The sequence below is a fragment of the Ambystoma mexicanum genome, chromosome 3p (assembly GCF_040938575.1).
Source record: "Ambystoma mexicanum isolate Mex_15411 chromosome 3p, UKY_AmexF1_1, whole genome shotgun sequence".
In the NCBI taxonomy this organism is placed as follows: Eukaryota; Metazoa; Chordata; class Amphibia; order Caudata; family Ambystomatidae; genus Ambystoma; species Ambystoma mexicanum.
In genome coordinates this window covers 322033599-322177777 of record NC_090925.1, presented here as the reverse complement: position 1 = coordinate 322177777, position 144179 = coordinate 322033599, and the positions used below count along the sequence as shown (strand labels likewise).

Below are 144179 nucleotides of genomic sequence, written 5' to 3'. Positions count from 1 at the left end.
AGTTCCAAATAGTGTTTCTCAAAAACACATGTATTTATGAAAAAATCACCTAAGAAAACACCAACAATAAACGAATTAAAGATATTTATTTCACAAACTCCAAGCAAGATAGCCGGGAGCAACAAACCTCTTTTTTTCCTTATTACATGAAACATACCAAAAAAATCAACAAATCCTCAAAGGACATATTTCTGGAGACAATTTTCTCAGGTTTATTGTATATCTTAATTATCACTTTATTTACATTTCTAGTTTATAATATTTATATTTTGTATTTTCGAAATGTATACAAAATATACTTTAGAACTACATTTTGTGATGATTATTTCTCGTTGGAGTATGTGTTTCCATGGTTTAAGGATGCTTTCTAGGACAACTTTGTTGATGACATTCATGTATGTAGAGTGCCAGGGGACCACTCTGGTGGTGATAGTGCACGGTACAAATATCCTTTAACATTAACATATGTCTTGATGCACCAATGCTGCTTCAAAAGGGGATCTGTTTCAGCTTTCCTTTTGCCCAATGTACAAGACATAGCTAGTTTTTTATTACATGTCCATGTAGGATCCAAAACTTGGATCCCACACAGACATGTAACAGGAAACTAGCTTCAATTGTGAATGATTAAAACTACCAAGCATACATCCTCAGCAAGCAAACATGATTTTCTTAGACATTGGGCAAAAGTAAAACTGGAGCACATGCCCTCTTAAACAGACAATTAGAACTAAAATGATCACTAAGAAAGTAAACACTTTTACTCACATTTAACGCCTTGACAAATGCCCTGAGGTCGAAACACTAGTTGGCTAGCATGTGAATCTTGTTAATTGTACAATTTGCCTCTAATGGACTTCTATTAAACAAACACATACTAATGATTGTACGAATTTGGAATAACTGGTTTATGTTATGTTATTGGGGATTGGGAAGGAACAGAGAGTTCTCTACCCTATCTGTTTACTGCTTGGCAATCTATCCTTCACCAGTCTTCCTTGTTCCTTACTGTTCTGTTCATCCTTGTGAGCGATCTGAGGCCCTCGGGTGATTCAGCGCTATACAAGAACAAATATAGATAGGTAGATTTGTGTAGCAGCTTTTTTACCATTGGTATGATCTCAAAACGCTGTGGGTTGAACACCCTTGGGAACCGTAGTCCAGATCATTGGAGAGAGTAGGGTATTAAGTGGTGCCTGGGTGCACTCTGTATGAGTGCAGCTAGACTGAATTTTCACGGTGGGTAGTTGCATTGTAATGCTAGGACTGGTGTGGAAGTTGTGTGAGGTCAGTAGTATCTATGCAGCAAGGCTGATTTGATATGGGGGTAGCTGCATTCTGGCAGAGTTGGTGCTTGTCTATGAGATTATGTGTGTAGCAAGGCCGACTTTTTGTGGGCGAAAGCTGCGTTCTCAAGATTGTTGGGTGTTCATGGTGGTTTATATTTATGTGTGCAGCTAGGCCAAATTTATCGAGGGGTATAGCTGCATTCTATTGTTTGTTGGTGCAAAGGAGAGAGTCAGCATATTGGTGTGCGTTTGAGTATCTGTGCAATTGCAGGAGGTCCCCTGTTCCTGCTTACCTTCCAGTGCCTGTCGAGGTAACTATTTCTCCCTATTTTAGAGGTTTAGTCCTTTAGTTCTCTTCTTGAAACATTCTCGGTCTAGTGTGAAGTTAGTTCTGTTTCATCAGTGCTGAATTGACCGATTCCAAACCTTTCCTGGGTCAAGCGAAATTGCAGGTCTATGGTCCTCCCTGTGCCTAATTGAGTCTGCAATTGCTTATCGGTTAGCACCTTCTCCATGTGCAGTTACATCCAGTTTTTCGGAATTGCGAGTACATGCTAGATACGAGGACTTGTATTCAGTGGGCCTGAGAGTCCAGCATTAAACCAGGCTGTGTTATTGGTGCTGTGCTTGTCTGGCATTATTACGTGCACCGGAACTTTGAGTGTTCCAGGTCTAGTGTACGGATGGAGTATTGATAATGGGCGACAGCCCATTAATGTCAATTGCAGGAGCTTGTCTAGCCAGATTCCTCACTTCATTTTAGAGAGTAGTACCTTGATGGTGAGACAAAGCTGGTCCATTTCTCATGCTAGAGCATAAGTGCTAATGTTACGTTATGTTGATTTATATCGTGCACCGCTACCACCAAAGGGCAGTCTCCAGGCGCTCACTCACGTGGCTCTGTAAGAGAGGAGGGCTTGGTGGGTTAGTGGGGATAGAATGATAGGATAGGTTCAGAACCAGGAGGAGCGGACGTCTGTGAGCATCGTTTTGCATGTGGGAGTTGGTTTGGGAGGCCCCCTGTGTTGTAACCATATGGGTAGGACTAAGTACCTCGGGCGTGTGCAAATGTTGGTGTGGGTGTGTGTGTTGTGTGATGTTAGGGGGGATTGTGGTTGTGCGCACTGGTTACTAGTATCCAAAGGGGTCCAGAGTCATGGATGGCTGTTGGTGTATTTTTGCGATGTGTAATTGTGTAGTTGATGGATTTATGGACTATGCACCGGAGTGTTCCCTCTAGGTTTGCTTCCAGAATCTCAGAAAGATGGTATGGTGTGAACAATAGATTGATTCTTGGTGTGTTTATGTGTAATGTGGCAAGCCCCTAGTCAAGTGTAATGGTGTTGGTTATGGCGGAGAAGCAGGAAGGGAAAGTGGTTAGTAAGTCGGTCAGTTTGGTGAAGCCACTAGTGTGCGTGTTTGGGCCACTTAATGGTATTTACCAACATTCATGGTTGTGGTTCGTCGGCCCATCTCACCTTCTTTCTAAGTCAGCGGGCTATGGTGGTAGGTGGATGGTTGTAACTTGTGTGTTCCTGGTTACTTGTCCAGATTAGTCGTGGATGTTGGGTATGTAGCAGGAGTTATAAAGATAGAGGGGAGGTGCACGGCTGGGAGGCCCTAGTTGTGGGTGAGCGGGTTGGGGTAATGGTTTAGTTGTAATGGTTTACCTGTCTGAGTTTCCTAGGTGCCTAATTGCATGTGGCGTTATCCCTAAATCAGTCCATTGGTTGGGGGCCCTTCTCTTCATTGATTACTCTAGTTGTTGGAAATGGTAGCGGGAGGGTGGGTGCAGTTTTCTGTGTCCCTTCATGTATTTCTTTTGGTCCGCAATGTTATTGCTGCCGATGTCCCTTTGTGGTTGTATTGTCTGTTGACTAACCAGGTTTTTAGTCATTTCCTGAAGGTGATGTGGTCATCTGTGGTTCTAATTTCTTTGTGCATGGTGTTCCAGAGTTTGGTAATTAGATGTGAGAATGCTGTTCCTCCGAATTTCCTTTTTTCTTATTGTTATGTGTGAGAACCCAGAAGGTGTCTCACCCACTAGTCCCTGGGATCTGTCATCCAGGTGGCCAGGACATGGCCATCGCTTTTGGATCCAGTTCCTGGGGTGGACCAGTGCGGGAGGGTCACCTGGGTCAGGGGGTCTTCAGGGAGTGGGACATCGGATGGTGAGACATAGTATCCCTTTCCTTGTAACACCTTAACCCCATCCTACCCGGTAGGATATTTAGGAACTCTAACACCCCTTTTACAACACATACACTTTCTCACGGATAGCTCGTTATGAGGGAAAACAGACTGACACCCGAGCCGTATACCGGACACACGGACACACACAGACACACACACACATACACACACACACACACACCTGACTTCCATTTCACTTCCCCACATGGATAAAAGGCATGCTGAGCGAGGCAAAGCACACGAGGAAACAGCAGTTCCAAGATGGTGGCTTAGTGAGAGACGAAAGACAGTGAAACAGAAGGGGGATTGCAGGGAGGGGAGTTACCTTGACTTTTTCGGCAGGGAGCTTTTACTTTCATGAAACCTTGAAAATAGAAAGCGTAAGACCAGGAAACCAGGCTGAAGAATCCTGCATTGTGTGTCACAGGTACCCGGGGCCCTCCTGCGTCAAATATCAAGGCGGGTAGAATCGCCAGTCGCTTTGGTACTGTCCTGGGCTCCAAGAACAAAACAGCATTAGTGAAATCAACACAGCCGTTGAGTTGGGGAGACAGAGACAAGAACGGTCTGTGTTGAAGGCAAGGTTGAAAGCAGCAACATTGTATGGCGAGCGCTGGAACGAACATTGTTAAAACACGTGTGATAAGAGGCACAAGTCAAATTGAACTGCTGATGAATGATTGAACTTTAAAGTAAAGTTACAGTACCTTTGACAGAGTGGTTGGGCACCACATGGGTGCTCAATCGAAGGTTCTCTGTAAGATATCCAGCTGAGAAGTAACGAAAGGAGAGATTTTGATCCGAGCCCAGCAGAGGGAGATCAATTTAAGGAGAAACTAATAAAAGTGAATCGAAGTGGTACTGCGACAAACCAAGCAAAATCCAGCACACAGTTGAAAGTCTTCATTTGATGAAGTAGAGAAAGTTTGGAAAAGTGCATGGGTTTGGTCTGAGCCCGGCCGAGGGCGACCAAGTGACTACATCCCCAGCCACGGCACCCTTCAGCTGAGACCTATCAAGTTGTCAACAACAAAATGGACTTACGTATATCAGTAAACTTTTTTCCTTTGACTTACCTTTCGTGTCTCACGCTCACTCCTCTGTAGCGTTGCTCTGTATCCTCAGGACATCTCCAAGCATATGTGCTGCATAATTCACTACAGTTTTTGCCTCTCCATTATCCGAAAGTATTATTTCTTGTCCATCGTTCTGGCTCCCTATCACACCCATACCGTGCTAATGCTTGTCGACCCGTTGCCTTCCACCTCCACACTAGGCACAGTGTGTGTATAGGGGACACCTCTACCACTCAATTTTGATTATACTAAGAAGATCACCCGGCACTAGTTTCAATGACAGCTCATCAAATTGACCCTACTCCTACCAATCACACCTCCTATCTCCCCTCCCCTTTACCCTACTGTGATGGTTGCTCTGAGGTCACACTAATGCCCTTCCTACTAACATCCCCCAGCATGCTTCCCATATGTTTCCCACCCACTGTAACTGTATATTTTGGAGGTGAGGCTTTCCAAAGTGTGTTCATAACAAGTTGATTCTTACGTACCTGTAACTGCATATTTTGACATAGCGCCTCATACCATGTGGTGAGGCTTTCCAAAGTGTGTTCCTAACAATAAGTTAATTCTTACCAACCTGTAACTACATATTTTGATGTAGCGCCCCATACCATGTGGTGATTAGGCTTTCCAAAGTGTGTTCCTAACAATAAGATGCTTTTTACCTACATGAAACTGGATACCTGGATGTATCACGCTATGACTGTAACCCGTTACCATTGCAAGAAACTAATGTAACCAACTTCTTAAGCTAAAAGAGCCTAGATGCCTCTGGGTTTTGTGCGCTATACAAATGTCAAAATAAATAAATAAATAAGGTTTTGTGTTAAAGTAGATCTGAAACCAGCTGAGGGGGGATCCAAGGTGAATAGTGAGCATCTGAACCCGGCTGAGGGGGATCTGAGGTGAATAGTGAATCACCTGAGAAATTGTGTACATGTGAAATCCTAGGAAGAAAGGAACTTTGTTGTTTGTCGTGTTGCATCAGGCCCTCTGAAATAAGAGACTTTGAATGGCAAAGAGACTTTGGCACAGAAGACCATGATGTTGAAGTTTTGAACTGCTGATCTGCATATTTGTATTAGAGAAGCCAGAGGCTGTGCTAAGCCTGAGTGTGCCGCCTTGTCCAATGCTGAAAATGTGGGGAAGGGGAGGCAACGGCTTGAATATCCTGACATATCATTTCTTCAACACTCTTTTGCATAACATTGTTTCCCACACTATTTGTATTTAGAAGTAAGGATTGGCAATAGGTGTATTAGTACAAGCCCTTTTATTTTGACAAGACACCACTAGGACTGGGTTATTATTATTTGATGGTCGTAGCTTGCGTCCATCTTTAGATTTAGGATTAGATAGGTGTTTTTCAAACCCAATTGAAGTTCAATAAACACCGCTGAACTGTGATCACCTGTGTCTGTCTTACTGTTTTATACCATGCCTTCCTTACATGTGTCTCTATGTGTAGGTCGTCGCTTCATCTTAGCTACCTTCTTGGCTGGTAGCGGCCGATCTTGGTTTGGAGGAATTTGGCTCCTTGTTTGAGTAAGGCTTTGTGGGCGATGAAAAGTGCTTTGAATTGAATGCATTTTCTTTATTTAATGGTAGCCACCGTAGGCTTTTCAGAGCTGGAGTGATGTGGTCTCTTCTGTTTAGTCTTATTAGAATCCTGGCTGCTGTGTTTTGCACCCTTTGGGGTTTCTTGCTGAGTCTTTCCGGCATTCCTAGGTAGAGGCTGTTTGTGTATTCAATTCTTGTAAGTATCAGGGATATGGTTGTGAGGGTTCTGTGAGGAAAGGAGAGGTAAGGAAGTAGTCCTCCGAGTAGTCTTAGGAGGAAGAAGCATTTTTTGGTGAGTGCATTGACATGCGGTTCCAGGGATAGTCTGTTGTCCATGAGTATTCCTAGGTTATGCACTACGTTGGAAGTCTCTGGGTATTTGTTTACAGCGAGTGGTTGGGTATTCCCGTACTAGTTTATGTGGTGAGTTATATCGCATCATAGTCCCTTGTGAGAGCTGAACGTGCTAGAGACCTCACCGACCGGAGAGCGTAGTACATACAATCATATATGCGTGTTAGTGCACTAGGAACTACAAACTAGCATTATACTTTCTAAGGCTATGGGGCTTAACCCTTCAGTTCTTTGGAGCACACGCTGCATATATCCATCTAGAATAAACTGTCAAGAAGACATGTGCATTGTAAGCAACTACTATTTGCCCCAAACACGTTCAGCACACGTTCAGGGAAGTGAGCTCCTTGAATTCAAAGGGAGTAAAATACTCCTTCTTCAGGACTTGTCTACCCTCAGAAAAAGGAAGGAATGCAAACAGCTGATAATGAGGCTTCAAGAAAACCAGAAAGAATATTTTTGGTTATACCCTTTTGCTCTTGCTTTTGATTTAGGACATGGCAGATACATGCTAAGGAACTTGGAGGAAAATTCAGACAGCAACAGACAAACTTGTGGGATCCCTCACTGGGGAGCAGGTGAGGAAAGGGGAGACATCCACTTCATGGAAGGCCATAGGAGGAGTTGGCCAAGTAAACAGATGAAAGATTCTAAGATCCAGGCAGTTTATGAAGTTGGCCTATCCAGAACTGAAAAGGGTGTAAACGTTGAGATATGAAGGTTCAACAAATGGTGACAGGGAGATATAACTGAAGCTCAATGTGAGGATGGAGAAATAAGATGCAGTAGTTACGGAGTGAAGATTGAAAGGAGGGGCAGTAAGGACTCTAGGGACAGTCCTTTGGAGAGGACAGAGTTATGTGACCATTGTTAAGTGAATAGAATTTGAAAGGGGAAGTTATCGTTGTTGGTACTGTTACAGTTGAAGCAAGAGGGGTGGGGATGAAGTGGGGCTGGGATCTGATCGTTGGTGTACCCAGTCATACAATTAGGATGTGTGGTCAAGTACCATTACATTCTAGAGTGGCTCACTGAGGTAAAGCGACAAAGAAACAGAGGCCTATGAAACCACAGATAGGCAACTACTTCTGGGTTTCATTGATATGGAAGAGGGTGGTGGGGCAGAAACGGGTGGAGCAGAGGGGGAAGAATGCACAGAGGTGAGGACAGGGATGGGTTAAGGGGCTTCAGATTTTCAGCAAGTGCATGATATAACCTATGATAAAAAAGAGCAGACAACAAAAAGAGGGGGCAACATAAGGGACCAAGCTAAAATCGGAAAGACAGTGGGCCTCATTATGAGTCCGGCGGTAACCGAGGTGGTAAACCGCCTGGTTACCGCCGGACTCGTATTACCATTCCGCCTCCGTGATTCCCGGAATTACCGGGGTATTACAACCCCGGTTTCCCGGGAATTCCGGAGGCGGAATGGTGCAAATCACCATTCCCATTGAGTCCTATGGGACTCAATGGGAATGGGGATCATGGAAACACCGGCACCATCTTGTGATGGTGCCGGTGTTTCCTCGTCCACCTGCAGGCGGGCGGTGGTAAACCCGCCAGGTCAGACCTGGCGGGAACGCCACCTCCCGCCTGCAGGACTCGGGATCGGGCGGTCCGGAATTAACACTGGCGGCGGGTTTACCGCCACTGTTATTTCCGGATCGCCCGACCTGTAATGAGGCCCAGTATCTTGTAGTAGAAGGCCACAGAGTATACTTGAGAGGCTTTAATGGGCTGGAACGTAGCTTCTTTAAATGTTAAAGACTTAATACAGGGGTAGAGCTAAGATGGCAGCCTATTGAGATGTGCGTGGCAGAGCTCCCATCCGGCCAGACATGGAGAGGCCCTCCCGTCCTGTAAACGGAGCCCAAAATCTCCCCCCTTGAAATTAGTGAGGAGCTTGAGGGCATGCACTCCAAGTACTGAGGAGCAATGAGATGCACAGTGCGGCAGTGAAAAAAGCAAGCAGAGCATGGTGAGTGGGTTGTTGCGTAAGAAAATCCCACAGCTGTGGAGCAAAAGACTGCTCCCGCAGGAGGAAGCAGAATAGTGCACTGTGTGAAATGTCCATGTGGGCTTCTCTACGTTGGCCAGAAAACAAGAGCAGCCCTAGTGAGGACTGGTGAACATCAAGGATTGGATGCAAACCAATTGATGCACCTGTTCAGGATTTTATAGATCATAATCACTCTAAGAATGACTTATTCTGGTGGATAATCAGCACAGAGGTAGGCAATAATGAAGATAATTTACTACTCTATAAAGAAACACAGTGGATACATAGGCTAAAGACATACACAATCAGGCCTGAATGAGCAATTCTCAATAATATATAGATTTGGCCATAAGTCCAACATTTGTTCTGTATATTCTAATTGCATGAAATGTTTGATGGGCATCAGTAAAACGCATATAAAGAGCTTGTTATATGCCAACAAAAAGGTGATTGATAAAAATAAACATGCGCCCTAATATACTGTGATTTATAAACATACATTATTTGTTCAATTAGTTCCTTTATGATTGCAAACTAATATTTTGTCCCATCTAAAAGGAGTAACAACATATAAAAAGATGAATAGTGCATGATACAGTAGGTTCACCATACAGTTAAATCTAAGATGGTGAAACACAAAAAAACTCATGTCATAAACAGAACGCATACACGAGTACAAAATTGCCATATCAGTAAGATGGCGTTTGATACGTGTTCTTTGTGAGGCTGTGCAGCAACTAAGTGCAGAGTGACCCGGGACATCTTGACCAGACTATGGAACATTGAAAAGGTAAATACTTCAAGACAATTTGGGCCTCATTCCGAGTCATGCCGGTAAGTACTGGTACTTTCCGGCATGGCGGAAAGTACGACACCGTGCTGGTTTAAGAGCGAAAATTGCGGCCCATTCCGAGTTCTCGGACACGCGCTTTCCGCCATGCCGGAAAAGGACCAAGCGGCCTGCCGCAAAACCCCCCAAAAAACCCCTACCGGCATGCAGCGACACGTAAAGTACAACACCGCCCTGTAAGCAGTAGCGTCAGTGCATAACGGTGACCGTAATTTACGGAGACCGTAAATTACGGTCACCGAAAAAAAAGGAACCGGAAATTACGACATCACACAGGAACGGGAAGGAGAGCGGCGGCCATCTTTAAAAACACAATCCATTGCCGCCCGCAGCCGCCAGCACCCTTGTGAGGAAACTAAAGTTGTAAACCGGACCAGGCACCGCTCAACATGCCAAAAGCACCAAAAAGGGCGACGGATCGCATTCGCAAGCAGAGATTCTGCCCCGAAGAACTCCAGGCCATGGTAGACTTCCTGGCAGAGCATGCCGATGTCGTCTTCAGCAGCGACATGCGGAGGGAGTCGACCCTCCGCAAGAAGAACATTTGGGCGGAACTGGCACAGAAGGTGAGCGCTGTCGGCAACACCCCCCGCACTCCCAGGGACTGCCGCAAGCGGTGGGACGACCTGCGGGTGCGGGGCTTCCTCTCCAGCAACCGCAGCCAGGCCCTGCAGACAGGAGGTGGCCCATGTACCGCAGTCCAACTTGAGCCGTGGGAGGAGACCTGTGCGGAGCTCCTTGGCACTGAATCCATTGAGGGCGTGGGGACCATGGAGTGCGGGGGAACAACTTCTGCAGAAGGAGGTGAGTGTCGACAGTGTACACTGGCAATGTCCATTGCATGATGTAAACTGACCCAAGGGCCATCGAAGGCACCCTCTCGTGTTGCCCTCCCCCATCCAACGCCCCCCCATCCAACAAATGCTGAGGCAAGTGCCGCCTAACGATGGCCCAAGTGCGAGTACATAACGCACATCAACCATAGTGCATTGACTTGCACAGCCCATCATGCACACTGTCCAGCGTGGTAGGCATTGTACTAGCCAAAATGTACATGACCAAGGCACAATGAGTCACTCCCAAACATGTGTATATGTCATCACCATGCACATGTACCACTGCCATAGCTACCCCCCAAACAGAACAAAACGTAAATGACCGAAATGTCCATGCAGCCATGTGCAAATAGGACATTGCACATACACTAATGTTGTCCCACTCTTCTACCCCCACAGGCACTGACCATGACAGCACAGAGCCCCAAGCAAGCCGGCCAAGCACCTCCACGGGTACTGGCAGGGTCAGGCCGAAGCCAGCGCCAAAAAAAACCACCCCCCAACCCACGGAAAGGCCACTTGAAGCTGGCAGACCAGCATGCCATACAGCATCGGCGGAAGCAACTGTGCCAACCCCCAGCTCGGCACAGTCCAGCGTCTCAGGGAAGGCTGCTGCTACCGCGCCGGATGAGTGGGAGCCCAGCCCGTCACCCATCCGGGGGCCCATGTCGGAGGACGGGCAAGACACAATGCACAGCCCGGAGCCATGCTCCGTAACCCTGGCGTCATGCAGTGACTCCGGGGATGCACCATCACCTGTGCACAGTTTGGAACTCAACCTGCAGAGGTATGACGCCGATCCCCCAGTCCACCCATACCGCCCCCTGCAGAGCATGCTGGTGCAAGTGGATCTTCAGATGGTTTCCCTTCTTTTGACCAGCAGCGAGTGAACCAGTTGACTGATCTCATACAGAACTACATTGAGGACAATCGCCAGGCCAGGGCAGAATTGCATGTAGAACTCAATCAAATACGGCAGTCCCTCACCGACTGCACCACCAAATTGTGTGACTCTTTGACTGACAACACGACCCGGCTATGTCATGTCCTTAATCGCATAGCAAATGCCCTTGAGGCAGGGCATCCAAGTACCGAGCCACAGCAGGAGGACACATCCGCAACCAGTGAGGCCACGCAATGCAGCCCGGAGAGACGCACTCGGCGTTTCTTGCGTCAATGGGATTTGCCTCCCCCAGACAAGGGGAGCAAGAGACATTAGGCATTCCTGGGATGACTGATCTGGAGTTGGGGGGAGGGGGGAGATGGTGTGTTCTGGAGTTGGGGGGAGGGAGGAGATGGTGTGTTCTGGAGTTGGGGGGAGGGGGGATGGGGAGATGGTGTGTTCTGGAGTTGTGGGGAGAGGGGAAGGGGGAGATGGTGTGTTCTGGAGTTGGGGGAAGGGGGAGGGGGCATGGGCAGTTGCTGATGTAAGCACTATTTTGTTTTTTTTTCTCACAATACACAATTGGTGTCGCAAACTTAAACCGTTGTGGACATTCTTCATTGCACATTTGTTCATTGACTACTGCCAGTGCATGGTGTACAAGTATGCACGAGTCCGTTGCCCTGTGTGCCCATGTCATGACACCCTCTACTGGCTTGTGTCCTGAGACCTTGTCCACTGTAATTACAGAGCATTGCATGCCCCTCAAGTGCACAGCCTCAATGACCCTTTGTTGGCACTTCACCCTCTGCCTTCACCGCATTGTCCTGTGGTTGTAGCAGTACCATGTCAGGGGTGATAGCCGCTCACGTAGGGATGCACTTTTTGTCCATCTGCACATATGGCATGGGCCCATTCGACACCAGATATCAGTGGAGGGGTCACCCACCAGTCCTGCTTTGCCGGCACATATGTGCATCACGCAAGCCAGGTGACTGCTTCATCTACACGCATGTACGGGTATGGCCATTGTCTGGTTGCCCCATGGCCCTGTTCAGGGGGTTCGTGACAGGGTTCATGTGGCTTGCTGTCAAGGGACAGCCAACAACAGCTGCATGTGTCACCAAATGAGGTGGGTGTGTGGACTGTCATGGTGGAGAACAGTAGTTGGCTGTCATGGCAGGGTTTCAATGATGGACATCTGCAAATGTCCATGGATGTATTGCGCATGATCATGGACACAAATATGTGTCCGATGCAATGTAATGCAGTGGGGTGTTGCGTCTACATGATGGCCCGTGAACGATGGTGTGGACATCTTGGGGTACATGTTCCTTTGCTGCATGCTGCTGTCCTGATGTCGGATCAATGTGGTGCTGTGTACTGTGTACATTCTTATTTGGGTGTGATGGCTGTAGTCTGTGGATCATGGTCATCATCCTGTTCTGATCCATTCTATGGTGATTCCCAACACTCCTATGGGTGTGCCATGCCGGTCACGTGATATTGTACCCCTGCTGCCCTCCGTGAATTCCACTCCCAGGGATGGGTCTCCAATGTGGTGCCAGGCTGGGGGATGCCACATTGTGCATGTGCAGTGTGTCCTCCGATACGCGCTACCGGTTGTGGTGTCCGCCAATGAGTGGTGCTAGTGTAGTGTGATTAGCCCTTGTCAGTTGGTGGAGATGTAGTGTGATGTGAGTGCCTTATTCTAGCAAAGTGGGAATCTGTGCATATGTGCCGTTGCACTGGTTCTGTGTCAGGTTTGTTGTCGGGGTGAACACTGTACAATGGCTTCATTGTTTCAACCCAGTTGGTTCATGCAGGCACCCACCCCGTGGCACTAGTGCACTTGCATGACACAGTCAGACGACTCAACAGCCAGCCAGGCAGGTCATCCTGCATGTTGGACCATGTGGCGCGGTAGCGTGGTGGACTGCTGGCCCTTTGAGTCATGTGTAGTTGTTTGGTGTCGGATCCACCCATGTATGCGGTTCTTGGTAGCCTTGGATTCCATCTGCACGTAAGGGGAGTGGTATTGTTTGCAGTTGCTGTCCGCCACCTGCATGCCATGCTGGTCCACATACGACCTGTGGGTGCTGTCAGGGGCACCATTGTCATTTGGCATGCCTCTATTTGCATTAGGTCCAGCTTTACTGTTGTGTATGTCATGGGTGGTCCATGTTGGGGATTGGTGGACCCTTGTGTGCTTGGGGAGGTGTGACGGCACTTGTATATGTGGCCGCCTAATGGACGGTTGTGACATGCCACTGTGTGCTGGTAGGTGCCTTTGGCATGGGTGTGGGGCACAGGCAACACCATCACTTGTGCCGGGTTGGCACTGTACATTTGTATGGTGATCGCTTTTCTTGTGTCTGTGGCGCAATATGGTGGTGACGGTGTCACAGTCTAGGTAGTCTGGGGTCTCTATCTGGTAGGACTTCTCCGAGAGTGGCCGGACATGCTGCGTGTGCATGGGGGCTGCTGGGGTGGTAACGGAGGCTGCACTGGTGCTGCATGCAGGGCCTGTCTCCCCCTCCTTCTACCCCTGTGTCTCCTCAGTGGGGGGGCGTGGTGTTGTTGTAGGGGTTTGTGTGGTAGTGGCCTTGCTTGTTCGATTGGTGTGGGAGGGGGGTGGTGTGTGGGTGTGTTCCTTTTCTGCTGTGGCAGACTCCTGGCCTCCATCTCTGTTGCATGTGTCCACCTGTGGCTCTGGGTCCCACTGCTCAGGGTTCTTTACTCCTTCTCTGAGATGCCTGTATGTACTGCATGCTGGTAAGGTACTTTACGGCCTTGAGGAGGCCGCAATTTACGTGTGCTCCTTACTTGTGACCAGCTCCGGTTTACGCCATGCCGTTAATTTCGGCATGGTGGGGCGTGCGCGAGACCCAAGACCGATAATTACGGCATTGTAGGTTACGGTGCCGTAATTAACGGTCTGAGGGGTCGGAATGGCATGGAGCGGAAAACCATGCCAGTAATTCATTACCGGCATGGTTTGTACCTTACCTCCATGCTCGGAATGACCCTGATCCTAGCCTGAATTTTTCCAATTTCGATACAAATACTTCTTGAATTAAGAATTGAGAATGATTGTGCTCTCTTATTAGTGAACAACAATTTCATTATAGACAACCCAACTTTAAGAAAGGTATCATACAATGATATTGAGAAGATGGATCTATATATAAAAATGATGACTACATAAAAAGGTAAATAACTCTTTTATATATACTAAAAAATGTTGTCTGAATAAAAAGTGCAGCAAACTTCTAAAAAGAAGAAAATAAGTAGGTATGTATCAAACATTATAATTGGGGTTTCTTTCCAATAGGACATCCTCGGCGACGGATTCCAAAAGATTTCAGGTGATTCATCTAGTTCGATACACAGGGTGGATACACATGTTTCTTTCAAACATTTTGTGGTCAGTGTAATATAATTGAGGCATTTTAATAATCTATATAAAGACCTTTTAAAACAAATAATTATATTATATTAAGTAAAAACTGATGGCAGGCAGTAATTTCCCCCAAGAATGACTGAAGGAGGACCTGCAATGATACACGTCCTTTAGATTTAACAATTAGGGGGGGTGGTCCTGAAGAAGGCATCTGAATTTGTATTACGCTCAAACATTGTTAAACGTCAACCTATGGCTCATTCAAAGTTCACCCAGTGATAGTGGACTTGAGATGTAGTTGAAGTCCACTGTGGCGACAATGAATGAAGAGACTGACCAAGTGATGCAATAGTGGTTGCTATAGACTTTTATTAAATGAAAATCAAACCGGTCTATCCCCAACTCTAAATGGGTTTCTCTACCTAAATTAAAGAAACTCGGGTACTTGTCAAGAAGTCTGTGTGAGTCAAAACAAAAATGCACCGTCTCGGTCAAAAAGGTTCCTATTCTAACCCTGTCACTGCAACAAAATACCATAAAGTCCAGCTACTGTTTGTAATCCCGGAGAATGACTGTTATCCCGGATGCAAAGGGTCCAAATGCCTTTTTAGGTTCTTCAAACCAAAAGTTCTAAAAAAGTTCTCTGGTCCAACAGAAAATAAACATTGGGCCTCATTACGAGTATGGAGGTAGCCAAGCCGCTTTCAGCGGCATGGCTACCCCCATACCGGGTACCAGGTCTGGGTTCCTGGAATGGGGTAATACCGGGCCATTCCGACCTTGGAGGGCCCGGTAAATCCCTTTCCCGGGACCCAGGTCTGGTACATCCCCATTCCCATTTGAGCCCCTATAGGGCTCAATGGGAATGGGGAGGATGCAAACAACGGGCCCGTTAACGACGGGCCCGTTGTTAGCATCCTGGTCTGCTTGCGGGTCCCTCTAAGGACGCCTGGCTTTACCAGATGTCCTTAGCGGGACCGGTGAGCAGACCTCGTAATGAGGCGGTAGAGGGTTAACGGCGCTGGCAGCTCTACCGGTGCCGGCAGCTGTACCGGCGCCATTAACCCTCTACCTCCTGGGTCGTAATGAGGCCCATTGACATAACATTCTCGTGGGTCTAGGAGAATGACTCTTCTAGCTGGTTGCTCCAATGTCATTCTTCTTTCTTAATAAGGCTTGTAACTCCTTTAGGGAGGTTTTCACAGTGTAGGCTATTGTACAAATTTTGACACGCCGCACTGGGATGATGAACCTGTTCATGGATTTCCTCTCGACTCCCTAGTCCCACCTTCCTGCGGTACTGGCCAGGGAACTGTATCACAACAATGGTTTACTGTTTACTGTATTTCTTTATGCCTACATTAAGGGTTTTATACGTGTCTTGAAGAAGGTATGGTTAAGGCATGAGCTGTAAAGATGGGACCCTTGGTAGGACCTGTTGTTGACCAATTATCAATGTGTACTAGACTGATGACTGAAGATGATTGGGGTTTGGCTCACTGGCCTGACCCTAGACGATTGTGAGGTGTGTACAATTATTCTATCCTTTGGCAGAGGATTACACAGCTATTGTCTTGGGAGGATAGCTCAGGGGCAACGTGCTCGCCTTGGAAGCAAGACGAAACAGAGCAACACAGGTTCGATCCGCAGGTACGCGCTTAGAAACCTCTGGGTATTAAGCGCGTTATAAACAACCTATCATTTCATATCATATCATTCGATGTTTGGATAGAGAAGGTGAGCATAAACTATGGCCTCCAACCATTTTAGGCCCCTCTGTTGTACTTTCCAGGGTCGATAAGATTACCCACGTTTATGGTGTTTCAGGTAGTTTGGTCTTGGGTTCCTGGACAGCGTGTCTGCTCATTCATACTATTGACTGTTTTCCCTTCTTGCCTTAAGTTTCATGGAATGTTGAAAGAGTTTCTTAAACAGCTCATCCACTCCCTCCTGGACTTTCATTAACTCCCATTACGTGTAATATGGTCAGCATGCTTCACCGGGTCGGTAGGATTTCGGACAAGGCCGTCAGCCTTCTCTGTGCTGGGTGCCAATTCTTGGAGCCTCACGCTGCTCGTTTCTCTGATATTGATAGTGGCTTTGACCATCCTTCTCATATAGGCCCAGGCACCACCAGCACTCCACAGTTTCCCCCGGCTCATTCTCACTTCTCTGTAGCAAGCCTGGGGTAGTGGTTACGGGTGTAGTTGTCGGACCGACGGTCTGCCCACTACAGGTCATGCCACAGCCGTACACACGCCGTCATTATGTCGGGCACTCTGTTGGCTGTCTGAGGAGACAGGGAAAATGGCCACTCATTCATGGTTGCAGTCTTATTTTCACCTGGCCTCTACCAAGTGTAGTTCTGATAATGTTGAGCATTCCGTCTTCATACAGAACGCCTGCTGCAGTCTCTACTTCTACTCCCAATAACGGAGGGCCCTACTGGGTGTCCTCGTGCATTCTTCTGAATCACACCCTCCATCCCCTCTCTCAGGCCTTCTGAGACATCCTGGGCTTCAGTTGCCAACCCCTTCTTGTTCTTTATCACTCTCTCGACCTCAGCCTCCTCCTCGGTCTCCATTTTCATTCATGATTTAGTCTCTCCAGCCTTGACTCGCTCTCGATCTTCCACCAATCTCTCTAGTACTCTTCCACCTTCATTTGTTTCTGAGTCCTGATATAGTATGGCCCATCCTGACATAATGTCCATTCCATTGACTATAGCTGTTCCAGTACTTTTCCCAGTCGTTTGCATCGTTCTTGAGTGTTTCTTCGTTTTAGTACCTAAGACATTAGGATAGATCGAGTTTTCACAATAACACATGGTTTTAGACATGAGTTTGGAACCCTATGGTTCATTTACTATCATTAGCCGACCGGGTTGGGGTTTAAAGGGGATGTGCCTCCCAATCGCGTGCTTATCCCCAGAAGAGGAGTCTCTCTCCATGAGATCCTCCCAGATGTTACCACCCTTAGGGGGGCTATTGATTAGTGGTGTCACCTTCCTAACCTCATGGAGAGGGGTTCTGCCCTGAAAGATCATCACAATATACAAACCTTTATTTTGACTTTGTTCTCCCACACAAGGATTCTTTAGGCCAGCCTTTTGTCCACTACTCGTGTCAGTGTGTATAGAAAAAGTGAAATATTAGAAGCATTTGTACACATAAAAGTCAATGCTTAATTAGTATAATCCAATTTTATTAAATTAAACTTTTTTCAAAGATATCTACTTACCTTTGTGGAATCCTAAATAAACAATAGCTTGTAAAATGCTTGGCAAAATTGTCCAATTAAGACTTTTATGAAAATTGAGATGTAAAGAAAACGCATCTTCTTACACTTTGCAGGACAATGTAAACAAAGGCATGTAGATTACCTACAAACCAACCACAACTGGCTTTTTTGAAAAGTGTGTAAGTCAACCAAACAAACAAACTCTACCCAAAGTTGACATATCCATGCAGTTCACCAGAATTTACAAACTGTAATGTTTAAAAAATCCAAATGTAGTGACAATACCATGTCAATATGTTTGCCTATATTGTACAGTGAACACTTTTGTGACATTTAAAAGTGGAAGCAAGTGCATATTTTTAAAGTTTTCTGCACAATATTGAAGAAGACGCTGCAGAATACCTGGAGATCTTTTTGACAAATACATAATTTTAAGGTTGTCTGTACAATGTTGAAGAAGACCATGCATAATACCCAGAGAACTTATTAAGTGGCCACTTTATTGACATTTGAAAGTGAAACAAAGGAGAAAATTGTACCAAATGTGCCCTAACAATAGAATTAACCAGACTTTACAAACTGTACAATTTAAGGGTAATTCGGAGGTTGTGTCATGCCACATTGCTTACTCTCTGTACTTCGGGAAACAGTACATATGGGAACAATTAATAATTATAGTGTACAGTTCCAAAGTGATTTTTGTAAAAATATGACATTTACAAAATACGAAATTAAAATAAACTAGTAGGCAAAGTTGTAGAAGTGTATGACTACAGTGGAAGAGGTGTTGGAGGAGACGGTGCTTCATCAGGAAGAGAAGGAAGAAAAGTTTTCCTCAAGGAAATTATTAGGTTCCTGGTGGTATTCCACTGTCTAAAATTAAGGCGAACAAAGTAACTTCTATGTACTTATTTTAATCAAAAATAGAGGATCAATGGAAATATGTTACGAATACTAACAAAATTGTTCCGTTTATGTTTTTTGCGTTCTCTTTTCTCAACAGCATAGGTGGAACTAATTGAATAATGAAACCCAGGGACGTGACAAATTGCATTGGAATGTTTACTTTGACACATACATATGCAGGACATGTGTATGTCAATTAGTTTAGAAGTACGTGTAGCCAGCCTGCTTATGATTTAGTATAAAGCAAATACATCCTGGAATAATAAATGAAACTGTGATGTCAGTTTCAAAGGCTTCAGTATAAAAGGACATTGTCCGTCATAGTTTTAAGTCATGCTTAGTGGGTGTACAGCAAAAACGTTGTTCCACCCATCACACTCTTCAAGCCTAAATTAGACCGAATTCCATGTTTGTGCCCATTAAATTCGGAGAACTTCCGCCCTATGCTGTAGAGGCTCTGAGCACTTAGCTACTGTGCCTAACCCGATTCCTAGAAATATCTTGTGCTATTTCCACAAATTCTGCAAAAACATCCCAGCTCTGGGCAATCCTCCAAACCATCGCGTTTCAGACTACTAATATGAGAGGGAAAGCTAGAAGTTCTCGATGGAGTCAGACAGCCAACGTCTTAGAGTAAACACTTGAAGGCTAGAGTAGTGAAAGACAGATGAGTTGAGTTACTAACAACCCAGTAGGGACATCTGGGGTTGGGAGGCGGGCCCAGGGAAGACGAGAGAGCCAGCCCTTGCGCCAAACCTCAAAGGACTCAGAAATCCAGTGAATTTGAGCTCACCAGCCATTTCTGACCATTTGTTTTGTAATAAACAGAGAGAGAGAGAGAGAGAACTTATAATGCATGCTATGCAGAAGACAATTTTCAGGTACTGGGCCTCATCACGAGTTGGGCGGTAGCCTTTAAATCTGGCGGTAACGGTATTAGCGCTGCCAATACCGCTCTGCCGGATCATGACTGCAATCAAGCAGGCGCTATTCCAGCCGGGCGCTATTACAGCCACCTGTAATAGCGCCGGCTGTAATCGCGCCGACAATACAACGCGCTATCACAGACCTATCACAAAGTAGAGTATTGGCGCTACTAGCACCCGAAAACCAGCTCTAATAGCGTTGAAAATACCCCCAACCACATGCTGGAGGTAAAAGAACACAGGTGATAGTAACAAAGCCACAGGTAGAAACAATGCACACAAGAGGCCTACAAAAGACCCACCCAGGCCCCAAACACACTATCCAACATCATGTTGCCATTTGGAGCCGGGAGCCTTGACAAGGACCGCTACATGCTGCGCCAGTAGCTACAGAGGCCTGACAACCACAGGGAGCACAGGTGGGGGGGATGATGATGATGATGAGGATGAGCAGCAGGAGGAGGAGACCACACCAGCAAGGGGAGCAGCCATCCCCAGGGACAGGCCACACCCTGGGCACTGACTGATGGTCAGTTGGTAGCCAAGTACAGGCTGGACTGGGCTACCATCACCCAGTTGCTGGACACAATCCAAGGTGACATTGTTAGTAGGCTTGACATCAGCACAGCTGTGCCTCCACTCGTGAAGCTGGTGTCAGTCCTGCAATACCTTGGGACGGGCAGCTTCCAGCACACAGTTGCCATGATGCATGGCATGGCCCAGTCCACATTCAGTGCAGTCCTGGTCAGGTGCTGGATGCACTGCTGTGCCATGGGAACAAACACATTGCATTGCACACCACCCAGGCACAGGTGCATTAACTCAAGGCACAGTTCTATGAGATTGACCAGGTGCCCAACGTCATTGCAGCCCTACACTGCACACATGTTGCACTGGTTTCACCCTGGGACCATGAGGCAGTCTACAGGAATCGGAAGCATTTTCATTCATTGAATGTGCAGATGACCTGTAGCCCAGACCTAACCATCAGCCACTGCTGCACTCGCTACCCTGAATCCAACCACGCCTCCATGATGCTGCACAACAGTACACTGCCAGCCTACATGGAGAGGCACAGCGGCCAACGCACATGGATAGTGGGCGAGTACAAACCCTGCCTGAAATGCATGCCAAAGTATAACAAATGTAGGGGGGGCGCAGAGCCATAGAAAGTCTTGCATGCCACCAGGAGCCACAGTCATAACCATCACAGCACCAGTACCATATACGTGTGGCACACAAGGTCACCTGCACACAGCCACCACACCTGGACCCATAAAAGGTGATGGCACCACACTTCTCAAAACACCATATCACATGTGACCACAACAATCAAAATGCACCTTGTCTGTGTTGCAGGGCTGCTTTACACCCTGGCACACAAGAGTAACCTCACCCAGGGCACCACACAGGAATGCAAAGTGAGAGCAATGCAATAACCATCCTCTAAACCACTGTAGATGATCAAGATCAAATCCGAACATGAACTTCCCTGAGAGAGTGACCCATGAATGCACATTTACAAGCTAATGCAACAAAAAAAAACTGGTGCCATGTGGCTAAAGCTCCACCATCCACAGAGACAGTCACAACCAAATAAAAATCACCACTGGCCCTGAACAGCCAGTCATGACGGGAGCCTCCTCCTGACGGTATGGATGCACCACTGTGCCAATCACACCCAGGGAGCCATGCATGTAGAAAGTGGGCTACAAGGGACATGGCGCACATTGCAGGGCAAACCCGCGGAACATGAATACATCATATTCAAAGGACAAGTGGTTACATGATGGCACTTGTTGAGCATGAGTGTCACACCCAATCCCATACACATAGGTCATTATCCACTGGTGCGAGTCCAGTAATCCCAGGTGCAGGCAAATATAATCAGTCACAGGACAGCCCACTCAATCACACAGGGTGCATGTACGTGTCAGATGATGCATGGCCTGAAAGATGATGGTATACAATCAGCAAATCACATTGCATGACCCTGTTGCACACAAAGATGACCACAGTGCATAGTGTATTGATGCTTAGTCCTTGCTCACCCATTGAAGCAACCTAAACCTCACGTACACATTGAATCCCATGCAGGTGATTCAGGATACCCGCAGCTCACCTGGCTGATGACCCCTGTGCGGAATCCACAAACTCTGGCAGAGCTGGCATACACCAATGCCCACAGTAGGATCTGCATATGTATAGAAAGGACATTTGGTTTTTTGAAGGCATGGTTGCGGTGCCTGGACCGTACTGCAAAGGCACAGATATATGTGCCAGAAAATGTTGGAAAGATTGTACTCCCTTGTGCCATGCTATACAACATCTGCTGCCGAAGGAATGTGCCACTACCCCCTGATGCATGTGCCCGTTGCCGGGGATATTGCACACAGGAATGGGGTTAGGGAGGGGAGGTTGGCCAGGCAGGCATTGATTGAGAATTCTTTCTAAAATGATGGATGGGCACATGTCACAAAGAGCACTTGTAAAATAAATAACACTTATACACAATCATGAATGTCCTTGCTTTATGTCATGTTTGAACTGACTTTAAGTAAAGTGGAACTTACCCCCTCCCCCACCAACTCCCCATCACCCATACCTCCCTCCCCCCACAAACTCCCCAGCACCCAAAGTCCCCTCACCACCACAAACTCCCCAGCACCCATACCCCCATCCTTCATAAACTCCCCAGCACTTCTCCCCCACAAACTCCCCAGCACCCATACCCCCCTCCCCCCACTAACTCCCCAGCACCCATCCACCCATCCCCCCACCAACTCCCGAGCACCCATACCCCCCCACAAACTCCCCAGCACCTAATGCCCCCTACCCCCACAAACTCCCCAACACCCATACCCCCCTCCCCCAACACAGTGCATATGGATCCATGTGCCCGGGCCTCAGGCCAACAGTGCATTGTCTATCTAACATGGACGTTGTCGCTTCCCACGTGCACCGCCTGCAGGTGAGCGGCATTGCAAATGACACAGTGACCTACACCTGGGGTGACCCCTGTAGGGAGCCCTCTGTGGGGGTGGTTGAGGTGGATGGCACCAATGCAGCCAACTGCAGCTGCTGACGGAGGAGACTGCCTCACGCATCTGTTCTGCATGCGCAGATTGCCCCTCGTATAATTCACATACTCACTGGCCAAACCCTGTGAGGGCTGCAGTGCATGCTACAGCAACCTTAAGTGTGAATGCATTGTCACACGCCATGGTTTTGGCGGCCCCCCTAATTTCACTGTGGATGGCTTTGATGTGGCAGTTGTGTTCGCTGGCCATGCCCTCAATCCTCATCTGGCGTGCATCCATCACATCCAGGTGTGCCATGACAGCATTGGCGTGACCTCTTCCTATGTCCAATGTGGGGATGCTGTGCCAGGCAGGCCTATGCAGTGTTGTAGGGCTGCTGTGCCTGGCAGGGCTGTGCAGTGTTGTGGGGCTGCTGTCCCTTGAGGTTCTGGGCTGTCTGGTGGGGCTGCCGTGGATGGAGAGGCTGCCAGCAGATGACCCATATGAGCGAGTGTGCGTGGCGGTGGTGTGCACCGACATGTGGACTGTGAATGGGAGTCTCCACATGCTCAGAGGTGCCTTCAGGTGTGTCCATTTGCAGGACTGGACTGTGTATTGACGTTATGACAGGTACAGCATGCTGCTCTTCACCAGATGAGGCACCCTCCTCTAGGGTGGTTGCACCTGTGGCAACTTCAACATCCTATGAGCCCACAGTGGCTTGGGAAGGGCTTGGTGAGGCGGCCCTCATGACTTGTGTGCACCGAGGTGGTGAGCCACTGGTGGCTTGTGTGCACTGAGGTGGTGGGATGGGTCCGCTGCCTTGGCATATCCTGTCTGGCCCTTCGTGGGGTGGTGGTGCTGGTGGAGGCACGTCTGGGCAGACATTGGGATGATGCCAGCGTGCCTTTAGGGGACATAGGGTATGGCATGAGGACAGGGCACCTCAAATTATTTTCATGCATTTCAGTGCTTACAGGGGGGGTGTACAGGACAGTTTCAATCATGCTTGGGCCTGACCTGTTTTGTATTCACGGTGTTGGTATTACTGGGGCATACTACGTTAAGGGGGGTGTTAGGCAGAATTACATGCAGCACCCTTTGGGAACACTACACACAATTAAGACTACAGGGGTAAGCACAATCTCACCTTTGGTACAAGCCCGTACTACACAGTTATGTGGTAGCAGTGGCTGAGCAGCCAGACTTATCTCAAGAGTAATGTGAGCAGTATGAGATGTTACACTAAGGACTTGCAATCACAGTAGTTCAAACAAACACTATTCAAGGTTTCTTGGTAAAAGAATATACATTTAGTTACACCGTCATTTGGAAAACATTCCACTAGTAAGAAAGCAGCTCAATATCACGCACTAATATACTACAGTACACAACCAATACGTTTCTGAACAAGTTCAGCTGCCCTGAAGTGGGAGCAAAATGGCACTTCAGTTACTTTCAAAAGGGGTAGAAAGACAATGTTAAAAGAATTTAAAGCACAATTACTTTCATAGGCAGGGTAAATAGTTTCAGTTTACTACAAGCAGAAATTAAATTCAATAGGCCTGGGCCAAAGTCTTTGCCAATGTTCGAGGAAGTAGTTTGCCAACAAAAGAGTTATATGTTGGTTTAGGAGCGAACAAGGACCCAAAGTTGGGAACGTTTTACAAACTTTCACTGCGGCAGAAACGATTTCCACATCACGTTTGCACAGTACCTTAGGTATGAAGAAAAGCTGTAGCTGAGGCAGTTGTTCCTGGCAGTTCCTGCAGATCTCGCTGTTCCTGGGCTTCAGTCGTGGTGACATGAAGGAGGACGTCAGGAGGTTCCTGCACTGCCCGGGAAGAGGCCACAAGCTTGGCTAAGCATCAGTTTAAGGTGTGAGTGCCTTAAAGCCCACAAACTGGTATCCTTCTCACTGGCTACCCAGTTTTCAACAGCACTCTGAAGAAAATACGACCAGGCAGCTTACGAGTTGGTTGTTCCCACCAGCTCAAGGGAAGAAGCCGTCCTTGGAGGAGCTTCTCTGTCGATGGAGTTTCAGGCAATTCGGACCTGCGGCAGGGCTTAACGGTCTAGGAGTTGCAGCAGTCATCTTCCTTCAGCTTGCCTTTGGTTCTTTTGTTCCAGTGGTCGACTCTGCCTTCCAAGTCCCAGAGACCTGCTTTTAAACAGTTTTCTCCCATTCATTCCAGCCTAGCTGTCACTCACCCAGCAGGGTGGCTGTCCTTGCCGGACAGTCAGCCAGCCAACCACACCAGAGTGCATTCAGGTCTCCTTGGAGACTAAGCACAGGGAGTTTCAGGCACCTCCCTCACATCCTGTCCACCCCAGACACTCAGGCACTGGAGGAGGGCTTCAGCACTGAAGCCCGCCAAAGGGCATCGAACAAAGGGACCAAACCTGGTTTGGCGCGCAGAGTTAAACACACAAAGGACCTTTCCTAAAATAAACAGCGAAAAAAGATGATCGGAGTCTGTTTTTACAGAGGGGTCATGGGCACCATATTGGAAAACATGGCTGACCCGATTTTTAGATACTGGTGTTCGCAGTCGGGAAAAATCATGGTAGTTTGTTCTAAAACCACTGCCACCAGCCATTTCAAGAGGAAAAGGTAACATTTGACTGTTACATGAGTGTTTAGACACAGGGGATGCTAAGCAACCTCTCCAGCACTCTATAGGAAGATAGTGTGTGCTGGGTCTATGAATTTAAAAGGACTAGTAAAGTCAATTTAACTTCACATGCTCTGGGAGATGGTAGTCAGTCCCAGAGAAGGTATTTAAACCTTCGGGAGTCTGAAAGACACTTCTGTGCCACTGCACTGAAGGTGCTGAGTGACACACCAGAAAACGATGATGCCTATGGAGTTTGTCTAAAAACTCCATATCCAAAGAACACAAAAGTAAAACACACACCAAAATACATGAAAGAATGGGGAAAAAAGGCTCACGCTCTTTCCAGGTAAAAATAAAAATCCTAGAAATCCAGCAAAATTGATGTGGGTTTCAAAAGGTAAGGGAAATTAGCACATTCTTGAGAATTCTCCCTAACATGGGGACACAGTTTGGAATTGTTGGCATAGCCTTTTCATGCATATGATGCTCATGCAGAGCTGGCATGCCGCAGTCAGTGAGGGGGGGATGGTACTACACATGCCTACTTGACGTTGCTGTGCTCCAGCTATGGATGTGTGTTGTCATGGGTACCAGGCAGGTAGTTGTGGCAAGCTGGGTGGAGGCCTGGCAGGCCTGGCAAAGGCACACAAAAGACCCATAGCAGATACCTCCTTTTAATTCCTTCCTAGTGTTTGTAGGAACTTCCTGGTTACCACTTCCTGTTGCCAAACAGGAAGTGCATGACAATTCATGAGCTCTCTATTGTTTGGGTGTGGCTGGTTATATAAGCCACAACCAAGATTCTTCCAGTGCTTCATGTTGCTTACTGTGGCTGAATCTGTAGCACACTCGCCAAGCTCCGGATCATCCTGCTTCTGCTTACCTGCCCCGGATCATCCTGCTTCAGCTTACCTGCTCCGGATCATCCTGCTTCTGCTTACCTGCTCCGGATCATCCTGCTTCTGCTTACCTGCTCCGGATCATCCAGCTTCCGCTTACCTGCTCCGGATCTTCCCCCATACTTTCTCCACCCCGCAGCTTTCTTCGGTCAAAAGGGGAATCCTACACCGGCACCTGTAAGCACAAAAAAGAACTGCATTAGCGCGCGCACTTCAGTAACGCTGCGCATACTCACCAAATCTTCCCGCTACGCTGGAATCCAGGTACGAGGGCTCAAAGACCTGCAAAAGAAAGAAGAAACTTTACTCATTGCGCTCGCTCCAATAAAGTGTAGACATTATTCACTGCGCTCTCTCCAATAATGCAGTGCATACTTACCAAAGCCTCTCTGCATACTTACCAGACCACCGAGTCTCCAGTAGCGCTGAACCCAGACTCGAGGCGCTAGCACTCCATAATCCACTCCTGAAAGGAAAAGAAAGGAGAGACATTACCAGGTGCGCTCGAACCTATGACACTGCGCATACCTACCAGTGGCTGACTTTTACACGCAGCGCTACTCACCCAAAAATACCTTGGCAAAACAAGGACAATACGGACAATTCCGGACACTTAACATCCACCGCGCAACGTTCACTTTGTGCAAAGGACTTTCTAGCTAGTGAAGAAACTGGCACATTGAACACTCTGCCTCACTGTGAAGGCATACAACAGTGTGTGGCATCAGAACTCAGCCAACAGACATTGGCATCATCCCTACGAGTGAATAGCGCCCCTGCGAATGCAGGATGGATTGCACACCCTACTAAACATCAAGGTAAGCCCTTAGGGGACATCACAGCACACCGTAAAGAGTAGGGAAGGGCCCAGGGGAATCAGGTGAATTTAGGTCTGAGTGTACATCTTGTTTTTAACAAGTATCCCCCCGGGGAGGGGAAGTGAGAACTCGGGGTCAAGGGAGGCTCATCCATCGCTCCTGCAGAGACACAGGTGAGTGTGACATGTGTGCCATGGTGCTTGCATGTGTCCATTGGCTGCCCTACGCACGACTCTGGGTCACAGGGGTCACCTTGGTGCAACGGGACAAGGGTGCTATCGTGGGTGGCTGTGGTCGCTGACACGCACTGCACCCACGCACAGTGCCCGGCTGTCGGGCATTCACACTGGGGATGGAGTGGTGGCCTATTTACAATGCAAATTGCAAGGGGGGGGTGACTCACCGTCAGCCTCCTGGGTGCTGGTGCCTGCCTCCGCTGTTCCCATTCCCTCAGTGGATGCCATGTCAGTGAGTGTGGTGCACTGCTCCTGCCATTGTGCCAGCTCCGGTGGTGGTGGTGGTGGTCCTCCACCAGTCGCCATGCTCTAATTGCCTGCAACAGTTCTCTCCATCCCTGGGGACACGGCCCGCCGTAGTGACCTTCTGTCTGATGTCTGCCTAGATGTGGTTACGCTGCTGTGAGCCCGTCTTTTTCTGTTGGGGACCATAGACTTAATCCTGGTGGGAAATAACCTCCTCCACCAGTATTGTGAGTTCTGAGACTGAGAACTTAGGTTTGCACACCATTTCCAGGGCAGACTTCCCTCTCACAAGCTCCTGGGACATTTTCTGAGATTTGTTGGAGTGGATGGCTCCCAGGGGCTCCAATTTTAGGCCGATTGTGATTTCCAAAATGGCTGCCGCTTCGTTTCCTGTTCTGGCGGGGACGCATTTCCAGCGGTGGTATTGGCGCGAGACGCCGGCAGTAACGCAACGTTAGCAGAGTTTTTGGGTTTTCATTCACTATTACTGCCGAACGCTATTTGTGTTAACGCCAGGGCCGTGTGCATGTGCCCGCCAACTCGTGATGTGACGTTGTTTGTGCCACAACTCATTGGCATTAACGCAAATACCGCTCAGCAGTATATGCACCCAGATACTGCCCAACTCGTGATGAGGTCCACTGTCTTTTTACAATGCATGTAAAACTGACCAGCACTTATGGGTGCAGGGGGGTCCGTCCGGTAGGAGCAGCAGCCAAAGATTAACTTGTAGGATGTAAAGGTGTTCATCTCAGCTACTTTTGGTTTCGGTTCTGTCTTCTCAAAATAAATGATGTTGAGCCAGCTGTGGAAAATCCAATAGCAAATACTGGAGGATCAAAACTGAGACAGCTGCCAATGAGTATAAACCCCTCATTAACTTGGTGAAAAAATGTGCAATAGCTTGAATTCTTTTTTCCTTGATAAAGTCAATAAGATATGCATAAGCTTGGCATGACCGAGACGCTCCCAGACTTGCCACATTACACCCCAGGACCTCTCACCTCGAATCCTGCCTTATCTTTCTCCCTTGTGCCAGCCTCCGTCCCCGAAATAACAGAAGTAGTCAATATTGTCAGGCGCCTTAATCCTACAGACTTTCAAATCGACACAGCCCCACCTTGTTACTATGACAATACGCTGCTGGTTTTGCACCTCTAATCACTGCCATGATTAAACTTTGCTTTGCTACCGGAGTGGTCCCTTCTCCACCACACCTGCCTTAAGACTACTAAGTCAGGGAAGTGGTCTACTTCATTGCAAATTACTGAGTTCCAAATAAAAACACCATCTTCCAACATTGAGCCTACCTTGGCTTCTAGGGGAAACTCTAAGCTGAAACAAAGTGGAGAATCAAGGATTCATTTTTCACCCCATTGGACTCCTGACCACAGATTGATGCTGGGACAAGTAATTGCTCAAACTTCTCAAAAAAATCACCCCACTTTTCTCCAAGCATCACACAGCCCTTGTCGTTGGGACTGTAATAACTCCCCATCTCGCCTGTGCCAATGCCCTGTGTGCAGGACTTTCAGTGAAAGCCGCAAGAAACCTACAACACACTCAAAATGCTGCGGTCAATGTGGTGCGCTCGCGGGCCTCGCCGTGAGTCAGGCAGCATTCACTCCACTCGCGCACTCATGCACACCAAGGACACACGCCGGAGACGTGCGATGGCTCCGGTCTCCGGCGCGAACTGCCGGGGCACCGCCTTTATTTATCAACACCGCATGCGCGAGCTCCGTGAGTCTCGCGCATGCGTAATACGTGTACCCAGTACACAACACTCCTCCTCTTCCCCCAGAAACGAACATTTGAACATGAAAACATCAAACATAACTTGCTTGTCATCAGGAGCAGGAACAACCAAAATGTCCTCTCTAGGGGCCTGGGTCCATGATGAAGTCTCTGAACCTCTGGGGTGGCCTTCGTCCTGCCCTGCTCGGGTATCGTGGCGCTGTCTCCTCTGGGACCTCTGCCGTCTGCATATCTGCCATCGGAGGGCCCTCTTCGTGCTCTGCCCCACACTCTTGTTCCGGAGCGTGGTCCGCTGCCGCCTCATCTTCTGCTATCTTGATACGCTTGAAGAATGATACATTCTGCGTGATAGTACCCCTGGCATTAGCTGCTGTGACCATGGTACCCTTCACGTGAGTTACACCCAGCGGTTGAGTCTCATAGGTTGTCGATAGCTTGCCCTCCGATCTTCTGTTTCGTACTAATACGGTATCCCCCACTGCTATCTGCCTCTCGGGGAGCCTTCTCCGTACTGTCTCTCTCTCGTTCCTGGACACTCTGTCCAACTGCACCTGCTCGTTGTCTATCACGCCTGGTTCCCGCCCTTCGGACTCAGGTATGAGCCCTCGCGGTATCCTTCTGAAAAGTGCTTCCGCCGGGGCAATTCCCGTGGAGCGGTGTGGAGTTGTACGATACTCCCGGAGGAATTCAAACAGGTTCCTTCGGAGGTCCTCCCCTCCATTTTCGGATATGCGAAAGATCTTGTTTAGGGTGCGCATGAAGCGCTCTACCTCGCCATTGGCCCTTGGCCATAACGGGGTGACTTTTCGATGTTTTATACCCCTTTCTTCACAATATCGGGCAAACACTTGCCCCTGGAACGGTGCCCCATTGTCCGAACACAACTCGACGGGGAAGCCATGGGTGGCGAAAATCTTGTCCATCGCTGTGATGGTGTGATCGCTGGTCATGGATTCGACCAGTTCCACCTCGGGATAGCAGGACCACTGGTCGGTCACAACCAGGAAGTACAGACCCCCCACCGGTGGAGCCGAAGTCGGCATGGACTGTCCCCCAGGGTAGTTCACTTCTTGTCATGGATTGTACTGGTGGACCTCTTTCCGCAGGGCTGGTGGCCTGGCATGGGATGCATGCTCTCACAAATTCGTCAACCCTCTTCTCCAAATCCGGGAACCAGACCTTGAGTCTGAGGCGTGCCTTCATCCTGGTCATCCCTTGATGGCCATTGTGAGCCAGTTGAAGGACCTTTGCCGTGAGGGATCTGGGAACCACGATCCGGTGTCCCCTCAGCAGTAGTCCATCGGTCGTCACAGACAAATCGTGTTGTGCACTCCACAATGCCTGCAGGTCCTTTTGCACCTCCACATTTCTCCTGGCATTGTTCATGAGAAGGTCTTTCCATGCTCCTGAGGCCACTGCTTCCTTCGCTCTCAAAAATGCCTCGTCAGAGTTGGACTCGTTGGCAATCTCTTCCCTCGATAGGGCGATGGGAAGCGCCGACTCGACAACCAGATGAATGGAGTCCACACAGCTCGCGACCTCTGTGGTGTCCCCTGACAGTTCAGAGCTGGGATGTCGAGACAAGTAGTCAGCAGGGTTTTGGGTCCCTGGGCGGTATACCAGTTTTACCCCGTACTCCATGAGCGATAACATCCACCTTTCTATTCTTGGTGGCGGTTTGGATGAGGCGCCAGCTAGAATGGGCAGTAGTGGTTTGTGGTCCGTCACAACTACAACCGGCTTCCCTAGGATGTATAGCCTGAAATGTTTACAGCCCCATAATATGGCGAGGGCTTCACGTTCAATTTGAGAATACCTCCTCTCGGTGCTTGTCAGTGCCTTACTGGCATACGCGATGGGCCTCATTGCTCCCTGTTGATCTGCTTGCAAAAGGACTGCCCCAAGTCCCACAGGACTGGCATCCACCACTATCTCCGATTCCCGGGCTGGGTTAAAGTATGCCATGGTGTCCAGTTCAGACAGAGCTTCTTTGATGGCCGTGAACGCTCTCTGCTCTTTACCAGTCCACGCCCATGCCACTTCCTTCCTCGTGAGAGCTCTTAACGGTTCAGAGATGGAGGCCAGGTCACGAATAAAACGTCCGCAATATGTTACCATGCCTAAAAAGCTGCGAACTTCCGCCGGGGACGTGGGTGATGATGCCTCCCTGATATCCTTCACTTTCTTCGGATCGGGTGATATACCCCCTGCGTGAAAAATGAATCCAAAAAACTCTAGACTGTCACTCATGAACTCGCACTTCTCCTGGTGTAGTGTTAGCCCAAGGCTGTGCAGTCTGCGAAAAGTATCTTCTAGGCGCTTGATGTGCTCTGCCTCCGACCTGGCGAATACAAGAATGTCGTCCGACATATTTATGACCCCTTTCAATCCAGACAGGGCCCCCCTGATGGAATTTTGAAAAACCTCAGCCGCGGAGGATATTCCGAAACTGAGCCTTTTATACTGGTACAGACCTTCATGGGTTGTGAAGGTCGTGATATATCTGGACTCCGGGTGGAGCTCCAGCTGGTGGTACCCTGCCCTTAAATCCAATTTCGAAAAGAATTTGGCTCCTTGGAGTTCGCCAACAATGTCGTCCAGAGTAGGTGTGATATGACGCTCTCTTTTTATAGCCAGATTGGGCAGTCTCATATCGACGCAGATGCGTACAGCCCCCGGTTGCTTGGGCTTAGGGGCAACAACAATCGGGGAAACCCAAGGCGTCGGCCCTTCGACTTTTTCGATAATGTCTCGTTCTATTAGGAGTTGTAGTTCCTCTTCCACCTGGGCCCTCAAGTGAAAAGGAATGCGACGATGTTTTAGTGCCGTCGGTCTGACTGACTTGTCGATGTGGAGCCGTACAGGTTCAGCTTTTAGCTTCCCTATCCCTTTGAAGAGTTTGTGAAAGCGTGCCAACAGACTGTTCAGATCCGACTGGTATACTGCGAATGTGAAATGCACTAGGTTGAGCGCTTCCGAAGCTGCGCAACTCAGCAATGAATGCGGGCTCACGCTGGTAACGAAAAACCTCGCCTTGATGCTGCTCCCGCCGTGGGATACTGGAGCTATGAATACTCCTTGGATGGGTAGAGGGGTGTCTTCGCCAAACGCATATATTTGGGCTCTGGACGGCGAAAGTGTCGGTGGGCCCGCAAGTGCATTGTAGTGTCTGTCCGCGAGCACACATACCGATGCTCCCGTATCGATGAGGACCGGGGTGGGAACTTCCCCAATGTTCACGGTGCATGTGGGTTTTCGTCGAGTACCTGGGCCGCTTGCTATGCTGGAGATACAGAATATTTCTCCTTCTTCTTCTTCTTCTTCTTCGGCGATGTTCATATCCTGTATCTCTTGTTCCAAAGAAGATATACCCTTCACCGTGCGGGCACCATTCCTCCCGAACCTCTCCGGCCCCCTGTTGGCTGCCACGGGCGTAGTGGCCCTACACACCCTGGCATAGTGTCCGGGGACCCCACATCTGCCACATGTCCTTGACTTAGCCGGGCACTCACCCCTGTGAGGGAGATCGTACCCACAGAATGAGCATGATTGAGGGGAGCTCGATCCCGTTGTCTTTTCCTCCGGTTTTGGTGTCCATCTGGCCTTTCCCGGCGTAAAACGCCTGACCGCAAGTGCCTCTTCCTCACATTTGGGATGAGTGGCTGCGTCCATTTTCGACCCTCTGGCTTCCGCCAGTTCATACGCCCTCCCCGTGTCTAGGATCTGCCGGAGGGTTAGTCCCGGTTCTCTCAGGACTTGCTTCCTGAGTTTGCCAGAGCAACATCCTTGCAACAATTGGTTTTCGGACCATTTCCTCTTTGTTGGCCCACCTGCAGGAGCTCGCGAGGTGTCTCAGACGGGCACAGAAGTGGTCTAGGGATTCGTCGCTGCGTTGTCTTTCAGCCCCCATAACGAATCTGTCAAAATCGACATTCGCTAATGGTAAGAAGTGATCCCTTAGCGCTTGCTTGACTGCGTCATATGTCGCCACTGGGATGTCAAGGGAGTCGTATATCTTCTGGACCTCCGTGCCTGCCGAGTACATCATGATGGCAATCTTTGCCTCATCTGCTGTTTCCCCCGAGGCCCTGAACATCATTTGCAGTCTTTTGACCCATGTGAGCCATTTGGGGCCGAGCTTCGATGGGGGGCCTGTAGTGTCAAATTCAGGCATGGGCGCTAGGGTGGTGCGTACTCTGCATGGTACTGGAGCGGTGGCACCCTCCTCTTCTCTCTCATCACCCATCTCCCTGGGTACTCACAGTAAAGTCTTGGCTGAGAATGGGTGATCCGGCTCCCAGCTGTGGCAAAAATTTTCTTTGTTGTCTTTTGTCCCTTTGTCAATCACAGCCCTGCTCCAGCTGGGCTGTGAAGTGTCCAAAAATAGTTTTTAGTGGTTGATTCCTCACAGATGGCGCACGAGCACCCAAAACGGGCCGCAACCACTGCGTGCGATGTTTTCGCTCGAGCGCTCAAAATGGCCGCCGGCTATCTCGAGCGGGTCAGCGACTGCGGAATTGCACTCCGTTCCTGCGATGTTGTCGGAACGAGGTAGCGGTTCATATCCCGCCTCGTCGCCAGTGTGGTGCGCTCGCGGGCCTCGCCGTGAGTCAGGCAGCATTCACTCCACTCGCGCACTCATGCACACCAAGGACACACGCCGGAGACGTGCGAAGGCTCTGGTCTCCGGCGCGAACTGCCGGGGCACCGCCTTTATTTATCAACAGCGCATGCGCGAGCTCCGTGAGTCTCGCGCATGCGTAATACGTGTACCCAGTACACAACAGTCAAGACGGCCGGCAGACTGAAAAAAAGAGACGCGTTCAAAAAATGCAAATCTCTTCATTGGCTCATGGTTAAAGACAGCATTTGATTGAAATTAGCCTCCTTAGCGTGTATTGCATGCAAACCTCTGTTCCAATCCATCCTAGGGAAAAGCTCACCATGTATATTACTTGGTTCGATATTACTTTGCTCCCCTCAAAGACTTAGCAACATGGCGACTTTCTGACTTTGCCAACAAAGGTGGCAGGAGTTTTGGAGTTCATTCTGCCAAAGCCTGGAAAGGGCTCCCAAATAACCTCAGAGAACTAACATTCACCCCATGTTTTAAGAGAGAACCTTAAACAATCCCCTTTCACCAGACTGCCCTAGGGCCATCGCTACAATAGACTCTTTTGGGTGGTGTGTGTACATAAATGCAGTCTGCATTCATATCTATAATTCTGTAATTTGTATTTTATCATATAATGCTAATGTGGTTAAGTCCAAAAGAATACGTGTAATGCATTTAACACACTGACAAGATCTGTTCTGGGGCATGCGAACATTAGCAATGCAGCTTCATGGTCAATGACCTTGGGTGTTCATAGAGTTCACCTGGAGATGTTTTCCCTTCATAATTCAGAGCCCCGAGGAAGTGCAGTGGCATGTGTGAAACATCTGCTGGGTTGGCTTTCTTACTTGTTTTGCTAACACAACCATCATGAATAAAAGATAGACACACTTTTTGTTTACATTTTATCTGTGATTTATAAAAGCACCAAACTTGCAAATACAATTCACTACAGATTACGAAAACCTAACAGGTGGAAAGCATGAGGGGAGGTTGGAGAGAAATTAAAGATAAATGAGGAGGCCATGATAGAAATAAAGGAATAATTAGTAGCGGATTGGGTTGACACTCCTAAAGCTCTGGAGTGAAAAACAAAGTCCCAGGATTGTGAAAATGTTTTAATTCTAATCGCAGTCAGAGGTTGTTAGTGATCAGGTTGAATGAGTGATACAGCACTGGAATAATGATGGGTAAAGGACTTCCGGGTCAGTGAGTTCCAGAAGTGGTTTGCTTCAGTGTAGTGCATCTTGTAAAGTTAGGCGTTTGCCATTTATTTTCTTCTTCCTAATGTAGAGTTTTTGAAATTTAAGGGATGGTTAGGATATTAGGTTTCTCAGTAGAACAGTGGCAATGCTGCCCGTTTGGTAATTTGGGCCTTTTCAGGTATGCCTTGTGAGTCAGGCAGGGGCATTGATTTTAATTCTGTCCCTGATTGGGAGCTTTCTTAATATGTTCAGTGCCTGTGTGATCATTCTTACCACTTTGCCTTAAACTAATTGAATTCTGCCAATCAGTGTGTACTTTAGCCATACATAGAGACTGTTATAACGGTGGAGGTTACGTAAGGCCCTTTAACAGTTCTAGTCTGAGAACTGTGTGCACAAGTGAACGTTTTTTTATTTTTAATGAGGTCGTGAAAGCGGCCGTTGCGGGTTAAATTGTTAATCTAGATCAGTGGTTTCCAAATGTTTTGTTTTCTTAATGCATTTTATTCGGTTTCTTTCCACTATACATATACTGAAATAGAACTGAAAAACTACAGCACAACAATGGCAAATGTAAATCAGACTACAGACCCACTCCCTCCCATCATCTTTAATGAACACATAAAGTCATCAGGAAAAAAAACATAACTTACATCATTTAAAAATGTTCAATGTGAGCTCTAATCCACATATTTGGGTAGCACATTTCACCTGGGATCATTAGCTTGAATTAAAACAGTATATGTATCAACATTTTATCGTCTCAATACGTCTTCTTGTGAACAAACCAAAAATTTAAAAAACGGTTGGTTGATTCATTGCTTACTTCACCGGCCACGTAAATCAAAAAGATTGTGGGGCATGTTCATTCTCGATAGTCACTGTGTAGAAAGTGGAGTAGCGGCCGCCATTTACTAGTAAATGCACTTTGATTCTCTGTCAAGCCCTTTGACAGATTTTCTATGGCCAGTAAGGGCCATCATTTCTTCCACCATAGATTAATAAGCAGTGTCTTGGGTTTCCTCGGCAGTGCTGCTATTACCGGTTTTGCATCTAGTAAGGTTGTTGTGACCATCTTTCCCTTTTGAGAACTCAATGGATACATACCCTTCTCTGGTAGTCCTAATAATATTACCCCTGGGTCCCAAGGAAATTGGCACCTGCCAGTGAAAGATTGCTAGCAATCTCTCCATAACTCCTTCACTTTATAATCCCACTGCATGTGTAATAAAGACCCCCCCCACCCACATAGTCATCAGCATTCATACATTAGGTTAGGATCTATACAGTTGAGCAGTTTTGGGGTCATGTACCACCTGTAAAAACAGGGACGATTCTTTTGCCCTGTACCAAATAGCCTAACTTTTTTTATGCTGAACCCCCTCTCAGTAAAGGCAATGTTGCTGGGGCCCCACCAAATGCTAGAACTACTTATATAATCAATTAAAAGAAGTCACATTCTCCCTTTTTAAAGTCTATCGCACCATGCAAGCGTTTAAGGAGACTCTACCTGAAATTCCGCCTTAACATTCTTGAAACTAAAAGAAATTTTGAGAAATCGACGGATGATCCCATTAGGAAACACAATCTGCAGATTCTGCTCTACAGAGGAAGAACATTTAAAACATTTAGTTCTTTTTTGCACCAAACTGCAAGACCAACGCAAGAAATTCCTAATGAAGGAGATGGATAAATACCTGACTTACAATGCAGAAGAATGGTGGAGGCAATTGCATAATTGTGAGAGCAAATCACTGATGATAGCAACAATGAGATTCCTAGAACATCTGCAAATGATGCTACAGTTGGTGTCAGCTAACAAGACTTGAAAGGGAACTCATTAAGCAGTGAACGAGAATTGATGGCTATAGGGTTGATCTTCTGTGTTACTTTCACTCCTCCACCGTTAAATGCTTCTTCCTCTATGATTATTGTAAACCAAATTCTAGAGTAGTATATATCGAGAGTAATTGTGTTGAGTTTTTTCAAATGTTTGTACAAACTATGTGAAATAAAAAACAAAAAACAAAAAAGTACCTAGCCCCCCAAACAATCCTCTGGGCCCATCCATGGATGTCAGCCGCACAGTTGGAAGACCACTGATGTAGGGGACACATGAGGGCTGGGCATGGAAACAATCTTCCAAGTCTTTACTAGCCCACGCAGCCAGGGAGGGCTTATCAAAGTTTAAAAGAAAATAATTTTTTTATCCGTTTAAGTATAGGCTATTTTCTCTTAATAGCTAAGCTTGTATATCTGGTAGAGTTAGTGTTCTTGAAATAGTGAGGTAAAATGACGAGCATTGGGGTGTCGTCCACATAGGTAGGGATTGTTATTCTGAACGTTTCTCTAATGTTGGCGAATGGGTACATTTAGGGGCCGATTCATGGAACAAACGTGCGCCGAAAATCTTCGCGCAAGCAGGCGCAAGCAGGCGCAAGCGGATATAAACAGGCGCACGCGCACGCGTGCGATTCATGGAAGTCCCTGCGCGTGTTCACCGCGGGATGTGCGCCAAACCCATGCATGGCACACAAGTCACTGCAACATCGCGAAAGGCGTGCGCGACGCGCACAGTGAAAGTGCACAACCTCAGCGCACACACCAGAAAGTGGGCGGGACATGGGGCGTAACGCGCCGAATGGGGAACAACACGGGAAAATAAGGGCATAACTGGGGATGTACTGCAGGGAAGCAGACGGAACGCCCACACGCACTCGAACCACACGTATTCATGGAATCGAATAGGGCAAAGCCACGCACAGGCAAAGACACGCACAAGCTGAAACACGGCCGCCACACGAAGGCAGGCGGTAGAGTCCCAGCGCATCAAAAAAGTGGTGCGCGGGAAGTCAAATACGCGATTGAGCGGGGTACGTGGATCTCAGGGGTGCGCGAGAAATTCTACACGCGATTGGCCTGGGTACGTGTATTTCAGGGGTGCGCGTGAAGTTCCACACGCGAATGGGCTGGGTACGTGTATTACAGGGGTGCGCGAGAAAATCTACACGCGAATGGGCTGGGTACGTGTATTCCGGGGGTGCGCGTGAAGTTCCACACGCGAATAGCCTGGGCGCGTGTATTTCAGGGGTGCGCGTGAAGTTCCACATGCGATTTCAGCAGGGTACGTGTATTTCAGGGGTGCGCGAGAAAATCTACACGCGAATGGGCTGGGTACTTGGATTTCAGGGGTGCGCGAGAAATGCTACACGCGATTGGCCTGGGTACGTGTATTACAGGGGTGCGCGAGAAATCCTACACGCGATTGGCCTGGGTACGTGTGTTCCGGGGTGCCGTGAACTTTCACACGCGATTGGTTGAAATCCACGTGTGTTCTGTCATCACGTGCAATGAGGGATACACCCTCACACGTCACGTCACAGACGCGCTCACGCGCTGAGGGCCTTTGGTCCAATGAAAATGCGTATGCGTGCAGACGCGCTTACGCGCTAAGGGCCTTTCCTCGAATTACACGCTGACGTGCAGATTTTTCACGTGCCAAATCACTCCGTATCAAGCTGGCCACGCGAATACACACGGAAGACCACGCTCCTGCCCAGAAGGCACTGCCCCCCCAGTGCCCCGAGCAGCCTCCCACGTGCCATCTGCTGCTGCCTGCCTGCCTGCCTGCCTGCTGCCACCGTGCCCTGCCATTTGGTGCCTGCACATCAGCCATCTGCAGGGGTCCAGTTGCTGTGTCCACCCCTGCTGGAACAGTAGACTCCCGACTGGGATACCATCGCTCCACAGCCCAGCCCCAGGACCCAGTTGCCCACCCACGCCTGCCTCGGGGGTCGCCATGTCGGGGCAAGCACCATCTGAGACCAGTGGCGACCCCCAGCCAGAGAGGCAGAGGGCCACCAGCTTCAGTGAGAAGGAAGTTGGTGTCCTGGTGGAGCATGTCCTGGGGCATTATGATGCCCTCTTCGGAAGACCACGCGCCAACAAGGAAGGACGGGAGAGGATCTGGGACGATGTAGTGGTTGCCATCAACGCGGAGGGGGTGGCAACCCGCGACATCAAGCACATCAAGAAGCGCTGGGAGGACTTGAGGTCCAGGACCCTCAATAAGGCCCGGCGCCTCGCGGAGGGGGGCCGGGCACGCCTGAGTGACATCCAGATGAGGGTCCTGGAACCCGTAGACCCAGCGCTCCACACCCAGATCCTTCGGAGGCAGACCCCTCTGGAGTTGGCCGGTAAGTGGCCAAGCATTGCTGTGTGAGACAGGGCATGTTGCAGTGTGCTGGTTGTCTGATACCTGCCTGTATGTGTGACATAGGCCATGTACGTATGTGTGTGTGCAGGGACATCATGGTCAGGCATGTGAGTACAGTGATGTGTTCTATTGCAACATGGGGGGCTCTGTGCGGAATGGACACATGGAAGCATGGCAGTCTCTGTTCCTGGACATGGGTGGGGGTGAGGGATGGGTGCTGGTCCCATGTACACGTATGGTGTCCATGTGTATGTGTCTGACCTGCGTGTCTGTGACTTGTAAATGCCATGGATGCATGACACATGTCTGTGACAATGTTCAGATTCACTGATGCAGCCTAGTCATCCTTGTATCCACTGCGTCTGTGGTGTACGAGGCCAGATGGATGGAACTACGGTGAGGTGTGTGCATGTGATGGCAAGACCCATGATGCATGTGAGTTTAAAACCAACATTGTATGAATCATGAGTCCCTTGGTCATGTATGCCAATGTCCATGGCATGCGCCATGCCTGTTACTGTATGTGTTTTGCCTGCACTGACCCATGTGTTGTGGAGGGACATGATGGAAGTGATGTATGACAGTGCCACTCATCTGCTGTTGCTTCCTGTCTAGGGGACCATTGTACAGTACCCTGATGCTTGTGTTCTATGTCTCCCTCTACACAGTGGCAAGTGAAGAAGAGGGCGGAGAAGGCGCTGTGGAGCAGAGCGGCGGGGATGCCGCCACGGCTGCAGCGGAAGGGGTGGGTGAGCCCCCACAGGGGCTTGCACCGGCGGAAGACGGCGTGGAGACATCCAGGTTGGTGGTTTCCACAGAGGGGGAGGAGGCCGCTACTGAGCCACACATGGGGCCTGGTGGGGGCATCCCCGCTGGTGCAAGTGGTGCAGTCCAGGGCCAGGGGCAGGAGGCAGCACAGGTCGCCGTGGAGGTGCCTGTGCATGTCACTGTCCCTGACACTGTGACTGCACCACCATGCACCAGCAGGGATGCCCCATCCCAGGCCCGTCCACAGGTAGGGGAGATGTCCATGTCATCTGACACTCCTCTACCTGCGGACGAGGGGACCCCTGGCCGTGTGGAGAGGGTCCTGATTGGTGTCGCGTTGCGCACGGCTGGCATTCGTGATGAGGTGCATGCTTCCCGGGAGGAGCATGCACATCATCACGAAGAGCACCGTGCGTACGTGAACCATTTGGGAGCCGCCATGGTCGGGGGTTTCCTACACGTGTGTGGCCTTCTGGCGACCCTCTCCTCCTCTGTGGGGGCTATGCGCCAGTCGTGCTCCATGCCGTCTTCCGGCCCAGATGCCACCAGGGCCCCCTGTGGACCTGCCCCGACCAACGCAGCCAGCTCGGTGGGGACCCCATCCCTGCCACAGTCGGGAGTCGAAGGTCCAGCAGGGGTGGACACACCAGCAACTGTCCCCCTGCAGATGGAGGATGTGCCGGCATCATCTGGCAGGGCACGTGCACGACGGCATCGGTGGATTCCATCAGCCTGGATGCCGTCGTGCTGGCAGAGGCAGTGGCGTCGGAGGCAGCAGCAGGCTCGACGTGGGAGGCATCATGGCTCGGGGCCATCAAGATCAGAGGGGCAGGCATCGGCCGGAGGGCAGGAGAACCCTGGGATGGCAGTGTCTTCAGTGTGGGAGCAGTTGGTCCAGCGGATAGGTGCGGAGCGGCAGCGGGCGGAAGAGGAGCGGCTCACCATGGTCAGGGCGGAGTTCTCCATGCGTCGGGCGTTGAGGCGGGCTGAGTGCCTCGAGGAAGCTCGCAGGGAGTTTGAGGTGGACACGGTGTTGACCCTGCGAGACCTCGGGGCCAGGACAGAGTCCCGCCTCCGGGACATCGACATGGAGTTCGATGATGCCCTGGCCGGCAACATCACAGAGTGAGCCGCAGGACTTGCCCGCTGCCATTGTATATAGTTATATAGTTAGTGGTAGGTTTCCTTTGAATTTTTTTTTTTTATTTGTTTGCGATTGGACAATGCGCCACTTTTTTGTATATAGTTCAGTTTTTAGTTAGTTGACATAGTTAGGTTTCATTTGGTTGGGCTCATGGACCCGGGATTGTCTTGTAAATGGTTCTTCTATGGATTTTTTGATTTTTTGGATTTTTTTCATGGACATTCATCTTCTTTTTGTTGTTTTTCTTTGTGGTTTTTCTCATTTCATTTCCATTCTAGTTGATTTTCAATACATTTTTACTTTCATCCTTCAATGTGTCGTATCATCTCATTGCTTTCATGCATGTCATGTTGGGTGTTTTAACATTCACTTGCAGCCATTGTGTGTGACAGACATGTGTTCATTTGCATTATTTACATTGGGTGTGTAACATGTAATTGCCTTTGATATGTGGGTGGATGTGATAGTTGGTTGGGCCTTTTGGCAGGGGAGGATGGCCATTACGGACATGATTGGGGATTGTTGGGACCCAGGTGCAGGGGGGCATGGATGGGACATGGGCGAGGGCCTGGTGGAGGGTGCCCCGCAATGCTGGGGGGTGGGGGTGGTGGGGGACATGAGTTGGACATGGGTGGGGGCCTTCTGGCAGGTGCCCCACAGTGCTGGGGGGTGGGGGTGGTGGGGGACATGAGTTGGACATGGGTGGGGGCCTGCTGGCAGGTGCCCCACAGTGCTGGGGGGTGGGGGTGGTGGGGGACATGAGTTGGACATGGGTGGGGGCCTGCTGGCAGGTGCCCCACAGTGCTGGGGGGTGGGGGTGGTGGGGGACATGAGTTGGACATGGGTGGGGGCCTGCTGGCAGGTGCCCCACAGTGCTGGGGGGTGGGGGGGGGTGGGGGACATGAGTTGGACATGGGTGGGGGCCTGCTGGCAGGTGCCCCACAGTGCTGGGGGGTGGGGGTGGTGGGGGACATGAGTTGGACATGGGTGGGGGCCTGCTGGCAGGTGCCCCACAGTGCTGGGGGGTGGGGGTGGTGGGGGACATGAGTTGGACATGGGTGGGGGCCTGCTGGCAGGTGCCCCACAGTGCTGGGGGGTGGGGGTGCAAGGGGACATGAGTGGGGGCCTGCTGGGGGGTGGGGGTGCAGGGGGACATGAGTGGGACATGGTTGGGGGCCTGCTGGCAGGTGCCCCACAGTGCTGGGGGGTGGGGGTGCAGGGGGACATGAGTGGGACATGGTTGGGGGCCTGCTGGCAGGTGCCCCACAGTGCTGGGGGGTGGGGGTGCAAGGGGACATGAGTGGGGGCCTGCTGGGGGGTGGGGGTGCAGGGGGACATGAGTGGGACATGGTTGGGGGCCTGCTGGCAGGTGCCCCACAGTGCTGGGGGGTGGGGGTGCAAGGGGACATGAGTGGGGGCCTGCTGGGGGGTGGGGGTGCAGGGGGACATGAGTGGGGGCCTGCTGGGGGGTGGGGGTGCAAGGGGACATGAGTGGGGGCCTGCTGGGGGGTGGGGGTGCAAGGGGACATGAGTGGGGGCCTGCTGGGGGGTGGGGGTGCAGGGGGACATGAGTGGGACATGGTTGGGGGCCTGCTGGCAGGTGCCCCACAGTGCTGGGGGGTGGGGGTGCAAGGGGACATGAGTGGGGGCCTGCTGGGGGGTGGGGGTGCAAGGGGACATGAGTGGGACATGGTTGGGGGCCTGCTGGCAGGTGCCCCACAGTGCTGGGGGGTGGGGGTGCAGGGGGACATGAGTGGGACATGGTTGGGGGCCTGCTGGCAGGTGCCCCACAGTGCTGGGGGGTGGGGGTGCAAGGGGACATGAGTGGGGGCCTGCTGGGGGGTGGGGGTGCAGGGGGACATGAGTGGGACATGGTTGGGGGCCTGCTGGCAGGTGCCCCACAGTGCTGGGGGGTGGGGGTGCAAGGGGACATGAGTGGGGGCCTGCTGGGGGGTGGGGGTGCAGGGGGACATGAGTGGGGGCCTGCTGGGGGGTGGGGGTGCAAGGGGACATGAGTGGGGGCCTGCTGGGGGGTGGGGGTGCAAGGGGACATGAGTGGGGGCCTGCTGGGGGGTGGGGGTGCAGGGGGACATGAGTGGGACATGGTTGGGGGCCTGCTGGCAGGTGCCCCACAGTGCTGGGGGGTGGGGGTGCAAGGGGACATGAGTGGGGGCCTGCTGGGGGGTGGGGGTGCAGGGGGACATGAGTGGGACATGGTTGGGGGCCTGCTGGCAGGTGCCCCACAGTGCTGGGGGGTGGGGGTGCAGGGGGACATGAGTGGGACATGGTTGGGGGCCTGCTGGCAGGTGCCCCACAGTGCTGGGGGGTGGGGGTGCAAGGGGATATGAGTGGGGGCCTGCTGGGGGGTGGGGGTGCAAGGGGACATGAGTGGGACATGGTTGGGGGCCTGCTGGCAGGTGCCCCACAGTGCTGGGGGGTGGGGGTGCAGGGGGACATGAGTGGGGGCCTGCTGGGGGGTGGGGTGCAGGGGGACATGAGTGGGACATGGTTGGGGGCCTGCTGACAGGTGCCCCACAGTGCTGGGGGGTGGGGGTGCAAGGGGACATGAGTGGGGGCCTGCTGGGGGGTGGGGGTGCAGGGGGACATGAGTGGGGGCCTGCTGGGGGGTGGGGGTGCAAGGGGACATGTGGCTTGGCTGGGGGGCATGCCCATGGTGGATGTGCTGCCTGCGGGACATGACCAGGGGTGCAGGCTAGTCCCCTGTGGTGTGGGCTGCCTGCAGAGGTCGTGGAGGGGGTAGAGGGGAGACCTGGGAGGACCCACACTGGCAATTCACCTCTTCAACTTCCCGCACACACGTAATACACTGCCCCACTCGCACAGGCCCAATCGCGTGTAGAATTTCTCGCGCACCCCTGAAATCCACGTACCCAGGCCAATCGCGTGTAGAATTTCTCGCGCACCCCTGAAATACACGTACCCTGCTGAAATCGCGTGTAGAATTTCTTGCGCACCCCTGAAATACACGTACCCAGGCCAATCGCATGTAGAATTTCTCGCGCACCCCTGAAATACACGTACCCTGCTGAAATCGCGTGTAGAATTTCTCGCGCACCCCTGAAATACACGTACCCTGCTGAAATCGCGTGTAGAATTTCTCGCGCACCCCTGAAATACACGCGCCCAGGCTATTCGCGCGTGTAGAATTTCTCGCGCACCCCTGAAATACACGCGCCCAGGCTATTCGCGTGTGGAACTTCACGCGAACCCCTGAAATACACGTAGCACGCTCCCCCAGGCCCGATCGCGTGAATCAGTTCACGCGAACCCCTGAAATACACGTAGCCCGCTCCCCCAGGCCCGATCGCGTGAATAAGTTCACGCGAACCCCTGAAATACACGTAGCCCGCTCCCCCAGGCCCGATCGCGTGAAAAAGTTCACGCGAACCCCTGAAATACACGTAGCCCGCTCCCCCAGGCCCGATCGCGTGAGTGACTTCACGTGAACCCCTGGAATACACGTAGCCCGCTTGCCGTGCTGGTACAGGGTTAGCGCAGCCCTTTGCGCTGGATTGGGGATTTTGATGGCTTTTCCCTGCGCGGAAGGCGTTCTTGGGGGCGTAACTGGCGCTCCTGCAAGGTCGCTGCGCCACTATGCGCCACGGCTGGTTTTGGTGGCTGGAATCCATGAATACGCTGTGCGCGGAAATGGGTTTTGGCGCACGCGGCTGGCGCAGGGATTCGCACGCGCACACTGTGCGCCAGCCGCGTGCGCCACTTGTGCGCCGAATTCTATGAATTGGCCCCTTAGTCTTTAAACAGCAATGGAGAGAAGGATGTGTCTTGTGGGAACAGGCATGTGAGCGACAGATAATGTCGACTCGATCCCGCGCAGAGCATGAGAAAGAAACAGGTTATACAATTTTCAGGAACACATTCTCAAACATATACCAATTAGGAGACTCCCTACAAGTCGTTCTCTGAGCAGGTTTCAATTTATGACTTACACAGCATTGCGGCAAATCCGGGTCTGTGTTCTGAATAAAATGAAAACACCCCCCCCCATCCCTCCCAAAATGCTGGAGGTAAATTCTCCTGCTTACCGGCATAAAAGGGAACATCGTCGGAATAACTGCCAGCAATAATTCCGCCTAAACACCCATGGACTATAAACATGGTGATTCGCACATCCCTACCACCACTTGTAGGCATGCTGTCAATACATGGGACCAAGTGTTGGTAACAGTAATTCTGTTTGGTGATTTTTCGGCAGATTTACCACCAAAATACAGCCAAACTTGTAACGAGGCCCACTGTTCTGTCAGTTCTCTGACATACAGGACTCACCATGAAATGGACAGTAGGGGCAACCAATTTGAACAAATGCACACACAGAATGTTCACCTTTTAGAAACTCACAATGAGAGGAAGTAATGACATATCACCAATGCAGCTGTGCATCCATAGACATATGCCATCCATAGCAATAGTTTTTGCTTCACTAGGTGTTCCTAAAGTGACATCTATGAACCAAACCCTAAAAAGGTGGCACAGGCAAAAAGAAGGGTTTGATAGTCTCCTAAGGAAAGATTTTCTGAGGTGTCCTATATCTACAGAAGTTGAGGAAGAAACACATGGTATTGGACTGCATCGCTATTAAAGACAGCACCTGTATGCAGCCCTACAAATAAGCGGCATACTAGGCACTTTCACTCCCTAAAACAGGCAAACACTCCCAACAGAAATATATGGTGGAAAAATGCTAACAACAAAAGATACATAAATACAGACACCTAGGATCCTGCCCCTAACTCCAACCAAACAGCACCATAGATATTCGCAAATTCGACCACATCACCCCAATACTCATCAAACTGCACTGGCTCCAGCTGCAATGCTGTATCATCTTCAAATCCTGCTGCACCATCTACAAGGCTGTCACGCTGAAGTCCCCAAGCTACCTCATTGAGAAACTCAGCATCTCTGGAGGCCTGTGATCCACTAGAAGGAAGGAAATGTGCAGACTTGAATTTAGTCGGTGCAGTAAGGGAAGAACCAGAAGACAGACATTATCTGTCTGAGCCGCAAAACTCTGGAACCTCCTCCCCATCAACAGACTTGGCCCCCTCACTTCTACAGTTCAGGAAGGGGCTCAAGACCCTCCTCTTCAAGGAATGGCTACTCCCAAACACCTAGGTCTACACACCCTTCACTCCCCCACCCTACCTGAGATTGGGTGATCTGATCCCCACTGTTTCCTCCCCTGGTTGTTTGTAGATTCCTTGCTGACAAACTGTCTACCTTCCTCATCCCCTGTTATCTCCCCACTCCCGTTTTACTCTGCTCCCCTCACTATGTTCTTGCCCCTATGATTGTAAAGTGTTCCATTGCTTCTCGAAGCTAGGTCCAGACTCAATAAATACCCCAATGATAATAATAATAATAAAGATTAAGTTCCATCAGCGCAAGCAGGAGAACAACGCAACAGGACGGTCTCTCATGATATTACTGAATGACCTGAATTTGAACTTTAAGGGGAAAATCTTCTTTTAATTTGCCTGAATTAATGAGTGCACAGAAATATAGAATAGAAAAACAAATCTGCTTTAAAGTTAAAATAGTTTTACTCACCTAAACGGCAGGCTCATTGGGAACAGGAACTACTTTTTTCATCCCTAAAATAAAAAACACAAAATAAATATCATCAAATTTAAAAACGAGGGTGTACAATACTCCCACTACAGCAACTTATTTGGAGACCTGTCTTATGACCTATACTTTCATCTACAAACAACTACTAGTAAAATGGCCATAATATGTAGGAACGTCCCAACAATCTGCTGGTGAGGGTGCGATTGGAGGGCCAGTGCTTGGTGTCCGGTCAAAGGTTCGACACCAAAAGGATCGAATGACCAAAGGGTCGGATTTTTAAAAAAAAATATATATTTTTTTTGGTTTTCGTTTTGTAAAAAAAAAGTGGTTTTTGCACCAAAAACAGGGGTATTGGGGGAGGGGCCCCAAAACAAAAAAAAACATTCGAATTCGACCCTTTGGTTTTCGGTCCTTTTGATTCGACCCTTTGGTCATTCGATCATTTGCATTCGAACATTTGACCTAGAACCCCAGTGCTTCATACCTGTAGTTCCTACATTTTCTGGAAAATGGCAAGGCCGCTGCTACACTTAGACACTCTGGTAGGGTATTAGAAAATGTGACTAATCATGCTATGTAGATTTTCATATTTCATTTCATATACGTTGACACGGGTAAAGCCACCGCTTCAATGTTGCTTTAGAAAACCATCCTGCACCAAATCACCACCAAAGTGGTTTCAAAGGACTGAGGCTTGTCTGGAAGTTGGCCTATTGTGAAAGTCTGTGTGTGGAGAAGCACGGGATAGATAGTTCCAGATCTGGAATATTTACCCAATATGAGAAAACTGCTACAATAAAGAGGTAAAGGAACAGATATCTCAGTACACCAACACCATTTCTAGACTGTACGTCAAAGAACAAGGTTTCAAATTGTTGAGAGACAGATGCATACGTCATTCATAGCTTCTGACCCTCCCCCAGTTCAATGCGGCACAGGTGGGAAACATTACTCACTAAGGCAACCGAAACCACCCATATCCCAAGCTGGTACATCAGAAAATTGAGACAATATGATTTGTAGATGTCACGAATAAACCAAACCAACGTTATGACAATACATGTGCATGCATTAGACACAAAGCAAACATGCAATCAACATGAAGAACATGAACACTAGGTAATACATGCATATACATGAATAATATTAACATAGCATCCATAAGACATGAAGAATAATAACAAACAATGTATAAGTTGAATGCAATATGAACGAAATGCAAATACAGTTCACCAACATAGAAACGCAACAGTAATGGGCAGCCATATTTTCCAAAATGGAAGCCACAAGACACTTATAAGTAAATGAAAGGCATCAAGGCTACATGAGGACTCAAAATGTTAAAATAACAAAATACAAATCTGAGCTCAGACAGTAGCAAGAAATCCAAGCCAAGATTTCTGGGAATAAGGGACGGTAGGGACATTAGAGAGAAAGTACGAGATAATGATTCCCAGGACGTAAGCCATATATTCTCTGATTAATTAAGGGTACAACCAGCCTTTGTAAGCCAGGTGCAGGACAGCTAGAATCCAAAGACTCCATGAAGAATAGCTCAAGAGTGTCCCCAGTGGTAAGGTTTTGTGGTAGCCTTGCAGGTTAAACCGCCAAGGCTACCTCCATACTTGCAAGAAAGTCCTGCTTCCGCTAATGGACAATTCCCGGGGTATTCTGGCCCCACTGAACCCGGTAATTGCCCTTTCGTGGGTGCTGGAATCGGGTGATCCCCATTCCCATTTGAGCCCCAATGGGAAAGGGGATGCCTGTAGCACCGGCACTGTTCATAACAGAGCCTGTGGTACATACAGGCATGCTGTGCTCGCGGGTGCCTTTCATTCCGCCAGGTCAGACTTGGCAGAATGAAAGGCACCTGCAAGCACAACTCAGAGTTTGCCGGTCTGGACACAACAGTACCGGCATGCTTACCAGTACCGCTGTATCCGGACCGGCAAGCTCATAATGAGGCCCACTGTCTGTTCATTAGCAACAAACACAGATAAAACACCTGCTTTACTCCTTACATGCATCCCCAGACATGAGACGCCACACAAGCCCAAATACAAAGAGATCACCCTAGCTCATGGCCTAGAAATGAGGGATGGTATCTTTTTTAATTGAAAGGAAAGCAGTCTGTGTACCTCTCTCCCCCTACTGCTGTCTAGCTGCTGTTAGTTAATACAAAGCTAACCAATGAAAACTTCCAATGTTAGGCCATTCATTACGTAGTATGGCAGCCAATTACACATTGTAGAAATTATGTCTTTTTACGTTTACCAATTTAGAGGTGGTCTCAGGAGGAGCCCTCAGACAAGCATTACCCAATTATGGGCCCGATTCATGTAATTAAATTGTGCCAAAAAAGGGGCAATTGTCTGCAAAATGCGCGCAAGCGCCCGTTTGTCGATTCATGGAACACAATGCGCGGGGCTTACCCGAGACTTGTGCTGAATCCCCGGGGGTCCAACACGTCACTGCGACACCACGAATGCCTTGCGCGAGACTTCCAGCGAAGGTGCATACCGTCTTGCACATAACAAAAGTCACCTAAAAAGGGGGCGGAACAAGTGGAATGGGGAACAACAAGCGTAAATGTGGGCATTCTGTGGGAAGTAGCACAGTAAAATACTTGCAACGCCCACACGCGCGCTAACAACACGTATTCATGGAATCGAACAGGGCTCACCAGCGTGTAGAACAAGACACGCAAATCCGGAAACACGTCCGCCACACGAAAGCTGGCGTAATCGTCACCACACACTAAAAACAATGCATAAAAAGGGTACGCGATAAACCAACACGTGTATACAGCTACGATGAATGTACCATTTTTCGCAGCAGTGATCGTGGGACACCGCAGGAGGAGGCGGCTAGCCAGAGCACGCATTTTTATACCCAGGGCCAGCCTTTTTGGGATGCCTGATGACCAGGTCTATGGCAGGAATAGGTTTCCACCTCATATCATATGATAGGTGGTCAGGGAGTGGGAGGATGACCTTACATCACCCACCCTGTGCTCCCAAGCACTGAGCCCCTTGGAAAAAGTGCTCAATGTACTGCATTTTTTGGCCACTGGGTCATTTCAGCGGACAACTGCCATAGTTGGGTGCATTTCACAGCCCACAGTGTCACGCTGCCTACACCAGGTGTTGGCAATCATGACTGCACGCCCCTCAGTCCGCAGGTACATTTACATGCCCAGAACACCCGCAGAAAGGCAGGCCGTGGTCCAGGACTTATACGGGGTGGCGCACTTACCTAAAGTGCTTGATGTCATCAATTGCACCCATGTGGCCCTACGTCCACTTAGGGCCACAGAGCACATCTATTGCAATCGCAAGCACTGGCATTCCATCAACGTGCAGGTTGTATGTGATGCCAAGGGAATCATTAAATCTGTATATGCCAACTATCCAGGGTCCACCCATGATAGTTTCATATTCAGAATGTCACCCCACACCGGGCCCTGGAAGCTGTGAGGCAAAGCGACACATGGCTCATTGGTGAGTATAAATTGCCCTGCAAATGCATGCATGTCCACATACAAAACCACACCACTGACAAACCATCTCACATTCACACTACCAGCTGCACCTCCTCAGTATGCTTCCTTTCCTCTCCTTACCCCAGAAGCTCACTGTCTCCAGAGCCCTGGTTCTCTCTAGGCTGGACTATTGTAACAGCCTCTATCTAAATCTGCCTGCCTCTACTCTCCGCCCTCTGCAACTTATCCAGAACAGGAATGCGAGACTTGTCCTTGGCCTCAAGCCCAGGGATCGTATCTCTCCAGGACTGAAATCTCTGCACTGGCTCCCAGTGGCTGCGAGGATTAAGTTCAAAACCCTTTGCATTGTCCACAAGGCCCTCTGGGGCCGCAATACCTTCAACTCTCTCTTCCTAAATATCTTCCTTCTCAAGCTCTTCGCTCATCCGCCTCCAACTCCCTCAGGGTCAGTCGTTTCTCCAAGCAACAAGTTGGTGGTAGATCTCTCTCTTCTGCAGGGGCGTCAATCTGGAACAGCCTTCCTGCCTCCCTGAAACTTGCGGAGAACCATCTCCGGTTCCGTAGCAACTCAAAACCTTCCTCTTTGCTTCTGCTTTCTCTCCCCTGCTGAATTCCTGACAGAAACTGCACTGGTTACCTGGCCTCCATTTTTCTGATCTCGGGCCCATGCCCCGCCAGTTGCCTCCCTGGCAACCCGTGCACCTGGAAACAGTTTATGTATCCCTACAGTGCACCTACCAGCACTTATGTCTGCACTTACCTTGCAATTGCCACCAGCTGGCCGTTTTATTTATTTTATTTATTCTACTATACCGTGAACTGCACTTTCCCCTCTCCCTTCCCCCTCGCACTTTTTCCCTTTTCCACCTTCCCATGCACTTGCGCCACCTGAATGACACCTGGACTAGTAGGAACGCTGTCTGCTTTCCCTTTATTCCCCCTCCCTTGCCTCGTTGCACCTTGAAACACTTGTGTATAGGCGCGTTATAAATACCATATCATAACATATCACAGGGGACAGTGCCTATCCTCTGAGCAACTACATGATGTTTGTTTATTTATTTATAATGCGCACCAGACCCAAAGGTATGATGACGCCAATACGGAACTCCACCACACCACCCCAGGTAAGATAGAACGCAGCATATATCACAACTAGGGTCATAGTGAAGTGCACATTCGGAGTGCTGAAGTCACGCTTCCGCTCCCTTGAGCACTCTAGTGGTGAGCTACTATATGCACCACCAGTAGTTTGCAGGATCATTGTGGCAGCATGTGTCCTGCACAATGTTGCAACATGGCGTGGAGTACCGGTGGACATGGTTGTGCCCCCACATCCCCAACCACATGCACGGCGGCTGCGCATGGGAGGGGAAAGGGCACGTGGCGAGGCTGCCTGTACCCAGCTTGTGGCACAATTTTTCACCTAAAATCCAACCCCTGGGGAGTGCACGGAGCCCTGGCACATTCCAGGTGACAATTGATGATGACAAAGGGACAATCATCTGTCCCAACCTTACCACCCTGAGAATCTGTCCTTTTGAAGTGCTACATTGTGCGCCTCCCTTAGAACTTAAACTAACTCAATCTGGTGTGCACAAAAGGAACACATAGAAGATGGAGTATGCCACTAACACCATGCCTAAGTACACATACAAATGCTGCTATGTCACCTAAACACTCCCTTACTTCATGTCACCTGGTTGACACACCATGCCATGGTATGCAATGTCTAAAGAGACAAAGAAATGACCAACACAACACTACTGTCACAAAGCGCTCAATGATCAACAGAACAAGTTCACAAATAACTCACTCTCACACAACACAATAATAATGTACACAGGAACATCATTTGGCCAGTACAACATACCAAAAACACAGGACCCAAGAGTGAATCTGTCCGACAGTGAACAATCATAATTGCACATGTGCCTCAATGTGCTGTAACTTGCACATGGCACCCTTGTATTTTCATGTGGCACTGCTAACTGAAGGGGGCAGGGAAGCGCAAACAGCAGGAAAGCTAACAATAATGGAGATAAGCAAGTTAATACATGAAGATGGAACATAAACAGAGGATGGATCTCAATGTCCAAACAAAAAGGGATGCTAACCATGCACTGGACAAACAATCATGAATCCCACTAGGGGTGTATACACAGGTTGGACTTGAGACTGCTCACAGATATAATGGAAGCCCAAGGCCTCTGTGTAAGTTACTTTTACACGCTGAACTCCTTGCAAGCCCATGGAAAGGGGAAGCAGGAGTGGCATATGTGTATGGACCCTAAGGGACAAACAAGGAGTGTACCAACACGAGACAAGCCTGCATGGGTCCAGCTGGAACATACAGTGGATGCCCTTGGATGCCACACCAAGCAACACACTGTTACATAAATGCACAATAGTAGTTAAAAAAAAATGCCCATGGGGGATCGGGTGGGTGGTGGGGGGCATGGCGGGTGCCCACCCAGGAGGGAGGCGATGCAGGGTGCACGTCAACACATGTGTGGATAATGAGAAGGGAAAAAAAAACTCCATGTGTTAATGGGCCGCACAGCTAGCATGGATCTGGAGACCTGTCGCTGCTGTCGCCACCCTCTGGTGTAGCATCAGAATGTGGTAGTGGTAAGGTAGGATCACCATGCATAGCCCTGGCCTGGTCCTCTATGGCAGTGGCCATGCGGGACTGAGATGATGGCTTGGAGGTCCCCATGCAACACCTGCACGGAGTTCCTCCGTGATGGTATGAGTCAACTGTTGCATCTGCTGTTCAGACCATCTACTGCAGGCTGCCTCGAGTGCAGCCAGTGTAGTTCTGAGGGACCTATACTATAGCTTCAGGGCGTCCCTGTGGGCCTGACCCTCTGCAACCAGGGATGCCTGCAGAGCACTCAGATCTGCCCGTCGGCTCCTGTTACTTTCCTCCGTGTGCAGCCTGTGTGCGTGGCATGTGGACCATAATGCCTGCAGCTGGTGCTCCACGTGTCTCTCTGGGGGGATCATGGAATTGGCCACCCTATGCATGACCTGAGCCAACATCTCATATGAAGCACCCTGTTGTTGTGCAACAGTATACATGGACTGCTCCCACACAGTACCGCCAGCTAATATACGGCCACCGCGTTGGCGGACACCCCGCCTGCCTGAGCCAAGGGAACCTGGCCTTTGATGCGATGGCGATGGCGCCGTCTGCGGCTGCAGGACTGCATCACTCCCTTGATCAGCTGGCCCAGGACCAGGAGTCAGTACTGTGGAGCATGACCCTGCATCCGTAACCACCACAGACGGACGTACCAAACACTGACTGGCCCTGTGAGGGGTCCCCCCCTTTAGATGTTTGGGATACAACAGCACCCACACTCGATACCCCCAATTGCGACAGCAGAGAGGAATCAAATACCGGTTCACCACCAGAGCCATAGGTATCATCAGGGGCGGGCTCATACTATGTCAGGTCCGGGATGGACTGTAGCACATGTGGTTCATCATGGGCTGCCACCACATCCTCCACTGGTGCCTGTTTGTATCCTCTTCCTCCTCCACCTCCTTCTCTGCATCCAGTGCCTCATCAACTGCACATGGACAGAAAAATACATGAGGACCCATGTAAATAGCATAGCCCATACACATAGGCATCACAATGCTGTCATGCAACACATTAACCTGCCATGCCACAAACTCACGCACGTACGCAGTGTCAATGGAAGGGAAGGGTAGCATGAAAGCGGCCATCGACGTGTGTGGAAGGGCTCAATACCACATGTAGTGCATGGTACATAGCACCTGCTTCACACACGAGCACCTGACTGGCATAGTTCAGCCACCAGCATCCCTGATGCAAATACACAGATGCCACATAGCATAGTCATTTCTGAACTGTCAAACTGCATGAGATGGAACTTGCTGACTACTGTCCCAGAGTCATGTACAATGGATGTGACATGACATGTAATTCACAAACTCAAAACACACAAGTGTCACAAGGTGCAACGATGCAAGGGCGGTGGAACAGAGTGAAGTCAGACACACCCATCCCATGAGGCCAGGTCACATTGACATCACGCAAGTTAATAGGCACGGCGAAGGGGAGACCTGGGGTTGGAAGTGGGAGTGGGTAGTGCAGTACATGGGAACGGCATCCAAAAAAAATACAACTACATAATCAGTAATGAAAAAGCGGCGGCCTGGTGTCATTAGAAGTGTAAGTGCAGACATCAGGTGTCAGTTGTTGGTAGTGGGTTGTAGGGATACAGGAAACAGCCACAGAGTGCGGGGGATAACAGGGAGGCAGGCCTTGGGTTAAACTAGTAGCTCAGAGGCCTGTGTCGGAGATCCGAGTGTGGGCAGGTGACTAGTGCATTCTCTCAGTCATCCAGGACTCCAGCAGAGGAGAGGGGGAGAGAAAGCACAACACATGAGGAAGCATCAGAAGTGCCTCCAGACCCAGAGAAGGTTCACCTCCAGTTCCAATGAGGCAGGAACGCTGTACCAGAGGAGGCCCCAGGCGAAGATAGACATTAACCACAAACTAATTGCTATGAGAAGGTACTGACCCTGAGGGAGTACGAAAGGGATGATTAAAGACCATGAGAAGGAAGGGAATTTGGAACATGAAGTTGAAGGAATTGCGGACCCAGGAGCCATAAGGCCTTGTGGACAATGAACAGGGTTTGGAAATGAACAGTTGTAGCCACTGCCATCATCACAGTCCTAGGGAGATACAATACTTGGTCCCAAGACAAAAGGACAATTCCCACACTCCAGTTCTGGATGAGTTGCAGAGGGAAGAGAGTAGAAGCACAGATATCTTGGTAGAGGCCGTTGCAGTAGCCCATCATAGGAAGGACCAGTCCTCGGAAGACAGTGAGCTACTGGGGTAAGGAGAGGAAAGGGAGAATACCTCTGAGGAGATGCAGCTGGCAGGGTGACCTCTCAAAGACGTCAGAGATGTGAGGAGAGAAGGCGAGTGTGGAGTGGGAGATTATCACAGGCTATCCGCAGTTGCAGGTTGGATCAGGAAGAGGGCCAAGAGAGAATGGACAGAGAGAGACATGGAAGGAGTGAGCAGGTGTGGTGATGAGGATTCTCACGGTGTGCAGCTCATCATTCGTATGCAGTCTGCAGGACAACAAGCATGTGTCATACCACCATGACATGGTTCACTCATGGCAGTCATGTCAATGCAGGCAGAACTGACAATCATTACACTTCATCCAAGCAACATACACATGTCCTGGATGCACACGCATCACCACTCACCGGACATTCCCTCATAAATTGGCAGGTTTCCCACGTCTTGGATCTGCTCCACATCAATCATATCACTAATGATCGCTTCACGTGGAGTGAGTTCCTCGTCCTCTCGTGGTGTCCCACCTCCAGTCACCAGAGTAGAGGCGTAGTTGGCACACAGCTTATCTTTGGCTCAGCGCCAGAGGTCATTCCAACGCTTCACTGCCTCAGCAGCTGTGCGCCTCTCATTGCCCAAGGCGTTGATTCGATCTGTGATGTGCTGCCAGTGGGCCATACGGTGGGCAGGCGTATGTATGCTCCCTGCCTGCACCAGCATGTCATGTTTGTGTTCCTGCATGTAGTCCACGAGGATCTGGAGTTCCTCATCCCTAAAGCTCTGTTACGCTCACCTGGTCTCTGCGGAGGCATTGGGGCACGGTTGCAGACCGTAGGGTGAGGTCGCTCGGGTCCGACTTCGCCCTCTGCGCTTATGTGGTAACTGGTGGTAATAGGTGATGCTGCTCTGAACTGCTCCTGCGTGGAGAATAGGGGGCGTGAGTATGCCAGCTTGTGCGCCTGATCCCCTTCCAGACCCCTTCTCCCAAACCGTGGTACCCGTGGGATGCGCTGTCTCTGGAAAGCTCACCTGTTGATTAGTTTTGGTGAGCACTCCATCCTGCTGCTTCTGGTAGGGGCGCTTGTATAATCTGGACCAAGTTCCTTCACTGATCCCTTGTACATGGTAGTCCATTCCTGCTGCGACTAAGCCACTATACTTCAAGTAAGTGTTCCTGTTTGCCTTTGTCTTTCCTCGTCTGTTTTTGTTGTATTGTAAAGTGTGTTGTCTTGTATTGCTGTCCGTTCCACTTTTGATGTTTGCTCTTTTGATTTCTTCCCTTGCAGGTGATGTTGCCGGTCCGGCAGAAGCTGCGGGGCTCAAGGCGGCAGCCGGAGGGAAGGAGGAACGAAGCTGCAGTGGTACAGTAGCTGTTAAGTTGTTAACTAGGGGGCGCGCAGTATTCAAATGCGGCACGGCTCTAGGACGGATGTTCTAACCTTGTCTTTATTCTTCTTCACAGGGTCCGAGTTCGTTGATGCGTAGCGTGGTGCTGTGGCGTCGGGATCAAGATCACTGGATGTCAGGAGATGAGTCTGCAGATGAAGCAATGAAGCACTGGTTTCCTGGAGGTGAGTATGCAGGAGAATGCCTGGTTTCAAAGGTAAGTAAACTGGCCCAAGAGGCGGTGAGCGTCACATTGAACGCGAGTGCACAGTAACGCGAAGCACCAGCCTTAAGGATGGAGCAGCTTATATAGCTGAGCTTTTGAAGCCATGGCCACCAAGTTCAGCCTGCCTGCCACACCCTGCCACACCCGATGAGTCAGAACATGAGGATGTTCTCTGGAATAAAGGCTTTCAGCTCCTGGAAAGTTCTTGTAAAATAAAAGCACTCTTGCACTGAAATAAAGTGTTCCTACTTACATCTCTATATGAGCCTGGCACCGAAGTCCAGCCAGGGCCCCTGTGTTTATGGGTCCTAAAGGGACATAAGTGAGTCAAGGGACCCATTGCCCCCATCACTAGATGGTGTGGTGTTTGTGTTCTGGGGCCTGTGGCCATGACAAGCTCCTCTTCCTCAACGTGTGGGTCTACTGTGCTGTACCTTGGGTCTGAGCCTGTTCGCCTACTGCACGCTTTGCCTTCTTGCAAGGTCGTGCAGACCCTGAGTGGCTGGGACCACTTGGGTCAGTGGGGCTGGAGCAATGGTGGACTGGGCTGTGGCATCACCCACTGATGCTGGGATAGTAGGTGGCCTTGCAGGCATCTGTACCTGGGTGCTGGTGCAAGGACCTTTCTCTGCATGTCTCTTGCCCTTGGAGACAAGGACATCTGCACCTGGGTCTCTGTGGGCCTGGGCCGGGACCACTATGGGCCTGGCTGGGGGACCCTGAGCCTGGGTGGTGGTTGCTGGAGCTGCCCCTGCAGCTTCCTGACCCTGCCTGGTGTGCACAGCAGATGGCAATGCTGCTCCAGGACCCTGGATGCTGGTGCCAGGACCTTTCTCTGCACGTCTCTTGCCCTTGAAGACAAGGACATCTGCACCTGGGTCTCTGTGGCCTGGGACAGGACCACTACAGGCCTGGCTGGGAGACCCTGAGTCTATTTGGTGGTTGCTGCAGCTGACCCTGCAGCTTCCTGACCCTGTCTGGTGTGGACAGCAGATGGCAATGCTGCTCCAGGGACCAAGGTGCTGGAGACCTCAGCATCAGCTGCATCTCCCTGACCCTGTTTGGGTGGGGGCATAGCTCTCCCTACATGGCCTCTGGCACCTCGGACACCTCGGCCACCCTTCCCACTTGTTGCCCTCCCACTCATGGCACTGATGGAATGGTGCAGCCATCAATTGTCCTCTGCAATTCAGTGTGGGGGCAGTGTACGTGATGTTAAACATACGAGTGTGCTCCTGCAAGGCTCAATGTAACCCCTGGGGAAATTAAACGGGCCGTGTAATGCACAGGCACCCCAAAAATGAAAAATATGTGTACGCGACCCCTCGGTAGCCCACATGAAAAGAACAAACGTTATGCAGTAAGCTGTGGCACCTAGTAACACAAAAATTACGTACGCGAAGGACACGTAAGCTACTGTGATGTTAAGAAAGGGGGTACGCGACACACAGGGGCACCCACAGTATGCAAAATGTGTACGCAACTCACCACCAGTACATGTGCAAATCCACCACCGAAACAAAAGGCGTGCACGGTTGCAGTAGGGAAGAGATTGCATGGAAACGAAGTCCACATGTGTGTCCGCTATAACTTGCACAAGCGTATGATGGTCTCCTACGCACTATTTTATCCCGATCCTGAACGCCACGCTCAATGTTCAGCACGTGTCACGTAACTTACACGCTTAGGCCCTTTCCTCTGATTTCACGCTAACACGTGCTTTCCGCACGTGCAGGGTCACTCTGTTTCCGGCTGCCCAAACGAGTAACACAGAAGACGCACGCTCCTGCCTACCAGCCAATTTACCTTCCTCCAAGTGCCCTGAGCTGCCTCCTATGAGCCATCTGTTGCTGCCTACCCACTGTGTGTGCCTGCTGCCCACGTGCCCTGCAGTTTTGGTGCCTGCTGTACAGCTATTGCCAGTGCTCCTGTCGTCGGACCTGTGACCACCTCTGCTGATCCAGAAGACTCCCTAAGTGCCAGACCACCGCTCCACAGCCCAGTCCCAGGACCACCTTGCCCACCCACACCTGCCTCAGGGGTTGCCATGTCTGAACCAACATCATCGGAGGCAAGTGGCAACCCCCCGGCAGTGAGGCAGAGGATGGTCAGCTTCAGTGCAAGAGAAGTTGACATCCTGGTGGAGCAAGTCCTGAGGCATTATGATGCCCTCTTCCACGGACCATCGCAATTCGTCAAGGAAGGACAGAAGATGATCTGAGCCAACATCGTGGGTGCCATCAACGTGGAGGGGGTGGCACCCTGGGACTACATCCATGTGCAGAAGCGCTGGGAGGAATTCAAAGCCAGGACCCACCACAAGGTTGTTGTGAACCAAGGGGAAGAGGCGCCGGGTCCGGTTGAGCACCGACAACATGCGGGTCCTGGAGCGGTTCTACCCAGCGCTGCACGCTCAGGTCATGGATTTCCAGCTCTGCCTGGAGTCGACTGGTAAGTGTCCATGTGTTGGTGTCCTCCACACTGCATGTGCATGTTGATGTGTGGTTGGAGTGTGCACCTTGACCTTATGGCAGGTATGCCTCTTGTACGGATGTCTGTGTGCATGTCGCAGACAGTACTGCATGTGTGTCCATTCAAGCATGTGTGACATCAACAGTGTTTCTGTTGCAATATGTGATGCGCTGCAGCATATGACAACGTGCACATAGTTGCATACATGTGTGTGGACGTGGCTGTGTGAGAGGTGTGACACATGGGTGCTGTCGGCAACATCATGGACATGCATGGTGTACATGTGCATGTGTCTGAGAAGCGAGTATGTGACTGGCCAACACTCCTGAATGGATGTTACTGCAGCATTTGAATGTGTGCTTGACTCTTGTTGCACAATTGACATTGGGTGGACTGTGATGTGATAGCTCCATGGCCTGCTTCATGACTGTCAGGTGATGTGTGTGAATGAAATGTGTATGTCCCATGATAAATGTGAGGAGCATGCACAATTTTGAGGTGCTGACAATGCCTTGTCCAAGGATGTGATTGTCTGTTGTGAAGGACAGACATGATTGTTCATGTGTGTTAATTGCACGTACCCTGTGGAGGGTGATGATGGTTGTGACCTTTGCCAGTGCAACTCATGTGCATTTGTTTTGTGCCAAACAGACATATGTTCAGTACCCTGATGTTTGTGTTCTATGTCTCCCTATCCACTGAAACGTTGGAAGAAGAGGGTGGAGAAGGTGCTGTGGAGCAAGGCAGCGGGGATGCATCCACCAGGCCCAGACGCAAGGCCCAGTCACGCTCCCAGGTAGTAACATCTTCGGGGAGCGAGGAGACTGGTGCCGCATCAGACACATCAGCCGCAGCTGCTGAGGGGAGGTCCAAGAGGGCGAAGGTGGTCATGGACCCTTCCGCAGCGGGAGGGCCAGGTGAGCTCACACAGGGGCAATCCAGTGTGGAAGATGCTGGGGAGGAATCCAGGTTGGCGGGGGTGGAGGAGGAGGCCATATCAGCCCAGTCCATGGGGCCCGGCCAGGGTGATGAGGTGGGTGTGACTGGTGCAGTCCAGACTCAGGGGCAGGAGGCAGTGCAGGTCGCCGTGGAGGTGCCTGTGCCTAATCCTGCCCCTGGGCCTGCACCTGCACCAGTGTGCACCTGTGGCCATGCCCCAGGCCGGACCCATCTGCAGGTGGCAGATGTTTCCACACAAACAGAAACACCAATACCTGTGGTTTTTGCCATTCGAGAAAGGAGACTAGCTACATTCCTGGTCTCGAATTGGGTGCATGGGCTGGCCACTTCTGTGACCCCCTCCTTGTCTTCCTCCTCTGTGCACCAGTCGTCCTCCCTGGCGCCCTCCGGCCCAGATACAACCAGGGCCCCCTGTGTACCTGTCCCACCCCCGGCGGCCCGTCTGGTGGAGACCACATCCTGCCAGAGTGGGGAGTCAAAGTTGGATCATCGAGGTGGTCACCACGCAGATCCAGCCGTCAACAGTAGCTGTGGCAATGGAGGGAGAGCAGGCACCAAGGAGCAGGGCACGTGCACGACAGCCTCGGGGGTTGTCATCATCCCGGAGGGTGTCCTTAAGGAGCAGGCACCGGGCTATTTGGCAGCAGCAGGCTCGGAGTAGGAGGTGGTAGTAGTCGGGGCATGACATCTCAGGGAGGCAGCTATCGGCCATCAGGCATGAGGCAAACGTGGACCTTACCCAAAGGATGTCTTCCGTGTTGGAGCGTTTGGGGCAGCAGATTGGGGCAGAGCGACAGCACGGAAGGCAAGACTCCCCATGGTCAGGGCAGAGATTTCACTGCATCGGGCAGAAAGGCGGGATGAGGTCCTTGAGGAGATTTGAAGGGAGTGGAAGAGGAGCATGTTGGAGTCCTTACAAGCCTTCGAGGTGAGAGTGGAGGCCCGCCTATGTAAATTGGACGCTGTGTTCGATGATGCCTTGGCCAAGACATTGAGGGAGCATGGTGAGGAGAAAGACTAGCCCGCTGCCCTTGTAAATAGTTCTTTGATAACAAGATTCCTTTATTATTTTTTCACGATTTGGAGTTTTTGGACTACACTCCACGTTTTGTACATAGTTGTTTGTGTGTGATGTACCTTTTGTTTTTTTTAATGATTTGGAGTGCTATCTGGACTTTGTAATCACATTGCTGGAATGTATTTTTTTTCTCATTTCGATTATTATTTTTTAAGACTTTTATGGACATCGACCTATTCTGAAACATTTACTTTTTTTATGTACATAATAGGATTTTTAGTTTGGACATTTGAAAATTTTTGTTAATTTTCCAATGTACATATTTTAATTTTTGTTTTGCAGTTTGTATGACATGAATACAGCTGGTTAATATATTTGGATTTGGTTACTCACATTAATGGCTTCTCTGACTTTTTTCCCCAAAATGTAATGATTTGTTTCTCTGTTGTCCCAGATAAGGACCATTGTTGGTCATGTGTGTGCTTACTTGCATGCATGTGTCATGTTTGCTATCCATTTGCGTGTTGCAGTTACACATGTGCATGACCAGTGGATGTGTGTGATGGGGGGAGTTTCGGTATGCACGGTGAAGTCTCATTTGCTATCAAATGTGCACCATCACTGTGTTGGGGGAGGAGGGTTGGGTTGGGGGACTGGTTGGAGTGTGAAATGTTCCCAATATTTTACCAGGAATTGCTTCATGCAGTGTAACGAAAATGGCGTGCTTTGACCTTCACCAGCATGTGTTTGTGCTGTTTTCATTGACTGTTCTGTTGTTGGGCATCTTGCACTGGCAGTCACTCTTGCCATTTCTATGTTTTTACAATTTGGGAGACTAATGCAGAAGTCTGTGTGGGTAGCACCCTTTCAGATTGCCATGTGGTCATTCAGAACTTGAGTCACTCCTCTTTGCTTGTTTTTTAGTACTCCTCTGACCTGCTGAACTCCTGTCGGAATCTGCAATCGTCACTCTGAACTTGGGCAAAGGTCTTGTTGCACACCCCTTGCACACCTGCACTGCCTCCATGGTATCCACCATACTTGCACTGTTTTTATTTATGGCAACAGACACCTACCTGCACTTTACACCTGCTGTCTGCACTCAGGCTTAGACTTGACACCAGCTGGGCACAATTTCTTTATTTTCTGCATGGTTATATTTGTTATGGTGTCCTTCACAATTACTGCACTGCCCCCTCACCCAAACCCCCTTTTCTCCTTCCCCACTTCCCATGCACTGGGCCACCTCAATGTCACATGCCCTACCAAGTTCATTGTCTCTGTCGTCACTGTGTTCACCATCCCGGACTCTTTGCGGCTTCTTACACTTGTGTATGTGCACATTGTGATTGACATGTCATTTGATGCACTGCCTTTTTCATGTTCTTCACACAAGGAAGGAACAGTGATGTGTTTATTAGGTTATCTGTTCTGGTAATATCAGCTCATTGTGGCTCTAACTGTGACACGTCTGGGCAGTGTCTGCTCATGTGACACACATTGAGGGTGCTTAGGGTTCTGTCACTGCGTGACTATTTCAACATAGGGATTATTTACATTAGTTTGCCACATGGACTGCAGGGCCTAGCTTTACCATTCACTTGTGTGATGTGTATGTTGGAAGATGGTTGCAAACTGAAATTGTGTTTGAGCAGCTGCCACACTGAAGGATGCGGCACAGGTGTATGCATTTATTTCTGTTTGCAGGGTATTTTTTAACAGGAGCTTCAGGAGTCAAGGTGCTCGACACGCCATCGATGGAGTGTACATGTGTCACAATGTCATCATCCAGCATGCAGGTGATGTCCATTCAGGAGGGGACTGCCTACAGGGTGGCTTCACGGGTGATGGGGGCTGGGGTGTCACAGGTGTTATGGGCTGCCTGCGGGCTCGAGTGATAGGGGCTGGGGTGTCACAGGTGTTGTGGGCTGCCTGCAGGCTTGGGTGATGGGGGCTGGGGTGTCTCATGTAGTGGGGGCAGCCTGCAGGCTGGGATGATGGGGGCTGGGGTGTCCCATGTAGTGGAGGCTGTCTGCGGGTTCGGGTGATGGGGGCTGGGGTGTCACAGGTGTTGTGGGCTGCCTGCGGGCTCGGGTGATGGGGCTCGGGTGTCCCATGTAGTGGGGGATGCCTGCAGGCTGGGGTGATGTGGGCTGGGGTGTCCCATGTAGTGGGGCTGCCTGCAGGCTGGGGTGATGGGGGCTGGGGTGTCCCATGTAGTTGGGGCTACCTGCAGGCTAGGATGATGGGGGCTGGGGTGCCACAGGTGTTGTGGGCTGCCTGTGGGCTAGGGTGATGGGGGATGCGGGGGTCCCATGTAGTGGGGGCTGCCTGCAGGCTCGGGTGATGGGGGATGGGGTGTCCCATGTAGTCGAGGCTGCCTGCGGGCTTGGGTGATGGGAGCTGGAGTGTCACAGGTGTTGTGGGCTGCCTGCGGGCTCAGGTGATGGGGGCTGGGGTATCACAGGTGTTGTGGGATGCCTGCAGGCTGGGGTAATGGGGGCTTTCGGGGTCCCATGTAGTGGGGGCTGCCTGCAGGCTCGGGTGATGGGGGGCTGGGGTGTCACAGGTGTTGTGGGCTGCCTGCGGGCTCGGGAGATGGGAGCTGGGGTGTCCCATGTAGTGGGGGCTGCCTGCAGACTGGGGAATTGGGGGCTGGAGTGTCACAGGTGTTGTGGGCTGCCTCCAGGCTCGGGTGATGGGGCTCGGGTGTCCCATGTAGTGGGGGATGCCTGCAGGCTGGGGTGAAGTGGGCTGGGGTGTCCCATGTAGTGGGGCTGCCTGCAGGCTGGGGTGATGGGGGCTGGGGTGTCCCATGTAGTTGGGGCTACCTGCAGGCTAGGATGATGGGGGCTGGGGTGCCACAGGTGTTGTGGGCTGCCTGTGGGCTAGGGTGATGGGGGATGCGGGGGTCCCATGTAGTGGGGGCTGCCTGCAGGCTCGGGTGATGGGGGATGGGGTGTCCCATGTAGTCGAGGCTGCCTGCGGGCTTGGGTGATGGGAGCTGGAGTGTCACAGGTGTTGTGGGCTGCCTGCGGGCTCAGGTGATGGGGGCTGGGGTATCACAGGTGTTGTGGGATGCCTGCAGGCTGGGGTAATGGGGGCTTTCGGGGTCCCATGTAGTGGGGGCTGCCTGCAGGCTCGGGTGATGGGGGGCTGGGGTGTCACAGGTGTTGTGGGCTGCCTGCGGGCTCGGGAGATGGGAGCTGGGGTGTCCCATGTAGTGGGGGCTGCCTGCAGGCTGGGGAATTGGGGGCTGGAGTGTCACAGGTGTTGTGGGCTGCCTCCAGGCTCGGGTGATGGGGGCTGGGGTGTCCCATGTAGTGGGGGCTGCCTGCAGGCTGGGGTGATGGGGCCTGGGGTGTGTCAGGTCTTGTGGGCTGCCTGCAGGCTCGGGTGATGGGGCGGAGGTGTGGGTGTCCCGTCAGGAGGGGTCTGCTTCCTGTGGATTTGTGCTGGTATTGTGTGTTGGTTTGGAGCGAATAGGGTGCGGATGGGGTAAGTGCTGAGTTTTCACGCAATTTGGCTGGGGTGTGGATGTGAAAACTCAGCACGCACCCCAGACAAATTGCGTGGAAACTCAGCGCTTACCCCGTCCGCACTCCAGCCAAATCGCGTGAAAACTCAGTGCGTACCCAGTCTGCACCCCAGCCAAAATGCGCAGAAACTCAGCGCATACCCCGTCCGCACCACAGCCAAATTGCGTGAAAACTCAGCGAGTCCCCCTGTCCGCATTGAGTTTTCACACGATTTAACTGGGGGGGCTGTATGCTGGTCATGGGATGGCCGGGGGCTTGCGCCTTGTTGCCCATTTTACTTGCTTTTTACTGTGTGTTGGGGGAGTTACTGGCGCTGCTTGATGTTCCTTGCGCCACAGCTAGTGATGCCTCGGGAAATCCATGAATACGCGTGCTGCGTAATTGTTTCTCGGCGCGCAGTGCCTTTTTTGTGCTGGATTCTATGAATCGGGCCTTATAAATTTAATCCCTTTAGAATGTATATGTAGTCACCACTATTACCCAACTATTACCAACCTATATCCCACCACTATTACCCAATGCCCATAGGTTTTGGAAGCTAAAATGTACAGCTACAAATTACAGTATGATGTCAGTGATGACGAATATATAAACTGTTGCTTTTGATAAGCATGTTGAGAGCTCTGCTTGTATGATATGATATGATAGATTATTTATATAGCGCCTGTACACAATGTGTTTCACAGCGCTTCAAGGCAAGGAAGGGAACAAGGGAAAATACAACAACATTCTTACAGGCTATGAACAGTAAGGATGTGAAATTAACTATCCTACTCGGCCTAACGACATTTCTGCCTGCTTTATTTTGACGATAATAAAGCTGGGTTTTGCTTTGCACTTAGTTTATTTCCGTTATTGATTCTTGTCTTTCTGGCTCAATAACCTCTGTGTAATTTGGGATTTCCAGGACGTCTTAACAAAATCAGAGCCAAAGGAGACGAGGCTCACTCGCCTGAAATCTGGTGATATTACAAGATCAGAAAATATACCAACCAATGGAGGACAATGCAATGTAAGAAATCAATAGGATATTTGAGACCAGATAATGATACTTTAGATTGGTTAAGATGAGGCAGTTGTGCATGTTCATTGTCTAAAGTTCAGACTAAGGTCTACCAAAACCCCAGACAAATCAAAGCGCTTCCACGAATCACAGTGGCAGGCATCTCACAATTATCTTGGAACATAAAATAGTATCAATGATTTGAGCTCTTTTTAACTAAAAAAAAAAAAAAAGGCTATAGGGTTGTTGAGAGCAAATACACTACTCTATTTTTCTGTGTGTCTTTGCTACTTTGTTTGTCTTGTAAAGTCACACCCATGACTTTTACCAGACTGTTTCTGGGTGTTGCATAATAGTTACACAATCAATATTATTCCAGTTGCTGAGTAATGATGAGGTCGTTGCAGTGACGATTTGGAAGCCAGCCTGGTTGCAGCACGTCAACAGTATGCACAGTGGGTGATGAGAATGACTCACGAAGATTACCAGTGGTCAAGTCCTAAAATAAAAGTGGGGGCACTCCTTGACAAACGCAATGGGATGTGATGTGACCAAAAATTAGCATATCAATGTGAAATATGCTAATTTCATTCAATTGGCTTTGCATAACCACACAAAATGCACAGGACGACTGACAGTTGCCGTTCATAAAATCCACATACACACAAAACCAAGAGAGGATCTTTTCTTCTAATAGTGGTTTGAAAACGTTAAAAGGTGTGCATGTTTTAAACTCCAAGAAGCAATAGCAATACCAATATTTTGCCTGGAACGTGCAGTAGTGAAATGTGCCTGCGAACCTGCCGACCGGACCCCACCACCCCCCACCCTCCACCGTCCCCAGGTCGGAGTTATTTCATACATTTAAAGAAGAACGTCAGTATTTCTATTTTTACACGTGACCTGTAAAATACCCAGGGGACGGTGCCTGTCCTGTGAAAAAAGTGGGCAGACTCCGTCCACCCACGTGTACCCTGGACACGCCCAAAATAAGTAATCAAGCATTACCTTCCATCGTCCCGCCTCGTCACAGTCCTTACCACACAAGCATGCACCAAATCTGCAAATGCTCCTTCAAAAGCTTACATTAATTTAATTACTCATGTTGTATTTGAATTATATCATATATATTTTATTTTAAAGTGCATACATGGTTAATAATAAATGGTTAGTACAAATAATAATATATGGAAATATGTGCTATGTTAAGAGTTTTGGATAAAAGGGCCATATAAATAATAAATAATAATAAACCTTACACACTCATTACAATGACCACATTTAAACAATAGATGCCTAACAATTTGTTTAATACAATTCCATACAAAAAGCGACAGAGTTTTAACTTCAATTTAACAACGTTCATAACATCTCCTAATCTCTTATTTATTTAATAAATACATTTTAATTAAATAAATGGCATCATATACAAAACATCTGTAGTAAAGTGCTCATTTAGATATCGGCAGGAAAGGGAGGGGCTACGTGCACCTTGAATGTATAAACAGTGAGAAATTGTACAGGTTCAAGTTGATCAGCATGGAGCGGAGTTTGGCCCCAAAGAGAACAACGACATCACCTCATCATCAAGTGATCCATGGAAAGGCAAGCTTTCAAGTGAATATGAAGACTAGGCCAGTAATCTTCACGCCTGGAAACGGTAGGTTCCACCTCTCCCACTAACTCAGTCACTGCACCACATTGTTTGCTTGAACCATTCCATCAGTGAGTGGACTGGACCTTTTTTCATCCACCTCCTGGCTGCCACCAACTTAGCCATGAGATCCCTCGACCATTTATCGACAGTGTCTAGAAGGCCTAAAATACACATTAGTAGGGATTTAGTTAGTTATTTGCAATCCTGTTATCTCTGAAAGTTTTAGCCATGGTAGGGCGTTCTCCTCCAACTTGTAAAAATCCTGTCCTATGTACTCCACATCTTGAGCAATCATCCACTGCATCGCTAGCAAACTAAGCTCTCTTAACTGTGGTGTAAAAAAATCCAATTAGTTACTTATATTGTAGAAGTTCATTGACATGGGTTTTGGAGTGAATTGCTATCGATGCTCATGCATTGTCAGATTTTCTAACCCCAATTATTCTTCCCAGCGCTGTTTAGGGGGTAGGTTGTCGTGGGTTACAAGAAGAAGCCTGTTAACATAATGCAGAGGATGGTCCCGGCTATCCATCCAAATTGATTATTACCTGAAGTATTAAGCAACAAGGGGTTCCTCAGGGAAAGTGGGAAAATAAGCATGTGCGCACATCACAGCCTTATACACCAATGAATCTGCAACAGGGACTTGCCCTCAATCCCCATTCATCTGGTAAAAAAAATGAATTTCCAGTCGGGAACTCGATCCTTAAATCCAATTAACACTAGTTCCAAGAAAGCTTCATCTAACCCATAAGGTGGCTCATCAATCGAGTGGAAGAGCTCAGAATTTTCCAAACCAAACTCTGAAGAGAGGGATCCACCCATTGGCAGCTTTAAGTGTCAGCTGAAAGTGTGGGATGATGTCCATGTGGCCATGCTGCAAATGTCTGGCATAGACCTGTCCTGTGCTTTGGCTCATGGAGTATCTATGGCTCTTGTTGATCTTTTCTGAACTATTCCCGCAACATGAACATTTGCCTGTGTGTATGCTTCCAAGACTGTTCATCTGATCCAGCGAGTGTCCAGGTCGTAGGATTTTCCCCTTTGAGATGAACAAGTTACTTACCATATCTGGTAACGTTCTTTCGATGGGATGTTCCTCCGACGTATTCCACATCTATGACAGGTAATGTCCACAGCTGTGCTGCTCCGGGAAATTTAAGGCAGAGGGCATCCTCCGTCGATGGCGTCGATCCGTTGTCCCTCGAGGGCCTCCGTCGAGCGTCGCTGTCACCGGATGTTATATATAGGACGCACGGTGCCCGTAGCCTCAGTTACAGTTTTTTACCAGAACGTGTGGCACCAATCTCCTGCCAGTATGACTGCAGAAAGCCTTGCGGAAACGTAAGCTGCAATCGCATAGGAAATTCAGTAGAGGGGCAGACTGGGAGGGCGATGTGGAATACGTCGGAGGAACATCCCATCGAAAGAACGTTACCAGATATGGTAAGTAACTTGTTCTTCGAGGGGATTGTGTCCTCTGAAGTATTCCACATCTATGACAGACTCCCAAAGCAGTATCAACTTATGGAGGTGGGAAAAGAATTTACTATTTTAGAATTTTAGAATTCACAATCAAATGGCTGAATAGAGGACTGCCTTACCAAAGGCCAAATCCTGCCCATGGATGGAGTCCAAGGAATAGTGTCTCACAAAAGTATGGACAGAGATCCATGTGGCTGCTTTGCAAATATGGCGAATAGGAACGCCCCTCTGTAGAGCAGTGGAGGCAGCCACACCCCTAGTAGAGTGAGCCCATAAGCCTACTGGAGGGTCCTTTCCCACCAAACGGTAACACTCAGAGATCATCAAAATGATCCATCTGGACAAGCTCTGCTTGGAAACAGCCTGACCCAAGTGCCTTCTAGCATAACCAACAAAGAGCTGATCGTCCACTCTGACCTGGGACTTCCGTGAGAGATAGAAACTCAAAGCTCCCCTAGGATCCAACCTATGGAGCCTCTCCTCTTCCTTACCAGGATGTGGAGGAGGATAAAACGCTGGAAGAATCACCTTCTGGCTCAAATGGAATTCCGACACAACCTTTGTGTGAAAAGAAGGCCGCACCCGCAGGACAACCCTGCCCTTATGGAAAACAGTAAAGGGTGGCTTGGCGGCCTGCAACTCACTCACTCTGTGTGTGGAAGTAACTGCAACTAAAAACACAGTTTTAAAGCACAACAGTCGCAACGGACAAGAATGTAAGGGCTCAAACGGAGCTCCCATTAGGAACTTTAAAACCAAATTCAAATCCCATCCTGGCACCTGGAAAGGCGACGGTGGAAATACATTAGTTAGCCCTTTTAGAAACTGGGAAATCAAAAGGGATCTTAAAATAAGAACATTTCTTAAACAAGCGCTTAAATATGGACAGTGCCGCCAGGTAACCCTTAATGGTACCCACTTGCAGGCCCTTGAGGGCTAAAGAAAGCAAAAAAGACAAAACCAAAGGAATGTAACATTGGAAAGGATCCACATTCTGTACCCTGCACCAGTCACAGAACTTTCTCCAACGGCAACGGTACAGGGATATCGTTGCAGGCCTTCTGGACGAAAGCAACACCTCCATCACATCTTCTGGGAGGTCCCAATCCTTATACCTCAACCTTTCAGATACCAAACATGAAGGATGAGAGACTTGACCTCTGGATGGAGAACCCGACCCCCCTCCCGTGAGAGCAGATCGTCTCGGTAGGGAAGACGGCGTGGAGGGCAGATGGACATGTCTAGAAGGTACCACGCTCTCTTGGCCCACGCCAGAGCAATGAGGATCATTCGGGAACCAAACCTCCATAGCCTCTGCAACACTTGCGGAATGTCAGGGACTGGAGGAAACGCGTACAGGAGAGGGAAGGACCAATCCACTACGAACGCGTCCCCTAAGGCTCCTCTTGGGGGAAATTTACGCAAGCAGAATCTCTCGCACTTCCGGTTGACACTGGTAGCGAAGAGATCCACTTGTGAGGTTCCCCAAAGGGCGAAGATCTCCAAAAGAACTTCCTTAGCCAGCTGCCACTCGTGAGAGACCGTGCTCTGCCTGCTCAGAGCGTCTGCCGCCACGTTTTCGTCTCCCGCCAGATTAACTGGCGAGATCGGAATTTCCAGCTGGATGGCCCAGAACCAGAGCTGCATCGCCTCCCTGCACAACGGGAGTGACCCTGCCCCCCCCTTTTTTGTTGAGGTAGTGCATGGCCACTGTATTGTCCGTCATAATCGGGACATTCTTCCCCCGCACAGACGGCAGAAAAGCCTTCAGGGCTAACCTGATGGCCCTCAGCTCTAACAGATTGATGTGGAGTCTGGACTCCGACGGAGACCAACGTCCGCTGGCTGTCAACTCGTTGGCATGAGCTCCCCAACCTGTGAGGGATGCGTCCATTACGATCGTCACCTCCGGCCATGGCTGCCAAAATGGTGCTCCCTTCATCAGATTGCCTCCGTCGGCCCACCATAGAAGATACTGGGCAACCGAGGTCGGAGTCTGAACGGAATCCGACAACCTGCTGGAGAACTGCAACCACTGCATCTTGAGAGCCCACTGCAAAGATCTCATCTGCAGCCTGGCCTCTGGCACCAGGAAAATGCAGGATGCCATGAGGCTGAGAAACCTCAAGAATTCGAATGCCGGGAGACTCTGGGCACGTTGAAACTTGTCCACCATCTGCAGAATGTGACAAGCCCTCACCTGTGGAGGCGAACACTGCCCCAGGTATGTGTCGAGCACTGCTCCGATGTATTGGAGCCGTTGGGTAGGTGTCAAATGTGACTTCTTTAAATTGAGTGAGAAGCCCAGCTTGTGAAGGGAGTGGCAGGTGACGGACAGATGATCCAGGGCTTGCTCGGGAGAGCGTGCCCTGATCAACCAATCGTCCAGGTAGGGGTACAAGTAAATCCCTCTTTCCTGAGATACGTAGCCACCACGATCATCAGCTTGGTGAAGACCCTCGGGGCGTAGGTCAATCCGAATGGCAGGACCCGAAACGGAAAATGTGAGTCGGCAACCGCAGGTACTTCCTGTGCTTGGGATGATTCGGCACATGAAAGTAAGCATCCTTGAGGTCCAGAGACACCAACCAATCGGAAGTTGAAGGGCCTGGGGGACTTGAGAAAGAGTTACCATCTTGAACTTGTCCTTCCTGAGGAGCTTATTCAACCAACGCAAGTCCATGATGGGTCTCAATCCCCCATCTTTTTTCGGGATCAAAAAATAAGGGGAATACCATCCCTTGTTCCTCTCTGCTACAGGCACCAGTTCTATGGCGCCTTTCTCCAGCAGGGATATTATTTCCTGCGCAAGGAGCGGATCCGGACTCTTCAAAGAGAGCTTCCCCGGTGGATTGTCATGAGGCCTCTGCCGGAAGGCAAGACAGTAGCCGTGGGCTATGATCTACAGAACCCACACATCTGAAGTAATGGCCCGCCATTCTCCAAGATGCAGCGCAAGTCTGCCTCCAACCGGTGAACCATGGGACATGGCCTCATGACTGAGCGGAAACGGCTGCGGCAGTGCCTGAGGGCAAAGAGGCAACTGCCCGAGCGGCTTTGGCATCCAGAGTACCTTGCTTTCCACCCCTGGTACTCCTACGGTGACCCCTTTGACTGGCAGCTCCTCTCGATCTACCAAAGGAAGAGTAGTACCGAAAGGAACCTCCCCTCCATTGCTGTCCCCTAGGATGAAAAGGCGGAGGCTGACGAACTGCAGCGCTCAAAGACTTCGCTGCAGCTTTGGAGATCTGCAACCTCTCAAGGCTCTCGTCAGCCTTGCTGCCAAACAGATGAACACAATCAAAGGGCATGTTAAGAAGACGGGATTGCATATCAGGAGCAAACCCTGACTTCCGCAACCACGCAAACCTGCGTATCACGGTGCTCGCAGCCATGGACCAGCTGACACAGTCTGCCGTGTCCAAACCCGACTGAACGGACTCGCACATGGCATCCTTGCCGTCTTCTAGAAAACCATCCCGTTCCTCCCCTTTGGGAGTATGCTCAGCCTCCAAAGACGCACAGTTCTAGAGAGTGTGTGTAAATCTCGCTAAGGCACAAGTGGAGTTGGCCGACTTCAACGCCATACCCCCAGCCGAAAATACCTTCTTTGTCCAACCATCAAAGCGCTTATCGTCCCTATCAGGAGGGACGGTAGGGTACGCAGCCTGCTTCAAGGAGGCCGTAGCCGCCTACACCACCAAACTCTCCGGATTAGGGTGCGTCAATAGGTAGCAGAGATCACCACTCAATGGGCGGTATTTCTTCGGAAGTGACTTATTAGGTGCCGGTAGACTCTCCGAAGCAGTCCAAGCCGCTGGCACCCTCCTTTGCAAAGCCATGTGAAACGGCAACACCGATCAGTGGGCGGACCTTGATCCAGGATGTCCGTCAAATCATCCTGAGCAAAATCAACAAGTGGAGCAGACCACACCAAGTATTCTGTCACCCTTGACATGAGACATCGATAGGAGGAATCCGCATGCGCTCCAGGCTCAGGTCGGCCAAACTCCACCGTCCCGAGAGGTGTCAAGGCCACTAGCGTCATGCAGTGACTGACGGAGTTCCTCCATCTGACTATGCCCAGACAAAAGGTCATCAGGAAGCACAGCCATCTCCTCATCAGACAGTTCCTCAACCTCTGAAATATCCTGTAAAGTTTGGAAAAATTGCAATCTTGGAGGAGGAACAGAATAGGGCTCAAAAACAGGCCTCACAGACTTACTGCAAGCCTTCCTCGGAGGTTCCACAGCCCTCAGGGGCACCGCCGGCAAATCTTCCACAAACGGTGTCGAGGGCACAGAGGGAATCAGTGTCGGCATCGACCGAGGTGCAGACGGTGTCGACAACTTCTTCAAGGGCGGAGCCCCCAGAGAGCCCCTCGACGGACATGGTGCTGATGGTGTCGACGACTTCTTCGAGGCCGGAGCCTCGAGAGAGCCCCTCGATGTCACAGGTTCTGATGATCTCAATGGCATCGAGGACCGGGACCTGGATCTGGCACGCTATGGCGATCTCCCGTGTCCGAGCAGTACCTCGATGGCTCCCGATGATAGCGCCGACCGCCCGAGCCCAAAGGCGTGCGAGTGGTGGATCGAGCCCATTCCTTGCCGGCTTCTTTCGAAGGCGCGGACGTAACTGTGCCTTGCGACTCAAAAATCGCTAACATCTGCTGGCGGAATTAATCCCATTCAGCCGGCGACGAAGACTTGGTGGGACAAGTCAACCGTCTGGCGGAGTCCTCCTCCGACAAGGACGGGGAAGGTGACGGCGCTTCCTAGAATGCCTCGACAAGGCAGAGGAATGGCGGGAACCACTCCTAGACCGAGACCCCATGGATTTTCGCTGACGCTGAGAGTCGCCCCTCGAGTCATCGGTCGAAAGTCCAGCGGACTTCAATTTATGTGGCTTAGAACCCTACTTGCCTTCAATTTCTTCTTACATTCCAGTCAGGGACTGGCAATCCTCACAGTCGTCGGTGGCGTGGATTTCGCTGAGGCACCAGAGGCAGATTTCGTGCAGGTCCGTGATGGACATCTTCGAACTGCAGTCCCAACATTTTTTAAAGCCCGACTTTGGGGTAGTAGAAGAAGACGAAGACATCGGTTTCGAAGAGAAGAATCTAGCACGCCGAGATTCCAAAGCAAACACCTTTTGCAGAAAAAATGGAACTGGGGCTACGGGCGCTGTGCGTCCTATATATTACATCCGGTGACGTCGACCCTCGACAGAGGCCCCCAAGGCACAACAGATCGACGCCATCGACGCAGGACGCCCTCTGCCGAAAATGTTCCGAAGCAGCACAGCTGTGGACATTACCTGTCATAGATGTGGAATACATTGGAGGACACAATCCCCTCGAATATGATTTACTTCTTTGTCCCAGACGATCCGTGAGTTTGAAACTTTCTCATTGCCTTTTCTCCGCTACCCTTTCCTTCTAGTCTACTTGCTCCACTAACTCTCACTTTGCTAACAGAGCTCGGCAAGAGCTCAGCAACACCTCAGACATTGCACAGACACTCAAGCCTGTATGCAGCGCTTCACAGCACAAGGGGAGCAGGTGCACATGAATCTAGGTCACCTGGCCTAAGCACCACCCACTTTCTTAGCCCTGCCTCTTCCTTCCTACTCTTAACTCTTAGATCAAGGGCGTCACTCACCCTGGCGTCCGAAGCAAAGGGCTGACGAAGAAAAGGGCAATTCCTGTTTGGACCTGTTCGGACCAGGAGGACCCAGGGCCCGACCCCCTGCTCAGAAAGCAGGTAAGCATGCACCAACTTGTGTTTACTCCCCCTGTTCCCACAGGTCATCCCCACCCCCTCTGGTCCCTTTGTGATGTTGCCTTGTGCCCCCCTCCCTTCTCACACACCGGTGTTTCTCATTTTGCTTCATTCTTCTGCCCTGCTCCCCTCCTCTCTCACCCATCCCCCGTACTTCTGCAGGAGTCTGTCCTGATACATTCTGGTTTCACCATCACTGTCTTGAGGCCAATTCTGGATTTGACTTTTATGGACTTCATTGATTCACAGTGCGTCACCCTTTCTCATGGTGGCCCTGAATCATGCTATTCCCATCTTCATCTTGTATCCTAGCTTGCAACATTATGTGTTACTACTGACTCCTGCAATTGTATTCGCTCTCCCCTCTTGCTTCTCCACTCTTTTTGACTGCTTACTCTCTGTTCTCTCCTCCTCTCCCTTTCTCCCTTTTCCTATCTCCTCCCCTTACTTTATTCTATGCACTTACTCTATCAGATTGTTCCTGGACCTAGTATGATAGCAACCTCATCTGTCTCCTCCCTCCTTCCCTTGGTTGCCCCCCCCAGTACTATCTGAAATGTCATTAGGCCTAGTATGATAGACGATTGTTTTGTTCGTCCCCTCCCTTTCTGCACCCCTCTCCCTTACCTTTTGTTTTTCTCCGGCTCTACCAGAAATGTCATCTGTCTAGCACGGTAGTCGCCTGTCTGTTTCCATTTCCTTCCCACTCTCCCCCCTCCCTTCCTTATCTATGCCTTAGCTCTTGCACTATCTGAAATGTCGTCAGGCCGAGTACGATAGTTAATTTCACATCCTTACTGTTCAAGGCCTGTAAGAATGTCGTATTTTCCTATGTTCCCTCCCTTGTCTTGAAGCGCTTTGAAACACATTGTGTATAGGCGCCATATAAATAGACTATCATATCATATCACACTCCTACCAAGATATACCGGCTTTTTTAAAGGACACCACACACACACTCCAAATTCTCAATTCCCTTACCTGGCAGGCACACTATCATCTAGTGACTTTAGATGTTAAGTCTTTGTACACCTCGTTACAACATCATTTAGCCCTGGAAGCAATAGATTATACCTTCAGGACTTTTTCAGCCTCACATTCAATGCATGTGGAAATGATCAAAAGTTTTCTCCAATTTACACTAAATCACAATCAATTTATTTTGAACAGTGAATACTATACACAAACAAAGGGTATCGCAATGGGGGCAAAATATGCCCCTTCATTAGCTAATCTCTTTATGGCCTTTTTTGAAGATGAATATATTTTCAAGAAGAACAAGTTACTTCTTACCTTGTAACGTTCTTTCGATGGGATGTTCCTCCGACGTATTCCTCATCTTAGATATCTCCTTCCAGCTCTGTTGGCCTCGGAAATTTTTTTCTCTAGAGGGCGCTGCGCATCGACGTCCTCCGAGTCGATGTCCCTCGACAGCCGCCGTGTCGACGTCATCCTGCCTATAAAGGCCGCGCGCAGCGTCCGTTGCTCAGTTCCGTTTTGTAGCCCACAATAATACTTTCTGGACTAACTAATCACCCTGAAGGAGCGTAAGCTGCAACAACAAGGGAAGTAGAACTGCGGGGATGGATGGGAGGGTCGATGAGGAATACGTCGGAGGAACATCCCATCGAAAGAACGTTACAAGGTAAGAAGTAACTTGTTCTTCGAAGGGATTGTGTCCTCCGACGTATTCCTCATCTTAGATAGGCTCCCATAGCAGTATTCTATTATCGGAGGAGGGAGTACTGACTTCACGCTGTCTTCTATTGATGAATAGAATGCAGTACAGCCCTTCCAAACCTAGTCTCTTGACTGGAGGAGGAATCCAGATTGTAAAAACGTGTAAAGGTATGGACAGACGACCATGTAGCGGCCGCACATATGTCTTTAACCGGCACGCCTCTTTTGAGGGCCGATGAAGCTGCAATACCTCTGGTCGAATGAGCCCTAAGGTTTTGAGGGGGCTCTTTCCCTGCCAGTTTATAACATTCCAGAATGGCTAGAATGATCCATCTGGAAATGGTCTGCTTAGTGATTGGTAACCCCAGCTTGTGACCTGTGTAACCTACAAACAGCTGGTCTGCCTGTCTTATCCTGGCTAGTCTACTAATGTAAAAACTTAAAGCCCTCCTAGGGTCTAGCCTGTGTAACCTCTCTTCCTCTTTCCCCGGGTGAGGAGGAGGATAGAAAGATGGTAGGGTAATCTTCTGAGTGATATGGAATTCAGAAACCACCTTTGGGAGGAAATTAGGCTTCATTTGCAGGACAACTTTGTCTTTGTGAAATATTGTATGAGGGGGTTTACAAGAAAGAGCTTGTAATTCACTCACCCTTCTAGCAGATGTAAGTGCTATTAATAAAACAGTCTTAAGGGTAAGGAATCTTAACGAACAAGAATGGAGAGGTTCGAAAGGTGTACCCATCAGGAAAGTTAGTACTAAGTTTAAATCCCATAAGGGAACTTGGAATGGTCTTGGGGGATAAACATTGGTTAACCCCTTTAGAAACTGTATTACCAAGGGTAATTTGAAATAGGATGGTTCTTCCGCAGTATGCTTAAAGATGGATAGCGCTGCGAGATAGCCCTTAATGGTGCCAACTTGAAAGCCTGAATTTGCCAAATATAGTAGGAAGGACAAAACCATTGGTGTACCACATGAAAAAGGGTCGATATTCTGTTCTCTACACCAGCTGCAAAATCTGTTCCAACGGCAGCGGTATAAAGACTTTGTTGCTGGCCTCCTTGCCGAAAGCAACAACTCCATAACATCATCAGGGAGGTCCCAATCCTTGTACCTCAGCCTTTCAGAAGCCAAGCGTGAAGGTTGAGGGTTTTGATGTCTGGATGGAGAACCTGACCTCCCTTCTGTGAGAGTAGGTTCTCTCTGAGTGGAAGTCGAATTGGAGGGTAGATGGACAAGTCTAGAAGGTCCGGGTACCACGTTCTCCTGGCCCAATCCGGGGCAATTAGGATCATGGTTTGCCGGAATCTTCTCAACCTCCTGATCATTTGAGGAATGACAGGGACCGGTGAGAACGCGTACAGAAGCGGAAACTCTCAGTCCACTATGAACGCGTCTCCCAGAGCTCCTCTCGGGGGAAATTCCCTTGAGAAGAACAGGTCGCATTTCCTGTTTAGGCTGGTGGCGAACAGATCTACCTGAGGGGTTCCCCAAAGGGCGAAGATCTCTTGAAGGACTTCCTGAGCTAGCTCCCACTCGTGGGAGACTGTGTTCTGCCTGCTCAGAGCATCCGCTGTCAAGTTCTTCTCTCCGGCTAGGTGAACTGCCGATAGAGAGATTCCTTCTTGGATTGCCCAAAACCAGAGCTGCATCGCCTATCTGCACAGGGGTAGTGATCCTACGCCTCCTCTTTTGTTGAGGTAATGCATGGCCACCGTGTTGTCCGTCATTATCAGGACGTTCTTCCCTTGTACAGCTGGCAGGAACGCCTTCAGCGCAAGTCTGATGGCTCTCAGCTCTAACAGGTTGATGTGTAGTCTGGACTCCGATGGAGACCAACGACCGCTGATGGTCAAGTCGTTGGCGTGGGCTCCCCACCCCGTGAGTGAGGCATCCGTGACTACTGTTATCTCCGGCCAGGGTTGCCAAAACTGTTCTCCTTTCAGAATGTTCTCCTGACAGGCCCACCACTGAAGGTCTCGAGCCACCCTGCCGGGAACCTGAAGAAGATCTGTCATTCTCCCTGAGAATTGTGACCACTGAGTCCTCAGTGCCCACTGGAGGGATCTCATTCTCAGGCGAGCCTCTGGCACTAGGAAAATGCAGGATGCCATGAGGCCTAGCAACCTCAAAAAGTCGAAGGCTGGGAGACGTTGGGCATGCTGGAACTTACTCCTATGAACTGGAGTCTCTGCGATGGTATCATTTGTGACTTCTTTAAATTGAGGGCGAAGGCCAGTCTGTGAAGGAAGTGGCACACGTGATTTAGCTGGATCTGAGCTTGTTCTGGAGAAACAGCCCTGATCAACCAATCGTCCAGGTAGGGGTAGACGTGAATCCCTTCCCTCCTTAGACTTGCAGCCACTACCTACATTAACTTGGTGAAGACCCTCGGGCGGAGGTCAGCCCAAATGGCAGCACTCGAAATTGATAGTGAGAGTTGCCAATTGCGAACCTCAGGTGTTTCCTGTGTTTGAGATGGATAGGCACATGGAAATAAGCGTCCTGAAGGTCCAGAGATACCAACCAGTCCTGGAACTGAAGGGCCTGGAGGATCTCAGAAAGAGTGACCATCTTGAATTTTTCTTTTCTGAGGAATTTGTTCAATTCTCGCAAGTCCAAGATGGGTCTCAGTCCTCCGTCTTTCTTTGGAATGAGAAAGTAAGGGGAGTACCAGCCCTTGTTCCTCTCCGCTACAGGTACCGGTTCTATGGCACCTTTCTCTAGCAGGTCCCAAATTTCCTGCAAGAGGAGCGGATCTGGAGCTTTCTGAGAGCTGATCCCCGGTGGATGACTCTGAGGTATACATAGGAAAGGCAGGCAGTAACCTTGGGCAACTGTTTCCAATGCCCAAGCATCTGACGTGATAGCCTGCCATACCGCCAGATGTTGAGTCAACCTGCCTCCTACAGGTGTCCTGTGAGGGAAGTCCTCAGAGTGGTTTTGGGGCGGCTGATGCAGATGCCGATGGTAAAGTGGTACCTGCTGTTGCTGCGGCTTTTGAATATCTACCCCGTCCACCTCGGGTAGTTCTTCTTTGACCCCTTTGAGCCGGTCGTCCTCTACCTCTTCCGAATGCGGAGTAGAAGCGAAAGGACTTGCCCTTCGCAGAGGTTCCTGTGGGACGAAAAGGAGTCTGACGGATTGCAGCTCCTAGGGATTTTGCTGCTGCTTTTGAAGTTTGCAGTTTCTCTAAACTGTCATCCGCCTTTTTCCCGAACAAAGAAGAGCCATCGAATGGCATGTTCAAGAGCCTGGCTTGCACATCTGGGGCAAAACCAGACTTTCTCAACCAAGCGAATCTCCTGGTTGATGTACTTGCCGCCATTACTCTGCTGATACTGTCAGCCGAATCAATGCCCGTCTGGAGGGATTCGCACATAGCGTCTTTACCGTCCTGTATAATATTCAGGAACGCATCCCTTTCTTCTCCCTCCGGGATGCAGTCAGCCGCTGTAGAAGCACACTCCCAAAGTGTATGGCTGAACCTAGCAAGGGTGCAAGTAGCATTAACAGATTTTAACGCCATGCTACATGCTGAAAAGACTTTCTTTGCCATAGCATCATATTTTTTATCGTCCCTGTCCTGTGGGACGGTAGGATAAGCCGTCTTGACATCGGTAGAGGATGCTGCCTGTACCACCAGACTTTCTGGGGATGGGTATTTAGACAAAAACTCTGGGTCTTTAGAAGATACCCTGTACTTTGTAGACAGTTTTTTTATTTACTGCTGGTACTACATCTGGGGTTTCCCAGTTTGTCATGATCTTTCTCTGAAGAGCTTTATGAAAAGGCACCACAGGATCCTCCTGTGGGCCTTTGTCAAGAATATCCGTGAGGTCATCTTGTTGGAAAGATTGTGAAGGTGCAGACCACCCCATGAACTCTGTGATCCTGGCCATTAAGGCTCTGTAGGGGGATTCAGCATGCTCCCCTGGGTCTGGCTTAGCAAACTCCACCTCAGGGGAAGTGTCTAACCCACTTGCCTCATGTAAGGAATCATGAAGATCCTTTAACCTGCGCTCTTCAGAGGAAAATTCCTCTCTAATTGGGGTTACAGGTCCCTGTAACTCAAATGTGTCTTCCTGTTCAGACAATTCACCCTCTTCGAAAATTGAGGATATAGTTTTCAATTGTTCTGAACTCATAAAGGGAGTAAATCCCATTCCCAAGGCAGAGGGTGCCAACTTGTCATTATCGGCCTCGAAAACGTCGATGTCGTCGACGCCGACGTCGAAGGCTTCGAGCGTGGCGTCGAAAACAAAGGCGGAGGCCTCGAAGACCTCGACAGAATTGGAATTCTACTCGACAATCTCGAAGCCATCGACGTCAAGGACCTGGGGATAGTCACTGGATGTGTGGTAACCGTGACTTTTCTTGGCATCGACGCTGGTGTCGAAGCTGGCGTCGAGTCGACAGACCCGTGTGTCGAAGGTCCCTTCGACAACGGCGTCGAAGACATCGACCTCGACGGAACCCTCGTCGACGGCGTCGACGAAACCTTCGAGGAAGGTTTGGAGGTCATAGTCCTACTTGAGGGTTCGAGACGCGCTCGAGAGGTTTCCTTCGCCGGGTACTGCGACTCGCGGCGTTTTTGACCTTCGGGTCTTTCGACCAGAGCATCGCTCTCGGCAGTCTTCGAGGGGGTCGAGGCCGCTTTCTCGAAGACGCTCATCATATTTTTTCGGAATTCCTCCCATTCAGCCCGGGAACTATGTTTCGTGGGGCAAGGGATTCTTTTTGGCGAAACAGAGGAAGAGGAAGACGGAGATGGGGATCTTCGACGTCTCCTCTTCGAGTGCTTCGATCTCGAGGAGTGATGAGACCCACTCCGAGACCTGGAGCGCGAATGGTGACGAGGAGACGAATGTCTCGACTTCGTCGATGAAGAAGAAGCTTTAAAAGTCTTACCTTTCTCCAGCTTCCCCCTATGCTCCTTCAGGGCCTTAGCTGTCATGGACATACAGTCCTCGCATTCCGAACAATGGTGTTCAGCTCCCAAACACCACAGACAAACTGTGTGAGGATCGGTCAACAACATCTTTTTCCCACAATCTCGACATTTCTTGAAGCCGGATCGAGGAGTTGTCGGTTCCGACGAGGAAGCCATCGAGTACGGATCGAATAACTCGAGGTAAATAGGATTAATCTGACTAAGAACTGAGCAACGGTATTCCGAGGCACTGAGTAAGCGCGGAAAAACGGAACTGAGCAACGGACGCTGTGCGCGGCCTTTATAGGCAGGATGACGTCGACATCGATACGGCGGCTGTCGAGGGACATCGACTCGGAGGACGTCGACGCGCAGCGCCCTCTAGAGAAAAATTTTTCCGAGGCCAGCAGAGCTGGAAGGAGATATCTAAGATGAGGAATACGTCGGAGGACACAATCCCTTCGAATAATGTGTTTCTAAATGACATTAAGATCTGGAAAATGTACATAGATGATGTACTTCTTATTTGGGCTGGTACCCCGGCAAGATTTAACATGTTTTTACAACATTTGAACACTAACAAGTTCGATATTGAATTTACTGGTGACATCCATGACACACAAATGTTTTTTTGGACTTAAAGATCAATATTGTAGACAACTCTATTCAAACTCAAACACACAGGAAACAAACAGCTGTAACCTAAATTGTGCATGCATCCAGTGGCCATAGAAAAAGTGTAATCAACAATATACCAAGAGGAGAGTTCTTGAGATCAAGATGGAATTGTAGCACCAATGTTCAATATCAAGAAGAATGTAAGTCAATTGGTGCCAGATACTCAGAAAGAGGGTATCTACAAGATATTATTGACCAAGCAGCAAGACTCACCGAGAAAGTGGATCGCACACAGCTATTAACTAAAGATACCCAAGCAAACAGAGAGTTTCCTAACAAAGTGAACTTTATCACTAAATATTCCAACGATTGCAAGTTTTTGTTTCAGATATTACAAAAGCATTGGTACATACTAAGACTGGACTCAGATCTTTCACAATACATTACTGAACAACCTAAGATCATATTTACCAAATCATTGACTTTACGTCATCTTTGGTTACCCATCTTCCCTACCCTTTTCTCGAGGGCTCTCACTGTTTAGATCCTTTCCAGTCAGGTTTCAGACCGGGCCAGGGCACTGAATCCGTCCTGATTTCTGTTCTTGGCGATCGGGCTCAGATTGTCGACCAGGGGGGTTTGGTGCCCTGATCCTCTTGGATCTCTCGGAGGCCTTTGACACTTTCGACCACTCCACCTTGGTCCAGCGACTAGCCGCAGTGGGTATCTCTGGCCAGGTTCTGAAATGGTTTTCTTCTTTTCTTGCTGATCTTTACTAGTTTCTCTTTCTTTCCCCATTTATTTCTGCTCCTTGTCCTCGGACTTGTGAAGTTCTCCAGGGATCTGCTCTAACTCCCCTTCTTTTCAATATTTATATTTTGCCTTTAATCTCGTTGATACACTATGCTAGGTTTTGGTGTTATTCCTATGCTGACGACACCCAGATTCTTATGCGCATTGATTTGGCACAGCCATCGACAGCAGAGCGCTGCCGACGCTGCTTTTTGGCAATCTCAGTCTGGATGGGCTCCAACTGGCTCTGGCTCAATGGCGACAAGACCGAGCTCTTGGTCGCCGGGGCCCCACCTGACACTTCGTTGGTCCGCCGATTTGTGGCCACCTGAGCTGGGCCCTCTACCACAGCCGGTCCCTGTAGTCAAAAATCTTGGGGTTAAGTTCTCGGCTTCCCTTTCCCTGTTCCCTCAAATAAACACTGTTTGTCAAGGGGGTTACTTTAAGCTCCAAACACTTTGCAAAGTTCTCCCCTTTCTTCCTGTGGGACTTTGACCAATGGTGGTTTCATCTCTAGTTGTTGGCTCACTGGACTATTGTAATTCTTTCTACCTGGGCCAGCCGACTTATTTGCTGTGGCGCCTGCAGATCCTTCAGAATTCTGTGGCACGGCTTGCCACGGGGGCCTCTTGGTCCATCTTGGTTTCAGGTGTTCTTAAATTACTGCATTGGCTCCCAGTGTGAATTGTGCACTCTGAATTGTATGGTTTGGGCCCGAGTTCCTGCAGGAGAATTTTGCCGGTATGTGCCGGCTCGCTCCTTGATGTCGGCCAACACAGTTTGTATTCTGGTTCAACGTGTTAGATGCAATCATGTGGGGGCCCGCTCCTTTTCTGTGGTGGCTGCACAGTTGTGGAGCTCTCTGTCCATGCCTCTTCGTCTTACTGAGAATCATCTCAGCTTCGGGCGGGCTGTGGAAACCTGGCTTTTTGCAGCCTAATCTTTGGACTGCAACTTTTTCTTTCTGCCTTTGTGTAGTTCTTCCGTAGGGCCATGATGCCCCCTGGGGTGAGAGTTTGCTCTTTATAAATGGTTTAACATAACATAACATGCCATAATAATACATTATAACCTAAGAGAGTATGCAAGAGTTGTAAGCCATAGCCAAAGGCTTCCAAGAATTAAATAAAATGTTTACTAACAGTTACCACCCGACCCTTAAACATTTTAGGGACAAAAATACACATTGCTATCAGAATTAGTTACAGTGTTGAAAGTATATTCACCATACACCAAAATCCGCCTCAGAGGACCAGCTCGCCTTCAAGAAGGCACTCAAGACCAGCCCCCCTCCATGCCTTGACTGACCTAATCTGCCTCGTGGGTGAACTTCACCGGCAGACAGGTAGGCAGGGGCATCTATGAGTCACATGAGGAGACTCCAAGGAAGTACTGAGCACGCACAGAAAGAATTTCCATAGACCCGCATGACAGGACCCGCACTTCGTCAACAAAACAAATAATCAGCCACGACTCACGGGTACATAGCACGCTCCATCTCAATGGAAGAGAGCCGTATCCCTCTGAAGGCATGGCCACCCAACCACACACAGCTACAATCATCTACTACTCAAACTCATATTGCACGTCACCTCTGCCACTAGAATGCATCTAAGTCGCACGATACAAATTCGGTCTAGCAGGACACATAATCGGTCTCCTTGACTCGCATACTCCCCTGACAGCCTTCACAGCACCCATTCACAAGCCAGTTCTACATGGGTCGCTAGCAGGGATTTAGCCACCCATAGCTCCCTTCAAACTGGCTGAAATGCATTCTAAATCACACAGGTATTCTAAATCCCTCTGACCGATCGCTCAGACCTCAGATTTCGGTCCTCCAAGGGCGTTCATGTACAGAGATTTGAGGCCATACTATGTGCTATAAAAATACCATATTACATTACATAACAGAAACGCAAGGTGTGCCTTTAAAAATGAATATAAAATCACAGGTAATTGCACAAATTATTAAACGTGTTCCAGAGCTCACTGAATCCATAGGAGATCCATGAAAAATGTCCAGGGGCAGTTATGTACCCCAGAATCAATTTCAGCAGAGTTACAGCATAAGTTCACAGTTCGATTGGAATGAATGAAAAAAGTTAAAGGGCCATCGGCTTTAATGGAGGGGAGTCTGATGTACCCTGCAGTGTGCAGATTCTGCAAGGGGCAACCCCAGGAAGACCAACGGAGACCCCAAAGCAGTGTTCTATAGGTTAAAAGATGGCCTTAGGCCCCAGACGAAGTATTAGCAGAACAGGACCCCCTATTACTCTACAGGAAATACTGTAAATACTTGTCTCTAAAGAATCTTTACCACAGACAAGGAGGACACCCGAGGGTGAGTATCTCAAATAATTGGTCACCCCACTACCCAGGATTTACATTGGTGGCTGCAGGGAGAAAGGCCCCTAAACCTGAACCAACCTGGTAAGTAAACATCTTTTTTCCACAAGTATGGTTTTTAGGATTCAGTTGTCAGGGATTTGAACCCAGAGACCCCGAAAAGGAACAAAGCCTATTCGCAGGACATGGACCCTCAAGCCTGCATCAAAGATATTGGCAAGGGGGACCCAGGAAGACGAAGGAACCAGCGAAAATGCATCCCAACGGCTCAAAGAAAAAGAGAAGGCAGCAGCACAGCAGGATATGGTCCCAAGACAGAGGCAATTGCTGTAGGCACCCTTGGGCACCGCAAGCTGATGATTTGGTGGAGTGATCAAGTCTCAGGATCCCTGTGGACACAAGAAGTGACCCACAATCAAGCGGATGATACTGGCATTAAACGGCGGAATGTAGTGGTAAACGGCACAGAAAAAGGTACCAGAGTGAACCGCTTGACACAGCAGTTGGGGGGGGGGGTGGAGTCACTGTGTGTCTTGAAAAAGGCCAGACTGGAGGATTAGTAGCAAAACATTCTAACTGGGATGTACCTAAGCCACTGTACTTAGCAAGTATTGCCAAGTGATGGCTTTAGAAATGGAAAGGAACGGTGGGAAAACTCCTTCAGCAAGTTGGAACACCTCCCCACATCCAAGTTACAAGAACACGAAAGCAAGAGAGTGCAACAGGGGCAGAACAAAGTCTACATACCATTGCACAATAAGGTTAGCCACAGGCAAGCTAGCCAATCACTAAAGCAAGGCTGGTGCAAAGTTTCACTGGTTGGTCAGTGGAACTGCCACTTAGCCTTGGCCCTCCACCAGTTAAGACCACTATGGAGGCTACCATTGTGGGTTAAGAAAGTGCCCCCCTGTGGGATTCCAAGATGGCCACCACTTGAACAGGACTTGCAAGAGCTCGCTCCGTCCTATCATCATGACCAGTTCTAGCAGCAGCAGGTGAAGAAGCTCACCCTGCGATTCACAACTATCAGTGAACAAGTCGGCGATAACCCCCTGACCCCACCTCTGATCCCCAATGTGGGAATTGAGAGCATTAAACGGTGGCAGGAGTGTTTGGAAAGTGAGGGACACACCTTGGCTATTTATGCAATCCCCATCTCCTCAGCACAGCTGATGATTCTCCATGGTAGCCACGATATCCTTCCCCCCATCAAAGCACACCAATTCCCTGCCTTTGTTGCAGATAACGTTTGCAACCAGCAGCAAGCCCAAACATTAAAGAGCGTCAGCACAAACGGTTTTGAAGCTGATCCTGGACACTTTTTATTGGTGTCAGATCACACATGCTTTGAAGGCATCTACAATCAAAATCAGATTGGACCAACCACAACGTAATACCCATGCTTCGCAAATCCTTGTAAAGGCTGCGCCCTGATACCCTCGGGTATGCTCGCGCATTATAAATAATAAACAAACAAACAAACAAACATGCAGTAAGCTGCTCAGGAGGGGGCCGAATGTGATTTTGACATTACCGTAGGAGATGGTGAAGTCTTTCTATATTCAAATAACCTGTACAAGTTAAATGATACACCGCAAATAAAACAATCTATATTCCGCCAGAGGAGGGGCTGAGCACCTAATGCTAAATACAGCAAAACAATAGGTGCACTAACCTGTACCAGCTAGTCATGGATAACCTGTACCAGCTAGTCATGGCAAAAGAGGGGAGATACTTCGGTGCATCGTGGTAAACCCTAAAATTAGAGAAAATACCCAAGAGGTGAGGGACGCCTTGTTAAGAGTATCACTTTGCAGTTCGCATTGACCTCTCTGTGTACTAAAAAAAAGGTACAGTTCCTGGATCAGTGGGATCACCTGTATATAAAGTGAGCTAAAGGCTGGTTTACATCCACAGCAAGTAAACAGCAAATAGCTGACCAAAGGAGGTTGATGTCTTGCTCCAGGAAGAAATTACGCAGCCAGGACACACAGAATCTCTGCAAAAACAACCCAAATCCCTGGACACGCTCTGGGCAAGTAGTAAAAGGCTGTCCAGGCCCTCGATGAAATGTAAAACGCAAGACTCATCTGAGACACAACAGAGGTCATTAGACATGGCAGTGTCCAAAGAAGTTTTATCAAAAGCTTCCAGGGATTCCAGGATACATTCACCTCTTCTTTTCAGCTGCAATTTTCCACTTTCACCTTGGAAGACTCCCTAGCTGAATTTAGCAAAGAAATATCTACTCTGGCAGAAGGGGTGTACACCAATGAACGAGCCATACAGGAATTGACAGGAGGGAGCAACATTCAGACATTGGCCCTCATTCCGAGGTTGGTGCTAGTCATGGCGCTATTAGCGCCATGACTAGCACCAATACCGGTACCGCCACCGACTTGGTGGTATGGGGACTTACCGGTCCATTCTGACCTTTGTGGGACCGGTATGTCCCCATTTGAAAAGCCATTCCCCATTCCCATTTGAGCCCCCATAAGGCTCAATGGGAAGGGGGTAGGCATCAATAACGGTACCGCAAATTGCGGTACCGTTATTGGTTTCTATCTGTTCAGGTAATATATGGGGTGGGGGAGATGGGACTCTCCGCACATAACCCTGGGATAGAGGTTGATTCACAGCCGGGACTGGTGATCCCAGGATACAATAGGTACTGTGTCTCACACCAGGGAATAGTTCCGGAGAAGCGTAATGGGATGGGTGGGGGGAAGGGTAAAAAGGTTGGTGGAAAAGTTAAGGGAATGGATAGGGTAGGAGGAGACAAGTTGGGAGGGGAAAGGGAACAACTGATTCTGCGGAAAGATTATTATAATGTTGAAAAAAGTATGTACCTGAAAGGGGTGACTTAATGGTGTAATGCAAAAGTGGAATACAATTTAACTGCCTGTCATGGAACGTAAGGGGGCTTAATACCCCCACAGAAGCGTAGAAAAGTAGAATCCTTCTTGAGGAGTCACCAACCGGAAATCCATATCCGAGAAAAAGACGGGGTAGACTTCGACTGCGCCAGTACCCAAAAATAATAAAAGCAAATGCAGAATGCAAGGTGGCAGGGGGGCAGGGGTACTTACAGCATTGAAACATGGGTCAGAGTTACAAATCATTTGCACTAAGATTCATAAAGAGGGTGTTTAAAATTCTAAAACATGGGACAAGGAGACTCACAGTAGCTTCAGTATATGCCCCGAATACAGCCCAAGACGGCTTTTTGAATCATGTCACTGGGCAACTGTAATCTTTTATAGAAGTAGAATGAATGTTATTAGGAGATTTCAACATAGCGTGGGATCCAGATCAAGACTGAAGTATGTTAACTAGATATGCTTCAGCTTCCCCTTCGAAGGCCCAGAAAAAGTAATTTGCAGATCTTTCCATAGTAGATGTCTGGCTTATCTTGAAGGGGGAAGAAAAAGGATATATCTTTTATTCACACATACATAGGACATTTTCTCGTATAGACTATGTATGGATCTCTACCTCATGTGTAGGCATTGTCATGCAAATAAAAACCCACACCATTTACCTCTCTGATCATGCCCCAATAATGGTAGACCTTAATATTGTAAAGGAGAGACAACCCTTTGGCCTTGGTAGTTTCTACTAAAATGAATACAGAATCAAGAGGTCAGAGGAGAAATAGCGCAACAAATAAAGGAATACTTTCATCTAAACCAAGAAGGGGAGTTGAATACTAACTGGGGTGCGTTTATGGCAACATTAACAGGCTTTCTTATAGCAGCTGAAGCCCAAAGACAAACAGAGTATGGCCTTAGAATTGAAACTAGAAGAGGAACTAGCTTGAGTCTTAAAAAAGATAGAAACGGACTTGTGTCTTGCGATTCGGAAAAATCATAGAACACTAGCGGGTAAACTAAATCTTCATACAGCTAAAAATAAAATGCCCCTTATTCTTTTAAAACAAAATTATTATATAAAAGCAAATAAAATGGTCCACCTTCTAGCATCCCAGTTGCGACAACGTGCAGCCTCAAGGACTATACAACAGATCAAACTACCCTCGGGGGAGACAACATCTGAATCCATGAGCATCCTTGCACAGTTCCATTCCTTCTACACCAATAAATCCGAAGCTCCGTTACCACACTTACAGAAAGATTATTTAGACGTGGTCAATCTCCCACAACTCGCATAATCGATACCCAAGCATTAGAATGGACCATAACGCAAGACGAGGTGACTCGCATTATAAAGGAACTTCCCCTGAACAAATCACCAGGCCCAGATGGATACCCAACTAGGTGCTATAAAACATTTATCAATGTATTAGTCCGCATAATTACTAAATTATATAACTCCTTCACACACACAGGCCAAATGACTCCTTCCATGGAAGAAGCAAAAATAATCCTTTTCCCCAAACCCGGAAAAGACCCAACAATCTGCACCCAATAGCATTGATTAATATAGATGCTAATATTTTCACTAAAGTTTTAGCCAATCGGTTAGTAGATCATAGGCCTACACTCATGCACCCAGACCAAACAGGCTTTATAAAACTTTGACAGACGCAGCACAATATCCGCAGAGTATGCCATATCATAGAGAAAGTGGAAAAGAAGCAGATCCCTGCATTTCCTATCTCTATAGATGCCGAAAAGGCATTTGACCGCGTGGAATGGTCTTTTCTTTTCTTAACGCTGACTAAGATAGGATTTGGTCCAAAATGTATAGCAATGATCAAAGCTAACTATAATAACCCTACTGCTTGATTACTAATAAACAGTCACACATCTTCTCTTATATACCTTCATCGCGGAACCAAACAAGGATGCCTCTTGTTGCCCCCGTTATATGCTCTTCATTTGAAACCTTTACTGGCCAAGTTCAGACAGACACAGGGAATAAAGAGGATACAGTTTGGTGACACCCCACATGAAACTATGGCATACGCCGACGACATGCTACTTATGGTAGAAGACTCCATTAACACTTTACAGCTAGCCACTCAAGAACTGGAAACGTAGCAGGACTAAAGAGTAATGTTGCTAAATCTTAGATCTTAAACGTATCTCTCTCGCCATCAGAAATTCAAGACCTTCAAGAACACATGCAACTTGGTTGGGCACAAGCAGGAATAAAACTGCTTGGGGTAGTGATAACTCCCACATTAAAAGGGGTTATATGCAGCAAACGATCCCTCACTCCTGCGAGAAATAGAAAGACAATTTTAAAAATGGGATACTTTTACTATCTCGTGGCTGGGCAGAATACATTGAGTGAAGATGGAAACCCTCCCCAAGGCATTATATATTTTCTAAGCGTTACCAATTTGAGTCCCCCTAGGATTTTTTCACAAAATACATAAAGCTATTTTGGCATTTATATGTCAAAATAAAACTCCAAGGATAGCTTTAAACACATTAATGATCTCAACCGAGCAAGGGGGGCTAGGTCTCCCCAAAATTTTTTAAATACTATCGTGCAGCCCAACTGAGGGTAATTAAAGAGTGGTCCATGGGTGAGTCAGGGAAAAGATGGGTACACATTGAAGAGGCAGTGGGAAGGGGGATCTAGGCTCCATAAAGTATTATGGTAACCAAGACAAGATGGCCGAACAAACATACATGCAAGTAATATAATGGGGGTTGTAGAAGACACCTGGGACACTATAGTTAAAAAGTATAATTGGATGACATATCCCTCACCACTAACACCGTTTTTCTTTAATCCCCAGTTCTCCCCAGATCAAGCCATCAATGCATTTAAAGAATGGAAACAGACAGCATGTGCAAAGCTCAGGGACAAGTTTCAAGGGGAAGAGGTTAAAGCTTTCACACAATACAAACAAGAGTTTGGTCTGTTCAGAAAATCCAGATTCCAATATTTTCAATTGAGACATTGGATCCTGGCCCCACCAATAAACTCAGCAGCTTTGAGAGAACCCACGCCCTTAGAACATTTTGTAACCCATGATCCGGGGATCTCTGCCCTCATATCGAACTTGCAGAAACTAATGGGGAAAGGCACAGCTAATAAGGCGATCAATTACAGACGCCGGTGGCAGGTAACCCTGGGGGCAGAGATCTCATAAAGCGATTGGGAACAAATGTGGAAAGCAATCCCCAAACTCACAAAATCTATCCAAATCCATGGGTTTTGGTATAAAGTATTGTTTCAATGGCCTTAAACGCCAGCCTGTCTAAGGAAAATGCAGCTGAAAATATCGGAAAAATGTAGGAGGGAGTGTGGACAAGTGGAAAATTGGGAACATACATGGTGGAGTTGCCCGGTGCTTACACAGTTTTGGGTAGAAGTGAATAAACATGTATGTGAAATATTTCCTTCTCTAAAGTCAAGATCCAAACGCGTGTGTCTTTTGGTGCCGATTGAGGGAGACTTTAGTTGGCAACCAAAATCAACACAAAAGGCATACGTAATGCTACAATTGGGCGCACTGTTAACCATTGCACAAAAATGAAAGGCAAAATAATCCCTTCTTATCTAAAGTGTGGAACCTTTTAGCAATGGAATGGATGACGTTCTCTTTACAAGGGGACCAATCAGCTTTTTCTACAGATTGGAAGGAGGTACTTGCTTTTTTGCATCAGGGCTACAATATTGTGTACTGTCCGCAGAATTTACGCATACTAGACATTGCTTGAGTCGGCAACAACATCTAATGTATAAATGAAAATATAAGTTATACAGTGGTACTAATAAATCTCAAGAATAGGCAGGGAGGGAGGGGGTATACAAGATAAGGGATATTCGTGGGTGGGTTAGGGGGAAATGCCAATAAAACACATTTTCTTTAAAAGTGCCCCTGTGGTCGGAACTGTAATTTTTAGGCCACATTATGGTCACCTAGACAAAAGAAAACGCTGACATACAAATTGGTCAAGAGCAGAATTTAAAAAAAATTGGTCCACCAATGGCTACCAAAAAGGTGCAATAGGCTACTATTGCTGTACAGTGGCTTGCTTCCCTGGTGGAGCCAAAATTAAAGTATATCGTCTACCAGCCTACCTCCTGAAACATGTGTAGGGTGATAAAATCCCCCAAGGGCAAAAATGGTGTGTCTGAGATTTTCTGTCCACCAGATCACTCAGGAAAATCTGGCTTTCACTATGAGGTCCCGCAGTTGGGGATCAATCTTCACATCACATGGATACTTTCCATCGAGTGCTTCGTGAAGGGACACCTTACAGATATGGAAAGGAAGGCTGCTCTGTGTATTTCCATTCCTTATTGAAAACATTCTCGAATTCCTTGTAGACGAAAAAGGTCACTGTTGTGGCATTGCTAATTTACTTTTTTAAAGTTCTTCTTCGTAGCTGGGAAGGCAGCCAGCAATTTCAAATTAGCAAACATGTGCTCCAAGATTGCTTTCTGGCCCTCTCACCTCACATACATTCCCCAGGAGGTTTGTGGCTACGTCATCCTCCTGTGCCATCAGCTCTGGTCTCTTCTGGAGGTGCCTCATCTGTTGTGCATCCTGTGGTGGGAACAGGCTGCTGGCCATTTTGAGGGGGCTCATTTCTGAGTGGAACCAGCACTGGTCGGGTCTCTCATAGTCCTTCCACCACTGATCTCATTACCAGCTTACCCATTTGCTCTTCAGTCATCTGCTGTGATTTACAACTGTCTGTGATGTCGCATTCTTCCCTTGTGCTTCAACAACTGGACTCTGGTGAGGGGTACGTTCTTTTTTTGTAACAGAACAACTATTTCCTTCGTCAGCTTTCCTTTCCATTACAGTCGCCCACTGACCAATCATAGGAAATCTCCAATGAGACTAGCTCATGCTGACTTTGCCCTTGAGATGCTACCCTTCCTGTGGAATGCTACTTCAAAATTTATAGCAAAGCTGTTTCACCGGAGCAGTGGTACAGGGTTGGTGGGAGATGCCATCCTATTATGCCCAACAACTTAGCGGGCAGTAGGAATAGACACGCAGCTTCTTCTCCCATTCTCTATTATATGGCAACGTCCATGACCTGCAACAGCTTGGTCTGTATTGTAGGTCCAAATGAAGAGAACCTATGCACAAAGAAATGAGACAAAAGACACAGACCCCACCAACCACAAGATACTGTTAGTCTAGAAAATACCCTACCATAGCACAGATGGTATATTATGTTGGCCGAAAACCAACCGCATCATATGCCCAGCATCGCCAGCACAGAATCGTCAGCATAACCATAGAGCGTCCATTTTGTGACCAACAGAATTCGCCATTTTGCCATTTTTGCTTTCTCTTGCTTTTCAGTTCAAACACTTTGCTAAACTTGATTCTATTTCGTTCTGCCCCTGCACAGAGCGAGGCCACAAGTTACATGTTGAGAGACTAGCCCAGACAGAAATACACTGTTTTCCTCCCTCACAAGTCCTTGAAAGTAAGCAGAAAGGCATTTAATCACCAAGCAGGTGTCAGCTGGTCTCGCTGAAACGGCAGAAACTGTAGAAATAGACAACTGAAGGGAATGAATTATACTCTCTTTCACGGCCCCCTCTCTGGGCCCCTTTAGATCTAGCTGACCTCTGGCTCACAAATAGAAAATAAGAGATAGCAGGTCTTGGAATGTGTCTCTCCTACGAACACAGCTTGCTCACAGAACAAGAGCATTATGTTCTCTGTAACAAGGAATAGTGTCTGCGCCTTCGCAGATTGCAACTGTTGCTGAATAAATGTCTTAGAAGGTGTCATTCTCCTCATAATTATCAATCACCGAACCCTTGCTAAGGAAGATACATTATGGGCGGTTTTTGATGTGTCACTAAGTGATAATATGATGGTCTTTTTGTATATATGTGACTGTTGTAGAATGTTCACGCTCTTGCGTCTCACGAGGTCTGGGTAACATACGTTGCAAGACGTGAGATCCGGTCGGCCGACTGAGACTATTTGCTTTGCAATAAACTCTAGATTTCGGGAATTGAACCTTGTGTCTGGCGTGTCAGTTTGTGTATGGTGATTTGCCTTGTTTCCATGTGCGAGGGTCTCCAGGGCCCATCAAAAAATGGCGCTCGAACAGGGACCCTCCCCCATTTGCTCCATCGTGTACGTTGAAATTTGAAGAAGGCGGAAAAAACGAATCGAGGACGAGGCTGTCGAGCCAGGATCAAGAGGTGTTTGGGGCGCCCCTGTGAAAGTGATGAGACTCCCTTGCAGATCTGTACACAACCGGTCCCTGATCGACGCGCCCGCCCTGAGAGCAAGAAGGCGAGGGTCCCGAAGCGAGGCAGATTGAGCCAGATGCACAGACACGACGATCCTTAGTTGTGTCTGTATACGGACGAATTGTGTCTTGAGAGACAAGCTGATTGATCAGGTGAGTTGTGACCCGATTCTTAATAGTACTGATATTGGTTAAGAGTTGCTCTTGCAAGATCAAATGCCCAGGGTAAGGTACGAATAAGATAAAACATGCCTGGGAAATTGTCTTCCTGTCTAGTGGGATTTTTCCACTGCGGTAGACAATCTTTGGAAACTGGCCAGGCTGCGCCACCCGTAGGGTCACCAGCGTTCGAGATGTATGTGAAGTATGGAATAGGGGAAATAATGTTTTCTGAAATTTGGCATAGGAAGACCAGACACGTAGAAGATTTGCAATGGACGAAAGATGGCAGTTTTGAGATGCCGTGAATAGAGCATTTGGAATCAATATTAGTGCGCAAGAAAGCACGCCCTGCGACATTTGACGTCATTAGAGACTGGAGGAAAGAAGCTAACCTCTGCTTGAGAAGCAGAGAGAAACATGTGCGTAGGCACAAATCTAATGCAGATAGAGCGTTAGAACAGGAAGAAAAACAGTGGGATGAGGATATCAGAAGGGCAGAGAGGAGCTTTCAATTAGGCATAGAAAGAATATATCATCAACAAGAGTTGCATGCATCAGATGAACTAATCAATAAGATTTTAAAAGAGAAAAGGCAAGAACGCCCCAAAAGTAAAATTGACATAATTGCACCAGTGCCCATTGCTCAGCTTCAGCCCCAGCCCACCCCCGCTTCTCAGCCCCAGTTACCACCCCCCTTCTAGTTGTCCCATCTGCACCAGCCCCCCTGAACACGTGATCCCACTCCCCCCTCCACCTACTGAGCTTGAATCCGCAGCTATCAGAGAAGGCAGCATTGGAGAGGCGGAGCCTGCACAAAGCATGTATGCTAGAATAACCCGTAGTGCGGTCAGCAAGGAGAGAACGAGAGAGTTAAAAGAACAGGCAGAATATATATCGAAGGAAATGATGAGGCATCGACGCTGGGGTCAATGTATGATTATAAGAAGCTCAGTGAAAAACAGGTATTGTTGGAATGCATGGGAGAATATCTTATGGAAAGATGGAAGCAATTAACTGGTATGGTGCCGCCGCAGAGGTTGCAGGATTTGAATGCATTTTCGCATTTAAGGGAAAGGGATTCAGAGATGAAGGAACACGTGGACAGACTATTTGAGTTTAAAGATGAACTTGATGAATTGTATTCAGAGATGTTTTCTGTTCCTGGGTTTCGGTACAAAGAGGTAAGAAGAGGGAGACAAGAGACGGCACCATATGTGCAACAGTGATTTTTTCCACCATCAAAACCTGTTAGTGAAGAAATTAAAATATGGATGCGAGAGCCGCTTAGATGGATTACAGATGCTAACATTCCTACAATGGAGGTGCATGATACATTTGATCAGTATACAATAGAGATGCAAAGAAAAGTATTGCAGGTAATGGTTGAATATTTGCAAGATAGATGTGTTGATAAAAAGCAGTGCTGCCCATCTGAAATAATGGCAGTGTACAAAAGAGCGTTTTCACGGGATACTGGAAAGACTGCCCTATCCCTTGATCTAGCTATAGTGCTTCATAGGAGAGGGGAAGAAGGAAGAGGGAGTGTGATATTTCCCATGAGGGATGTCCCACCCACTTTTGTGCCGAAAGTAGAAATTCCTGCCGCAAATGGGCAACCAGCGCAGGTGACAGAAGCGCATTATACAGCACAATATGTAAATGTCCCTTTCTCCAGACAAGAGGTGAATAATATAAAACAAACGATCCCTGATTTGAGAAAAAATCCGGCAGGATTGTATAAAGAAATTGAGTCCTATTTGAAATCGTCCATTTTTACAATGAGCGACATTGACCTATTATTTCCTGTAATTCTCCCAGCAGATATATGGAAGCAAATTAGGAATGTAGATGATCATGAAAGTTTGGGTGCTACATGGGAGAATTTAATAAAAGAGGATACAGACAGAAAAGCTGTCGAAAAACCATTGTCAAATATGTCAGCGTTACCGGCACAAATAGTACAGAAATTGAAGGTTATAATACCTGAAAGAAGAATTATATGGGACAAATTAACTGCATGCGTGGAAGGCAAAGATGAGTTGGTTACTGACTATTTCAATAGATTTGTAGAAGTGTTTACAGATTTTAGTGGTCAAGATTTAAGCACTGAACCTGGGAAAAGACTATTTGTCGACAAATATGTGAGAGGGTTGTTACCTAAAATCCAAAATTTGATAATGACATCTGAAAGTGCGTGGCAGACATCTCAAAGTGCGTGGCAAGCAAAATCACAGAGTGAGATATTACACATGCCCAGTTTTATGAAAATAGAGTAAATACAGAAAAAGAAAAAGAGGTGAAAGATAGAGTGAATCTAAAAAAAGAGTGTTACTACAGCAGGTAGCGAATAATAATAGTGGTAGAGGAAATGCACAAGGAAGAGGGAATTACTCGAACATGCATGGAGGTCCACTTGGACTAAACCAATGTGCATACTGTAAGGAAGAGGGTAATTGGCGAGCACAGTGCCCACATTTGCAGAATAGAAATGGGAATGGCCCGAGAAGACAGAACAGAGGTCACCCGGGAGCACAGGGGCAAAATAGAAACACTAGTACACAACAAAATCAGAATAATCAAGGAAATAGCAACCACAATCAGAACCAAAATCAAAATCAACAGAATGGAGTTGGGGATGGAAATGTTTTTGATAATCAAATACATACTATTCAGGTGACTATACATCAGATGATGTATTGTTCCGCTAGGACAGCCCAAGACAGGGGTCGGAACCAGTGTCTATTCCCGTTGACCAGAAAGGACCCTACGTAGAAATGAAAGTTGGGAATAAGGAGCACATTTTTCTAGTGGACACAGATGAACAGAAGTGCTCAATAGACCATCACTTGGTCCCGGAAATACCACTGTCAGGGCAAAAGAACATTTCAGTAGGGTTTGCAGGCACCCCAGTAATTAGCACTGTGTCACAGTCAGTACCGATAACACTAGGACCATTCACTGACTCTTGCCCGTTTTTGTTGACACAAGATTGCGGCGAGAATCTACTAGGTTTAAACTTGTTGAAAAAATTAAGTGCAGTTATTCATTGTTCTCCTGATGGAGTGTTTTTGACGATCTCACCACAAAGAATGCCAGTGTCCCAGTTCCTGTCCAAACCCCTGCCAACAGAGTTAAGTAAGGTACCGACTTATATATGGGCGATGAATGATAACGTTGTTGGTTGCTTGAAAATAGAGCTGGTGAGAGTTATTTTGAAAGAGGGAGTAACATTGCCGCATATCCCCCAATATAACATTTCGGTGGAAGGAGAGAAAGGATTGAAATGCATTGTTTCAGATTTGGTTAAAAGAAATGTGATTGAAGAGATTACTGGTAGCACTTGCAATAGTCCGATTCTCCCCGTTTATAAGAAAGGAGGTAATGAAATACTGTTTTGTTTTATAATTGATTTACGCGCATTGAATAGTTGATCCCCAGTTTCTGTTGGTCCCAGACGTCACTACTATTTTGACAATGATTCCAGCTTTGGCTTTATATTTCAGTGTAGTCGATCTTAAGAATGCATTTTTTAGCATTCCAGCACACAAAGATAGCAGATACTTATTTGCTTTCACACTAGGAGGGTGTTCTTTCACATTCACACGAATTCCACAAGGTTACACTGAGAGCCCACGTATTTATAGCAGAGCATTAAAAGAACAACTAGATATGCTAGAGCTACCAGCGGGTTGTGTACTATTGCAATAGATTGATGACTTGTTGATTGCTGCTGACACAGAAGACATTTGCAAAGAGGGAACAGCCATTTTGTTGGCACATTTAGCATTGCATGGTCATAAAGCTTCTTTAAAGAAAAATCCAGTATTGTCAAAAGGAGGTGGCCTGTTTGGGCTACCTACTTTCGAAAGAGGGAAGAAGACTGACACCAGAAAGAATAGAGAGTATCTCTGGTATGCCTATTCCAAAGCCACAGAGAGGAGTCAGAGCCACAATAGGCATGGCTTCATATTGCCTGCAGTGTATAGCGAATTTCGCAATGATTGTAAAACCAATGGTGGCATTAACAAAAAAGGATGTTGCCCTACCTTTGCCATGGAATGAGGAATGTCAGAATGCACTTGATCTGCTCAAAGTTGCTTTGTGCTCAGCTCCAGTTTTGGGCACACCAAATTATGAAAAGGTTTTTAAATTATTTGTGCATGAGAATGAGGGTTGCACGCTGGCTGTTTTTACACAGGAACAAGGAGGAAGAAATAGACTATGCAGTTACTTTTCTTCCACGCTGCACCCTGTAGCATGCGCCTTGCCGCATTGTTTGCAAGCTGTTGCTGCAGTTGTCGCGTCAGTAAAATAAACCGAGGGAATGGTGTTGGGGCACGCCTTAATTTTGATGGTGCCACACACAGTAGACGTTCTTTTAAACAGAATGCAGACGCATCATCTCACATCAGCTAGATTGACTAGATATGAAATTGTCCTGTTTGCACCACATATTCAAATTCAGAGGTGTTGCGCTTTGAATCCTCCAGAATTAATGCCCCCACCCAATGAAGAAGTGGGTGAGAATGAATCACCTCCCCATGATTGTTTAATGGTTACAGAGGAAGAAACAAAAGGGAGAATTGATCTAACAGACACCCCACAGAAAGAGCCAGAAGGAGAACTGTTTTGTGATGGTTCCTGTTTTAAATTACCTGATGGAACGTCAACTGCTGCCTACGCCATCACGACATTAAAGATTATTGTAGAGAGCAAAAGAATTCCAGATAATTCAGCGCAGACAGCAGAGATAATAGCATTGACAAGAGCATGTGAAATTTCTGAAAATCTAAATGTAAACATATATACTGACAGTCAGTATGCATTCGGGGTGGTGCACAATTTTGGCTGACTCTGGGCTGAGAGGGGTTTCCTAACATCACATGGAACTAAAATCCAACATGGCCCTTTGATAGCGTGTTTGTTGTCTGCACTTGCGTGTCCAAAGCGACTGGCAATAATGAAATGTGAGGCGCATAAGAAAATAACATTTAAGGTGGGAGAAGGAAACGCATTTGCAGACAAAATTGCAAAATAAACTGCCACGGATTTACGCACGAAAATGTTGATAGTGCAGTCAGAAGAAGGCCCCTGCATGATAGAAAATGGGATTGCCACAGTCAAAGAGATGCAGGCGGATGCAACTGCTGATGAAATAAAAAGGTGGGCTAAGGGCTCTGCAGAATTAGACTTAGAAGGTTGCTGGGTGGACAAAGAAAGTAGAAAGTGGATGCTGCCCAACTCCTACGTAACTGCAATGGTCACCATGGCCCAAAGCCCCACTCACATATGCACGAAAAAGATGATTCAGCATGTGGCTACAGTGTGGCATAACGCGCACATAAGAAAAAATGCTGAAAGACTAGTTCAGAATTGTATGACATGTTTGCAACACAATATTGGAAGAGGAACAGCTACTCCAACAGGTAGTTTTGGCCCCCCCTCTATGCCCTTTGAAGTTATCCATTTTGATTTCATAGAAATGGAAAGATGTCATAATCTAAAATACATCTTGGTGGTAGTGTGTGCGTTCAGTAAGTGGGTGGAAGCATACCCGCTAAAGGACTGCAATAAGCACGGCAAAAGTGATGCTAAAAGAATACTTTTTCCGATTCGGCCTGCTACGGGTCATATGGTCAGATAACGGCCCGCATTTTGTTGCCGCCGTGATATTACAGATTTGTGCAGGTCTTCAGATTGATAAACGATTCCATTGTGCCAGACACCCGATCAGTGCTGGTCTTGTTGAACGCCAGAACGGCATATTGAAAATCAAGATTAGCAAGATATGTTCAGGGAATAAACTAAAATGGACAGATGTACTGCCTCTAGCTTTGTTGTGCATGCACACATCTGTGCAAGCAAGGACTGGACTCTCCCCATACGAGATCCTGATGGGGAGACCTGCTAATGTTTGGTGTGCGCGAAAGCCCAGGCGCTTGAGTGAAGTCGAATACCCTGTGCTTAGTACATACTGTAGCATTTTAACGCAGAAGCTTCGTTTGATTCATCAGCAGGGGCAGGAGGCTCTTCCTGTCAAATATACAGGTCCGGGGCATTGTCTGCAGCCCGGCGACTGGATCCTGATAAAGAACTTTGATCGGAAGCCATCACTTGCACCAAGGTGGCGTGGCTCTTACCAGGTATTCCTGGCAACACAGACTGCAGTCCGCATGGACGGTCGAAAGCCGTGGATTCATGCCACCCACACGAAAAGAATTCCATCGCCATTGAAAGAGCTGCCTGATCCAGACGACCAGAAAGAAACAACCGCCTCCGACTCAGAAAATACCATTGCCAGTTCTCTGCCACAAATTCTGCCTGAGAAAAAGCCTGAAAAGATTGCTAAAAAGGAGAAAGGGCTACATGTGCCTCAACTTTGCCCAGCTGGACTTGCACCGTCACAGACTGACATAAAGCCTGCATCATCACTTTGGCGCCCATCATAACTTGCTGCATCACAGACTGACTCTGAGCCTACATCTGGAAGTGCACCTGCATTATTTATTGATCACACAGTACCTGGAGCAATATGGTACAACCTACGTTCTCAAAATCGAAAGTGATCTGATCTTTGTGTTTTATTTTGTTGCCTCTATTCCCATCACGGATGAATTGGGAATCGGAGGCCTAGGGAAGTGGAGCGTGGGGGTTGTACCAATCTGGAAGCTCTGGAACGTGGCTTCCCGGTGCTATCTTTGAAAATAAAAATCCATTTGTTGATCACCCTGTGCGAACGAGCGGGGCGCTTATGGTACAAAGGCAATTGATGTTTGCTGTGGAGTCTTTTGAGCAATGTGTAGGAGCACGATAATCTTGCCTTACGCTTAGCCATCCAGGCTGCCGAGAACTGGCCTGAACACTTTGTTAACATTTTTGGATTTATTGGTGTTTCAACGAGTGCTGCTGTGAGAAGTATTCACGACGAACATTGTTGGAGAAGAAGAGTCACGCATGATGCCCATACCTGCTTCTGCCCCCTGCTGCACCAACGCTGATGATGTAATAAATATAGAGACTATAAAGAATTACTGTAAGAAAGTAACGCTAATGATCATGACGCTTCTGGGTATTCTATGCACCATTATTCCAGTATTATGGTATTTGGAGAGCTTGCACACATTGAGTTCTCTCTTGCCTGCCACAAAAGTATCTGTCACAGACAGTGCAGTCCATGTACTCTCTTATACTCTCCCTTCAATAGAAGAAAGACACAGGGAAGGTTATGGCAATAACACACTGCTTTTAATGATGAATATGACTCACTCAATCCTCAACAAGACTAACTGCTGGGTCTGCACACATTTACCCCAGCATGGCGGAAAGGGAATAGGAAGGTATGTACAGCCATTACCACTTAACACAGCATGCTATGTATCACTGAGTGCACTCTTCTATGGTAAGTGGAATAAGAGTAGCACAGGTCAATTAGATGGGACGAACATGGAGGAATTTGAGAAGGTGGTAATGGAACCTGTAGGTTGTTCCATATTTAACAGAGCAACGGTGATAAAACCAATAGTAATGCCACAAGACAGACTGTATGTGCCCTATAAATCATCTGTAATCATGTTTCACATGAACCCAGTAGGGAACAAAGATGTAGTGCCCCCCTCGTATACAATAAATTACAGTCCTCGCACTGTTCCATTTTGCTTATGAAAGAAAGGCTCCTATTCAGTAGGGACATTCAATAGATGCATGAATGTTGCAGTACTCGAGAGAGAAGAAGAACCAGTATATGTAGGTGACCCCGTCTATTTTATATGTGGGGAAAAAGCTTATCCCTGGTTGCCTAGAAATTGGGGAGGTACTTGTTACTTAGGGATCCTTTTCCCAGGGGTATTCCTTTCAAAAACGCCAGTCATAGCGAAATTATCCAGATCAAGGCTGGGACGGGATGAGGAAGCAGGATTTATCGCAGGAGACATAGCAAAATCATTTATACCGTTTTGGGGCCAAGCAATAAACTCTTATAATATAAGACAATTGTCCAGAATCTTGGAGAAAACAATAAATGGCACAACAGATATATTATATAATATGACCCTAGAAGAGAAGGCAATTAGATTAATGACATTGCAGAATAGGTTGGCTCTTGATATAGTTTTGGCTGATCGCGGAGGAGTTTGCAAAATTGTGGGGTCAGCGTGCTGCGTATTTGTAAGTGACTCCTCCCCTACAATTTTTGAGGCAATAAAAAAATTACACGTTCTGAGTTCTGACCTTCACCCACCGCCAAGTGGTTGGGAACTGAATATAAGTTCCTGGTTTTGGGAGTTATTACGCTCATGGTGATGGAAATTAGTTGCAATTTTAGCAACAGTCCTCGGAATCTTCCTAACATGTTGTTGTTGCATACACTGTCTGCCAATAATTTGCACTGAAATAAGTGATGAATGCATACACATGGTGACAGAAAAAAGAACTCCCAATGTAAATACGAATACAAATCACAAAATGCAAACTATGAAAGAGTTCATGTCCATTAATATTGATGATGACGATTACAGTAGTATGCATAGTTCAGAATCAGATACATGGTCAGAGGAAGACGCGATGTATGGTTGATGCGTTTGGCTTACGGCCAAGAGGAGGGTTTGTTAGTCTAGAAAATACCCTACCATAGCACAGACGGTATATTATGTTGGCCGAAAACCAACCGCATCATATGCCCAGCATCGCCAGTACAGAATTGTCAGCATAACCATAGGGCGTCCATTTTGTGACCAACAGAATTCGCCATTTTGCCATTTTTGCTTTCTCTTGCTTTTCTGTTCAAACGCTTTGCTAAAATGGATTCTATTTCGTTCTGCCCCTGCACAAAACGAGCCCACAATTTACATGTTGAGAGACTAGCCCAGACTGAAATACACTGTTTTCCCACCTCACAAGTCCTTGAAAGTAAGCAGAAAGGCATTTAATCAACAAGCAGGTGCCAGCTGGTCTCGCTGAAACGGCAGAAACTGTAGAAATAGACAGCTAAAGGCATGAATTATACTCTCTTTCACGGCCCCCCTTTTTGGGCCCCTTTAGATCGAGCCGACCTCTGGCTCACAAATAGAAAGTAGGAGATAGCAGGTCTTGGAATGTGTCTCTCCTACAAACACAGCTTGCTCACAGAACAAGAGCATTATGTTCTATGTAACAAAGAATAGTGTCTGCGCCTTCGCAGATTGCAACTGTTGCTGAATAAATGTCTTAGAAGGTGTCATTCTCGTCATAATTGTCAATCACGAACCCTTGCTAAGGAAGATACATTATGGGCGGTTTTTGATGTGTCACTAACTGATTAAATGATGGTCATTTTGTATATATGTGACTGTTGTAGAATGTTCGTGCTCTTGCGTCTCACGAGGTCTGGGTAACACATGTGCGAGACTTGAGATCCAGTTGGCCGACTGAGACTATTTGCTTTGCAATAAACCCTAGATTTTGGGAATTGAACCTCGTGTCTGGCGTATCAGTTCATGTATGATGATTGTGCCTTTTTTCCATGTGCAAGGGTCTCCAGGGCCCGTCAATACATTCTAACTTTATTTAACCTCCCAGCAAACTCCTGTGATGAGGGACATCATGTGATGCAGGGCGTCCTAAGTCATAACCTCCCTTTTCAAGTATAACAATCTTTGAAAATATAATACATTACCATTGCTTAATCCAACACGAATTTGGTAATAATTTGGCACTAAATCTGCTGAATTAACACCAAATATGTTTACCATTAACTCCACTCAGTCCTGTGTGTACCATGTGGTTGCTTCTTGTGGAAGGGCTGTGTAAATCTCCATTTTTGGAGTCCATAGGACTCCATGTGATTTTGGCAGTATTACAGCGAGCGGTAGGTGAGGGGGCAAAGAAACAATATTTGTATTCAAGAGGGGTGGCTAGGTATGAAAGAGTTTGAATGCTACTGTTCCAGACTGATATCTGATGTGTCTGGGTTAGGTAAGTGACAAAGAGCAGAAACCAGACTGACCCAGGTAAGTAGAAAAGGAAGATGATGCTTTATTTCTCTTGGTTAAATGTTACATAGGTTAGAGGTAGGAGAGAAGGCCACTAGCATCCATCCTGGTTACTTTCTCTACTCCAAGTTCCCAAACTGCCTTTCTTGGAGCCCCATGGTTCCCCAGGTTCCAACATACCTCATCACATTCCATGAGGCCTACCTCTGCATTCACACATACACTTACATATACAACAATATGCCAAGGTAGGGGATTCTCTCTCGAAGGCATGTGAAGTTCAATGGAGACTCTAAACCTTTCCAGTGCCAAGTCCCTCTCAGTATGTCATCTCAAAACACACATTTTGTTTAAAATTGGCATATAGTTAGGACTGCCTCTGCCTCATCAGTTTCCTCATGTTGTAATATCTTCCCATGAGCCTGCAAGAGGGGAACTAGGCATACCACTAAATGCGTAACCTCTGTGGTGAATCTTGTACCAGCATTCCCCCTTCTTTCAGACTAGCCCACGCTATATCCACCTCTCTGCTGGAGTCATAATATGGACAGAGAGCAAAAGACAGAGATGGGGTGAGCTAACTATTGATTGGTAGGGTGTATATCCACCCAAAGGCCTTGGCCCAAACCCACTTTAAATTTTGATTCTGCTATGCAAATAATGTTCCTTTATCCAGCATTGGATTTTTCATAGATTCACATGCTCTTGAATATTCCTCAGTAACATTAAAGAAGTTTACCTTTAAACCTTTAAACTGCTCGTCACTTTAGAGCTCTATCAGAGTCGTTTTTGGTTATACTGATGACAACCAATTAGACAGGACTCCCATAACTTCAAGCCCTGGTGGCCATCTTCAGATGTATTATCACATGTTAAGTTTTGGGAGTCTGAGTTTTTCTCTGCTACAACTTCGCCATTTTGTATCTATTTGTGTACATTTTTTCCTTCTAAATATACGGGGTTGGTTCTGCTTCACTCCTCACCTACAGCAGTGACTTTTCAGGCCATCCAATTGCCTCTGGAGATCCCATTTTCTGTCTGCAGCCTTCAAGAATCAGACAACAGAATGAAGTGGAGATGACAGACACCAGAAGGAAGTGCCTGTTAAAGGCCTGCTCAACATGTAACCTCAAGAGCGTTTACATCAAAGATCTCCACCAACAGTCTCTACTGTCTTTACCAGGACCAGGACTTGGGCAAACTGGACCATCTGCCAGTCATTTTCATCCAAGACACGCAAGGACTGCCACCAGAGGTTAGTGGCATGGTTTGCCGGGTTTTCTGACCCAGCTTCAATACATGTAGCCGGTCAAGTGGCACAGCGAGTAAAGCGCCCGCTTTGACACCCGTGCAGAGCCTGTTAACGCAGGTTCGAATCCCGGCAGCGCCAAACTCAGCGTTTCATCCTTCCGAGGTCGATAAATGAGCACCACACACCGTGGGTAATAATAAGCAGCGCTCAGATACCTGAGGGTTTGTAGCGCTATATAAAAGCCTAATTATTATTATTATTATTATTATTATTATTATTATTATTATTATTATTATTATTATTATTATTATTATGTTTATGCATTTGCCATGCACAGTAGAACCTTCAAGACTCTTCAAGGAGGTTGAGATCCCATGAGGAATATTCCCAGAAGACGAAGGCTAAAAAGGGATATCGACCACATGCTCGGGCTACACCCTCATCGACGATGCCATTGACGTCCTCGTCCATGCTCACAGTTACCTTGTTGATCACTTCAGCACCCAAGACACTGTCAACAGCTTTGTCATCCAAACAATCTTCGGAGAAGCAACGCTCATCCACGACTACGGTCCATCCGTCCATGACTTCATCTTCAACGACCCATAGTCGACCAAGATCCTCGTCGACTACCAAGACAACCTCGTTGACTACCAAGTCAAATCCACCTGGCCTGTCCACCACTTCATTAATGACCAAGTCTTCATCCACACAAAAGACCAAGGGCCTCATTACGACTATGGAGGTAGCCATGCTGCTATTTGCAGCATGGCTACCCCCATACCGGGTTCCGGGTCCGGGTTCCCTGAATGGGGAAATACCGGGCCATTCCGACCTTGGAGGGCCCGGTATTTCCCCATTCAGGGAACCCGGACCCGGTACATCCCCATTGCCATTTGAGCCCCCATAGGCCTCAATGGGAATGGGGAGGATGCAAACAACGGGCCCGCTAATGACGGGCTCGTTGTTTGCATCCTGGTCTTACCAGGCGTCCTTAGCGGGTCCCGCGAGGAGACCTCATAATGAGGCAGTAGGGGGTTAACAGGGCTGGCAGCTATACTGGCCCTGTTAACCCCCTACCGCCAGGGTCGTAATGACCCCCTAAGTCTACGACCATTACTACACCGTCACCTAGAACATCTACATCATCAATGACGCCTATCCAGCAGCCATTGGTCTCCACATTCCTGAAGGGAATAACTGTGGACATTGAGGTTCCTTCCGTACTGACCTATCTTCCCCAGGCCAACGCGTGCCCAGCCACTGTTTTTTCTGGCTCCTTGTGTACCACCTACAGTCCCCTGTCAATCCATTGCTCATCGACAACAATTACTCCAACAGGGTGTGGACTCAGATATGGAATTGGACGTACAAGAGGTTGAGCCATCCAAAGACAATAGAGAGGAGACTGTGCCTCCTGTGGTGAACATGCCACCGGCAGCCCCACCAACACAAGGCCTTCCCATACCAAGAGGCCCTCGGAGGACTCCGGTTCCAAGGGACAACCCCACTGTTTCCATGCAGGTTCCTACACCGGCTGGCTACAGGGATGTGTCAACGGACATACTGTCCACACTGCAGACATACATTTTTGAACTCCAGAAGCGACTTTCTGGGGCACTGTTACCCTTCTTCAGTGCAACCTGGCAGGTTCCAAGCAAGGGAAGGTTTAATACTACCATCACCTTCCGGAACTTCTGCGGCAGTACCGCTGCTATCACCTGTAACTCGGATACGTACACAGACACTGACGACTACCCGCCCAGTTGTCCTCCACGCACACACTCTTCAGATGAGTTTGAAGATCTAGTGCCAGGTGACGGTGAGCCAGCAGACCTACCGCCAAGAGATTCACCCCCAGACGCAATTGGCTCCTTTCATGCCCTCGTGTCACAAGCAGTAAAGCTTTTTGTTGTTCTGCCTGAAGAGCAGAAAAAGGAGGGATTTCTATACCAAAGACCGGAGTCTTCCAGGAAATCAAAGGTGGCTATCCAGTATTGGAGGATATTTGGGAAGACAGGCTTCTAATAATGAGAAGCCCTTCTCAGCGCCTCCCATAAAATGACTACTACGATAAAAAATAAAAAGTTCCAGAGTCTGCACCCAAATGACTTCACACGCAACCATGTCGCGACTCAGTTGTTGCTGTAGCTGTCCGCAAGCGTTCAGCCAGTCCTTCCTCTCCCTGCATGTTGCCTCCAGATAAAAAAGGGCAAGCAGCTGGATGCCTTTGGTAAGAGGGTTATATCTACAGGTGCGACGACCATCAAGGTGCAAATTCGCTTACAATTCTGTTAGTCAGTAAGCTTTATTCGTCAAATTTGACTTTAGAACACACATACAAATACATCATAGAATAAATACATAAAACTGTTGAATATCAGTTCATAGAAAACATCAATATAAAATACACAATTGATAGAATATCATCATTATAGGGTCTGCAAAGCTAAAAAGCAAACATCGATTAATCAATAGGCTTGTGGCAGCATCCTACGAAGCCAAGCGCGATAGATACATTTGGCTACAAAATATACATTGTTCACCACAGCCGTAAATTTACATAAATTAATTGCTTCTTGCATCGTTTTCACACATGCTTTTCTGAACAGAGGTATCAAATAAATATTCCTCAGGTCTGGGTAGGACTGACAGAAAAGCAAGAAATGAGAAGCAGATTAATTCTCTAGACCACATTTTGGGCAGGTTTCTGAATGACTACGCCTCCATCCACTTGTAAAAGACGCAACCTGCAGAGTACCAGTCCTGAACTCTAGGAATAGGGTACAGGCAGGTGAGACCAGGTCCAGATATCACTCTTCACCCAGGGCTGGTTTCGTAGAGAGGTATGCCAACCCTACTTTCAGGTTCAGACATGAGGCAATAATAATTTCTTGGGTGTCACATTTTACAAACAGCTTAATGTCTCCTTTTTGGCCACTGCATTGATTGTCCGGGTTATGCCATAGTTCTTCCATGTCTAACATGAACCGACCATTGGAGTGAGCGTCGGCCAGGGTAGTTCATCAGATCTTTGTATGCTGCTTTATACTTGGTAAGAGCAGGAGATCCCCAAAGGCGAAGCCCATAGAAAACCGGTTTCAATACCGACTGATGGATAATAGGGTCAAGATCACATTCCATATGGAGCGGGACATTGGGAAAACTAAACGGCAGTCTAAGTAGCTTATTCAGAAGTGTGGTCCCTGCTACTTCGAGATTTAAGCACTTGGTATGACCCCAGAACTCGGCTCAATTGTGTACAGCTGGTACGGTCTGAATGGAGTAGAAATGTATCGCTGGTTTCACTGCTCCCTCTCCATGGGAAGCAAAAAATGTTTTAAAGCCACCATCATTTCTTTCGAAGATGGACTGTGAGTTATTTGTCTGAGATGCCCATGAACCTGTATCTGTGAACCTCATTCCTAAGTAGTCATAATGGGTGACTTGTTCTAATACAGTACCGTCAACCTCCAAGCCAAGTGTCACAGGCTTGGTTCTCCTCGGTCTAAACACTAGAACCTAAGTCTTAGTCGTATTGCGCGTCAGGCCCAGCTGTGTGCACTTAGCAATGAAATGCTGCAGGCTTTTTTTGTTCCCCATACGCGAGCTGGCCTGCAGAACTGAGTCATCAGCAAAAAATACTACCGGATGGAAATCTTTTCTGAGCTTGGGTGGATCCAGCTCACCTCTGGAACCTTCTGCCACCAAGTCCAGGATTATTTAATTGATGTAAAGGCAGTTCTCTCTCGCTATGATCATGAGCTATGGTTCAAGCTCGGACCCAATACTAGACTTCTTCCCAGATGACAAGCGGGATGAAGTGCCTATGCTATTGCATGAAGGTGAGGTGGCATCAGACCACTCCATTTATATTGCCGTGTATATAACGGAAACTGGGTTACATTAAATGGGTAATGAAGCAGTGCTGCGATGCCTAGGATGGTTAAAATCCACCAATTTCAGACCGGAAGCCCATTCAAAGGTGGACGACATGCCCTTTGATGGCACCAACCTTTTTGCAAAGAAGGTTGATGAAACCCTGCAGGCCATCAAGGCTTACATTGAGACGGCATGTTCTATGGTCACTCTACAACAGCGCCGCCAGTCCTTTCGTTCAGGTAAAATGAGATTATCAAGGATTTCAAGGGACTACAGATCCTCCTACTGCCCACAAACATCCCAGACTGGGTACGAGGGTAGATTTCAGCCCTACAGAGGAAACCAGAGACGACGCAGAGAATCCTCTAGAAGACAGGTACCAAAGAAACCCTGATCAGGACACGGTCCCGATCCCCAGCTTCTGCACCCCTGTGGGAGAGCGGCTCGCTGACTTTGTCGAACATTGGAAGAACATCACCACCAACAAATGGGTGCTATCCATCATTCAACAGGGCCATAACCTAGAATTCATTGGGAAATGTCCATCCATCCCTCCCAACCCAAAAGGTGGAAAAACACCAATCCTTACTGCTCCAAAAAGTTCAGTGCCTCCTAAAAAAAGGGGGCGATCAATCCTGTAGCACTGCACCTCCGAGGCTCCGGAGTGGTACTTTCTGGTAAGGAAGAAGTCAGGGGGATGGAGGCTGATACTAGACCTCAGGAAACTCAACAGGTTTCTCAAGTCCCAAATGTTCTGCATGGTAACAGTGCAACATATCCTGGACCAATTGGAAGAAGGGGCTTTCCACTCTTCTCTATACCTAGATAGAGGATGCTTACTTTCACATCCCCATCCTCCAAAGTCACAGGCAATTCCTTCGCTTTCAAGTCCAAGGAAGATACTACTAGTTCAAAGCTTTGCCATTCAGCCTAAAGTCAGCATCAAGAGCATTCACAAAATGCTTAGCTCTAGTTTTGGTTCCCCTCCGTCATTCAGGCATCCACATTTACCCATATCTGGGGGTTGTTGCATGCCCCATCGCTGCCGCTAGTGTCACAACACACCGCAGATACCATCCAGTGTCTCACATCCCTAGGGTTCTCAGTGGACTTTTCAAAGTCATGCGTGCATCTTACTAAGAATACTATGTTCTAGGCTTGCGCCTCAACATTATTGCATGTGTCGTCATGCCTTCAGAGGAGAGAGTGAAAACAATAATGAGCAAAGTCCGGCACTGGCCAGTCTCCAGATTGCATCGGTCTGCTCACTCAAATCCCTCCTGGGTATGATGTCATCTTACATCCCATACTGCAGGCTCTAGATGAGGCCTCTGCAAGAGTTACTAGATGCCTGTTGGCAACAGGTCTTGGGTCCTCAGAAGAAAAACTTCACCTCACACCATCTTTCCACCGCACTCTCCAATGGTGGAACTGCCAGCCTCAGCCTCACACATGAAGCACATGAAGCACTCTTTCGTCTTCATGCACATCTAGTCACTATGACCACAGATGCATCCTTGGTTGGGTGGGGAGCCCATTGTTAAGGATTTCAATACCTTGGTCTCAGCCTAGTATGCAGCGCACGACTGAAATGCTTATCTTTTTATACTAGATTAATATTGAGATGGTACACCACTCATATCACACCCCCTTTTCAAATACCCCGGATCACAATGGACCATAAACCAGGCTGGTTGGTAAAATGGCAGGGTGGCTGCAGAGTGGCAGTCTCTGCAGAACTTATTACGAGTTTCCTGATCACTGTGTGCTTTGGAGTCTTTTCGCAGTGTCTACAGCAGTGAGGGTGGACATTCGTTTAAAAACCCTCTTTCCCGCGGAGTGGAGCGGAGTGGCTGCAGAGTGGCAGTCTCTGCAGTCTATGGCAGCTGGGGCGGCAAGACCTGCTAGCAGAAAAGTCTGCGCTTTTCCCACCTTTGCTTCTGCCGAAAAGACTCTGCTACCTGATTCAACCCACCCTGTCGCTACTCAGCCCGAGACCAAGGGCCCCCGACTACGGAGTGCAAAAACAAGTATGGCCCTTTTGGGGCTATTACCGCCTCCGTTGGATCAAGAGGTGAATCCCCCCGTGGTGAGGCTGGCAACCATCGAACCTGGACTTGATTTCGGATCGGAACCCGGAGACCGCCAGCTGGATGTCCCGGAGACTCACCCCACCACTCGTCAATCTACTATGGCTGAGCTCCTCCCTTCCGCTCGCTTCCTCTTGTCGTGTGAAGCGAGTGCAGCATCGCCCCTCAGAGGAGAGGAAACGCCGCCCGCTAAAGGTGAGGTGGGGCCGGCGGGTGGGGGGGGGGAGGGGACCTCGGCTTGATTAAACTGCCTGATCGTTTGTCTCCCGGGCCTGCGGCTCGGGAGCCCGCATCCTTACCCCCCCACCGGCCACCGCTCCCCACGTTGTGGAGGGGATTAAAGATCGAGGTGGGGAGGTAAACTCCAAAACTCCAGAACTGTGCTGCAGGCCTGAACCACTTCATAGTGGTTCCCATTCTACACCACCCTCTTCCTGAGTCCCGAGAGGTACAGACGGGGGGGGTCCCACCCCTGTCTGACGCGGTAGAGGGTGAGCCGCTTATAGCACCAGCTGCGACTGAACAACCTGAACCTGCTTCGCCCGAAACCCCCACGGGAGCCTCTTCAAAGGACAGCTATACCAAACCCTCACACGCTTCTGCAAACTCCCTTCACCAAAAGAAGACGGGAGTGCTGGCGCGTAGGAAACGATGCGCCCACCAACGACAAAAGTCGGGGCTTAAAGCCCAGCTGACCAAGCGCCAAAGACTCCCGAATGCTCTTGACGGGCTCCAGAAACCACCCCAGAAGGATGACACGACCCAGTTGTCTGGGAAAAACAGGTTCTTCGCAAACTTTTTAAAAAAGAAATCAACAGTCTCGGAAGAACTCTCCGACGCTGGGATCTTGAAAGTTGTCACGGACCAAACTTCTACAGTTAAGAAACTTGGAGGGGCTACCGGCGCGGGACCAATATTTTCGTTAGAACCAGCACGCTTCTCATTTACTAGCATGGTCCTTGAAGCCAAAATCAGATGGCATTTTGGTTCACAGCGACCCGGTGCCTCCCCCCTACCTAGACGGTCCACCACCACTTCAAATGACATGGAGGAGGTCACAAATCCCCCGTTTTCAAAACGCCTCCAGGTGGTCTCAAAGGCCTCCTCAAATTTGGGACTTCATTCAGGGGAGCTTGCTGCTTTGTCTCTTGCCCCCGTAGCTACACCGCCTACATCTAAGCCTTTACTGCGGAACCGGGGGTCCCAACGACTTTCGGTGAAAGCCATCGACGAATTAATCGACATCGAGTATCATTTGCCTGGCTCGCCTTCGCTTGTACGAGAGGCTTATGCAGAAGAACTGTAAACCATTGACCTTACACGAACTACCCCTCACCCAGGAGCGTCTGTGGGGGAACCTCAGGCGAGAACTGAGGACCCCCTAACAACCTTGACAGCTCAAGCTACGGATACTATGGAGTGCAAAAACAAGTATGGCCCTTTTGGGGCTATTACCGCCTCCGTTGGATCAAGAGGTGAATCCCCCCGTGGTGAGGCTGGCAACCATCGAACCTGGACTTGATTTCGGATCGGAACCCGGAGACCGCCAGCTGGATGTCCCGGAGACTCACCCCACCACTCGTCAATCTACTATGGCTGAGCTCCTCCCTTCCGCTCGCTTCCTCTTGTCGTGTAAAGCGAGTGCAGCATGGTCTACGCTGATTAGTGAAATTTTCAAACGATGTAAACAGGCCAGGCAAATCCCGTCCTCATGGACCACATCAATTGTAGTGCCCATATTTAAAAAAGGGCGCAAAGAAGACCCAAAGAATTACTTCCCTATAGCACTTCTGGACACTGTCGGTAAGGTCTTTGGCTCACTGCTACTGCAACACTTTCAGCGATGGGCAAGTAAGGCAGAGTGCGCCGACCCGTTTCAAACAGGATTTACTAAAAACAACGGCACGACGACAAATATCATGTTCCTCAGCGTGTTAAAAAGCAAAGTCCTTGGAGGAGGCCCGAGAGTCTTCTTGGCATTCATAGATCTGGCGCAAGCCTTTGATCAAGTAAACAGAGGGAAACTGTGGGGAAAACTGAGTCTTTGGAAATGCCCCACAGAATTTCTTCAACCGATTCAAGCACTACACCAAGATACCAAGCTGCGTGTGAGGCTAAATCAAGCCGGCTTGTTATCGGCAGAAATCCCAGTTGGTAGAGGAGTGAAACAGGGCTGCCCATTAGCCCCGGCCCTCTTTATTGCTTATCTCAGCGATTTCAAGGATTCCAAACTACCTATTCGCTCCTTTCCACCATCGATGGGGAAGCAGAAAACCACAAGGCTACTATACGCGGATGATTTAATTTGAATGCACATGACCCCAATTAGCCTCCAGCGCCAGCTTGATAACTTGGCCGCTTATACTCGATCAAATGACTTAACCATCAATGTATCCAAAACCAAGATCATGATCATGGAAAAAACCAAACGACCACAAGAAAAACTATCCTGGTACCTGGAGGGGATTTCACTAGAAAAAGTCTCGAGCTTCAAATACTTGGGAGTAACGCTGGACTGTTCTAGTATCAATGCAACCCTCCAGAGCTGCTTAATGAACAAAGCAAAAAACTAGCGGCACAAGCCCACGCCCTGGATAAGAAATTTGGAAGTTTTTCCTTGCTTACAATGATCAAATTTTACCGTGCAAAGGTGGTTCCGTCACTCACCTACGCAGCAGAAGCTCTTCCTCACACGCCAGCGCTTTTGTGGCTGAAGTTAGAGGGCTATTTCTGGCGCACTGTATTAGGACTCCCAAAGTCAACATCTGCGCCTCTCATCCGAACAGAGTTAGGCCTTCTCTCCCTAGAAGGGCCTACGGAGATAAAATCCATGATGCTTTATAGGAAAACGCTGCTCCCAGACTGTCCGCACCTGTTAGCCATTATATGTACTGAAACCCTGGCCGCACATTGTAGTGTGTTAAAATCTTGGGAAACAGCGTGCAAAGCGAAACTACGGGAAATTCACTCCTCAGAGCAAGACCTCATCTGTAATCCGACGAAGATAAAAAGAAAAATGGCCGAGCTTGACTGGATCAAAACCTTGGACAACGCAGCAAAAGCAAAATCAGTCAGTCATCTCCCGCCCTATCAAAGTAAATTGAACACTGTTCCAAACTATCTGAGTAAGTTCCCCAGCAAAGCAGCCATGAACTTGTTCTTGAGAGCACGTCAAAATTTACTGGAATCCAACGAGATCCTAAAACTCAGAGGACAGAGTAATTCAGACACATGCCGTTTCTGTAAGAACGACACAAAGGTGGAACCCATACGCCGCCTGCTCTTAAACTGTCCAGGAACAAGAGAAATAGGCGATAAATTCCTGCTACCACACCTTTCGGCATCATATATTAAGGAAGAGGAACTGTGGTGGAGCTGCTTAATGAGTGGAGAAAGGAACACTTGGACAATCGCCACAACACAGACTCTTAAGTTTATTCTATCTTTATGAAATCTAAACCACTATTCAAACAACAACAAACTTAGCCACTAGAGCGCGGTTGGCTGAAGTGGCTTCTGCAAAAACGTTTTTCTTCTTGGTTTCCTTGGTTCTTTTCTTTTACACTTCGAAAGCATTGATTGTCCTTCGCATGAATCTCTTCCTTTGATATGCAGCTTCTTTTTTCGATATACAGTTTCTTCTACTTCTTCTACAATGTTTTGTAAAAATCATTAATTTGATTAAATCCATAAAAAAACATTTTTTTAAATTATTTATTTATTTTAAAATTCAAAAGAAATCACACACTTTTTAATATGGGGCAGCAATCACCAATAGGGTGATAATTACAATGAGAATGTGAGCAATGCACTGGGTTCAACTTCCTAGTGTGGCATATACACAGCACAGCAGAATTTGGAGCACTTTTTGATTTTTTGGGGGATTTAGTACAGTCAACGGTTCTGGTCACTACCCAGCAGGATGCCTTGCAAACAGCTGGGCAGTTCTGGTCACTGGGTATCCCTTCTGGACTGGCAATTCTGGTCACTGGATACTACAGATCAGCTGGATGGCACAGGTACCTCTGGATGCAGTTAGTGGGATCAGGATGCTTCCCAAAAACACCACAGCTTTCCCCTTTGGTTATTTGGGAATTTTAGTGGTTTTCAGAATGTAGGCCTTGCTGGAGCAGGATCAGCAATGCTTGGGTTTTGCAGTGGGCCCTGGAGTAGGCTCAGCAATGTTTTGGCCTTGTAGTTGGGATCTGGATTCTGGATGGATGGAACAGGACGCTGGGGCAGGAAAATCAGGAAGAGTGTGTGTGGGTGTCTGTAGTGTCTTGCAGGGACTCTTATCTACAATGCCTAATGATATCATCACAGTATATGACTGGGCACGGTTAACTAAGAACTACTTAGATTGGACAGGGGTGCTAGTCTCTGCCTCACTCTCAGCTGGTTGGATTTCCAAGGGAATGATGTCAGATTTATGATGGGAGTTTTACAATGTCCAAAAACTCCCACAGTTACTTTACTTAAAATCCGATTTTGCCAAAAACATACATTTATACCATTGCAATCTCTTAGCAAATTATATACACAGGTTACATATTTTGTGCAGCACATATCAGTCCAATCCACCAGTCTGTGAGACCTTGTTTCGTCCTTCTACCAGTTTTTCATACTTTTCAATGAGATTTATAGTACTCAAAATTCTAGAACTTTATACATGGGTGTGGATTAACATAAGCGATGTATGTATGAAAATTCACCTTGGCAACATAAATGCTTTTCTCATAATCTGCCATATTCTCCCATCTCTGTTCCCAAGGTGTCAATGAATTTTACCAAGTCTTAAAAGAAAGCCCATAAAATTATATTTAAAACTGCAAACTTATTACATTTTTTCTAATTCTTGCTGCGGAGATAAAAGTTTGTTTCTGAAATAGTCTTTAGAAGCAAATGGCAGTACATTTTCTTGCCCTGGACCATTTCAGCTGCCATCAACTGTCCCCTTCCACTTTACAGGTTAGTGTCCCAGGACTTCTATTGTCCCAGCCTGGAACACAGACGAATGTCTGACGAGCATGTGAACTCTGGCCCATTCAAAGTTTTTCAAGCTGGCAATTATCACTTTCGTGTCCTGGAAGTTTATGGTGCGTCTCCCTTTCTAGGGGGAAGTTTCAGGGCTGGCACTTGAATAACTGGTTTTTTTTGGAGCTTGCAAACTCAGCCCATGTGTTTTAATCTTTATTTTCTTATTTTGAGTCTTGAATTAAAACAAACCTGTGGAATAAAAAAATAGCCTATGTGTGTATTATCACCAGCCACAAACCCCTTCACATTGCTAGGTAATGGCAGGTTTCCTTCAACAGTTTACTTTTTAAATGGGCATTTTTCTCCTTTAGTTTTGCAAAAGTCCATTTTTTCGACATTTTCTTTCAAATTCGTTTTTGCCATCTGACTTCCCAATATTGCCTTGCAGTCAGTTATTTTCTAGAGTGCACGAGTTTTGTTTTGAAGCTCAGATCTATTGAAACTGACCTGGCTCAGAGAGCTAGAGTCTCTTTGAACTGATGAGCTTTGGGATACTTTTTGTAAGATATAAACGCGTGTTCCTGTCCAAGTAAAAGTGGAGTTCCTTGTTGATTTCTTTTTTTAGAGTTGGTTTGGCAGGGCTTGTCAATTCAGAATCATGCCTGGTTTTGCTGAGGCACAGTGAGACACACAGGGCTTGGTAGGGCTTTTTAATCACAGTGGCTTTAAGGAACAGAGGGAATTAGCGTCACAGCAACATTTCTTTTAAAGGTGAAAAAAGGGTTTCTTTTCAATGGTGATTTTGGCTTTTGCAGCAAAGCAACACTGCTTTTTCCACTTTCTTCCTTTTGTTTATGTCGTAACACACTGGCAATCTCCTTCAATGTGCCCCCTGGTTCCATCCTGGACGATGTGTTCTTGGCTCCTGCCAAGCACACATCCTGCAACAACAAAAAGATGGCTGCACCATCCTTGGTGCAGCCATCTTTTTGTTGCTGCCAAATGCAGTTTTGAGGTCCTGGTGTGCACAGGAGCCGGCGCAGCCAGGTTGCTGTTTCTTGCGCAAATGCAACTTGGTGATGTAGGGAAATGGTGTTGAGTGGGTCAATACATCCCACACAGCCCCCCCACCCCCGACTCTTCTGAGATTTCAAGTCAAGGGAGAATCGGGCAAGTGGGATTTCTTCATGGGACAAAGCAGGATCAGTCAGGTATGAGTCCTTCTTCCAACAGAGAGCGGTGCGTCCTGCTCCTCTCGCGGCCTCTGGATGGAACAACACCCGCAGTTCTCTCTTGGATCTTCCTTTATGGTGTTTAGCGACAACCCCGGATTTCCTTGGGTTTCTTCTTTCCAGGTCCGGAGGAGGTCCTCCTTGGTAGTGATGGTGCACCCAGTACAAATCTATGAAAGAGAACACACCGGTTACCACCATTTCCCACTAACTGCCCTCCAATCGGGTTGACAGCAGTGGGATACGCAGGCATTCAATGATAACCATTGATAATGAGGAACAACACTCCCTGTTACCTAATTATACCAAAGACTATCTGTTCCCTTCTGGTTCTTCTTTTTCTTATTCTCATGTTTCAGATGTCTCCTCTATTTGATTCTCTCTGGGCTCCTCAATTTGCTGCAAAGTGTGCCTAGGGTGACAATTCTTTAGCTTATTAATATGGACCCATTTCTTTTCTGTCAATTTGCCTTTGGGGATGCGGATTCTGTAGGCGACAGGCGACAGGTGAGATTCGGTCTACAATTTCAAAAGGTCCTCACCAGCTAGGCAAAAATGTGCGCTCTTTGGTCTGATTCCTTTGGAAATTGTACAAATAGACCCGGCCTCCTACTTGGTATTCCTTTTCGGTTGTTTTTAGAGCACACTGAATCTTCATGCCCTCTGCAGATCTTTCTAGATTCAGCTGAGCGTACGCAAAAGCATGTTGAAGGTGTTTTCTTAGATTCTCAACATACTCATGAGTTGTGGAGGCGTTGATCAGTGTCTGCTCTTGTGTTCTATAGAGCAAATGGAGACATCTTTGTTGCAGAAGAAGGTGTAGATCTGATGACCATCAGGACAAGCGGTAATCGGATGTCCCAACTTGGCCCAGAGTCTGCCACAAACTTTTTTAGAATGCTCACAATGGTTTTATTGTACCTCCCAACTCCACCACTAGAGGACAGCGGTATGCAATGTGAAGTTTCCTTTTTACCCAAGTTTCTCCTACATCTTTGTCATCACTTTGCTGGTGAAGTGACTACCTCGGTCTGACTCAATCCTTTGGGGTAGGCCAAAACGCGAGAAGATGTGATTGATCCTCAGGGCAGCTGCTGTTTCTGCCTTGCAATTCGGGGCCAGGAGACATTCCAACCATTTGGAAAACAAGCATGTTACGCTTAACATGTACTTGTTCCCCCTAGAGGAGCAAATCACGGGCCCGATGTAAATCTGACCAAGGCAGTGTCATCCCCCTCTTCTGGAGGGGAGCTCGGTGTGTGAGTGAAGTTGGCTGAAATTGTGCACACACAAGACACCCCTTCAAGCATTGGTCGAGGTCCTGCCCCATGTGTGGCCAGTATGCAACCTCTCGCAAGATTTCTAAAGTAGTTTGAAACCCCTGATGACCGGCTGCGGCCGCATCATGGCCGTGACTTAGCATCAGGCTTTGGAATGAGATAGGGACCACCCACTGGTCACAGCCAGATATTGATCTCCTTACCAACAAACCGTCTTTGATTCGGAACATTTTTGGACATTTCATCAACACCCTGAGGTCCTTTTTCCCAATGTAATCAGTATCTGTCAGGGGAAAGTTCTCAAGGTCCTCATAGTGTTGATAAAAGTTAACAATAATCGGATTCCCTTTTTGTGCTATGATTAAATCAGCATTGGGCAGTTGGGAGTTCATTGTGAGCATCTGTCTGGGACCTAGTGATAGCAGTGACCTGAATTTCCCCCAACAGGGACTCGATCTCGAGGAACTCCCCCTGGATGGCTCTGGTTTTGGCCAACTGATCAGCTAGGTCGTTTCCAGTTTTGTGTGGTCCCTCTATTCTGGAATGGCACTTGATCTTCTTCCAATAGATGGTCATCCCACTAGAGGTGACCAGATCATCAATATTTTGGATAAGCTTGCCATGTTTAAGTGATTTGTTGTTAGCACATAGCATGCCTCTGGTTTTCCAATTAACCAGCTGCTCCACAAATCCGTTCCGGACATAATCTGAATCAGTGATTATGACCAGTTTGTGGAGTTGGAGTTGGTTTTGGACGGCCATGAGGATGGCCTGATGAACTGCCATCAACTCTGCCACCTGACTACTACGGGGACCGATTTTTTACCTAGCGGAGGGTTCTGGGGCATCATTCAACCAGGCATTCCCAACATTGGCCGCCAGTTCCTTTTCCCTGTTGTTGTCAACCTGGTATGAGCACCCGTCCACATAAACTGTGGGCATTCCTTCACACTGGTCTTCTTCATAGACTTTGTGGGTGGAATTCAGGTACGCCTCCATGTTGTCCTGGATTTTAAGACTTTCGTCCTCAAGACCGTTTTCTCTGGCACAATCATGCAAGTCAGCCAGACCTTGCGCGAGGGGACTCTTCTTGTTTTGGCCATATCTGTTCTCCACAGGAAAGTCTTGAATTGACAGAATCCAGAAGTCATTCTTGAATTATTCACATTTCCAGGCCGGATTCTCTAACTTTGGAGATATTGCAAAGGCTGGTGGGGAGTCTCCACTATGATGTGTTCCCTCTGGATGAACGACTGGTAATTTTTCAATGCCCACACCATTGCCAGGAGTGCCTTCTCACAATCGTTGAATTTTTCCTCCACCAAGGATAAAGTCTTGCTTGCATAGGAGATGACTTTATTGACCTTGTCATGCTTTTGATATAATACTGCTGTCAAGCATGTATTCGAGAGCACTATCTCCAAGAAGAACTCCTCGTTTTCGATAGGGTAGGCTAGACAAGGCACTTGTGAGAGGCTTCTTTTGAGTTGCTTTACTGCCTCAGCTTGTTCTGGACCCCTCTCCCACTAACCCCCCTTCAACAGATGGATCAGGGGTCTTGTGATCTCTGCGTAATCCTCAATGAACTTCCCACTGTAATTAGTTAGTCCAAGGAGGCTTCTCAGCTCACGCAGAGTTGTGGTGTCTTTCAGTTTTAGGAGTGCTTCCACTTTCTTCTCCTGGGGACAGAGACCCTCAGGAGTTATTTCATGCCCCAAGAAGTTGACATGGGTCCTCCACCACTGTCCCTTTTCAAAGGATAATTTTGCACCAGCAACCCTCAACTGTGTCAGAACATAACGGATTTCTGCTCCGTGTTCCTCCACAGTTGAGCTTTTTATCAGGACATAATCCACATAGGCCAGGTTACCCCTTTCACCCAAGTCGGGCATGACCTTGTGTAAGAAGATGTTGAATTTGTTGCTGGAGTTGATGTATCCGAAGGGAGTCCGGGTCCAGGTGTATTGCTTCCCCCCGGAGGTAAAGGCCAGCTTGTATTGGTCCTCCCTACTGACAGGCACGGTCCAGTACCCAGTGGTCAGGTCAATGGCAGTGTATACCTTTGACCCTTGGATCTGGGCCAGCCCTTGGTCAATGTAGGGGAGAGGCCATCGGGACACGTGGACCCGTTTATTCAGTTCCCTCAGATCAGCACAGAGTCTCCACTTGCCGTTCGGTTTTAAAATCCCCAGCACCAGATTATTAAAGGTGCTGTGAACTGGACAAATTATCCCACGGGACTCAAGGTTTTTGATAATTTCCGTCAGGGACTCCATGGATGTGAGAGGCATTACTCTAGTCTTACTGCATCTAACTGGGCCTCTTGATCTGCATTATGTTGCTGTTGGCGAGCATTTCCAGATTGTACCTCCAACTCTTGGCTTTTCTGTAATTTTTGTTCTGCTAAATCTAGATCAGACCAGAGTGGTGTTTTCCTCATGGCTTTCCCGCATCACTCCCATATGGAGATACATGTAAGCCGTGATTCTGGCAATTTTGATTTGCTCATCTTTAATTTTTGGGGTCATATATACCTCACTCAAAGCTTGGTGTAATAGGCCCCGTCCTGCCACATGTCCAGGTTCATGGCAGAGACCTGTTTTGTTATTTCTTGTAGCCAGACTTCTTCATCCTGTTCTGGCCACTCACCTCTGACAAATAGCTTGTGCAGAAGGTGTTCCCTCGCTATATTGATTTCTACTACAGTCATTTTGGACATGTTCTTTCTTTATTAATGTATTCATTTATGTACTGGTAACCTGTATTCTATTGCTTTCTGTCTATTTCGGGGTTGATTTTTAAACACAGGCCTGGTACTTAGAGTATTTGTTTTGGGGAGGCGCTTGTACAGTGTAACCCAGTATTCCCACCACATAAAGTATTACTACCTTGCAGGTTAGTCTGCTGTGTTAGACTGCCACGGGTGGTAACCAAACTCAATCCCAGACGAGCCCCCAGATTTGTTAAGGATTTCAATCAGGCAACACACACCTTGGTCTCGGCCTAGTATGCAGCGCACAACTGAAATGCTTATCTTTTTATACTAGATTCAATATTGAGATGGTAAACCACTCATATCACTCCCCACTTTCAAATACCCCGGGCCACAATGGACCATGAACCGGGCTGGTTGGTAAAATACAATAATTATTTATTTATTTTAACATTTAAAAGAAATCACACACATTTTAATATGGTGCGGCAATCACAAATGGGGTGATAATTACAATGATAATGTGAGCAATGCACTGGGTTCAACTTCCTACTGTGGCATATACAAAGCACAGCAGAATATGAGCACTTTTTGATTTAGGACAGATAGCACCCAAGTTAGAATTTCCCCATGTAATGTTCCCTCAACCCACAGCTAATCCATTCTGAGTGGATAAACAGAAGCAGCAGGTAATCAGGAATGACAAATAGGAAACAGAATTCAAATCTGACCTTCCCTCCCCAAATAAGAGAGAAAAACAGATTTTAAACCCCTTGTAATGTTATAAAATGACACTCAGAAATGGACAATTAAATAATGAATGTGTGTTGAAAACCTTGAAGCAAATCAAATTCCTTACTAAAACAACAATGCAAAGACACTTATAATCACAAGGAATGGTTTACCAAAAGCATACAGTTCGAAAATGAGTGGCAAGTTAAAAACAGATGGCAGCAAATGACATGTTGAAAACTTTGCAATTTTGCAATTCCCGCCTGAAATTACCCAAACGGTTTTTAATAAAAATGGGTGAAATACACTGATTTGGATTGCGTAAGAGCCAGGCTTAATTCGCGACTTCAACCCCGCCACCCCAGCGCCTAACCCTGGCGGAACCAGTCCGATCGCTCCAAATAGGACTAATGGCTTAGGACTACACAACGCAAAATTACTAAAGAGATGGGTCTAGCACTAGAAATCAAAGGCAGTGTTGCAAGAATGATTTTGACAGTTTTACAAGTTATCAGGATAAATGTAGGATGACTTAGAGAGTGGGATAAGGACAAAGACCAGATAGGCTATAGGTTTAGGTGGGGTGGCGGTTGATACTCACAGTCCACTTTTTGTTTTTTTTGGATTTAGGACAGTCAACGGTTCTGGTGACTACATGGCAGGACGCCTGGCAAACAGCTGGGCAGTTCTGGTTGCCGGGCAGCACTTCTGGACTGGCAATTCTGGTCATTGGATATTACAGATCAGCTGGACGACACAGGTACCTCTGGATGCAGTTAGTGGGATCAGAATGCTTCCCAAAAACACCATAGCTTTCCCCTTTGGTTATTTGGGAATTTTTGTGGTTTCCAGAAAATAGGCCTTGCTGGAGCAGGATCAGCAATGCTTGGGTTTTAGAATGGGCCCTGGAGTAGGGTCATCAATGTTTTGGCCTTGTAGTTGGGATCTGGATTCTGGATGGATGGATGGACCAGGACGCTGGCGCAGGAAAATCAGGAAGAATGTGTGTGGGTGTCTGTAGAGTCTTGTCAGGGACTCTTATTTAAAATTCCTAATGACATCATCATAGTATATGACTGGGCAGGGTTAACTAAGCACACCTGTGAACTACTTGGATTGGACAGGTTTGCTAGTCTCCGCCTCACTCTCAGCTGGTTGGATTTCTAAGGGAATGATGTCATATTTATGATGGGAGTTTTACAACGTCCAAAAACTCCCACAATTACTTTACTTAAAATCCGATTTTGCCAAAAAACATACATTTATACCATTGCAATCTCTTAGCAAATTATATACACAGGTTACATATTTTGTGCAGCACATATCAGTCCAATCCTTCAGTCTGTGAGACCTTGTTTCGTCCTTCTACCAGTTTTTTGTGCTTTTCAATGAGATTTATATTACTCAAAATTCTAGAACTTTATACATGGGTGTGGATTATCATAAGCGATGTATGTACAAATATTTGTCTTGGCAACATAAATGCTTTTCTCGTAATCTGCCATATTCTCCCATCTCTGTTCCTAAGTAATCTGCCATATTCTCCCATCTCTGTTCACAAGGTGTCAATGAATTCTACAAAGTCTGAAAAGAAAGCCCATAAAATTATATTTAAAACTGCAAACTTTTTACATTATTACTAATTCTTGCTGCAGAGATAAAAGGCTTTAAAGTTTATTTCTGAAATAGTCGTTAGAAGCAAATGGCAGTCCTTTGTCTTACCCTGGACCATTTCAGCTGCCACCAACTGTCATTTCCTTCCAAGCAAGGTGGGGGTTTCTCAGCTTAATTGAAGGTGTTTTATTGCCCCTTCCACTTGACAGGTTGGTGTCCCAGGACTTCTATTGTCCCAGCCTGGAACACAGACGAATGTCTGACGAGCGTGTGAACTTTCTTTGTCCTGGCCCATTCAAAGTTTTTCAAGCTGGCAATTATCACTTGCGTGTCCTGGAAGTTTATGGTGTGTCTTCCTTCCTAGGGGGAAGTTTCAGGGCTGGCACTTGAATAACTGTTTTTTTTGGGAGCTTGCAAACTCAGCCCATGTGTTTTAATCTATATTTTCTTATTTTGAGTCTTGAATTAAAACAAACCCATGAAATAAAAAATAGCCTATGTGTGTATTATCACCAGCCACAAACCCCTTCACATTGCTAGGTAATGGCAGGCTTTCCTTCAACAGTTTACTATTTAAATGGGCATTTTCTCCTTTAGTTTTGCAAAAACCAATTTTTTTCACATGTGTTGAAAACTGCTAGCAATTTTTGCTGAGGCACAGTGAGACACACAGGGCTTGGTAGGGCTTATTAATCACAGTGGCTTTAAGGAACAGAGGGGAATTAGCGTCACAGCAGCATTTTTTTAAAGGTGAAAAAAGGGTTTCTTTTCAATAGTGATTTTGGCTTTTGCAGCAAAGCAACACTGCTTTTTCCACTTTCTTCCTTTTGTTCATGTCAGAACACACTGTCAATCTCCTTCAATGTGCCTGCTGGTTCCATCCTGCCCAATGTGTGCTTGGCAGGATGGTGCAGCCATCTTTTTGTTGCTGCCAAATCACAGTTTTGAGGTCCTGGTGCGCACAGGAGCCAGCGCAGCCAGGTTGCTGTTTCTTGCGCAAATGCAGCTTGGTGATGTGGGGAAATGCTGTTGAGTGGGTCAATATATCACAAACCATATGGGAGAGTTCTATGGTCTATGGTTACCTTAGGAAAAACATCTACACATCAATAAGGTGTTTGCATCTTCGCAGACAACCCCACCACCATGTTCTATGTCCACAAGCAGGGGGGACCTGCTCGCCAGTTCTCTCAGCAGAAGCACACGCGCTGTGGGAATGGACGCTGACGTAAGGCATGTTTCTAATTCCTTTCCACCTACCAGGCATCCACAATACAATAGTGGACTCACTCAACCAAGATCTCAGGATCTTCTACGAATGGGAGCTGCTCTTGAGCCAAGTTCCCTATCTCTTCTGCGAAGCACATAATTTTATCCTTTCATTAATCCTTCAGTATTTTAACACTGCAAGCTTTATTCTTGTCATGTTTCTCAAATCAGACGCAGCTGGGAGGCAGAGCACAGCCGACTCCTGTTAATCCCGCGATAGCGGGTTGACAATCCTGCAGCAGCAGAGCCTCAGCTCTTCCAGTAGCTCTTCCCAGCCTGCTGGTGTCTTTGAATCTCTTGCGCCTGCAATTTCAGTTTACCGTTTAATGTCCGGCCTACATTCTGAAGTTGCTGCGCCCTACTGGGAAATTATTGGCTCAGAAAACCATGCACCCAAATTCAAATGCAACTTTATGGATTTCGGCGGACCACTCCAGCAGACATGCCAACATTCTGGAGCCCCTCAGAGGGAGCTTTCACCACAGAAATCGGGAGAATGCATTTTCCTTGTAGTATTGCATTAGGGATATAATTATTTTAGGCGGGAGATGGTACAAAATAGCAGTTTTTCATCAGACCATGCTGTATGTATTGTATTCATGCTGTGCGTATGTTCCGGTAATTATGAGGTTTACAGAGTGGCGACCCATAGTGGCCGTCTCCTATGACTACAGGGAAGTATGCACAGGTTGTTTCACCTCAAGAGGGCCTTTCAGATCTCAATGCGCCGCCCACACCATGGGTGTAATTTTAGGGGGGACCAGGGTGTTTGGCCACCCCCAACTTTTAGGGCGAATCATTTTGGCCCACTGATTTGGCAGGGGCCCCTTTCATTTAAATATAATGTCCCCGCCCAACATTTTCAGCAAAGTTACTCCAATGAAGTATAGCTATTACTCATACTTCCATGGACCACTCACTAAAAGCGCAAAATGTGCTGTGAACCCACCATATTACGAACAATTCCCAAAGAATTAGAAACAAGCGCGGGTCCGTTTTATTTATCTATTTGTAATAGTGTTTAATAGCATAGAAAAGTATATTTGCCCCAATAGAAGTGACACTTAGGGCCTGATTCATGGAATAATCTGCACTAAAAATAGGGTGCGCAAGTCCCCATTTGTCGATTCATGGAACACAATGTGCAGGGCTTACCCGGGACTTGCGAGGAATCCGCGCTGGTCCACCACATCACTGCGACTGACGAACACCTTGAGCAAGACTCCAAGAGAAGGACAGGCCGGGCCTGCGCAGCCACCTAAAAAAGGGGCAGAACAGGTAGAATGAGGAAGAACAAGCAAAAATGTGGGCATTACCAGGGGCGTTCCACCAAACAATCAACAGTCAAACAATCGCACCACCCATACGCGCACAAAACAAACGTATTCATGGAAGTGAACAGGGAATGCTGGGTCACGAAAAAGCATGCGCATATGCAGAAACACCTACGTCACACGATAGCAGGCGTAAACGTCAACGTGCACACTAACAAATGCATAAAAAGCATGCAGCATCAACAAACGCACGGATACAGCCACAATGAATGCACCATTTGTTGCATCAATAATTCAGGGACACCGCAGGAGGAGAAGGATGGCCAGGGCCCGGAACCTTCACGCAGACTCAACCTTTTTGGGATGCCTGATGACCAGGTCTATGGCAGGTAGAGGGTCCTCCCCCCATATCATCCTAGACCTTGTCACGGAGTAGGAAGATGACCTCACAGCACCCACCATGTGCTCCCAAGCACTGAGCCCCTTTCCAATGGACTACCGCCATAGTAGGTGGCATTTCCCAGGCCACATAGTCTCACTGCTTACACCAGGTGTTGGCAATCATAACTGCACGTTCTTCTGTCCGCCGTCATATCTATATGTCCAAAACACTGGCAGAAAGGCAAGCAGTGGTCCAGGATTTTTAAGGGGTGGCGCACTTCCCAAAAGTGCTAGGTGCCATTGACTGCACCCATGTCTCTCTACGTCCACCGAGAACAACAGAGCACATCTACCGCAACCGGAAACATTGGCACTCCATCAATGTTCAGGTTGTGTGTGATGCCAAAGGATCATTACTGAAGTGTATGTCCCTGAATGATATGCAGCAAATGTGCATGTCACATATCCCATGTACAAGACGATGGCACATACACAACGCACGCATCTGTCAACATGATGCATGAAAATGAGAAGACATAACATATGCAGATAATTGAGCTCCCAAAAAAGCCGGCACACCCCTGGAAGACTATCAATGACATGACAAGGCATGCCCTCACCTCCGTAGTATTGGGACAGTGCACTGAACACAGTCATGGGAGCCCATGATGCAAAGCACAAGAATGCAAGTACACAAATACTCACCTCTTGCACTCCAGGCAGGATCATGCTTGACGCAGCAATTCATGTCAGACTGGAAGGCTGGCCACCGAGACAACTGCCATGGAAGACATAAGCAGACAAGACAAAGCTATGCGATACTGCAAGAGAGGATAAAAGCATGCTAAATGTAGGATGCAAAGTAAAAGTGCAAGGTCAATGCAGATTTCATTGTGGCAGCATACAATTGAATGCAGCAGACCATGCACCCAGCTGTGGTCATCTTGAATCTGCAAACACCAGGGCGCAGCATGCATGGGACATGCATGTGAAAACACCAACACCTCAAAACGTAATGTGCTGGTTCACAGCATAGCATCCCAAAAATGTGCATCAATGGTTCCATGGTTGTGGCTTGTAACTGGGGCTACAAACTATAATTGGGAAACCCTAAGCAAGAGAGGCCAAATGTGCCATAGAACCATTACCCCACAAGCATTGCAAGGGATGTGAAGTGTCATTCAGTACACATGGTCAAAGTGCAATGAGACACACACCAGCACAACCATCAACACTTGTCAAAGGCCACAAACAGCCGGCCCTGCCACCCACTCTCAACCACTCAAGAAAGGCCCACACAGTTGGAACTCCCACAATTTTGAATATGAAGCCAATGGCCCCACAATCCATAGAAACAACACAATGCTCAGACCTATCACCAGAACCACACCCTGTGAAACATGCACCCATGAAGTAGTACTGGTGCCCCACAAGACAAGTCAATCCAACGTGATCACACACAGTGCAAAACTCCTGGCCAAACACCACACAAGCATCTGCAAATGCATCTCTCTTACCTGCACAGGGTACCCACCTGCCTTGCATACAATGCAACCCATTGGGAGACACATCCCCTAAATGCAACAAGATGCATAGTAACAACACAAAGAACATGCACATCCATGACAACACATGAATGGATCCTACAAATATGCAGAGGGTACCCACTGCAGAATCAATACAGTGTTCAAGAGGGTGACAGGACATAGATTTTGATCTGCCGATGAGTGCCGTGTAGCACAACAGAGAGATGGAGAGAGAGTGACAGTGAGAAGGTGGGCCAACTTAAACACACATCAAGGAGTACACTGCCTGGATTGCAGATGGCCAATGACATGCACTACACCACAGTAGGTGCGGACATAGATGAGTTGACCGAGGGAGGTAACACAGTGACATGAGTACCACTTTAAAAACCATCCTGGCATGGTAGCATGCAAAGCACATATAAATAAAGTTATACATGCAGCAAACATGGGGAACAATGACGCATGCTCAACATGCAAGACAGTGTTCATGCTTACCCGCTGACTGCGCCGGCATGGTGTGAATCCCGCATCACCTTCACCAGTAACTGTCTCCAAATTAGTGACCGGAGGGCCAGTGCCTGGTGAAGGGCATGGGGAGCATGGACGTCAAAGGCTGCAGGGTGTCTCCCCTGGGACAGCAGTCATCGCCACATCACGGATTACTGAAACATGGGAGAAGACATTACAACAGGCATAGTGAAGTACCATTTGCACAGCACACATGCGCAAGAATACACTGAATCTATAGTTAACTGCACATGCAATCCAGCCCACCACCATGCAAAAATGCAAGTTGACCTCACTATGCATGCCTGCATGTCCACAACTGCAAACGGCATGGCCTTGAGAGGGCAACTGCACAACTCAAGGTAAAAAAAAAAGGAAAAAACCTGGAAAGGGCTACTCAAAAGTATGAAACATTTTTACGAAAAATCAAAAATGTCCATCATGGACTGGGGGAGGGGCCATCGAGGAGGGGGGAGTTGCAGGGTGCATATCAACATCCACATGGGTGGACGTAAAAAAGAAAATAGAAATACCCCTCCATGGGCTCACGGACTGCAAGACTATGGTGGACCGGGAGGCATGTCTCTGCTGGCACCACCATCCTGCTTTGAATCTGAAGGTGCAAGTGGTGCTGAAGCCTCATCACGCAGTGCCCTGGCCTGGTTCTCAGTGGCAGCCGTCATGGGTGACACTGATGAATGAATCAGCAGACTGAGGGCTTGGAGGTCACTATGCACAACCTCACGAGTTGCACGGAGTTCCCCCCGAGATTGTCGGCCTCGATGCTAACAATGCTAACATCTCCTGGCGGAACAGTCTTCTGCTGGCTGCATGTTCCTCACTCCAACAACTCACGCCTCAGGGCTTCCCTGTGTGCCTGACCCTCTGCAAGCAGGGATGCCTGCAGACACTGCAGATCTGCCCGCCGGCCGATGATGTTGGCCTCCATGCACAGCTTGTGGGAGTGGCATGTTAACCGCATGACCTGCAGCAGTTGCTCTACCTGTGTTGCTGGGGGAGGGGAGATTATGGAAGTGGCCACCCTATGCATGCCCTCAGACAAACTCTCAAAGGAATCAGCCTGTCGGTGTGTGGAATGCAACATCTGCTGCTCTCACTGTTTGCCCATCTTTCACATGTCCCCCATGTGTGCGGGGCCGACGCCTGCCTGATCCAGGGGGGCATGGCCCTTGTTGTGATGCCCTTGTACATGGCTGCAGGACTGCAACACTCCCTTGGACATCTGTCCCAGGACCAGAAACCAACACATGGGAGCGTTGCCTTGCAGCCATAATCAACACAGATGGACGTGCTACCACTGACTGGCCTTGTGAAGGCACCTGACCCCCTGCAGACCCACTGGCCGTAACTGCTCCACCCATTGGTGCACTCACCTCTGCCAGCATTGAGGACTGCAGATCCAGTTCAGCATCAGAGCTAGCAGAGTCCAAAAAGTCAGAAGTCTGCAGCATGGCTCAGTAAAATCTGTAGCACCAGTGGGTTCTAACGGGTTGCCACGCCACGTCCTTCACTGGTGGTCTGAAGCACCATAGGCTCTTCTTCATCCTCTTACTCCTCTTCTGCATCTGGTTCCTCCTCATCTGCACATAGACAGAAAAAGACATGTGGAGTCATGTGCAATATGTCTACAGTAAACATGTGTATCACATTGCTGTCATGCAACAAAATGCAGGGCATGTCGCAATAAGAAATACAGCATCCACACAGCATGGACAAGAAGCTATCTGAGCATGGCATATGCACACTGGCAACAAAATGTCCTGCTCAGGGTCATGCTACCCGGGGACACATTGCCAACCAACAAGGTCATTAAGAAGTACATAATGGCCCATGGCACCGCACACTGTTGACTAATACCAGTGAAAGGGGCATGGACATGGCTCTGTGCCGTGCAATTACATCACATGGCAACAGGCTGACACACATATCCACATCGAAGTCTGCATTCACATTCATCACATGCCACACCAGTTTTGTCCTGGTACGCAATGGGAACATGGCGTAAATCTGGGGAAAAGGAAACCGTCCAAGTTGATGTATGGCTGTAAGAATACCACATAGGCAAGGTATGTGAAGTGTAGAGAGTAAGTCAATGGAGGTGTAGATAGGAACAAGGTACAGTGACACACAAGAGGAAGAGGGGCATGGACCCATGGAGTGTGGGCTGAGTGTGGGGGGGTAACAGGGAGCAGGCCTCACAACTATTTGTCTCAGGAGTCCTTGCCATTGTGGCAGCGGGGATGTACACAGTCTAGACATATGCACACTCAGTCAGGGCACACCATAACATGTGTTGGTTGCCATCTTGGATGTTCTTTGTAGCATGGAAGCACATACGCACATGTGTGAAAAGAGATTCTACACCCTTCAGGACATGAAGTGTAACTCGTATTTCGGACACATGCACATGCCTAGCAAAGCAGAGTCAATGACATCAAGGATGCAACAAACAACTGTGCATGTTGTGGTATCATGTTGCAGATGTTGGGAGTATGCTAGTGGGGGATGACTACTGTCACATGGACTTGTTCAACTGATGTACAATACAAGGTTTGTTTCCAGTCTTGTGTACACTGGACAGGAGTTAATACACCACATTACATGGTTCACCCGGGGCAGTCATTTCAATGCAGCCAGATGTGCACCACAATTATACATCTTGGTGATGCTTTACTTCACGTGCTCAGGATGCACAATGTTTGCCACTCGCTGGACGTGTCCTTGTAATTTTTGAGGCCTCCCATGCCTTGCACCTGTTCCAGTGAATGAATTGGCTCATAACCTCTTCATGCTCGGTCAGCTCCTCCTCCTCTAGTGACTCCCCTCCAGTTGCCAGAGCAGAGGCGAGGTTGGCACCCAGCTTGGACTTGGTGCTATGGTTGGGGCAGCCACCTCCACAGCACGTCCCTTCCCCTTTCGGGCTGGGGCAGCTGCTTCTGCACCACCTCCCTTACCCTTTCGTGCTGGGGCAGCTGCTTCTGCACCACGTCCCAGAAACCTTGGGGCTGGGACAGCTGCTTCTGCAGCACTTCTCTGAACCCTTGGGGCTGGGACAGCTGCTTCCGCAGCACGCCCTGACCCTGGCAACCTCTGCCCCCTTTTCTCTCTTGGGGCCTTTCCACTCATGTTACAGGTGTAACGGAAATAATTGCACAGCAAGTAATTATCCTGGGCAATGTGAGTATGTCAGGGTTCCCTGGGTCTTATTCTGTGACGGTGGTTGATTTAGGGTGTGATCAGTTAAGTCTTGCTATGCATCCTTTCATTTTGTGCTGGTTGGGCCTTAACTCTATCATTTAGAGGAGGGAGATGGAGGGTCACAGCAGTGATCTGATTGGCTGAGAATTCCTTTGTTTGGCAGTGATCTGATTGGCTGGGAATTCCTTTTGTTCAGCTGGAAGGAGTGCTCAACTGACTTTCATTGTCTACCATCAGCTGAGCAAGTCAAGTACTTTAGAAGATCCAGTGTTGGGCCCCGTTTGCCTGGGCCTGGCCTAGCTTGAGAGAGCTAAGAAGAAAGTTTTGGTGTTTTACTGGAGAAAACAGGAATGAACTGTGAGCTGTGGACGCTTCAAGTTAAAGAGATAAGTGCCTGGCTGACTTTTGCCTCATCAGTTAATGAACCGTTGTTCTGAACCATTTTATTTTACTTTTTGTCACGTGCGCGCATGAATTTCTTTTATCTGAGCCAGCGCTATGAAGAAAGTAAATTCTTTCCTAAAAAGAATCGTGATTTAATGTAAATATTCTTTGAGAAATATTTGCCGTGTTTTAGGCTAGCGTAATGTTAAATACTTCAGCATGCCCATAAATTACAACCTTGGCGGCCGCTGAGGGAATTACATTTTAAAAGTTGATAAGTGATAACATAACAAAAGCGTTAGTTTATAGTTATTAAACAGGTATGCAGCTTAGGTGGAGTTAGTAAATAATTAAACAGTGGTTAATGTTGTAGAGGCAGAGTTAAAGTGTGATAATTTAAAGACTTTGAAGATCGCGGTGACTATTTATCCATCAGTGGAGACAGGAGCGCGGAAGACTCAGTATTCTGTTTGCATCCAGGTCCATAAAAACAATTTGTTTGAACAAGAAGTTTAAAGAAAAGAGGTTGAAAAGACAGAGCTTAAAGAGCAACCATTTTTCTGTGCATATCTTTATTTTTTGGAGTAAAGACAGACTGATGTTTTGTGAACACAGTTTTTCAGCCACTCTAGGGAAAGCTGTATTACCTTTATTTTGGCAAAGCTTTAATGTTTCCATCCTCTGGGCAGGTTGCAGAGGATTAACAGGTACAAGAGTTATTCAGCAGTTCATTATACCTTGAAGCCAAAGTTAAAGTGGATTTTGTATGTTGACTGCATAATCTGTGCTTCCTTCCTTGCTGCAGATATCCCGAGGGTCCAGAGGTCTGGAAGGAGTCTGTTTGTTGTTTTTTCCACATCCTCCACACCCCCGAGGTGTGGAATATTTAGCTGTGGAAATGATTGGTTGAGTGTTTCACGCCTTAGAGGGTCTGTCGGGGTTCAGCAGCTTCTGCAGATCATCAGACAAGACTCAGCCTGACAGAGTAAGGGGGCAGTCTACGTGATGGATGACGTAGTGCTGTGGTCCAGCAAGGCTCAAACGTACCCCATGTGTGAATAATACGGTATGCGTAATGCACAGGCACCCCAAAATAAAAACAAATGAGTACATGATACCATGATAGCTTTGTAAATAAGAAAAAAGCGGTATGCGATACGCAGTGGCACCCAGCAACACAAAAAGTGCATACGCAAACCGTGGAAAGCTACCAGAAAGGTAAGAATAGTGGTACATGATATACAGGGGCACCGAGAGTCACATACACGGGGAGTCACATACACATTTTGAGTAAAATGTGTATGTGACTCACCGATAGCCTTGCAAAAATCAAAATGTAGATGCGTGTATGTGCAGAGGCAAATCCCCCACCAAAATAAGCAGTTTGTACGGTCCCTGAAGTGAACGGATTGCGTGGCACCCCAATATATGCAGTACTCCTCTCGTCCATCTCCTCCCCTTTGCATGCACGTTTGGAGTTGCTTCTGCACTTAGTAATGAACCCCCTGAATATGGTGTGCTGAACGCCTGCGCGCAGTGCGTTTCACGTAAATTCCGTGCTGAGGGCCTTTCCTCGGATTTCACTTGTCCATGCTTTTCTCATTTTTTACACACAAAGTCCCTTCACTGTTTCCGGCTGCCTACATTGCGAGACACAAAAGACCCACGCTCCTGCCTCTGTGCCATTTTACCTGCCTTCTACTGCCCTGTACTGCGTCCAACTTTGCCATCTGCATCTGCCTGTACATTGTGTGTGCCTGCTACCCACCTGCACTGGAGTGCCTGCTGTCCAGCCATTGCCCATGCTCCTGTCTTTGGCCCTGTGACAACCTCAGCTGCTTCACTGGACTCCCATCGTGCCCTTCCACCACCACTGCTCCACAGCCCAGCTCCAGGACCACCTTGTCCACCAACACCTGCCTCAGGGGTTGCCATGGCAGCGAGGCAGAGACGTTGACATCCTGGTGGAGAAGGTCCTGGAGCATTATAATGTCCTCTTCAACCCTGTGATGCTATGCGGCAAGGAAGGACATCTGCAGATCTGGGACAGGATCACGGATGCAATCAGCGTGGAGGGGGTGGCACTCTGCAACTTCAAGACGGTGCACAAGCGCTGGGACGACCTGAAATCCAGGACCCACGGCGAAGCCCTGCGCTACGTCTAGGCCAGTGCCACTGCAGACGCGCACTGTGCATGCAGGTGCTGGATGGCAGCTAACATGCGGGGTCCTGGAGAAGATCTACTTGGCGATCGGACACTGGGGAAGGAGGTATCGGAGGAAGTATGGAGATACTGTGCTGAGATGATTAGAAAGGGGACTGTAAACGCGAGATTCAAGCTGATCCATTTCAAGTATTTACACCAATAGTATTACACACCGGCCCAACTGAAAGAGTTCTTCCCAGAGTCCTCGGGCAAATGTAACAGATGCGATAATGTTTCAGCAGACTTTCTCCATGTAGCATGAGGTTGTTTCGGCATTTGGAAATTTAGGGAACAAGTATTTGAAGTAACTAGTGGTATCACTGGACAAGAGGTAGAACCGGGCCCATTGATGACCTTACTGGGCTACACCAAACCGATACCCAAACACACTAGAAAATTGGTGGGACTACTCCTAACATTGGCTAAACGGAGAGTGGCAATGATGTGGGGTGGAAAGCAGAGCCCAAGGATCACTTAATGGAACGCTGACATTCTGTATTGTAATGATATGGAAAGCAGATGGAGCACTATGACGGGTAGCCGATGCGGGGACAGGCAAATGTGGGACGCATATATGCAATTCCTAATCAGCTGCTCAGATGATAGAGAGACGGAGCCTCCCACATCCTGAGCCAGCCCCAAGAAAGGGAAGGATTATAGAATACTGGACATATATGTATGATCTCTCCCCAGGGCCCACCTGAATGTATCTAACTGCTGATCAGTGATCCCAGCATATTGTTCCTCAATGTGATGTCAAATCGAAAATACACAAGAACATTATAATGTTGATTGCTGAGATGCCTTGGGAGCTGCTCAAATGTAACAAGCCAAGGAACAACGAACCGTGCATTACGCTATTCACTATACTGTCAAACTGAAAATATGTAAGAGCCATACATTGTTAATTAATGAGAAGTACGGGGCGGGCAGGGAGATGTTTCTCGTTGGCACATGGTGCTGGTTGTTCTAAATGATATGATATGTTATTTATAACGCGCTTAATACCCAGAGGTTTCTAAGCGCGGACCCGGGGATCGAACCTGGGTTGCTCTGTGTTGTCTTGCTTCCAAGGCAAGCATGTTGCTCCTGAGCTATCCTCCCGAGACCCACCAATAAAGACATTTAAAATAAATAAATACATTTCTACTTGGTGCTGCACTTCCAGGTCTGCAAGTTAAGTAGACATCTGGAGTCGGCTGGTGAGTAGCCATGTGGTGCAATGCTGTACGGTGCATGTGCTATGTGCATGTACTATCATGTTGGCAGTGACCCCCTAAGGCTTCTGAGACGGATGTCTGCATGCATGCCCCAGACATTGCTTTGCTCTCCATGTGTGCATTCAGACCTATATGTATTGTAAATGTGCTATCGCTTGCATTGTCTGGCTTAGTGCTGGTTTGTAGACCGTGCACATGCAATGTTACTTGTGTCTGAGACGTGCCAAGTTGACAAGTGTGCCAGTTGTGGTAGTGTTGCCTGCATCATGTGCATGCATTATGCTCATGTGCATGTGCCAAAAATGGGAATGTGTGACTGGACATCCCTCACATCTCGATGCAACACGTGCATTTGAATGTCTGGCTTAGTCACATAGAGGCATTGCAGTTCAAGGGACTCTGATGTCATTGGTCATTGCACTGCTTGGGGCATCTCAATTGATGTGTGTGCATGACATGTGTATGTGCTTGTTGCTATGGCATGCTCACATGTGCATGTGCAAATGATGCATGTGTGTATAACATACGCAATTGATTGGTTCTGACAGTGGCATGTAGCTTAATGTGATTGTGTGGAGTGATGGCCAGGCAGATGTCTGCATGGACGTGGATTGCATGTCCATGTGTGTGGGTGTGGAGGTTGATGGTTGTTCCCTTGACAAGTCATGTTCATGTGAATGTTGGTGATGCCACGCCGAATTTGGTGCAGTACATTGATGTTTCTGTTCTGTGTCTCCTTTTCCACAGTTGCATCTGATGAAGAGGGCAGAAACAGTGCTGTGGAGCATGGCTGCAGGGATACCTCCACTAGGCAGAGGCGCAGGCCCCAGCCATTCCCCCATAACAGCTCATCTTCAGGGAGCGATGTCGCTGTGGCAGCGCTGGTGACATCGGGCATGGCTGCTGGGGGTGAGTCTAAGAAGGTGAAGGTGGGAGGGGACTCCTCAGCAGCGGTGGGCACAGGTGATGCCAAACAGGAGCCATCCATGGCGGAAGATGACACAGAGTTGACGTAGGGGGAGATGGAGGAGGTGGATGTTGCAGCCTAGCCCATGGGGTCAGGTGAAGGGGTTAAGGGGGGCGTGCCTACTGCAGGCCTGTCCCAGGGACATGAGGCTGTGCAGGCCACCGTGGAAGTGCCTGTGCAAAATCTAGTCCCATGTCCATCGGATGCAGCAGTGTGCGCCTGCCAGATGCCTCCAGCCAGACCCACCATCCGGTGTCGGCTGATGTGTGCACCCAGACCAACACCCCTACCATCTAGTGTGTCCATCCGGGATTATGTGCTACCCCTGTGGGCCGGTTTGACAAGGCAGATGTCATTCCTGATGATGTGCAAGCTACTCGTAGTCTGCTTGCCCATCATCACAGTGAGCTATACCGCCTTGTCGGCTGGCTTGCATCATGCCTGTTCCCTGGTGTCCTCCATGCGATGTTAACTGCTGCGACCACCTCTTCGTCTTCCTCCTCTGTGCCGCAGTTGTCCTCAAGTGTGCCTTCCGGCCCAGATACCAGCAGGGCCCCCTGTGCAACAGTCCCACCCACAATGTCTCATCTGGTGGAGACAACCTCCCTTCCCGAGTTGGGAGTTCAAGGCACATCAGCTGAGGTGGTCACTGTGCCTAACCAGGCACTGACAGGGACACCAGCAATGGAGGGACAGCAGGCACCCATGAGCAGTGCAGATTCTGTACACCCCTGGGTATCATCATCAGCTCGGAGGGTGTACCCACATAGCAGGCAACGGGCACTGTGGCAGCAGGTGACAATGAGGGAGAGGCTATTTGTTGCAGGGTAGATCACCAAAAGGAGGCAGGTGAGAAGTGTGAGACAGGAGGCAAATGTGGACCTGAGGCACAGAATGTCTTCTGTGTTCCGAGGATATGAAGAGCAGATCAGGGCAGAGAGGCAGTGGGCTCGGGAAGCAAGGGTAGTGATAGCCAGGGCTGAGATTGTGCTCCGTCAGGCAACGAGGCGGGATGCCATCCCGGAGGCCACTTGCAGGGATGCCCGAGTGATAGAGACACAGATGCTGGAGAACCTGCAAGCCCTCCAGGCAACAACAGAGGCCCGACTGAGGGGGGCGGGGACGTGGCACTGGCTCCATGAGATTGGAGAGGAAGACTAGCCCACTGCCTTTGTACATAATTATTTAGGTGTAGGTTTCCTTTTTTTATTTATTATTTTCTCCAGACTTTGCAGACTTTCCTTCCCAGTTTTTATTTTATATAGTTCTTTAGTCATAGGATATTACTTTTATTTCATATTTCCCCTGGACTGCTTTGAGCTTTATTCCCCGTTTATTATTGTTCATATTTATATCCAACACATTTTTCCACACTTCATGCAGTTCATTTGTGCATCAGCCTCTTTGATAGTTCTATTTTCAGCCAGCGCATCTTTCCATTGCAAGTCATGTGTCTTGTGGCATGCTTGCTTGTGTGTTGTTGTTGCGGGGATGGAAGGATGCACATGTGTCTGGCATGTGAGGGTGGGTCCATCAGACGACTGGGTCTGCACTGTACGTTTTCATTTGCAATTACCTGTGCAGCATCACTGTGTGTCTGGCATCAGTGTGGTTGGGGTGGACGGAGGTGGGCTTACTGTGGAGGAGTTCCATGGTCACGTTAATAGCACGTTTGTTTGTCATTGCTTTGTAAAACCCAGGTTGTGCAGACACGCCCACCAGCATCTGCAGTCTGGGGGAGTGCCACAGATGAGGTGGGCTGGAGGATGGTGTCCAGTCTGGAGGGGGCTGCCTTAGGGGGTGTCACATGTGAGGGGGGCTGGTGGGTGGTGTCTAGTCTGGAGGGGGCACTTGGGGGGGGTCACAGATGAGGGAGGCTGGTGTCCAGTCTGGAGGGTGCTGCCTGGGGGGGTGTCACAGGTGAGGGGTTTGGGTGGTGCTGTCCAATCTGGAGGAGGCTGCCTGGGGGGTGTCACAGGTGAGGGGGGCTGGTGGTGTTGTCCAGTCTGGATGGGGCTGCCTGGGTGGAATCACAGGTGAGGGGGGTGGTGTCTAGTCTGGAGGGGGGTGTCCCAGGTGAGGGGGCTGGTGGGTGGCGTCCAGTCTGGAGGGGGGCTGGTGGGTGTTACCTAGTATGGAGGGGCTACCTGGGGGGGGTCACAGGTGAGGGGGTGGGGGTCAAGTCTGGAGGGGGCTGCCTGGGGGGTGGGGTGCACAGGTGAGGGGGGGGCTGGTGGGTGGTGTCCAGTCTGGAGGGGGATGCCTGGGGGTGTCACAGGTGAGGGGGCTGGTGGGTGGTGTCCAGTCTGGAGGGGGCTGCCTGAGGGGGTGTCACATATGAGGGGGGCTGGTGGATGTTTTCCAGTCTGAAGGGGGCTGTCTGGGGGGGTCACAGGTTAGACTATTAATAAACATTGGTACCTCATCAAGTACAGTGGAACCCTAGCCAACAAGCCGTTCTTTGCCTTTAAAAAGAACCGAAACCTCAGGGAACTCCTGGTCCACACGTATCGTGAAACAAAGACTAAAAGCACCTTGGAAGACACATGGGGATTGCCACTGGTTAGAGGACATCACAAATGCGGCCAATGTGTAGTGTGCCAATTCAAAGAGATGAAACTAACGTTCAACTATGGCCCGGTTCACTGGGACACAAAAAGGAAAACACACAAATTGCAATAGCAGGATGGCGATATATGCCATCTTATGCCCATGCAATTTTGTATACATCGGGAAAAGCAAGAGGCCCATCAATAAGAGGATCTTTGAGCACCGTTCCTGCATTCAACACTCTGTGGCAGACAAACCCCTTGTAGACCATTTTAAACTAAAGGGACATACAGACCGGTCCATTAAATGGTTTGTACTTCAAACTGTCAGTCCCACTAAAAGACGGGGCAACAGTGAAAAAAACGTATAGGAGAACTGGAACAAAGGTGGATCTACCGTCTGGACAGTGTCCGACATGTCCTTAAAATAGCCACAGACTGGCAGGGACTGTGGAACCAGTAAGCACAAACCCCCTGACCCACCCCCACGCCTTTACAGCTCCATTTTCTGACTGTGTCCATGAAACATCATAAATTGGGCCACCCACAAGGGCACCATAATCTGTAAAAGAACAAATGATATAGTGCATCCATGTGTCATAACCGTTCCATAATGTGTGCACGCTTGTTTTGTGGGGGAGGTGAGGTGGGCACACAGGCATTTTCTCACGCCCATAACTGGTGGATACCCCTAGAGGGTACATCAAGATGTGGTCTAACTGTTTACAACGTGCACGCACACATCCCCATTCCCACACACGTGGTCCCATTTGAACGTTTCCCTTTATATATCGATTCAATCACCACCCACAGATATATAGAGGGACTTGAGTTGCGCCCCAATAATGCGATCCCTCACCAAGACACCATGTGACAACGCACTAAATTGTGAAGCCCCCCTGGCCATTCCTCTATACATGATTTGACCTTTGTTTTAGAAATGGTGACTGCAGTGGGACAGGGGCCGCTTTTTTCAACCATGTTTGATCCCGGTAAAATTACATACCAGCAGCTCATACTACTTTTTTTCAGGTTACACCCAGCACTGGCCCCCAATCTCAATTACCATGGCATGTGGAGTCGAACTCGCGCAGACTTTCCTTTAGTTACAGAACTACTCGATTCTCCAGTGCTGACCTTCATATTTTCACAATGGCCGCACGCACGGGCCGTGAAAGCGTCGATCTCAACCGTTGCTATGGCAGGGGCCACGAGCGCGTCACCCGGCTTGGTTGCCATGACTCCCTTCTGCACTTAACATTGGGAGACACGACTGCATCCTGCTTTACCTCCAGTGATCAGACGGGTGCGGACCCTTACAGCTACAGTAACTCCGTCTTTGGGAGGTAAGGACAGACAGCCCCCACATCGCCGCAACATGGGCCGGAGTCACACCGTCACATGCACGATAATCACCCAGCCACATACATTGACTCGCAGCTCACTTTGAGCATAGATATCACTAGATCACCCGTAATCGCACAACTTCTTGGTTGCAGCCATACGCCTGTGCACCATAATTGCAGCAGATTTGAATACTGCGCACACACTCAAATCTCCAGATCACTGGGGAACTGGCCTTTTCTCGGGTTTCAGCCCTGGCATTACAATTGTAGTGCATGCATGGGACGACTGCAGATGAACTCGAGTACGTTTGGGGGCAAGTTTTGCTGCTCTCATATGTCATTTTTTCAGACTAAACAGCCTACGTGGCGATACAGAATCTTGCTGATCTCAGACCACTTACCTTCCTGTGTAAATTGATTACTACCCCAGAGAGAGGAAATCCCTGAATGCAGGCTGTTGTTTGTTTATCCCTTACAGATCTCCTAGAAGGACCGCAGGGGGATCATTACGCCCATGGCATTTTTGAATCATTGAATACAGGTGCATCATTAAGGCATAGTAAGCGTGCCCTCACGAGGGCCTTGTTCTTGCTACCTTTGAGCATTGTTAAGAAATTGTTTCCCGTACACAGACCCACACTCATCCACACTATATCTGTTTTCTAGGACTGTCAACCTTGACCAGACATCAAATACCCGTCCTGATGAAGGCCTGCCAAATCACAGCCCACAGAATAGCCTATAGGCCGAAACACAATTGTGTCGACTTTTAAACTACACAGTACCTGTTATCGAAAGAGAGCACTCACTGTTTTGGTGTTAAAAATCTGTATGAAATCTCCTTCCCCTATTGACCTTGCGGGGGAGTTGAAGTATCTAACAGAAATTCTATTTTGTACCAAGTGTTATGATCACTATTAAGCACTGTGTATGTTAAATGTTGGGAATGTGTCGGTACCTACCCATTTCGTTGACCTCTTTTGAAGTGTGACATTGTGTAATGTTTTGTTAGTGCGAAAATTCCTATATGGTCATTGTGGTTACAGGGAAGCCCTGATCTTTTTTAGTTCCAAGTACTGGATGGTGGGCCAGGGCTATCGCTTAGGTTTGTGCTGTTTTTGTCCTTTTGCTTGAATTTTGGTGTGCTTGGGAGCGCGCTGTGGGCGTTCCTCGCGCAGCTTGTGTTTACTTGTGCGACGGCTAGTAATGCGTCTTTAAATCCATGAATACACGCGGCGTGCAATATTTTTTCTGCACCATGGCTCGGGCAGGTTCCTTCTCGACCCGCGGACCTTGCGCCATTTCTGCGTGACATTCCATGAATCAGGCCCTTAGTTGTGATTTGTGATTATTAAAGTGTGCACTGCGTTGTACTTTTGAGTTTGCATTTAATAGATATTCAGAAGTGATGGGCTTGCACTGGACTTGTGATCTTGGGCAAAACTATTTTGAGAACATGTCTTCGCTAGGAGTGACTTTCTTGCCAAATAAAAATAGTAGTAATTGATATGTGGTGATGTGGCAAACAATGATCTGAATTTACAATTAACACAATTGTAAACACTTGTATATCAGTGCATGATTTATTTTGAGAAATTAGATATGACATTTTTTGTCAGCTTCACCAAAAACATGTGCGCTTCACTCCAAAGCACTTCAATCGTTTTTTTCGAGATGTGGCATCAAGACTATACACTTCTGCTCTGAGAAATCTTCAAACTTTAGGAGGTCACGAGAAGTCAAAGCTCCGTCACTGGCAGAAGCAGACCTCAGTAAAACTATTGTACATAGATGACAGGCTCTCTTTGCATGTTAAAGGGTCATCACTTTAGAAAGTGGTGACCTTTTTTTCCTCACACTGCCTTGTTCGCATGTTTCTGATACATTTGCGGCCTGTAGTGGTTTTTTTAGGGTCAAACCAGCGAGTTGTGGGTCTGTAGACACCTCTGCACAGCTTGTGGGTCCGATTGACTGCCCATAGACAGACAGTCTAATTACAATGGACTTTCCCACCCTCTACCTGCCCCACCCACCCAAAACACATCCTCTTTGAGCTTGCTTTATCAAGCAGCAAGATCAAACGTTGTGCTGCAAGTGCCGACCAGTGATATTTCAAAGCAGTCTTCAGATATTTAATGGCTTAAATTCAGCAATGAACAAGTTACTGATGCAATAAAAGTCTCTTAAACGAGTGTGCCTTCAGTCACTTGATTTATGAGCAGAAAGCGTGTCCTTGCACCGACATCCTGTTAAAAACAAGCATTGGCAAAGTCAACAGTGTTGGCTTGTGTATAGGTATGAGATACACATTTGCCACTGCTTTGATATGCCCGGTACTCAATTGAGCAGCTGTTACCATTTTATGGCCTGTTAGTACCATTATGGCAATGCCTGGCAAATGCCTACCATATGTCTACACAAAAGCCAAAATTGTTGTTTAGTTTTCGTGTTTATTTACTACATATTGTATGGGAGCGAGGGGTCCTCAGGCCTCCTCGCGTCGTACGCTCCTCAGTACAAGGCTTGGACCACGTGCCTCCGGTAGTGGGATTGCCCCTTGCCCTTATGTAAAGTTAACCACGGTTGACTGCTACATAGATGGGACTACTGAGCAAGACACGGGGCATCCATCTTTTGTGCCCCCTTTCGACTCCATCTTGGGTAAACAGGCCTGACTGCGATAGTACAGCAATGCTCAGCTCCCCTTCCACCGGAGCAGCCAAGGACAGAGACACACACACAAGGCGCGCAGGCAGCTGGCTGGCCCCCACCCTTGCACTCCCCCTGCGAAGGAAAGCTCTGCGCTTCCATTCTCACACTGAAGCTGGAGAAAGTTGCAACAATCAATATGCTACAGTTTTCTTCCTCTGAGATCACTGTTCATCTAAGAACCGGCATGTGAACCAGGATGAGCTAAGCACGTTCTGCTCGATTCGTCCTCATAAAGGTGTAAGCCACCCACCCCCATTAGAACAATTTATTGCCATCCTGACCCTGCACCCCCTGGAAGGTATTTCTTTCAAGTGCCAGACCCTCGCCTGTGCTGCGAAATCCACCCAATACACTCCTTACTAACCTTAAGCATTTTTACTACTATATATGCTTTTACTTGCACTAATGAGTTTGAAACCTACGAAAAGATGCGAAACACAGCCTGATTCTTCTACATGCACAATAAGGTCAAGGCCTTCAATTAAAGCCACGAATGACCCAATTGTACTGACAATAATCATTGTGTGTGACTTATGTAGAAATGTGACAAGTAGCATTAAATGTTTTAAATAATTTGTTATTTAGTGTGTAACATATTAGCTAAGGTAGTGACCACAGTGACCGG

The 144179-nt window shown here is 48.2% G+C and overlaps 2 long non-coding RNA genes across 2 annotated transcripts in view; one reads left to right on the top strand and one right to left on the bottom strand.

Moving 5' to 3' along the window:
- Positions 1–45132: 45132 nt before the first annotated feature.
- On the bottom strand, positions 45133–126512 carry LOC138579532 (uncharacterized). The gene is made up of 3 exons (XR_011304045.1): positions 126416–126512; positions 46654–46697; positions 45133–46023 (listed from the first exon to the last, which is right to left on the bottom strand). It is a non-coding gene; the product is annotated as an uncharacterized lncRNA (long non-coding RNA).
- A 14250-nt stretch (positions 126513–140762) lies between these two features.
- Positions 140763–144179, top strand: part of LOC138580385 (uncharacterized) — a 3649-nt gene continuing 232 nt past the window's right edge. The window contains exons 1-3 of the long non-coding RNA XR_011304242.1: positions 140763–140842; positions 141321–141401; positions 141509–144179. The exon at positions 141509–144179 is cut by the window's right edge and continues 232 nt beyond it. This is a non-coding gene — a long non-coding RNA (uncharacterized lncRNA). The remainder of the gene's footprint in view (positions 140843–141320; positions 141402–141508) is intronic.